Source organism: Gymnoscopelus microlampas, assembly GCF_963454915.1.
Source record: "Gymnoscopelus microlampas genome assembly, chromosome: 22".
Taxonomy (NCBI): domain Eukaryota; kingdom Metazoa; phylum Chordata; class Actinopteri; order Myctophiformes; family Myctophidae; genus Gymnoscopelus; species Gymnoscopelus microlampas.
In genome coordinates this window covers 4,059,554-4,181,449 of record NC_139959.1, presented here as the reverse complement: position 1 = coordinate 4,181,449, position 121,896 = coordinate 4,059,554, and the positions used below count along the sequence as shown (strand labels likewise).

Sequence of the window (121,896 nt, the reverse complement as noted above, 5' to 3'; positions counted from 1 at the left end):
TTAATTTACAGTCATATTTTTATTGCTTGAGTTCATGTTGCGCTGACTGTTTTATACTCTTACGGAAGTACTATTTACATTATGATTTCACTAACTTGTAGCTGTACTTTAACATTTATTAATGGAATTTGTATTTATTCCCAGATCAGTGGTTCTCAAACCTTATCATTTATAAGGACCCCCATAACTCTGAGAGTGTACAAATGGAACCAAATGGATTCTTACAGGTCCATTTGGTTCCATTTGACAGCGGCGATATGTTGTTGTTATTATTATGTATGCATTTATGCATGACACTTGTCTCTTGTGCGCTGCAGGATACCCATCATGTCCTGGAGGATTCTGTGGGTGACGATGACTCCATGCACTGCACTGTAAGTGGATGTTTTTCTCTATTTCTCTGTCTGTCTATCTTTCTGTCTATGTGTCACACACTCTCTCTCTCTCTCAACATGTCTTCCTCTCCCCTGCTGTTCCATCCGCTGCTTCCAGACATTGTCTTCGAAAGGCATTTGAACTAGTTTTCTGTTTGGCTTACCTGTCAGTCATTGAGTGAAAGCATTTCGGTTTTAAAACCTCGGATCTCACTCTGTTGACACCGATGGCGGCATGTGTGTGCGCGTGTGCATGCCTGCGTACGTGCCTGCGTGTATGACAGCCGTACAGGGAGTTCCAGCGACCGATGGAGAGAGCCAGAGAGATCATTGCGATCCAATACTATTGATAAGCGAACCCCTGAGGCCATTCGTGTTTTAACACATACTGCATATGCATGTACTGTACAGTATGTGACGTGTGTGTGTGTGGGTGTGGGAGTGGTGTGCTGGCATGTGACTGGCGCTCACTTGCACAATATTGTTTACAGTGTAGAGTATGTACAGTCTATACTGTAGGGTTAGGGTTCTATCCAGGGCTCTATCTAGTTATCTATGATACTTGGCTACATGTTGAAGGATGTGGGTAGATATTCAAGGATTAAAATGAGACTTAAGTTGTGACAGACATGATGCAAGTGCTATGTAGTCTTGGACTATTTTGTTGCTGTCGGGCTGTCTAGATAAATTAATTGATCTCTCAATAAAATTATGAAATGAATGATGGTGCATGAGCTGACCATACAAATGCTTAATTTATTTTCCCCCACAAATCTCCCAAATTCCCAATTTAGTCATTATGCCAATTCCCTGGTTATCCAAAATTTGGTAATCCAGTCACTGCTGACCCCTACTGTTTGGTCTTTGGACTGGTTGGTCATAGCAGGGATGGTATTGAAGCCACACACCAGATTACTTTGTTTAGGACAGTGCTGCTCAAACATTTTTGTGCCTTGGACCCCCAAATTGATGTATATTTGGCAGCTGACCCCCATCTGAAACCCCCAGAAGAGAAGATTTGACTCGCTGTGAATCAACATAATAGTCAACATATAAATGGATAAAGTGGTTAAAATGATTGTGACGTTATGTTAACTCATTTTGCTGGGGACTCCCTGGAACCCCCCAAAAGGACCCCTGGGGTTCCCTGGACCCCACTTTGAGAACCACTGGTTTAGGAACACAGCAATGTGCAATGCTAACTACACATCTAGACAAGTTGTAAGCTTGTACATTATGCTGTCTTCAATATTTGTTGAAAATGTTTGAAACATTCTTTGAACATTTTTGGGTGCCTGGTCGAAAGTGGTTAATATTTCAGCTTTTTCAACGTGTGTGTGTGTGTGTGTGTGTGTGTGTGTGTGTGTGTGTGTGTGTGTGTGTGTGTGTGTGTGTGTGTGTGTGTGTGTGTGTGTGTGTGTGTGTGTGTGTGTGTGTGTGTGTGTGTGTGTGTGTGTGTGTGTGTGTGTGTGTGTGTGTGTGTGTGTGCGTGCGCAATCATCGCTATTATCATAATTAATATTGTCTTGGACAGGGGGAGAGTTGCTTCCCAACCTGGCAACCCGGGGTTAATGGTGGGGTTAAGAGGAGATCTGGCAACTCCATGATTAATGACATCAAAGAGTTGACAGCATGTTGTCTCCACACAATGTAACGTTGTTCTATAGGAGAGCGTACTGTGTGCATGTGTGACAGTGTTTGTGTGCTTTCATAACCATGTCTCTGTCTTCCTGTGTGTGTGTGTGTGTGTGTGGTGGGGGTGGGGGGTAGCTGTGCCTGTGACTATTGATTTTTAAATGCATAGCAGAGGAGATGGCTTATAGATCGGCTGTCTGAGAAGAGCTGAGCAGTCATTATCACTCTCCCCAGAGCCTACCCACACAGTCTCTCTCTCGCTGTCTCTCTCTCTTTCTCTCTCTCTCTCACACACACACACACACACACACACACACACACACACACACACACACACACACACACACACACACACATCGTCCCCAGAGCCTGTCCGCACTCCCTCTCATGTAAATGTTATTCACACTTACACACAGAGAACATGCTTCTGAGCAGCTACAGTTATACGTCAAAAAGGTGTTGTAAGTGTTAATTGTGAGTCTGAATGTATTCTGAAACTGCTAATGAAGGTTAAAGGTGCTAAAGCACGTAGGTGTGCGCCAATGTCGTGCATAAGAAATAGCCAAGCTTCCATGAAATCTAAGAGGTGTACTGATACCATTTCTTCCCTCCCGATACCGATTCCCGGATAACTTGCGTATCGGTCAATACCGAGCACCGATCCCATACCAGTGTGTAATTTAAGACCTGAGGCCGATTCTACAAAATGTGCAGTGTGCGGACTTCCTCTTCTTTCTACGATTCTACAAAATATATTACTATGTCAGTTATTCTCAATCTTTTTCATGTCAAGGACCCCAAAATGATATGTATTTGGCCGCGGACCAACATCTCAAAATATTTAGTTCCAGGGACCCCCAGACGCAAAGATTTGAGTTACAAATGTTTGCTTTAAAAAATATATATTCAAAGATTTGCACAAATTTTCACAATTTCTCAAAAATAGCAGATATACAAGCTCATAGCGCGGCACTCGGTGCCGCGCTATGAGCTTGTAAAATAATGCTTTTAAGGTCAAATCTGAAAAGATGCTTCTCCTGGTCTTAAATGGTTAAAAAGAATCTAGGACAGTGGTTCTCAGAGTGGGGTCCAGCCAGGGACCATCAGGGTTCCTTGAGGGGGGGTTCCAAATGGACCCTTACAGGTCTATATGAAAAAAAAAAAGAAGTACCTTCAACCAGGCAGGTACTAATGGAAAGGCCAGAAAGGTACTAGATGTGGTGTGCCAGTCCGGGACGATTGCAGTGGAAAGACGCCAATGCTATGCGTGTGTTTTTATCCCAGGTTAAACTGGGCTAATGAGGCAGGGCATGCTCTCTGTCACGTTGCTAGACTCTTGCAGTCTGGCGCTGACACACACACACACTCACACTCACACACACACACACTTTCAAACCTGATCCTCTCGTCGAGGCAGAAAATGGTTTCCAAACAGCGTTGGGAACATCACGACTCTCCAAGGAGCAGAGAAACATCTGCTACCATCTGCCTGCCTGCTTCTTCCACTGGACATGAGAACACACACCATGTACCGTGTGTGTGTGTGTGTGTGTGTGTGTGTGTGTGTGTGTGTGTGTGTGTGTGTGTGTGTGTGTGTGTATTGCACTATGTGTGTGCACTTTAGAGCACAGAGGAGTAAGAGAGTATCATGTTTGGGCGAAGGATGAGGTCACTCGTACATCGTGGCAGAGATTCATCCTGACCCCTGACTCTTGTCTGCTCACGCACGCATGTGTGCGCGCACACACACACACACACAGACACACACACACACACACACACACAGGAAGATATAGAGGAAGTGCGTAATGCGCATGGACACACATTCTTGGAGAGAATGTTTTTGTACAGTCTCTCACATGCGCTGTGTGCATACACATGCACACGACGCGCACAGGGGAAAAAAACTGCACAAAAACATTCACCCTTGTGTACACAGAGTCAGAGAGAGAGAGAAAAAAAAGAGCAAGCACACACAAATAGCACACCGTTGCACTCTTCACTCCTGTTTCATTAAAGGGCCACGGTACACCCAGTCCCTACATAAACATCTAGGCGTGGGACAATAGGAACATTTCATGTCACCATTATCCTAATCTCTCAAGACAGATTCTGCAGAATCTGTAGCACCACTGCCCTAAACCTTTGATGTTGTTGTTAGTTGGAATAAACACAGAAGCACCCGGGCGGAAGTGGACTAAGAAAGGGGAGGAGCCATACCGAGTTACTGTTTCTACACAAAAAAAGGAGGTGGTGCCCCCAGAGGCAAAAACAAACCTTTTTTTTACCGAATGGGTTCCCAGATTGCCATTATCCCGGCCAAAATCATTATGATTCACAGTGGTGCGGCCTAGCTCAAAAAATGTAAAGGAAAAAACAACGCGTCACTTTGTGACTCGTTGTGAGCTGGTATAGATCGACTATTTCCGCTATTTCTTTTTTTTTGTATAAAATGATTAAATGTGTCAGTAATTTCTTTGTATATTTAAGTTATTTGTCATATCTGCCCTGTGGCAATTTTTGTTTACGAAGCCTATAAACCAAACGGAAATTAAAATTGTGTTCATTATGTTCCAATGTTCCAGTGCCAAAAACGCAATGAAAAACGTTAATCGCAATTATTTGAGTGACAGTTAATCGGCAAGTTAAATTTGTAGTCGTGACAGCCCTACATGCACGACTCTGCACATCTCTCAGTGACGATGGACATACACTTGACTTATTTCCTCCCCTGAATTGCCTCGGTCTGCCAGACTCTAATTGCCCTATGATTGGTCCAAGTGATGTGCAGTTTCTGTCTGTCTGCGTCAGTGCATTTTGATAAGGCAGTTAAGGCACTCACCCAGTGTTGCCAGGTCTGCTTATTATAAGTGACTTTGGGCTTGTTTTTCTGTAAAGCTCTCAACGCGTCGCGATGCAACGCGTTGTGAGCTTGTAGACCGGCTATTTTCAAATAGCCAATGCATATAGGTTTAAAGTGCTCATGTTGCCTAGTAGTCGCTTCTTTTTGGCTTGTTTTTGTTGACCCGGTTGCTTATTTCTCTCGCAGAATCTGGCAACATGGCACCGAAACATCAACCCCTCCTGTCTGATGGCCATTGCTAGTGTGCGCCCATTACCGCCCACGCTAGCCTCCACCGTGGCTTTCACTCCCGGGCTCAAACCGGTGATTTACCGAACAACGGCCAAATTGCTGCCTTTTTATAGGCTGCCATTTCATCGCGCCCGGGATATTGAATGATCCCACAAGCTATGGCGGGCCCCATGAGCGTGAGGCTGGGTGTTTCGGGGGGTCGGCGATGCGCCATCTGGGATGTGGGTTTGAATCCCCCCGCGAGAGGTGCAATCATCGGCTTGTCACTTGTGTAAACGCCCCCATAATAATGCATTTCTGTCCGGGGGACATTAAACCGCCTTCGCCGGGGCTTGCAGAGAAGCCGTAATGCGTCTCATTTGACAGAGCACCATCACCACTTGTCTTGCACTGTGCCCAACACAACCCTTTTTACATTTGCAGGAGACCAGTTCATAGCTGTATACTGGCCTGCATCTGGTAGGCATGTCCAGAAGGGTTCATAGTACCCCTCCCTCAGAAGGGTTTGACCAGCACCAGCGTACACGGTGAAGGTAGTTCTGGTGTGGACACCAGCACCCGACCCCACACGTGGCCTCCTAGGTAGGTACACTGCTCATCTAGGGCAGCCTTTGTCACCTTTAAGGCTATAAAACATTCATTCATTCATATAAACCTTCATTCTTCGTTCTTTTCTTTTTTGTGGTGTACCAACTGCCTGGTTAGTTGGCACAGGCACACTTGTGCTTACCCCAGTGGATTGAAGTGCAAAAAAATGTCAGCATGTTCACCTTTTTCTGGCTCATAGAGGTTTGAGAATGTGCCCACTGGCACCAAACAAAACACTCTTTCAGAAGGAACACTAGTTGCGGTTGTGAGGAAATTGACACTCATTTGAGGATATTCGTAATTATTATGGGAAATTAACCTAAAGTGTTTTTTTTATCGTAATAAATCTTATTGTTCCATTCCTACTTTTAATCCTCTGCTCCACTGGGTGAGTCAGTGTGGGAGAATTTGGCAGAAATAGGCCACCGATGAATTTCCTCACTGATGGTTTGAAGAAATATTTCCCCAAACAAAATGTCATACAATAATCGTCAGGAACACACAGGGTAACGCAGTTAAAAACCACATGAAGTGTCCCTTTTCTGGGCTTATCATGATAGGTGAACATTTTGGTGAAAATAAAATGGCAGATATGCTCTTGTCGGCGTCGAGATTTGTGTGTAGAGAGGGGGGGAAAAGGAGGGGGCCTAATATAGAGCCCTGGGGGACCCCGGCCAACAAAGTATGTAGGGCTTTTAACCCATTAAAACCGGGAAAGCATCTGTTTTAGATTTTAGCAAAAGTAGTTGATATAGCATCACAATCATTTGAACAACTTCATCCATTTTATACCGTGGCTATTCAAAAATAGCAGATATACAAGCTCATAACCCATCACTTTGTGCCGCGATATGAGCTTGTAGATCTGCTATTTTTGAAAGATCAAGAAAATTTGTTGCAAACATTAGCTCAAATCTTTGCTTCTGGGGATCCCTGAAGCTAAATATTTTGAGATGGGGGTCCGCAGCCAAATACATATAATTGTGGGGTTCCTTGACATGAAAAAGTTTGAGCACCACTGATATAACAACACACGTTTTCCAGAAAACTGTTAGGATTTAGAAAGACGTTGTCAGAATCAACCTCAGGTCTTGACTTAATGCGAGACGGTGGTTAAAATAACAGTAGGACAAGTATGAGGCAACTGTACATCCTCACAGCCATGGGTTACAGAAATGAGTCATTGTGCATCTTTCTGTGACCAAAGAGACGTAGTTTGGCCGTTGGTAACCACACTTGCAACACTTCCTTGTTTATTTGTCTGTGCTGTAATTGTGGCTGCAGTTGAATGTTTTATAGACAGGCTTCTTGTTTACAAACATTACTGGGTGAGTCTGCATTCAGGCGGCAAAAACTACTTTGCACACATATTCCCAGTTAGGCCAAGGAAGAACCTCCACCCCAAATTCTTGAAATTGTCCAACTCCGGCCATGTGCCAATACTAGATTTTCCACCATTTTTGCATTTTCTTCAAAACACACTCTTTGCTACTACAGATTTTGTCCAAAACTCTCACAAATCAGTCCACATTATCTTTCAGATTCCATTCCAATTGGCCTTTTCGCAGGTCCTGGCAGTAGGCAACCCGGCCTGGTGGATACCTGTGCTCAGAGGAGCTCACTTTTCTAGTGATAGGTTTGATGTTGTCTGAACAGTGCAGAGGGCCACTATGTGTTAGGTTTGATGTTGTCTGAACAGTGCAGAGGGCCACTATGTGTTCGGTTTGATTTTGTCTGAACAGTGCAGAGGGCCACTATGTGTTTGGTTTGATGTTGTCTGATGGACAGTTCAGAAACCAGCCTAACCATTTACAATTAGGCATTTAGCTGACGCTCTTAATCCAGAGCGATTTACAGATACCAATGACATAATCGATGGGGATTCCTAGCTAATAGAAATGACAAACTTTCTCCCCCTGGAAAGTTAGCATGCTGTTGGCTTTGTTTTGTTTGTTTTGAATAAGCAAACCTGCCTGCCTACGGATGATGTAACTGGTAGGCAGATTCCTGAGATGGGTATCACAGTGAGGAGGACCAATATGAAGTGAATGAATTTGTGTGTTCTATATCGACTCTGTCGGGTGGAAACCTCATATGTCCAAAACTGTTACTTATTTTTCAGGATACAAATTCAAAAACGGCAAAAGTAGCAGTTCAACATGCGCGAAACACAGCGCTAGTTTTGTTACTTTTGTGTGACGCTGTAGTATGATCAAGTATAAGGCATTAATTTATGAAAAAACACAGTTAGAATGTGGAGATAAGTGTTTTCTGCCCGACAACAACGATATTAGTTATTATTTGTGTGTATGTCTGAGCTGTGAAAGTTGAATGTGTCTCAGTCAGAGTATCATTGCAGCGCCCTCTTTTGCCCACATAGACAGACTGCAACATGTAATACACATGCATTGTGTGTGTGTGTGTGTGTGTGTGTGTGTGTGTGTGTGTGTGTGTGTGTGTGTGTGTGTGTGTGTGTGTGTGTGTGTGTGTGTGTGTGTGTGTGTGTGTGTGTGTGTGTGTGTGTGTGTGTGTGTGTGTGTGTGTGTGTGTGTGTGTGTGTGTGTGTGCGCGCGTGTGCTGCGCTGCACTGGCTGGCAGATGGTATTTAATCTTGTACGGCCATCTGGACTGACTTTCTCCGGTGTCTTTAAACCGCCCACACACACACATACCAGTCCACCCTCTGTTATTCAGAGCACTCAGGTGTGTGTGAGTGTGTGGGAAAGTGCAGTAGAGTACTAGACGATACATTCCTGGCTAATTACTCATCCACTTTGATCTGATATGATTTTATTTCTGTTGTCATGCTTTTTAAAACAGTCTTAATCTCTGCACTGGAACACAAAAAAAGACTTGAAGACTATTACACATGTAATAGGTTGTACAGCAGCCTTATTGGAAAGAAATTGGGCCTTTCCCTTACTTCCTTCACAGGTGTTACCACTTAAACCAATTAAGGCTCGGTTTCATTTAGTGTAGCACAGTGGTTCTCAAACTTTTACATTTCAAGGACCCCCATAACTCTGAGAGTTTCAGACCTGTAAGTGTCCTTTTGGAACCCCTTCAAGGAACCCTGAGGGTCCCTGGAGAACCACTGGCTTAGATTTGTTTAAATGACACACTGGTGTCGGATCGGTATTGACCGATACGCAAGTTATGGGGATCGGAATCGGTAAAATTGGTAAAATCGGAATCTGTACATCTCTAGTAAACGCAGTGGTTGCTCCAGACAAATTTTGCAGAGGGGGGAGGGGGGCGGCATTTGGAACCACCCTCAAGGAACCATGAGCCACATTGGCTGCGGTTACATGGACAGGTATATTCCACTTATATTCGGAATGACTGCTCATTAAAAATGCTCATGTAAACACCTCAATAGAAATAGAATATTCCATTCCGGTCTGATCTGAAGCTGAGGAGCGCTCGCTCCTGCGGGATAAAATGAATGATTAATATTCTATAGCGTCATTTAATAAGCTTATATACTGTAATAGTTAAGCCCAGGCTTGTCCAGGAGAACGGACGCTCCGAGGATCTGAGCCTGTGATCAGTGGTGTGTTCTAGTACTGTGTTACGCTGTATACACCGTATACAGTGCAGATTTTTGGGGAAAAAAGCGTATACAGTCTAATAACCATTTCATCCATCCAGCCTATTAAACAAATGTAAACCCTTCTTCAGGACAGCCTACTGATCATTCCTTCAAAGTTTCAAGGTCAAGTTTTCTGGCTAAAAAACACACAAACACACAGGATCGACTACGATACCCTGCGTATATTTATGTTTGTAAGGCAAAGTGTGTGACAGAATGTGTGCAGGTCATTGTTTGTGGTTACATGTGTACTGTCCATACGTGTGTGTGTTTGTGTGTATGTGTGTGCGCGCGCAACTCCGCATGTGGCTGTGCACATGCGTGGGATCAGGAAGTTTTTGTGTGTGGGCCCTAACCACATCTGCACTCTACCCTGGATGTTTAGAATGCATATTGATGGAGAGATAGAAAGAGAGCGAGAGAGAGAGAGATCATGAAAGAATAGAAGAGGAGGACAATGAAACCAAGGGAGGAAATATTGATTAATAGAGAGAGACAGAGAGAGGAAGTAAAGGGGGAGTGTGTGCTTGTGAGGGAGGTGGGTAACAGAGAGCCTGGAGGAAGAGAGAGATCAGCTTTAATTTCCTCCCCTATTTTAGCTTTGTCACAATGAGTTAGTACATTCCTCTGTGCTAATGGCTACACATCAAAATGCTCAGTATTAATTGACCCAAACGGACTCGTCTCAGGTTTGCTGTGTAGGAGGGGGCAATGGACAAGTCCACTTCTGAGAGCTCGGAGGGGGGGGGGGCATCTGTGTGGATGTGTGCGTGTATGTGCGTGCAAAATTACAGCCCGCATTTGGGGCCTACAAGGGTCCTATATAAATCGGCCGGTTGGGGCCCACCTAAGGCCCAGTCAGCCTTGTAGATGTGCTACTTTTGATGCTTTTGTGTGATGCTGTAGTATGATCAAGTAGGGCATTCATTTACGAAACAAGTTAAAATAAGGAGATAAGAGGTTTCTGCCAGACAACAACGATATGGGATGTTTGAAAATATTTGAATCTTCTAGCCTATAATGACATGTTCAGAACAGGAATGTGAGGGTGAAAGTGGTTAAAGTTTGAGCTTTAGTTTTAGGGTGAGGGTAGCAATCATGGTTAGGTTAATGTTAGGGTGAGTGGTTATGAGTTAACATTAGGGTTCAACGTTAGGTCCTCACAACTATTACAATACTGTGTGTGTGTGTGTGTGTGTGTGTGTGTGTGTGTGTGTGTGTGTGTGTGTGGCGACAACAGTGCCGGGGTCTGGGCCCGGTGTGAGCAGCAAGGCATTGTGGGATTGGCATTGTGAGGTCATGGGGTGATGATGTAATCTGTGTAACCGGGCGCCGCTTTTCCTGAACACAGCTCTGTCTCGCTCTCTGTCTGTCTGCCTGTCTCTGTCTCCGTCTCTCTCTTCCTCTCTGTCTCTCTCTTTCCGTCTCCGTCTCCCCAGGAACAAGCATATCATAGATCACTGACCAAACACACACACACACACACACACACACACACACACACACACACACACACACACACACACACACACACACACACACACTTTCTTTTGCACACTATCAGTCAGTGCTCTCTCTCTCTTTCCCCCTCTCTCACTCACTCACGCGCGCACACACACACGCACACACAGAGCGAGAGAGAGAGGGAGATTCCCTGGGTCCTCAAAAGTCATGGAGAGGGAGAGAGAAGGAAAAAGAGGGGGAGGAATACATATAGTGGAGGAGGGGGTGCAGGGTGGAAGTGGTGGTTTGGGGTCAGGGAGTTTCCCTGAGAGTAGAGGAAGGGAAGGGAAAATATGAGGGGGGGGGGGGGGGGACAAACGAATCCCCACCCTGCTGTGTGTTTGTGTTTGTGTGTGTGTGTGTGTGTGTGTGTGTGTGTGTGTGTGCGTGTGTGTGTGTGCGTGTGCACTGTTTAGTGCAGTGGTTCTCAAACATGTCATGGACCCCCAAATTTATATATATTTGGCCGTGAGACCCTCATCTGAAATGTTTTGTGCCAGGGACCCCCAGAAGAGAAGATTTGTGTAATAATAATAATAATAATAATTCAACACTTCAAAATGAACACTTTCAAGATTTTGTAAAATGTTCAAAAATAGCAGATGTACAAGCTTTTATGTAGATCTGCTATTTTTGAATAGCCAACGTATAAATGGATAAAGTGGCTGATCGTGATGCTATATTAACTACTTTTGCTACGGTCCCCCTGGAAAAAAAGTGGATAAACTGTGTTGTGTGTGTGTGTGTCTGCGAGAGAAAGAGAGAGAGACGAGAGTACACAAAACATACCTTCACTAGTGCTTACCCATTTTAATTACATTTTTAATTAAAAAACAAGCAGTCTTGACCTCCATCTGGCTGTCTGCTGTTACAACCAGGACAGAAATACCTGGAAACTCCAAAGGACCGTTGACCTTTCCCTCTGTCCTCGTGAGTTAGAACACTGGTTCCCAAACAGTGGGTCGGAACCCATTTATGGGCCGTGGCCCCATTTTTATGGGTCACAAGTAAATATCCCCCCTTTTTATTTATTTTACTACAAATTATTTTTTTTCAAAACATTTTCAAAAAGTAAGAAAACATGAAACGTTCAGAAATTAAATAAAACGTTATAAGAACTTGGGAATTTGCAGAGATCTACAAGCTCACAACGCGTCGCGATGCGATTCTTTGTAAGCTTATAGGTCTGTTATTTGCACTAGTTTGGGTCCCGAGGAGACATCACATTTCTCTTTTTCGGTCTCGAGCCAAAACGTTTTGGGAACCACTGAGTTTAGAAGAATGGAGGCCATTCCAGAGTTATAGGCATCAGGAGGACTCTGTGGTGGCGCAGTTCGTTGTCCTGGGTCTGTGTGGCTTACGTAGTTTTCATACCAAATCCCCCGCGCCTCCTATATCTTTCCAGTGCCTCTCTCTCTCTCAGCTTTCCTGCTTTCCTCCCATGATAAGCACTTAGAGGCTTCCCTCCCTTCCCTTCCTGAGCTTTTTATAGCAGCCATTAGCGCTGCACGCTGACAAAACGTATTCTCTAACAATTTATGACACTAGTGTCCGTTTCTGTTGCCGGCCCTCTGTGTGTGCACTGGGGGCGTCTTCCTTTTTGTCTCTCCCTAAAAAAAGGGACTGCTCAAACGCGTGTGTGTGTGTGTGTGTGTGTGTGTGTGTGTGTGTGTGTGTGAGACTGCTCAAACGTGTGTGTGTGTCTATTTTCGGCAAGCAACACTGTAGTACCCTGAAGCATAAATTAGGGCCTTAAAGGTAGGGTAAGTGATCTTTTTTGGTCAAAACAAAACGTTTTTTTGTTTTGGTTAAAATGTTAAAGCTCGTCTGATTCTGATAGTTATTGCTAATTGCTATAGAGCGTCGCAGTTCCCGCCCACTTCCTGGTGCCGGAAGTAAATACTCAATGCATTTTTCCCATTGACTTTTACAAAAATATTTATATAAATTAATTTAAGCCTAGAATCAAGCTATCCAGGATAGCGGTGAATCATGACCATAAAACGTTTTATTCTGGGATTTTTTTTTTTGAAAACGGCAAAACAAAGGGTATTTATTAAATATAGTATATCATATCATAAATATAAAATAAAAAAAAATCACAGAAAAAAAGGTTTTATGGTCATGATTCACCGCTATCCTGGATAGCTTGATTCTAGGCTTAAATTGATTGATATCAATGTTTTTGGAAAAGTCAATGGGAAAAATGCATCGAGTATTTACTTCCGGCACCAGGAAGTGGCGCAACTGCGATGCTCTATAGTGTTTGTTCGGTAACAGGAGTCCCCCTGTCTCTCCAGCTCTTTAATAAACAGAAAATACATTTTCAGGTATGTGACAAAATGTCAGCCAATCAGGAGAGAGTACCCAATACCCATTTATCTGCTTCATTTTTACAGTGTTCCAGTTCCAATTTTGTCTGCTCATTTCTTTGTGTCATCACTTCCAATTGCACTTGTTGTCTCCGCTAGGCCGAAGGCATGGCGAGAGAGTATGTTTTACCGTCCGTGTGTCCGTCCTGTCCGTGTGTTACCACCAAATCTCCGGCACCGTTGGCCCGGTCGCTGCGAAACTGTGCACACACACTCCCTGGATGCCAATTCAGAACCTCTGCCTCAAAATTTTCACAAGGGCCTGTTATAGCGCCACCAGGAGGCCGATTTGTGCGAAACCCATTTTTTCCCATTACTCCTACAGTTTTTAACCAAACGTCATGCAAATCGGTACACAGTATCTCTATAGTCATGTGATCAACCCTGATCTGTCCGCTTTCCCATATTCCATCCTCATTGGTTAATGTTGCCATCCAAAGTTTGCAGGATTGGTCCGTTTTGAGCAAACTGCCTCAAACCATGAACGCAGCTTGCGATTTCCGTGAAATTTCTCACGCACATTCCCACTAGGAGGAAGAAATGCCACCCTTTTCACATTGGCCTGTTATAGCGCCACCAGCAGGTCTAATTTAGCAAAACACATTTTAGGAACAAAATGCCTCAAATCATGAATGCTGTGTCTGATTGCCGTGAAAGCCCTAAGAATAAATTGCACCATTTTCACATTGGCCTATTATAGCGCCACCAGGAGGCCAGAATAACGTACCTGACCTGGCGGAGACCTGTGCTCCGAGGAGCACTTTTTCTAGTTTAATCTGTATCCTTTCTGAGTTCTCTATCCTGATTGGATAAAATTGGCATCCCGACCTGAAAATGCATTTTCTGTTTAATAAAGAGCTGGAGAGACATGGAGACTGCTGTTACTGAACAAACACTCTATAGCAATGAGTACTATCAGGATATAGAGCTATTTAACACTTATTTTAACCAAAGAAAATCACTTCCTTTAAGCATTTCTTAGGCCGTTTTGTGTGACACATGACTCATCTGTGTTGAATATTCTTCTTTTTTTTTTTTTGCTTCTTTCATACAGGCATATCTTTAGACACATTGTGTCGATTAGTGACACAGTGTGTGTGTGTGTATGTGTGTGTGGTTGTTGACGAGGCCGATATAATGCCGTGTGGGGAGGAGGATGACACTTAACAGGCAGATCATCACTGAGTCATTCCGTCACGTGCGAGGAGAGGAGACTCATTCTAAAAATGATGAGAGGTCATTTTTGGAAAGAGCAACTCCCGCCCACTCCGCTACACATCCTCGTTGGGCACTTCAAGGACATAGAAGTAGGAAGCAGTGGACAGGAAGAAACTCCCTGCTCCCTATTTCTGCATGAGGTTCAAGGCTTTTTCAGTGTGAAAGACTTAGATAAATTATATATAGCCTATGTAAATAAGTAAAGTAAGTATAGCCTTGGAAAATGTCTCTTGTCGGGTGTCCAAAACTGTTACTTTTCAGCATTGAAATTCAAAAGTAGCAGATCTACATGCTCAAATGTGGTTCTAAATGTGGGGTCCGGGACCCCCAGGGGTCCTTGAGGGGGTTCCAGGGGGTCCCCAGCTAAATTATTGATAGTTAATAGGAACCAAAAGGATGGACCCTTATGGGTCTGTAACTCCGAGAGCGTACAACTTCCATTTGTACGCTCTCAGAGTTACATTAACACTGATTATACTGCAGTGTCGATTGCGGGGTCCCAGAGATCAGAATGGTACCAAATTGGGGGTCCGTGGGTCTAATGCATATCAAATGCTGGGGGGGTCCTTGAAATGAAAATGGTTGAGAATCACTGCATGCTCTCTTATGGGGGTCCTTGGCATATCTTTTCAAATAGGGGGGTTGGGTTCGCTGGCTAATATGTGTCAATTGGGGGGTCCTTGACATGAAATAGTTTGAGAAACCACTGGCCTAGGTAGTTGAGCACAATTTCTGTCAACATATTGGACATATTTGGAATATCTGTTGTTTTTCACACACACATGACGCGCACACACACACAATGCACGCCATTCAATTCAGGGTTTGGAATGTTGCATGTGGAAGACACAACGCCAGACCATGTTTTGGCTGCTTAAAGCCTGATTTATACTTGGCTGCATGCCGTAAAATAGCAGATCTACAAGCTCACAACGCGTCACATTCGTGACGCGTTGTGAGGTTATAGATCTGCTATTTACTGATATAACTGAGGCTCGGGACGTGTTCCCCCCAGCCCTCCCTCCTGGTCCGTTCCTACGGCAACGGGGGTTGTGTTGACATGGTGACATGGGGGCGGGGGGGGGGGTGTTGGGGGGGTGTTCTGTCCAGTCAGCAGGAGGACAGGAAGTCAACATCTACCCTGACAGGAAATCACTGGCACCACGCAATTCCAACACACGCACGCACACACACATCCAATGATTAAGTGATTCGTTTACACCAGGTGTCAACGTGTGTGTGTGTGTGCGCGCGTGCGCGCGTCTGTAGTCTGTGGCCCCTCCGAAGACAGATGTGCGTCTTCCTGTGCAGATGTTGTTGCCAGGGAAACAAAAGAGAGGACAGGACATGCTTTAATAATTGCCACGACGACCAGCAGCTGGAGCAGGGCTTTCCTGGGTTGGCCTTTCCTCCCTGTGTGTGCGCGCGTGTTATGTGTGTGTGTATTATGTATGTGAGTATAGTCATACTCTAGTAGTGTATTAATCAGAGAGCCCGAGGCAAGGAGAGCGGGGAGAGACAACCATGTTGAAGACACTCATATTACACATTAGGAACAGGCGCTTGCTGGTATGACTTATGAACACGCACATGCACACACACATTTATGTGGGTCTCAAACTATTTAATTTCAAGGACGCCCATGACTCTGAGAGTGTACAAATGGACATTTGGTTCCATTTGTACACTCTCAGAGTTACAGACCTTTTTTAAGGGTCCATTAAGGAACCCTCTTCAAGGAACCCTGAGGGGTCCCTGGGCCTGGACCCCACTTTTTGAGAACCACTGACTTATACAGAGATGTGATGCAACGCTAGCTGTTGTAATTAACTGACGTGCACTCTCTGTGGCTGCCTCATTCAGTTGTGTGTGTGTGTGTGTGTGCGCATGCAAAAACTATTTCTCAGCTTGAGTGTAAGTGGTCTTGCAAAACCGTTAAAGCGCTGACTCGCAACTTTGGGGGCTTGGCGAGGGAGTGAAACATTCCTGCTTTGAAAATGACGAGAGAAACGGAGGGAGAGAGAAGACAAATAATTCAAATCGTTCAGCATTTTCCCCCCTGACATGCATGAGACGAGTAGAGTGGACTTGGCTTGTGTGTGTGTGTGTGTGTGTGTGTGTGTGTGTGTGTGTGTGTGTTCGGTGTAATTAAGAGGCTCCCTCATGTCATGATCAGAGAGGCCCCCATTGGCAGCAGATCATGAAGCCCTTTGATTTTCCTAATGAGAGAGCAAGAGAGCGAGAGACAGAAACACAGAGATGGAGAGAGAGAGAGAATCAAAGAGATGGAGAGAGAGAGACGGACAGATGATCACAAGTGGGAAACAGTAGTCGTACTGTGTGCAACAAATCTCTGGTTTTGTGTGTGTGTGCACGTGGGGGTGGGGGTATTCCTCTGAGTAGCACCACGTGTTAACAGGACCAGGGATGATTGTGAATCCCTATAGCAACGATGTTGGCAGGGCGATGACGTTTTCAGACTCGGATCCACCCATTCCACCCATTCCTCCCACCCACAGCACACCCTCCCCTCCCCATCCATATCTCTCTCACCCTCTCCTGTGTGTGTGTGTGTGTGTGTGTGTGTGTGTGTGTGTGTGTGTGTGTGTGTGTGTGTGTGTGTGTGTGACTATACTTGTGAGGACCAAAATGTCCCCGCAAGTATAGTAGAAAATGAGAAATAGACGACGTTGTTCTCCCAGTCCTCACAAGAAAAAATTGTTGTTTTATGGTTGGAAACAAGATTTAGAGATAAGTTTACAATTAGAAAAAGATTTAGGATGAGGTATCTATAGAAGTTAGTTTTAGGGGTTAAGGTTATATTTATACCTTATTTATACTTAGTTGCAATAAGTATAAATTACAATAATATTGTTTGTAAAAAATATTGTTCACAAAACTGCTGTCCTAAATGTTGATGTCTTCACAAGTATAGTAAATACAAATGTGTGTGTGCGCATGTGTGTTGATACCTTTTAGCAGAATCTATTCTATTTAGTCTAGTAAATCACAAGAGCACATGAGTGGCACCACAACATCATTCAAAGAAGCAAATACAAAATCTAAAGCAAACACACCCATGCCTTATTTGGAAACAACGGAAGTGAGTGAGCGAGTGATATAGAGTTGAGTGAGAGAGATAGAGAGAGATCAGAGATTGAAGAGCTGTCCTGCTCTTGAATAAATGATGAGGTCGTCCTGCTCTCCTCCTCATCCATACTTAATGCTGTCTCTCCATCTTTCATCTTTCTCTCTCTCTCTCTCTCTCTCTCTCTCTCTCTCTCACTCTCTCTCTGCTGTCCCTCAGTCCATTTCTAACTTTATCCCCTGCTAACGATACATGATGACCCACTCTCTGTCTCATCTTTTCTGTCGTTCTCTCTTTCTCTCGCTCTCTCCTCTCTATCTCTCCTTTGTCTATTGCGCTGGTTCTCAAACCTTTTCATGTCAAGGACCCCCAAATTGATTGATGTATTTTGGCCGAACCCCCCCCCATCTGAAAATCTTTTGTGCCAGGGACCCCCAGAAGAGAAGATTTATGTTTAAAAATATATTTATACATTCAAAAAGTTCATAACATTAGCGGCACGAAATGAAGCGATGTGAGCTTGTAGATCTGCTATATTTCAATAGCCAACGTATAAATGGAATAAGTGGTTAAAAGTATTGTGACGCTATATTAACTACTTCTGTTGGGGACCCCCTGGTACCCCCTCAAGGACCGCTGGGGGTCCCCGGACCCCACTTTGAGAACCACTGGTCTATTGCACTCTTCAGTGTGCTCTCTCCCTCACCCTGTCACTCTGTCTTTCCTTCTGTCTTTCCTCCTGTCATCCTTCTCTCTCTCTCTCTCTCCCTGTCTCGTATCATTTGTTCTCTCTGTCTCTCTATCATTGTTATCATCTTCTTCCTTCATGTATTATAGAGGCTGCTATCTGTCACAGGCCCTCTGTTGGGACTCAGCCTCTCAATGAAGTCATTGCTAGAGAGCCTAGTTGGCCCAATTTTATGTTGTGTGACAGCACGCGCGTGTCTGTGTGTGTGTGTGTGTGTGTGTGTGTGTGGGTATATGTGTGTGTGTGTGTCTGTGTGTGTCCATCAACTCAGGAAAAATGTATCGTGTCGCGGATTGCGAATAATGACATGCAAAGCGTCTTTTTTCGTGCCCCTAATTCATTTAAAAGAACATTATGGCACTTAGCAGCACTCACAACACTTAATATCATCAAACTCTCTCAGGCCTGAGCCTGTGGGAGTTTAGCTCAAATGGTTGTGTAGAGTGTGTGTGTGTGTCTGAGACAATTTGCTGATGATGTCACTGGTAGGCGGGTTTCTGAAGTGTCCACAGCCCTCCTATGAGACAAAAAAAATGTGATCATCATGAACATTATTTAGTAAGAACCAATTATATGAACATATAGGTTGAAAATGGGTGAAGTCGTCCTTTAAGGTTAGCGCATGATTGACGTTCAAGAGTGTGTGGATGCGTGCGTGTTTTGTGTGTGTGTGTGTGTGTGTGTGTGTGTGTCTGTGTCTCAGTGAATTTGTGCATGCATGTCTGTGTGTTATCTGATCCCCCTGTCAGACGAGTCTGTCGGAAATGCACTTTACTTCTCTTAACCTGACAAATCCTCTGTGTGTGTGTGTGTGTGTGGCGAGGCACATAGTTAATTTGGTTGCATAATGGGGGCTTAGGGCCACAGATTGCCTGGAACTCTGCTCGCCTAATCCCTGGTCAATGCCACGGCCATGGAAAGATTTACACACACACACACACACACACACACACACACACACACACACACACACACACACACACACACACACACACACACACTGGGATAGACCCCATGTGGCACCGATAAGAATAGATATTATTACTTGAAGGCTACTGGGATCTAGAGCTTATCTTTATTCGATGCCAGTTACAGCTACTATAGAAATATAAGCGGAAACATTGTTTAATCAATGAAACAGGTGCTGAGGGCACTTCAGTCTCTCACACACACACACACACACACACACACACACACACACACACACACACACACACACACACACGCACACATTGATATTTCAGTCATTTAACTGCGGCTGTGAACATTTGACCTTTTCCACTCTTGTTTGTCACGGATACACATAGGACCGTATGAAAGTTCACGCCACGATTATCCTGGCCAAAATAATTGCAATTCACAATGTACAAGATGTACTGCGTCGCGTTGTGAGCTTGTCGATCTGCTATTTTCAGTGAAAGCTTTCCCCACAATAACAGAAAACAGAAAAGACACTAGTATTGAGCCCTGAGGGACTCCGGCTACCCATATGGTGTTTAAGTGGTTAAAGAAAGTCGGAAGAATGTGGTCTGGGTGGGAAAAAAAAACACTGAGATACGGTATAATTTTAGAAGCGATTTCAATGTATCCCCTAAGCAAGCAGGCAGGCTCTATTAGTTCAATGGTAAAAAAAAATCAGCACTCAAATCCGGGGTAGAAGAGGAAAGTTACATAGTGCAGCTTTAATGCAAAAATATAAACAACCAAACAATCTTAATAAGGTAATCCAAGATTATAACATCCCCGGTATAAATAAAGGATTCAAAAACAACAAAAACAAATAAGCGACATTGTGTAGGTCTGTTCTTTGAATTAGTTTCATAAAGGCAAACAAAGAAAACACTATGGTCATCAAACAGTGTACTGCTAGCCTTGTGGCCTAGACTAGAGGGTGAGACGTGCCAGACGGTCCTTTCCAAGACAAATTGAAGTGCAAAAGATTTCAGCAAGTTCACTTTTTCTTCCTTAAGTTGTGCTCATAGAGGTGTGAGAAGGTGCCCACTGCTACATTAAGGTTGATTTATTCTTGGACACCATGCACTACCAAGTACACATCAGGCTTTTAGTGAAGCTGCTAGACAGCTCTTTACTGTTGCTCATGAGGATGTTCATGATTATCCAGATAATGAAAATGTATCACGGCAAAACAATCCAGATGATTTGCTTAACTCACTGAGTGCCAGAATTATTTCAGAATTGATTCTGAAAAGTGACAGAGTTTTTTTCACAGAAAACAAAAAGTGCTTAGGAAGCGAGATACAGCCTTTTTCAGTTCTAAGTTAAACAAGGAGTGGATGGAGCTGCACATCTTCAGATGATGATATCTTGGGTTCTGAACATGTTTTTTTTTTAAAAAGAAAAAAAAAAAATTCACTATTTTTTCAAAAACACGTTAATGGCACCCAGCGCCATAGCGGTAAAAACACGTGAAACACGTTAATGGCACTCAATGAGTTAATGTGCAACATTGTTTTCTCACTCAACAGTAAACAAACCAACATACAGTATAAGTGTATACAGGGTATCTGCACATTTCTAAAGTGACATGAATTTTTCATTGTGTCAAGAGTAATCAACAAACTATACTATAAAAATGGTCAAACATTGGCCAAATTGTCAAATATTACCTAAGAAAGAGGCACATTTTTAATTTTATTTTAAAAACGCCTCACAATGCTTGTATTCATAAAGTTCCAATGTTCAATGACAGAAACACAATAAAATAGTTAAGCGCAATTATTTGAGTGACAATTAATCGGCAAGTAAAATGTCGTAATCGTGACAGCCCTATACGTACGCCTGCTTTTTGGTCACACACAAGTTTTTGATAAATGAGGGTCACTCTAAAGGGCCGCCCAGGACAGCCTGTTCTCTTCCGGCAGAGCTATGCTCTCTCTGAACACACACACACACACACACACACACACACACACACACACACACACACACACACACACACACACACACACACACACACACACACACACACACACACACACACACACACACACACACACACACACACACACAGGGAAGGTGATAGTCCCTTCACAACAGGTGGAGGTAATCCCAGCTATGGTACATATCCTGTGAATGACCTGCATGCATATTGTGCCCTGTGTGTGTGTGTGTGTGTGTGCGCGCACATGGTGACTATTCAATCAGTGTTCGGCTAGTATGTGCAATTAATTAAGAGTGTGTGTATGCGCGAGCGTGTGTGGTGTCTATTCAATCAGTGTACCTAGCTTGCTGCACCTGTAGCCGATTAAACCGTGTGTGTGTGTGTGTGTGTGTGTGTGTGTGTGTGTGTGTGTGTGTGTGTGGTCTTATGTGGTATCTTAGCATTGGTCATTTGGGGTGTGTGTGTATATATTGTCTCTGTCAGGTGGAAACCACATATGTCCAAAAACGTTCAAATTCAAAAACAGCAAAAGTAGCAGATCTACATGCTCAAAACGCGCTGTGAGATGCGGATCTGCTGCTTTTGTGTGATGCCGTTCACGAAAACAACACAAGCAGTTAGAAGAATACGGAGATAAGAGGTTTCTGCCCGACAGCAACGATATGCTTGTGCATTTGTGCTCATGTGTCCTTGTGTATGAGGGGGATACCCAGGCATTTGGGGGGGTCGAGTGTCGGTCCTCTCATATTAGGGTGGGATGGGGTGGGATCCCCCTGAAAGCCCCCCGCAGTTACCCTTCCATCCTATGTTTCCATCAGGTGACTCGGAGATCCCCCCTCACTCACACACACACACACACACACACACTGTCATACACTGTGTCCTCTCTGAACCAATACCAGTATACCACGTCCAGAAGGGAGGACCTCCCTCACACACACACACACACACACACACACACACACACACACACACACACACACACACACACACACACACACACACACACACACACACACACACACACACACACACACACACATACATACTATCATACACAGTGTCCTCTCTGAACCAATACCAGTATACCACGTCCAGAGAACCCCCCCCCCACACATACATTACACACACACAGCCCACTCTCAGTCACACTCTTGCATCCCTACTCTGAAGAACACAACAACCTGCTGCATCTTCTCAACGTTTCTTCCTTAGTTCGTTAAGGCCCTCTCTTGGACCTTTGACATGCCATGACACACGGGTCACAGCAAGTCATCATGGCAGAGGCCACCAAGGCGGCCGGCGCGTACGTTGCCGCTCTGGCCCGAGGGCTGAGGGACCGGCTGAAGGGTCTCAAACGGCGGCTCACGTTGGGGGCGACGGACGACCGCCGGTGGGGCCCGCAGGACGGGCGCGAATGGAAGAGCCGGCGAGCGTCGCGTCCCGGTTGTATCTTTACGGATCGTTTGGGCGGTGGCCAGCGAGAGCTGTGCAGGAGGAAGGATGGGGCTCGGGGGCTAGGCTGCTGGGGACCCCCGCACCCAAGTGTCTCTGTGAGTTCTCTCCTGTGTGTGTGCTTTCTGTGCATGCATACTAGGGCCGCAAGTATCGGTGACCTTCTCTGCGATTATTCTATGGAGAACCTTTTAGAATAATCGAGAAGCAATTTAATTTTTTTTAATATATTAACCCATTTAGACCTGTTACGTGTTATACGTTGTTGTACCCTTCAAACTGGGAACACCTCTGTGTCATTTTGGTTGTTGCTATATATATAACTTTAAATCTTTATGTAAGATTTAAAGTTTTTCAGAAAACTTGAAATCGTGATCCACCGTTTTCAGAATCGGCTTCAGACCTGAGGCCGATTCTAAAAAACACTTCTAAATCCTGACCTAAGTTTTCTGAAAAACTTAACTAAAACTAGAACTATTGTACATAGCAACAACTACCCCAAAAGGAGTTCCCGGATTGAAAGGTATACTATACGTAGTTACGTATAGGGTTTCCCGGTCTAAATGGGTTTGGAATTAAAAATTCAAATTGATTTGTATGATCGACTAAATTGATTAGTATTATTACTCTATTATAGTCTTTGTTGTACAATGATGTCACACAAAAATAGCAAAAATGGCTGATCTATAAGCTTACGATGCATCATGATGAGGTGGTGTGACTTATTTGGGGTATTTTTGAAAATCTATTATTTTATTTAAATCGATTAGTTTAATTAACTGTTGCAGCACTAATGCATACAATAGGCGCTAAGATTAGGTGTGGAGAATCTGGAAACATTCCAAAACAAAAGGCAATTTGACCACTTTCCCTCAAATCCAAGTTCTGTAAAGGAGTTGGGGAAACTCATATGGAGCTGATAAATAATACACAGTAACATCCTGAGAGTTAATTTAACTCTGAGAGTCACATTATCACTCAGGATTTTACTGTGTACACTACGGTATGTTGCGTGGGTGAGCGCTGAGATAGTTCAGGACGTTAGTAGGTGGGGATTCGAGTTACCGCCACGACCCCCCGGTTTGTTTCCAGTGCTAAGTTAAATAGACACTTGGTTAAATGAACACTCAGGATGTTTACAGTGTACAGTATGTTGTGTGTGTGGGTGAGCGTTGAGATGGTTGTGAAGTAAGTTGGGAGGGGGTTGAGTTACAAGCGACCCCTGGTCGTTTTCTAACACTGACTTGTGCTAACATTAGCTCGTATGTACGCTGCTGACTGTGGCGTCAGTGAGTGCAGAGGGAGGAAGTGTAAACAAGCTAAAAGCCTAGTCCGTTGGTTCTCAAAGTGAGGTATGGGGACCCCCAGGGGTCGTTTGGCTATGAGCTTGTAGATCTGCTATTTTTTAACAATCGTGAACATTTGTGCAAATCTTTGAATATATATATATTTTTTTTTAACACATTCCCTGCCAGAGTTTATTCATAAGGTACTCACCCACTGCCAGCGTTTTTGAGTTTTATAGCCTTTTGAACCGTTCACAAAAAAATTATATCCATTAAAATCCGCGATCGGATGGTGTTTATAAACCGCAACGACGGACGTACGAGCCCTCATAATGTTTACACTTTTTTTTTCTTTTTCTTCTTCTGTGGTATCAGCGGCGAAAAGAGGCTGCAAACGTCATATCCGTTTGGCTGTGACGTGGCTGTGACGTTTCCCCACCAGCCATCTTAGATTAGCTTAGCCTCCGATCGGCTATCAGATCGTTTTTAAACACAAAGAGGATAACCGTTCGTCGATCAAAGAAAAGAAAATACAACCGGAGCTTACCATTCGTTTTTTAAACCGTGTGAAAACCATGATCTTTAGCCAAAACCAGGGAAAAACTGTTTTTTCAAGATAAAAAAACGAACCGGAAACGGTTGTCGGAAATTTTCTCATAGGATGGGTCGGAAGCGTCATGGGGAAAAAAAAAAAATCAAGGATGGTACCAAAATTTTTTTTTTTCGTTATCAAACCACATTAAAAGACGATCCCGAGATATCTCGGGATACGCAGGTAACGGATGGATTTAATGTCCCGAGATATCTCGGGATTGGCAGTATATGTGTTAAAAGAGAACATTTTAACTCAAATCTTTGCTTCTGGAGGGCCCCTGGCACTAACTCTTTTTAGATGGGGGTCCGCGGCCAAATACATATCAGTTTGGGAAGAAGCCATAGCCTGACTGGCTCAGAGTGTACAGAGCTGAACAGACACGCTTCGACCGTCCAATCACACTCCGAAACGCGGGGGCCAATTATCATAATCACTCCACCATCAGATTTAATCAAACACACATGGAAGGATAACTAAATGAATCACATGTCATTATTACAGCATTTGGTCACTGCAGCACCAGACACAACCACCACTAGACGCATTAGTGGAATGAATGATATCCAATTAACAATTAGGCATTGAAGTAGGCCGAGTCTCCCAGATTGAGAATTACCAAATGAGAATTAAAGGAACTGTGGAGAAATTGCAACCATGTGCATTTTACCATGGGTTTTTATTTATATTTTACAACCTGTGTGTGTGTGTGTGTGTGTGTGTGTGTGTGTGTGTGTGTGTGTGTGTGTGTGTGTGTGTGTGTGTGTGTGTGTGTGTGTGTGTGTGTGTGTGTGTGTGTGTGTGTGTGTGTGTGTGTGTGTGTGTGTGTGTGTACTGTCATGATCCCTGTTTTTCACTGTGGCTTCCATACAAGGAAATGCAAACGTGTTTCAGTTACTATGAACATGTTTTCTTCGCAGCTTTCTTCCTGCATACACAGGAACAGCTGCCCAGCTGTTACCACCTGCTTGTGTGAATGTGCATACATACATTTGTTTATGTCATGATGTGAAGTTATTTCTGTTGGGCTTTATAGCCTCATGCCAACTGACATACAGACAGATAACGGTTAGCATGTAGCACAGTACCTAGCTTGCTGCACCTGTAGCCGATTAAACCGTGTGTGTGTGTGTGTGTGTGTGTGTGTGTGTGTGTGTGTGTGTGTGTGTGTGTGTGTGTGTGTGTGTGTGTGTGTGTGTGTGTCTGTGTGTGTATCCACACAGAACACCCATATGTAGAGACAAAGCCACATATATATTTATTTTCCGAAACGAGTTCAATCGTTATCACGGCAAATAAAACCATCAACCTGAACCTATACTGAGGCATCACCAAATGAAGAGTTCGGCGAGAGATAATCAGGTCGCAATTTTCGTGTTCATTTGTTCGTTTGCTCTGCCCTAGTGTGTAACAAGGACCTCTATGGGGGTCCTTGAAATTTTAAAAAGAAAGTTTGAGAAGTTACCACTGATATAGTAAATGATAGAAAAACTCGGCCTATTATACAGTCTGAAGTGCAGCTGAAGCTCGTTACTGCCACTGGGGATGTATTTGCATAATGGGAAGACCGCTGTTCCATTTTTGTATCTCAATGACACGCAATGTGAAATTAGCAGCGTGTGTGTGTGCGGGGGGGCAAAATGATGAAGAGAGAGATGAGAATCACTTCTCATCTCTATATATAGCCAAAGCAAGACACCGGCATCGAGGAAGGGAGGGGGGGGGGGGGGGGGGGGGGCGGATGGAAAGCAGGAGGAAGGAAGGAAGGAAGGGAGATTTGGGATTAGAGAGAGAGAGAGAGGTGTGTGAGGTGTGTAGGGCTCCAGTACAACGCGGTTGGTCGCATAGAAGCATGACTGTTGACACCCCAGAGCCTCCGCGGGAAGTACAGGAGCCACCATGCACCTAACCACTAGCAGGCCACTGTCCTGGGAACTGCAGGTACTGGATGGACGTACTGTAGGAGGAGAGGAGAATGCAGAGGAGAGGAGATAGGCTTATAATAGACAGCAGGGGCACTTCAAGATGAGGAGAGGGGAGGTGAGGGAGCGGAGTAAGTGGTGCAACAGACTAGTTAATCAAACTAATGGATTTGTTCAATTATAAAACATAATCGGTAATCGAGTTCAGCTAAAAAGAATCGATTTAGGAGGAAATATTTTGAAACATCCTTTTTTCTTTGGATATTTTTTTTGTCTTCAAAATAGTAGATCTACAAGATCTGTGAGCTTGTGGATCGGCTATTTTCACTAATTGTAGAAGACTAATCAATTCAGTCAACTGTAAAAAATCTATTCTAATAATTTTGCGTTGATACGAAAACAAACAAACAAAAAAATACGCTTCTCGATTATTCGATAAATCGAAAACGTAATCGGTAGAATAGTCGCTTAGAAGACAGTCAGACAGTTGCAGCCCCTAGAGCGAAGAGCTGAAATTGAGAGGGCGGAGGAGGAGATGAAGAGAGAAAAGGGGAAGCAAAAGCGAGGAGGCAGGGTGTAGATTAGAAAGAAGCTGAGAGGCTATACTGTAGGTGCACAGAACACACACTGTCACTGCCATTGACAAGATCAAAGAAAACACTGGAGAAAAGTGTGTGTGTGAGTGAACATATATATAATGCAGGGTAGAGAGGAGCATCATGCTGGAGGCATGCAGAGAGACATGATCAGAGAGACCGTTTGTCTTCCCTGCTTTTTTGCATGTTTTGTTTATTAGTTTGAGTTCTACCAACAGCAGCCATCTGGGAGGCAATAGATGAGCTAGAGAGCAAAGCCAGAGATAGATGATTATGTTGTACAATACACACACTCACAGAGACAGATACGCACACAAGAACAGAACACACACACACACACACACACACACACACACACACACACACACACACACACACACACACACACACACACACACACACACACACACACACACACACACACACACACACACACACACACACAATAACGTATTACCATACTTGTGAGGACATCATCATTTTAGGACAAGCTTTTTATGAATGCCATTTTTTAAAATATATTTTGTCTTTTTTAACCGCAAGCCTAAAGCCGACAAATTGCAGATCTACAACCTCACAACACACATCACAGTGAGCTTGTAAATTTGCTATTTTCCGGTGCACTACACCGGTGCGCAACTAAGTGAAAATCAGGCATAACTCTTATCTCTAATCCTAATACTAACCCCAACCTCAATCTTTTCCTAAATTATAAACGTACTGTATCTCTAAAAAATCTTTTTTCCAACCATAGAACAACTATTTGTCTTGTGAGGACCAGGAAAATGGTTCCTCATAATGTCTATTTGTCAAAATGACTTGTGGGGACAGCTGGTCCTCACAACTATAGTAACACACACACACACACACACACACACACACACACACACACACACACACACACACACACACAGTTTTGTAAGTGTGATATCGTCTCTTTCGGGTGGAAGCCTCATATGTCCAAAACTGTTACTTTTCAGGATTCAAATGCAAAAACATCAAAAGTAGCAGATCTACAAGCTCGAAACGCGTCGCTTCGCGCCGCGTTTCGAGCTTGTAGATCTGCTACTTTTGCTGTTTTTGTGTGACGCTGTAGTATGATCAAGTAGGGCGTAAATTACCAAAAAACACAAAAAGTTAAAGTATGGAGATAAGAGGTTTTTGCCCGGCAGCAACGATAGCATTAGTCACTGCAGTTCACACAGTGTCCATTTTCACCCACTCTCTGTGCTTTCACTTCATGCTGTAATAACACTGAACATCAGGTTCATGGGATGTGTTCAGTGTTGCCAGGTCTGGTTATTATAAGCGACCTTGGGCTTGTTTTCCTGTAAAGTTGCTCGTAATTATCGGTAATTGCGGGTTGCTTTTTTGGGGGGGCTTGTTTCTAAAGTGCAGTTGCTTATTTAGTCCTGCTTCCGAATGTTGTATAAACCAGTGGTTGTCAAAACATTTTAATGTCAAGGATCCCCAAATGAATATGTATTTCGTACACAGACCCACATCTGAAAATATTTTGTGCCATGCACCCCCATACAAGATTTGTGTATTTAAATGTTTTTTGTTGAAAATAGCAGATCTACAATGCGTGGCATTAAGACGCATTTTGAGGCGCTATATCATTTTTTTCAAATAGCCAATGTATATGGGTTTAAAGTGGTTAAACGGATAGTCGTTTCTTTTGGGACCTGGTTGCTTGCTTCTCTCACAAAACCTGGCAACACTGGCAGTGTTGTTGACTGCACTGTAAAGACTGATAGTGTTGCATTGGCCTCTTCTACCTTTGCAACTAGGGTGCGGTGCTACAGAGTAAAGCAGGGCTCTTCAACGTTTTTCAGCCCAAGGACACCCTAGCTGAGAGAGAGATGAAGCAGGGACCCCCCACTACATACTGAATAAAACTGTGTTGCAGATTAATGCACTTGCACATAATCACTTAAACCGCCAATGCTTAGTGAACTTGACCTTTCACTCTGTACTTGGTCTGCTCTTTTTGTCCCCCTCTACACCAAACCTCTTGGACAAAAATAGCCGATCTACAAGCTTACAACGCCTCGCAGCGTCATAGTGGCAGGGCACCATGAACCTGTGGAATCTTTTGGAAGTTTCTTCAAAACATTATTGGATTACTTCAATTAGTTTGGTATGTCCATATTTTATTCTAGGTTGTAGGGGAGACAGGGCTACTCCATTTGGCGTTTGTGTGGGGGAACAATAACATTGCGGCGCCTCAACCGGATATGCAGCCTCTAGAGCAGTGGTTCTCAACCTTTTTAGGGCGCGACCCCCACAAATAATCATATTTGAACTGGGGACCCCCCACCCTGACAAGCACTTGGAATGTATAGGAGTTGAGGCATTTAGTTTGACTCTGTTCCACAGATAAATATTGTGTTGTGAGCATGTAGATCGGCTATTTTCAAAAAAAATTATTCTAATTTGACGATTATGTTTAACCATTTTTGGTAGTATAGTTTGCTGATTACTTTTGACGCAGTAATAGTTTTAGATATATTTCAATAATTTTTTTATTTTTTCATTTTTTCATTTTAGGTGTTAAAAAGGTCTTAAAATTCATGAAATTGTAACTTTAGAAATGTGAAATGTGCAGACACCCTTAATACACTTATACTGCATGTTGGTTTGTTTACTGTTGAGTGAGAAAACAATGTTGCACATTAAGCTAATCATCTGGGGACCCCCCCCAAAATAATTTGGGGACCTCCCTCGGGGTCCCGACCCACTGTTTGAGAACCACTGCTCTAGAGTAGGCAGGGTCACACGACCGGAACCAAGTTGTGGCTTGTGAGTTCACTACTGAAGCACTAAAGCATTGTGGGATTGGCCTTGTGCTCAAAAGGCACTTGACCACTTCAACATTCAACCATTTCAAAAATAGCCGATCTCCAAGTGTCACATTGCGACATGTTGTCACTCGTTGTGAGCTTGTACGGTAGATCTATTATTATTTTTTTGTTTTTGTCCTTGAAAATGTTCCCCTATAATGACATTTCCAGAATAGGGACACCAGGTGGAAAGTAGTTAATACCTACGTCCTCCTGTGGACCTGCTAAGGGAGGAACAATGGTTTGGGATGGTGCAAGTGTCTGGTGTGGTTGCATGTAACCCGGTGTGGATGTTAAACCACACAATACTGAGCCAACCTTCCTCTGAATAATAAAAAACACATTTTAAATGATTACTAGATGTTTAGCTGCTAAACATCTAGTATTCATTTAAAATGTTTTTAATTTTTTTTTTACATCTAGTAACTAGATCTTTAGCATTTATTATATAATTTTTCCAAATCTATTTACTTGGCTGTTTTTTTTTTTTGCGAGCACGTGATTTGCCGATTCATTGCTTCACTGGGAGTCAAATGGAAGTCATTGGAAGTCAAAGAGTTAAAGATAAATATGTGGTTCCTATCCTAAGCCAATAATTTAATGACCGGCAGCGGTTCCGGTAGGAGACACAAAGAGTCTTGTTTGTGTCTCCTACCGGAACCGCTGCCTACCGGTCCGCTGGTCATCAAATTATTAGCTTAGGAATGCAACAAAAACAAAGAAATATCCATGAATTCAAGTCTCCATGGGGTGACTAATCGATAGAATTAGTTTAGTAGAAAAGTTGTTTTGGGGGTGAACAGTTTTTCTGTTTTGTGTCTTGAAATGTCAAAGATAATAATATAATTGTGCTACTACAGTCTTCTTCTTCTTTTCCTTTCGGCTGTTCCCTTCAGGGGTCGCCACAGCGAATCATCTGCCTCCATCTCACACCAACTACCTTCATGTCCTCTTTCACTACATCCATAAATCTCCTCTTTGGTCCTCTTCTAGGCCTCCTGCCTGGCAGTTCCAGCCCCGGCATCCTTCTACCTATATCGTCCCAGCCCTATATTCAACAAAGCCATGTAATAATCAAATATATTGTATGTTTACCTGTGTGCCTGTGTGTTACAGGATGATGTCATGATAAAGGAAATCAACATAACTCATCTAGTGAAGGAGGGATCCGAAAAGGCCGACCCACGACAGTTTGAACTCCGCAAAGTACTGGGACAGGGCTCCTTTGGCAAGGTATACGTGTGTGTGTGTGTGTGTGTGTGTGTGTGTGTGTTTGTGTGTGTTTATGTCAGTGGCGCAGCCAGAACGCTATTATAGGCTGGGCCTGAGCAGGAGCGGGTGGGCACGGATATTGGGCGTTTTTTTGTTACTTTATTTCGGGGGTTAGGGTTGGGTTAGGCTTATGTTATTTAATTCTCATTTTTGCCTGATTTTACCGTTTTTTTATTTTTTTCAAATCCCCCATTTTTTTTTTTTTTTGCAAAATCGATTGGGTGGGCCGGCCCACCCATGGCTACGCCCCTGGTTTATGTTTATTCAGTTTTCAGCATGATCACAGATGTTTAAAAAGACAGGTGCCATTAAAAACAATGAATTATTTTGCTGATTACAATATAAAGCTTCAAATCTAAAAAATGCCTATCAATTGCCTATCTAAAAATCTAGTAACCTAAAACAAATCTAAAATCCACTATCATTTAAAAGTCTGCACATATATGGGATTGGTGTCCAGGTCGTCTCCATTCCTTGTTTGGCGACCAGAGATCTCCTTCCTGAGGCGGGGTAGCAAGTTTCTGAAGTTGGACATAAAGAGCTTCCTGGCAAAGTCGAGACACAGTTGAGTGCGCCTCTCTGCTAGGGTGCACAATGTGAGGCTGTGGAGAGCCTCTTTGTATCCCGAGTACCTCCGGCCAAGTATGATTTTGCAAGCCCGTTTCTGAACTCTTTCCAGTCTTTTCGTATGGTCGACAGTCAAGGAACTGTGCCAGACTGGGACTGCGTACTCCAGCACCGGACGCACATAGCCTGTGTAGATCGAAACCAATTCAGGGTCTTGGACCCCAAATTTCTTCAGGCGACATAGGACGAAAAGCTTTTTCTATTGGCCAAGGTCAACATATAGTCCACCTGGCTGTCCCATTTCAGCTTGAATGGTGATTTGAAATGGGACAGCCAGGTGTGTGTGCGTGTGTTAGGATCGAGGATCAAATGTCCCCACAAGTACAGTAGAATATGAGAAATAGACATTGTGAGGACCATTTCCTGGTCCTCACAAGAGCAATGATTGTTTTATGGTTGATTTTTTTTTTTTAGAAAGACGTTTACAATTAGGAAAATTGCTGTTAGGATTAGGAGAAGACATTAAAGAGATTAGGTGTTGGAATTGTAGATCTGCTGTTTGCAGATAAAAATGGCAAAATGTATAAAAAATGGCATTCATAAAATCGCTGTCTTAAAATGTTGATGTCCTCACAGGTACAGTAATACAAACCTGTGTGTGTGTGTGTGAGCTTAACCACACAGCGCTCCGGGTTTTGAACTGTATACAGTGCTGTGACAGTGATTTTTTTTTTACCACATACTGTATCTGTTCACTGTTTGTTTACATCACCATCCAACGTCCTTTGACATAATTTGTCCCCGAGATTTGATTTCACCATTTCTGGCGACAGACACAGTGGACCAAAGTGTGTGCTGTGTGCTCTCACACTACGTTAATTCATTGCCATCTGGTTGCGTTTGTTTGTAGTCGCTCAGAGAGAGAGCAATCTAAATCTCAAAGGCGCATTTAGTGTTTGATAGAGTTCTCAAATTCTGCCCGAAAATGGCCAAAACTCAAACATCGAATATCGGCGAAAGTGGCCGTTTTCAAGATGTTTTGGTCATTATCTCTGGAACGGAAGGTCCAATCTTCTCAGTTCAAAGCTTGTAGGATGCATGACATTATGCACATAATATTAATGACACCGTTTCGGGTTTTCGGGGTTTTCGGGCCTAAAACTATGGCCCTGTTCGGGCCGGCCCACTTAGGGCCTTCATTTTCATGGCCATTGAGAACTCTAGTGTTTGACCAGAAAATCCCGGGGGAAGAATTGGTGAACTGAAAGGTCAGCAAACGCACTGCCAAAGTTCTTATGACGTATTCTTGTTCTTATTAACCTGCTGAAAATGGAAAAAAAATCTTCAAGATTTGGAGGATGAATGTAGTGGAAATCAATATAATTTGGTATTATTCCTGATACAAACCTGTAGATCAATGTTTCTTAAACTTTTTCATGTCAAGGACCCCCAAAATTATATGTATTTGGCTGCGGACCCCCATCCGAAAATGTTTTGTGCCAGGGACCCCCAGAAGAGAAGATTTGTGTAAAAGAAAATAAATCAAAATGATTCCAAAAAGTCCAAACACTTTAAAGATTTTTGAATAGCCAACGTGGAGAATGGATAAAGTGGTTAAAATGATTGTGATCCCCCAACCACTGCTGTAGAGTGTGTGTGTGTGTGTGTGTGTGTGTGTGTGTGTGTAGGGGGCGGGATTTTCCGGTTGTATATGTGTAGATTACCATTATAAAAGAAATGGGTCATAGCCCATACACAGATTAATGTCTACATTCAGTCCTGTTTATCTCTGCTGGACATAAGCAGGATGGAGACAGGCCATCTGCAAACAACGATGTACACCAGTGCTTATCAAACTTTTTCATGTCAAGGACCCCCAAATTGATATGTATTTGGCCACAGATTTTTTTTTTGTGCCAGGGATCCCCAGAAGAGAAGATTTATGTAAAAAAAAAAAGCACAATTATTCAAAATGTCCCAATACTTTCAAGATTTGTTTTCAGTTAAAAATGCAGCGCAGCACTATGTGACGTGCTGTGGGCTTGTAGATCTGCTTTTTTTAATAGCCCAATATATAAATGAATAAAGTGGTTAAAATGATTGTGACGCCAACAAATTTAGCTGGGTACCCCTGGAACGCCCCCAAGGAACCCACTTTCAGAACCACTGATGTACACACACACACCAATTTTCTCTCTCTCTCTGTGTGTGTGTGTGTGTGTGTGTGTGTGTGTGTGTGTGTGTGTGTGTTTGTGTGTAGGTGTTCCTGGTGAAGAAGACCACAGGGCCAGACGCAGGCCAGCTGTATGCCATGAAGGTGCTAAAGAAAGCCACGCTTAAAGGTGAGTGTTATTTGGGGGGGATATTATTATTTGCCTTGTGTTCCCCCATTTTGTCAATGCAAGTCATGGAGAAGGAAGGGAAGTCAGCAGACTGTGTCTCAGCTCCCAGTTGAAAATGCGGGTCTTCATCACGTCTGATACAATACAATACAGGCAATAGGCGTGTTATGTACAAACAGAGGACAGAATCATCCACCCACCTGATCTACAGGCTCTGGCTGCACTGGCTAGTGCTACGCTGAGGACTTGTAGATCTGGGGAAAAAAGTAAAGCCAAAAGCAGTAAAGCCAACTGTCAGTCAAACGGAGAGCAATTCTCCAATTAAAGAGGGAAAGCGAGGGTCAGGTTATTAAACGGCCATCAGTATAACATAATAGATACAATAATTCATTGTCTAAAGACTATTCAAGATAAATGGAACACATAGAAAAATAGAACACATGAAAAATAGAATCCCTCCTCAGAAACGCCTAGATGTAACGACCATATACAGTGAAAATGCAATGCAAGTCATCACAGCTCAAAGAGGAATGTCCCACCTTGATGTGAGACCAGACATGAGGAGAGAGCTGAGGAGAAGACAAGAGCAGAGGAATGTTTGAGGAGAAGTTCATATGCATGCTCCCTCTGGTGGTCACCACGACACACTACCACAGCATCTCTGGCCCTCTTATTTCTCCCTCCGAGTTTAATCTGTCTCTCTCTTCGTCTGTATCTCACCTTCTCTCCTCCCTCCCTCTCTCTCACTCTCTCTGTCTGGAACAGATTCCATCACCCCTCCTCTGTGGTTTCTTCTCCATTTCTTCCTTTTATTCAATTACTCATCCATCACCATCTGGGAGCCTCGCTCCTGCCAACGTAGATGAGAAGGGCTGAACGAAGAGACGAGAGGAGAGGGGAGGGGAGGGGGGTGTGAGGAAAGGGGAGGAGAGGTGAGAAGATGAGAGGAGAGGAGAAGAGGGTGTGATAAGGGAGAGAAAAATAGAACAAACTGATATGAGGAAGAGAGAGAGAGTTTCGCTTTGGTTTGAGCTATTTTGGGGCGAGTTGAGTGCTGCTTTTGTCTCTAGGACTGGTGTTTGTGTGTTTGTTGGTGCTGTTGTGTATGGGATTGTGCATCTGTGTGTGGTTGTCTATTTCTGTGTTTTTGTTTGTGTGTGTGTGTGTGTGTGTGTGTGTGTGTGTGTGTGTGTACACACCTGTGGTGTGTCTCAGTGAGTGAGTGAATGAATGAATTTCTATTTTCGTGTCTTGTCATAAGACCCATCCATTACGGGATTGTAAGACACCAAAAACATCAATAAAGTGTGTGTGTGTGTGTGTGTACACGTGCGTGCACCCTTTGTTTTGCAGTGCGTGACCGCGTGCGGACCAAGATGGAGAGGGACATTCTGGTGGAGGTCAACCACCCCTTCATCGTCAAACTGCACTACGGTGAGTCAGCATGCCGACCGACCTCAGCCAATCGCAACACACCGGTCTGCTGTTGAATCAGCAACAACGCCGGCTCTGGCCAATCAGAACAACTCATTAGGATGAGAGCTATGACGCTGTCAGCTTTATTTATTTCTCTCCTCCATCTCCTCCCCTCTGTCTGTCTGTCTGTCTGTCTGTCTGCAGCATTCCAGACAGAGGGGAAGCTCTATCTGATCTTGGACTTCCTACGAGGGGGGGACCTGTTCACCCGTCTCTCCAAAGAGGTATCAGCCCCCCATGCATCCTCCTCTTGTGTGTGTGTGTGTGTGTGTGTGTGTGTGTGTGTGTGTTTATATTACTACACGTGTGTGGACCAAATGTCCAGAATAGGGACCTTAGGGTTCAAGTGGTTGAAGCACACTGTATTATGCATGCGTGTGTGTATGTATGTATGTAGGTAATGCATGTGTGTGTGTGTGTGTGTGTGTGTGTGTGTTTAGGTGATGTTTACAGAGGAGGATGTGAAGTTCTACCTGGCAGAGCTGGCTCTGGCCCTCGACCACCTGCATGGCCTTGGAATCATCTACAGAGACCTCAAACCAGAGAAGTATGAACACACACACACACACACACACACACTTACACTTGCTGTCAGGCAGAAACCTCTTATCTCCATATTCTAACTTTTTGCGTTTTTTCGTAAACACCCAAAAAAAAAAAACTGAATTTCCACTAAACGTTTCCATTTAGTTCTCCTCGAGGACATTTAGTCCAGTCCAGTTTCTGCTGCTGTTATTAATGCCTGGATGCATTTCTTCCCAAACACACAAAAACCATTTGTGTCATTTCAGCATTCTACTGGATGAGGACGGCCACATCAAGCTTACTGGTAGGTAATGTTACACCCTCTTTGTGTGTGTGTGTGTGTGTGTGTGTGTGTGTGTGTGTGTGTGTGTGTGTGTGTGTGTGTGTGTGTGTGTGTGTGTGTGTGTGTGTGTGTGTGTGTGTGTGTGTGTGTGTGTGTGTGTGCCACAGTATTTTATATATCCTTGTTGCTGACTTCATTGCAAATCATAATGAGCCTTTTCATCATAAAGTTTTATAGTCCTCATTTGTGTGTGTGTGTGTGTGTGTGTGTGTGTGTGTGACTGTGTGTTTACTCTAGTCTAATTGCTGACTACATCTATGGCAATAACTAGACATTTTCAGTGTGTGGGGGTGTGTGTGTCTGTGTGTGTGTGATCTTGTTGCTGACTTCTGCTTTCTCACTGTAAATACTAAATAGAGTTCTTTATCATTTTGTGTGTGGTCTTAAGTGCGGCCATCCATCCGTGTGTGTGTTTCTTTCTTGAGCACATCTATGCTTGCACATTTCTATGCCTATAAATATTGTGCGTATATTAAGTGTGCACAGTTCCATATGCATGTGCAATGCATCCGTATGTGTAATGCCCCTGATTTATACTTAGATGCACGCCAGTGCTCACAACAGATCACGTTAATTACGTGATCTTTTGAGCACTGGCTTGTAGATCAGCTTGTAGATCAGCTATATGTTCGCTGAACGACACTGGTGTGCAATGATATCTTAAGCATGGGGTCATTATTGAGAAACAAACCCTGACACAGTGATTATTAGGGGGGTCACGCCTGCATTACAGCCGTGTAATAATGAAAACGGTGCGTTGCAGACTTTGGCCTGAGCAAGGAGTCGATAGACCAGGAGAACAAGGCCTATTCCTTCTGTGGGACGGTGGAGTATATGGCCCCCGAGGTGGTCAACAGGCGAGGACACACCCACAGCGCTGACTGGTGGTCCTACGGTGTGCTTATGGTGAGAAGGGAGGGCTCCTCCTCATTGGTCGGTTAGAATTTGTTGAAAATGTGTTGCTTTATGTAGTCGGGGATAGTTTAGACACAGTGGTCATTGGGGGGTGTTCCAGGGGGTCCTTAATGTTAATATGGCATAACAATAATTTGAACCACTTTATCCATTTATACGTTTGGTATTTTTTACTTGTAAGTATTGGGGGTTCCCTGGCTCAAAACCTTTTCAGATGGGGGTCTGTGACCAAATACATGTTAATTTAGGCATGCTTGACATGAAAAAGTTACAGGACTTTGAATGCATTGGCACCGAAGGAATGCACTGGTATCACTGTAGCCGAGGATATTTGGTATCACTGTAAAAAGAACAAATTTGGTATCAGTGTTCATAGATACCAATGTTCATAGATTGTTTGCTGTACTAATGCAGGCTAGATGCATGGAGAGGGACTTGTATAACTGGTACCACTGTAGAACATGTACACACCTCTGATACTAGCTATGCTTACTGTAGGAGCCAATTGTCATTGTATTATTTTGAGTAAATTCATGATTAAGCTTAAGAATATTGTTTGCTGAAAAGGTTAAAAGGTGATTTCTGGTAATTTGATTACATAACTGTCATGTGTGTCTAAAGAGGTCTAATTGTATTCTGTTTGATGTTTAAAAATAGTTGATGCACCTGTGTATAAATGCGATTATGTCACACTTCTAGTTTAGTTGGAGTCAGACCCTGAAGGAAGCAACACAGTTTCTTTGACCGTGCACTTGACTCTTTGTGTTTTCTAAGTAAAACCTTTTTAAAGAATAGTTATTTCGTCTTGTCGTTCGCATTTGAAGAAATAGACGTAGTGCCACTACACTTACCTTACCCCCTCCCTCTCTCTCCCTCTTTCTCTCAGTTTGAGATGCTGACAGGAACACTACCATTCCAGGGGAAGGACCGGAAAGAAACCATGACCATGATCCTTAAGTGAGTCACATAATCCTTTCTTGTGATCATTTTCCTTTATTGATTTTCCAGATGCATAACCACGATGCACACTATTAGACTCCACGAGTGGATAAAAATGGTAACACAACAGGTGATCGATCAATAGGCGATCGTTCTAAAAGGCTTCTAAGGTTCATCAAGATCGAATTCCACATCTCTATCGTTGGCTCCTTCACTCCTCTAGATAAGTAGGCCTATGTTGGCACCCGCACTGGAAAGGAAAAGGGAGTGGGGCGGTTTCCAGCGCATAGCAATTACATCTTTTTGCTGCTGTAAGCCCGACTAATAATGCTTGCCTTTTGTCAGTGTCAAGCCCGGTTTAGACAGATTATTCGGTCGGTGTAAACTAAAGTATCTGTCCAGCACCACTAGGGATTCAAATCCCACTTGACCAAGCATCAATAAGAACACAACTGTCAGCGTTCGAGGGAGGGAAACTGGTCGGCGAAGTTGATCTTTGTCACTGCCTATTGACACCTACGGGTTGGGGGTGTTGAACGGAGTAGGATGGAGACGCTAATATCCTCCATGTGCATGCATTCCCTATTTGCATCGTTCCCAACTTGAATCATTCACGAGTAGACAGGTCTAGTGGAGTGAAAGAGAGAGAGTGTGTGTGCTGTGCATGCACTCATGTTATTGCCACTGCATTTGTGTGTGTGTATAAACATGCATGTAATCCAGGGCAAATAGCGGGATTAAGATTAAAGGAGATAAACTGAGAAGAGAGAGGATGAGAGGATAGACAGAATAGAGGAGAGATAAACGAAAGTAGACCCAGTGTGCTAAATACCAAAGTACGACAGTGAGAGAGGGAGTGAAAGGGGGAGAGAGAGAGAGGCGAGAGGGAGTGAGCGATGGGGAGAGAAATATCGTTGCTGTCAGGCAGAAACCTCTTATCTCCATATTTTAACTTTTAGTGTTTTTTCCGTAAATGAACGCCCTACTTGATCATACTACATTGTCACACAAAAGCATTTCGAGCTGGTTAGATCCTGAATCCTGAAAAGTAACAGTTTTGGACAAATGAGGTTTCTACCCGACAGAGACGATATGCAGATGAGGAGGAGAACAACAACAGAAGAGGGGAGAAACTTAACGAGAACAATAAATAAAAACTGCCTGGTGCTGAACTTGGACAGAAAGAGAAGAAAGGATTTATAGAAATATTAAGCTGCTTTCTCTACTTCCTCTCTGTCACTCTCACGAGAAGAAACGCTGAGCTTGTTTCTCCAGAATGCTGATGTGGTTTCCTGTGCGTGCGTGCGTGCGTGCGTGCGTGTGTGTGTGTGTGTGTGAGTATGTGCGAGAGAGAGAGGGCCATATTGCAGTCTAGTCTTTCACATGGTTTCAATTGTTCAGATGATATATAATATGGATATTTGATGACTGTAGCAGAATGCTTGGTGCTATGATATTGTTTTTTTTTGCATCCAACTTTTTCTCCATATAACCCTTTTATCTCTGTCTATCCACTCTTGCGTGCGTGTGTGTGTGTGTGTGTGTGTGTGTGTGTGTGTGTGTGTGTGTGTGTGTCTGTCTGTCTGTCTATCTGTTCTTCAGAGCTAAGTTGGGGATGCCACAATTCCTGAGTTCAGAAGCCCAGAGTCTCCTGAGAAATCTTTTCAAGCGCAACCCTTCAAACAGACTAGGTAAGAGAGACACACACACACACACACACACACACACACAGCACCCCTCTCACCTTTGACAGTCACAGCACTACTCTACCCGGGGTCTTCAACGTTTTTCAGGCCAACGACCCCTTAGCTGAGCGAGAGATGAAGCAGGGACCCCTCCACTACATATTTGATTCATGTCAAATGTGTGTTTTCAGACATTTAACGACACCAAACCTCTTCGCCTCTACAACCTCTACAAGCTTACAAGTGGTTTATGTAAAAATAAAGTCCCTATCACACAAAGATTTTGCGGCCCCCCTGCAGTATCTCTGGTGTCCCTGGCACAAAACATTTTCAGATGGGGGTCTGCGGCCAAAATGCATATCAATTTGGGGGTCCTTGACATGAGAACTACTGCTGTAACAGAGCAGACTGACTGACTGATCCGGTACTGTTGTGTGTCTGTGTAGGAGCCGGACCAGACGGCGTCGAGGAGATCAAGAGGCATCAGTTCTACAACACCATCGACTGGAATGTACGTCCATCTCTGTGTCTGTCTCTGTCTCTGTATCGTTTATCTTGTCTGTATGAAAAATGTGTTCTTAGTCATGTTTGTATATCTGTGTCTTTTGTCTCCTGTGTTGTTATGTTATTAACAACCTGGCTGTGAAAATAATTCAGATTCGGCTTTTATTGTCACATCACAGCTCTTCGGGTGTAATAAAAAGTGGGTGTAATTAGTTTTTTGTGCGAGCTCCATCGTCTTTGTTATTTCCAGAAAGGAGAAAAAGAAGAAGACAAAAAAAAGACAAATCGACAAAGAATATCTACATATACACAGAGCATATCATCTGTCGGGTGGAAACCTCATATGCCTCATAAAAGTAAAAACAAAAATTACTTTTCAGGATTCCAATTCTAAAACAGCAACTGTTGATGCTTTTGTGTGACGTGTAGTATGATCAAGTAGAGCGTTAATTTATGAAAAAACACAAAAAAAGTTACAATATGGAGATAATAGGTTTCTGCCCGACAGCAACGATATCCAACCGGTACAGTTTGTACATGAGATCAGACATAGGGCCTATCAACATAGCAGCAGGTATATACCGACATTTTAGGTGCAAAATGAATATCAAAGAGAATATCAGCATGTTGTACACGAGATTGCCGACCACATAGTCCACAAAGAGGTAACTTAAAAAAAAAAAACTCACAAGGAAAGGAAAGAAAGTCCAAGGCCAGCCTGTTGACAGACTGTGGTCATGCCTGTTATTATATTGTTGCTTTCGGGCAGAAACCTCTTATCTCCATATTCTAACCTCTTGTGTTTTTTCGTAAATTAACGCCCTACTTGATCATATTACAGCAGATCTACAAGCTTGTAGATCTGCTACTTTTGCTATTTTTGAATTTGAAAACCTGAAAAGTAACAGTTTTGGACGACATTGACTGATTGAATACTTTTAGTCAGAAATGTAAGCAGCACGTGGTACTGTCAGACATTAAGGCTGAAAGAGAAACACAAAAAAGTAATGAGGTTTCTATCCGACCGAGACAATTATATTTGACTCAAATGTGTTTTATTTTCTGACTGGAGTGTCTCTCCTCCTTCTCTCCTTGGTCTTTCTCCTCCTCCTCCCTCCGTCACTCCCTATAGAAACTGTTCCGTAGGGAGCTCCACCCCCCTTTCAAACCCGCCTCGGGACGACCAGACGACACGTTCTACTTTGATCCAGAGTTCACAGCAAAAACGCCCAAAGGTTAGAAATGTTTTTGATTGATTGAATACTTTATTAGTCAGAAATGTAAACGTCACGTCACAATTGCTATTACTCTCCAAAGTCAGGATCGGCAGCAGACCCCAAAAATAGGGCATTGGTTGTGGAGCTATTAAAGCCAGGATTAGTGGTTTTGATGATCACTTCCCTGCATCAAGCTAAAAATACATGTGGTACTTTGAGGCACTTTGGATAAAAGCATCTATGAAGAGGATGTGAGATGCATGCACGCTGCAGAAGAACCACCAGCAGCACTGACAGAAATGCCCTTTAGATACATTTTATTTGATTAGGCACGGGGCAGCGTACGTACGCTGCCCGTGCCTAATCAAATAAGGGGTATCTAAAGGACATTTATGTTGAGTGCTCCTGGCCATTCTTCTGTGTTGAATGGACTCATCTGTACCGTACACTTTGTACCGTAAAGAAATTAACTTGTTGAAACTTGAGCCGTGCTCGCAATCGCTCCCTCTTAAATCGTCAGTGAGATAAACATGTATTGTGTGTGTGTGCGCGCGTGTGTGTGTGTGTGTGTGTGTGTGTGTGTGTGTGTGTGTGTGTGTGTGTAACTCAGACTCCCCAGGCGTACCCCCCAGTGCCAACGCCCATCAGCTGTTCAGAGGGTTCAGTTTTGTGGCCATTACGGAAGAAGAGACGCAACCAATGCCCAACAATGTTGTACGTACACACACACGTACACACACGTACACACACACACACACACACACACACACACACACACACACACACACACACACACAGACGTGCGCTCTTTGCGCATAAACACACCTGATCACATGTTTTATTCTCATATAGACCATTTTGTACAACTTAAAACACATTAATGATGAGTGCTAATGAGATCGTGTGTGCATGTGTCCTGCCTACATTTCAGCAACTGCACAGAAGCACGTCCCTGTTCTCCGACGCGTACGAGATCAAAGAGGACATCGGCGTCGGCTCGTACTCCATCTGCAAGCGCTGCATACACAAAGGGACCGGCATGGAGTACGCCGTCAAGGTATATAGGCTCACTCATGCACCATTTAGAGTTGTTGCGATACCGATACCAGCGTCGGAAAAGCTGACGATACTGGCCTAAAATGCTGGTATCGGTATCGACGAGTATGCCAGTCTGTGCCATTCTGATACCACGCCATTTATCTACATGATGATATTGCAATAATTTGAATGTTTCGGTTGATGTTGCACTACTGTTTTGTACTGTTTTATTTTACTAACCTGTAGCTGCACTTCAACACTTATTAATGGATTTTTTTTATGTATTCCTAGATCCGTGGTTCTCAAACTATTTAAATAGAAGGACCATCATAACTCTGAGAGTGTGCAAATGGAACCAAATGGACCCATAGGGTCCATTTGGTTCCATTTGTACACTTTCAGAGTTACAGACCCGTATGGGTCCATTTGGAAACCCCTCATGGTTTTGGTTAGTTGGTTTTGGTTTTAGGTTATTATATTATTCTCCAAGAAACACAGCAGGTTAGACAGCATTACAGGCAGATAAATGCAAACATGACATCCTGCACAAAGTGAGTCATTTCAAGTTGCGATTACAACAGCAAACAGCAAAGTTGATTGATTGATTAGATTAATTAGCAGTTTGCAAAACAAAGCACAGGAAAGTACAGTTCAATACAAGGTCAGCTAAGAGGATTTTAAACCCAAGAAAGCCTTTGGCTTGTTTCCATTGGTGTCCTTTGTAATGACAGACAAATATACAGTACTATGCAAAACATCATATAAACAGTTTGAAAACATAAACAAAAATATATACAGTAAAAAGTTCGAGGGGGGGGGGGTTTGGCTTTGACTTTTACAGGGACCGGTTTCAAATTGCAGCCACCTGTAAGTGCTCTTTTAGAGCGGTTTTGAAGGAGAGTAGGGATTTACACTCGTTTACGACTGTTGGTAGGGCGTTCCACATTTTTGCGGCATAGCAGTTAGCAAGCTCACGTGAAGTGAGCTAGTAGATCAGCTAGTTTTGATGATTTTTTAATATATTTTATGATTTATATTGAAAAGTCTAAAATGAACTCCTGTTCGGTGCTCCAGAGGGCATCCAGCTGAGGCATGTCTTGTTTGGTTAGTTTGGGAAACGGTGAACATCCACTGTGTGTCTGTGGGTTCACAGATCATCAGCAAGGCCAAGAGAGACCCTACAGAGGAGGTGGAGATCCTGCTGAGATACGGCCAACACCCCAACATCATCACACTGAAGGATGTGAGTCCCTCCTTCTCCAACACATCACATTTTTTACTTAAAGGGGAATTTTGGACCACGGTTTTCTTACCTTTTCTATGATGATATGATATCCTAGGATGAATGGTACAGTAGGAAAATGTCATCATAACTCCATCCCGGGTCCGCCACAGCTAAAAACGCTGTGTTAGATCGCATATTTTGATAGCTTTTTTTTTTTTTTTTTTTTAGATCCGGCGTTCACCAGAAGTCTCGCTAGACGAGATTTCAATCTCGTCTGCGAGACTTCCGGTGGGGCGCATTCAAGACTATCACGTTGCATAGTGTTCTGTCACTATGAACGTCAGATCTCACCAGAAAATGCAATGTAGAAATACTCTATTCAACATGTACTTCAGTTAAAGTACAAACGTATTGGCATTCAAATATACTTAAAGTACCAAAAGTTTAAGTATATGCAGAATGTCCCATTTCACAAGTCTAAAATGTATTAAAATATTTTGAAAATAGCAGATCTGATATGTTCATGTAGGTTTTGTAAATAATAATCAAAATCTACAAAGTAACTAGTAACTAAAGTTTTAAGTGCAGTACTTGAGTGAATGTTACTTTACACGTGTGTGTGTGTGTGTGTGTGTGTGTGTGTGTGTGTGTGTGTGTGTGTGTGTGTGTGTGTGTGTGTGTGTGTGTGTGTGTGTGTGTGTGTGTGTGTGTGTGTGTGTCGGTAAACAGGTCTATGACGACGGCCGGTCGGTCTACCTGGTGACGGAGCTGATGAAGGGAGGAGAGCTCCTGGACAAGATCCTCCGACAGAAGTTCTTCTCTGAGAGAGAGGCCAGCGCTGTGCTCTACACCATCACCAAGACCGTGGAGTACCTCCACGTGCAGGGGGTACGCTCTCTCTGTGTGTGTGTGTGTGTGTGACCAAATGTCCTCGCAAGTATAGTAGAATTTGAGAAGTAGACATTGTGAGGACCATTTTCCTGGCCCTCACAAGATCAACGGCTGTCTTATGATTAAAAAAGATTTTTTGAGATATGTTTACAATTATACAAAGATTCAGATTAGGATTTGACATTTAGAGGTTAGGTTTGGGGTTGGAATTAGTGTAAAACATGATTTATACATAGTTGCGTGCCAGTGTCCTGCACGGGAAAATAGCTGCCCTACAAGCCCACAATACGTCGCAGCTTGTAGATCTGCTATTTTTAGGCTTATGGTTAGAAATGGCAATATATTTTTTTTACATTCATAAAATCACTGTCTTGTTGATGTGCTCACAAGTATAGTAATATAAACCTGTGTGTGTGTGTGTGTGTGTGCGCGTAGGTGGTCCACAGAGACCTGAAGCCCAGTAACATCCTGTATGTGGACGAGAGCGGCAACGCAGAGTCCATCAGGATCTGTGACTTTGGCTTCGCCAAGCAGCTGAGAGCGGAGAACGGCCTCCTCATGACGCCGTGCTACACGGCTAACTTTGTAGCGCCGGAGGTATGGTATAGCTAGCACTGCTTAATCGCTCTCTCTCACTCCTGTTCACTCTTACAAGTACGTGTTTGAACAACCTAGTGCAGGGGGTAACATGAATTTACACAACACTGTTGATAGTGCTGTCAAACAAGGCTATGAAACTATCTATGAAAAAGTTGAATCTGCAACACAATTTTATACAGTATGTAGTGGGGATCCCTGCTTCATCTCTCTCTCAGCTAAGGGGTCCTTGGCCTGAAACACGTTGTTTTTACAGTTTAACCGTAAACGGCTGTATCATTGTGTGTGTGTGTGTGTATCCGTCCGACAGGTGCTGAAGAAGCAGGGCTATGATGCAGCCTGTGACATCTGGAGTCTCGGTGTCCTGCTCTATACCATGTTAACGGGGTAGGTGTGTGTGTGTGTGTGTGTGTGTGTGTGTGTGTGTGTGTGTGTGTGTGTGTGTGTGTGTGTGTGTGTGTGTGTGTGTGTGTGTGTGTGTGTGTGTGTGTGTGTGTGTGTGTGTGTGTGTGTGTGTGTGTGTGTGTGTGTGTGTGTGTGTGTGTGTGTGTGTCTCTCTCTCTCTCTCTCTCTCTCTCTCTCAACATCGTCTCTGTCGGGTGGAAACCTCACATGTCCAAAACTGTTACTTGTCAGGATTAAAAAAAATAAAAATAAAGCTCGAAACGCGGCGCGAATGCTTTTGAGTGACGCTATTGTATGATCAAGCAGGACGTTAATTTAGGAAAATGAATATGGAGATAAGAGGTTTCTGCCTGACATGCAACGATATGTTTGTGAGTTTATCTACAAGTTGTATGCTTTTATCCTTGGGGATGGCTGAGCCAGGTATAGTAGTGCACTATAACCACCACATGCCCCCTTGTGAGTGGCGAGGACCTGAGTTAAAACCCGACTCCCATCACGTCTCCCTTCTCTCTCACCCCTTGGTTTCTTGTCTCTCTATGTAGCAGTAGTGGCTCAGAGCCTCTGCCTGGTGACCAAAAGCCTGATATCTCCCCGGTGCCCCGAATCCGGGGCATTACATCTAGTGTACACTCTCCTGTCTAAATAAAACAAAAGCTGCCACAAAACCAAGCATCTGTGTGGTGTGCCCAAAATCTCTTCTGCCCGGTTCTCCTCAGTGGCTGGAGCAATTGATCTGCATTTCCACACAGCCTTTGACCATTAGTATGTGCACGGAACACCGAAGCCCGTTTTTCGCTTTCCCCAAATGTCAGCTGTTTATTAGCGTTTTTGTGTTCGCTGGCTCCCGGGGGTTGTGTGTGAAACAAACGCCGGTGTTGCCACGTTCGTGAAACAAGCGGACCATGACACACTTTGGGTGCTCATATCCCGACGGGTATGGTCTAATAGTAATAATGTATACCTCTGTGCTTTTTGTCTTATTTTTTCTCCTCTCTCTCGCTCTCTGTTTCTCCTCGATCTCTCCCAGTTTCACTCCATTTGCCAACGGTCCTGAAGACACGCCAGAGGAGATACTGGCTCGCATCGGCAGTGGGAAGTTCTCTCTGTCTGGAGGCTACTGGAACTCTGTGTCAACAGAAGCTAAGGTGAGGAGACACTTTTACATAAATCTTCTCCTCTTCTCTTCAAAAATAGCCGCTCTACAAGCTCAAAACGCATCGCACTGCGACGCGTTTTGAGCTTGTAGAGCGGCTATTTTTGCTACTTTTGTGTGACATAGAATGGCATTAATTTACGAAAAAAGTTAAAATACAGAGATAAGAGCCCGACAGTATATGTATATGTGGCCCTCTGGAGTGAGTGTGGAAATATAGTGTCCCTCTCCATCATCAAAGTTGCATCACCCCTGTTGTAGGACCTGGTGTCCAAGATGCTGCACGTGGACCCCCACCAGAGGCTGACGGCCGGTCAGGTCCTCAGACACCCCTGGGTCACACACAGAGACCAGCTGCCCAAATACACCCTCAACAGACAGGACGCACCGCACCTTGTTAAGGTAGGAGACACGCACGCACGCACGCACACACCAGTGGTGGAAAAAGTACTCACATTTTCTACTTAAGTAAAAGTATCAATACTGCAATGTAGATATACTCTGTTACAAGTAAAAGGCCAGTGTTCAAAATGTTACTTGAGTAAAAGTACAAAAGTATAGGCATCAAAATACTTAAAGTACCAAACGTAAAAGTACTAAAATGTTTGAAAATAGCAGATCTACAAGCTCACAAGGCGACGCGTTGTGAGCTTGTAGATCTGCTATTTTCAAATAGCCTAGGTATAAAATAGGGCTAAAGTGGTTAATGTATGTTTTATAATGTAATAATGTATATCTGCAAAGTAATTTGTAACTAAAGTTTTCAAATAATTGTAGTGGAGTAAAAGAACAATATTTGCCTCTGAGATGTAGTGGAGTAGAAGTAGAAGTATTGAAAATAGGAAATACCCCATTAAAGTAAAAGTACCTAAAAATGTTACTTAAGTACAGTACTTCAGTAAATGTTCTTAGTTACTTTACACCGTTGCCAGTGAGTAAAGTATCATCATGTGTGGCACACAACACGATATTACAGGTTTGAGTCAATGACGTTGTTGGCCAGCAGGTGGCTCCACAGCTTCACAATAAAGTCAAACAGGCTGTCTCTCTGTTACAAGCAGCTGCCATATACTGTATGAACTTGCAATTGATCCACTAAGAATAGGCTCTATGCACAGCAGCTATATTGGAAAGAATTTGGGCCTCTTCCTTACTTCCTTCACAGGTCTTACCAATGTTGAAGGAGGCTCTGTTCCCTTCTGGACAAATTAGAGTCAGGGTGCTGATATTGTGCATGCTGGCTACCTGGAAACACTCTACACCAGAGGGCCTCAGAAGAACGCAACGGCACTTTGCCGTTTTCTGTTCTGATCGTTGCTGCGTAAACGTCGTCTACGAAATGAACACTGTGTTGTGTCTCTCCTCTACATAGGGAGCTATGGCAGCTACCTACTCGGCCCTCAACAGGAACGTCCCTCCCGTGTTGGAACCCGTGGGCTGTTCCACTCTGGCCCAGCGGAGGGGGGTGAAGAAGCTCACCTCCACGGCCCTGTGACCTCACCAAACCTTCGTGGAAAAAAACACCCCCGTCAAACTTTCCCCATCAACTCTTGACCTCGATCTGCCCCCTCCTCCTTCACTGGACTACTGATGGACCCTATAGGACCTGATGATGATGATGATGATGATGATGATGATGATGATGATGACACCAAAATAGGAGCACACAGAATCTGTTTTGCCCCCGCACCCTGCTTTGTCCTGTACCACTATTGGTGCTGTTGAGTCCTTCTCTCATCTCACTTTAAGAGTGGTTGGACCTTACAGGATCTATTCTAGATCATGGCCCCACTAGTCTTTGTGGATCTGGGATTTTGCTAATGCCAAATAGGAGCACCAACCCCACTCCCCTCCCCTCCCTCCCTCACTGGCGTGTTACCATAACAGATTATTCCACAATCCCCTCTTCCTGTGAACTCCCCAATCACTGGGAATGCTAACGCCAAATAGGAGCACAGAATTCTAATTTCCTGCCACCTCCTCCTTGTTATTATTATAATGGACTATTCCTTCACTCTTCCTCTGTCTTGTTGTAAAGTTGTGCGGTTGTTTTGGGGGAGGGGAGGGGAGGGGGAGGGGGTGGTCTTTTGACGTTTCGTCCAGGCCTTTAGCGTAGCTGTTTTCAGCTTGGTTTTAGTGGAGAAGGAGGAGCATATTATAATGCTGGAAACGCTGAAATGAAAAATGGTATTGGTGTCTGCTGTGGGAGACCGCGTATGTTCCAGCCCCCCCCGCTGCGGACAATCAGTGCTGCCTTGTTGTATTCCCCCGGAGACTCAGTGTCAGGAAGATGAATTAATAAAAAAAATAGCTGTATTTATTTGACACATATTAGAGGGAGGGGAGAGTTGGAACAATAGTAACTGCCGATAAACCCAACATATGCATCTAAAGAGCTTATGATCGCGTTATTATGAGCTTGTATATCTGCTATTTTTGAATAGCCAAAGTATAACACAATGGTTAAAGTGGTTACACAGACGCGTTCCCGGTCTTAACACATTGACTGCCAGAGTTTATTCCAAATTTACCCCCTTGGCTGCCAGCGATTTGCGTGTTTTTTTGTTTTCTCTATTTTCTGCATTTAAATGCATTTAAGTTTCTCAGGCCATGGTTTTGAACACATACGACGATCGACCAGCAGAGCGCAGCAAAATGACACCCTCGATGACTCGCTGACTCGCCCCCCCCCTCCCTCCAGGCTCAAACAGTCAAAACAACATGAACCGGATGTGATTGTCTTCGACAATCTCTGATCGGCTTGTGATACGATGTGATACACGACGACGATGCCTGATCGTCACCCGGACCAAAGAAAATAAAAGGGGAGCTTTCCCTTTGTATTTTATAGCGTGTCCAAAAAAGGGGTTTTCTCTATTCTGGACGAAAATGACCGGAGAAAAACGATGTGACCCGGAAACGAATTTTTTTTTTTACATCCGGCTTCGGGTGAGTGTGACGTAGGCGGAAAACGAAAGTGATGATGAAAAGTAAACAGACCCGCGCGATCACAGATGAAACCAATGAAAATACCTAATATCGAGATAACTCGATCTAGGCAGTCGAGCGCTGGATTACTATTATCGAGTTAACTCGATCTAGGCAGTCGATGTGTTAATGGGTTAAAAAAATCGCACCCTGTGTGAAGGAAGCGGTGCCTTTGATGAGTGGCCTCCTGGTGGCGCTATAATAGGGCGGGGCGGGGCGTCAGCAATTAATGCTCGTCCCTATTGGTGGTGTAAGTCCACATACCAAATTTGGACTTGCTGGCATGCTGCGAACTGGAGTTATAGCTGTTTAAAGCCAGTGGCCTCCTGGTGGCGCTATAATAGGGCGGGCGGGGCTTCAGCAGTCAATGCTCGTCCCTATTGGTGGTCTAAGTCCACATACCAAATTTGGACTTGCTGGCATGCTGCGAACTGGAGTTATAGCTGTTTAAAGCCCGTGCTCAAACGGACAAACGGACATACGGACATACGGACGGACGCGGTCAAGTGTAGAGCGGCTGGCACCGCTAAAAACAACCAGAAAATCTTAGAGGTAGTGTCCTCACATAGAGTCACACGGGTGATGCAGAGGTGACGGCGGTGTTTGTACAAGCAACAAATGAATGTGGCTGTGTTGCCCTCGCGCTTGGGTGCGTTTGGTCCTGTCTAGGGGTCTGATCTTGGGGTGGGGGAGGGGGTCCAGCAGCACAGCACAGCCCCCTCCCCTCTTGCTGGTTTACCTGGCAACAAGTTGTCTTATTATACCCAACATCATTCACCCCATGCCTTTTTTTGCCCTGCTCGGTCTCGCTGATGACAATGAAGATGACAAAATGGTGGAATGCGTGCGTGTGTCGTCCCCCCCCAGCTCTAGCTAGCAAACAAAAGTGTAGACCCTGGAGTGGAGAGAATCACACATTGAGATATATGGACATTTTAACTTGATGCTTTGGCAGTATCATTTTAACCTTCATGCCAGTAAAAAAGCACATTGGATTCAGTCGAAGTGAATTTGGGAGCTCTGGATGGCATAATAAGCACTGGTCTGAGAACAGTCCCCCCCCCCCTCATGTTACCTCTGCTTCAACTGGAGGGACACCCAACTTATGAACACCCGATCCCCCTGTCTGTCTGTCAGTCTCCTCCGGACCCCTTCTGTACGAGTGTGTAAAAAGCACTGATGTGTGTATCTCTGTGTGTGGTGACACAGGGACACTGAACTGTAAATACTGCGCTGAAGCAACTCAGGTTTCTGTTGATAATGCATTTTTTTAATATATTATGTCCCGTTTAGGAGAGCTATATGTACATAAAGCACACAGGCGGGTTGTTGGAATTATAAGATCCATGGATGATGCCCTTTTGTCTGATTAACCCATTGAGACCTGAAGCCGATTCTACATCTCCTAAATCTCAGTATTCTGAAAAACGTATGTTTCTATATCAGTGGTGCTCAATCTTTTTCATGTACCCCCAAAATGATGTGTATTTGGCCGCGGATCCCCATCAAAATATTTAGTTCCAGGGACCCCCAGAAGCAATGATTTGAGTTCAAAATGTTCGTTTCAAAGTATTTATATTCAAAGATTTGCACACATTTTCACGATTTTTCAAAAATAGCAGATCTACAAGCTCGTAGCGTGGCACTCGGTGCCGCGCTATGAGCTTGTATATCTGCTATTTTTGAATAGCCCAAAGTGTAAAATAATGCTTTTTAGCTCAAATCTAAAAATGACAGTTCCAGGTCTTAATGGGTTAACGTTGAGGATAAAGAGATGGCTCCTACATAGAAACCTCCCCAATGAAGATTTCCGTTTGAGGGGGAGGGGGGGGGGGGGGGGAGAATTACCTAAACTCTGATTAATTATAAAACCAAATTACAGTATATATGAGTCTCACTTATCTAACGTGCTCTGATCCACACATGTCTACAGTGTGTGTGTGTAATGGTGACTGGTGTGTCGGCTGACAGGAGTTGTTTCTCTGTAGGAACCATCATGATATCCACCACTCTGGGTGAATCCTGCTGTTAATGTTTGTGCTCAAAAGGAGTTTGTTTCTGCCACAGATCCCTTTAAACTGCGCACAACCTGCCTGTCTTATTCCATAACTTTAATGTTGTAGCAGCAATCAGCAAGTCAATCAATCAGTGATGTATAAGTAGTATTTTTTTTTTGGTTATAACTGATAACATTCCGGGATGTCCTCGGTGCTGCAGGGGTTAAGTCACCACCCACCCACCCACCCACCCACCCACCATGGTGGTTCGATTCCCTCGTGGTAGTGCATCCGTGCCGGGCGCCCCCAACAAATCGTCTACGTCCAAAACTGTTTATTTTCAGGATTCAAATTCCAAAATAGCAAAAGTAGCAGATCTTCTCTGTCACTGCACTAGCAACGCCTACAGGTGTTCAGCAGGGAGCGGTACTGGGGTGGATAGTGTCCTCCCGGTGAAACTCGTCACCGACACTGTCGGGTGAACAGAAGCGACTGGTGACTCCGTGTGTATTGTTTGAGTTGTGATTGTAATTTAATACAGTGGTTCTCAAACGTTTTCGTGTCAAGGACCCCCAAAATTATACGTATTTGGCCGCGGAACCCCTCATCTGAATTTTTTTTTTGCCAAGGACCCCCTAGAAGAGAAGATTTATATTAAACAAATTCAAAATTATTCAACATTTTCCAATACTTCAAGATGTTTTTTTTTTTGTTAAAAAAATAGCACGAAGTGACGCGCTGTGAGCTTGTATAACTACAATTTTTTTTAATAGCCGAAGTATAAAAAAATAACAAAGTGGTTAAAATGATTGTGATGCTATTAGCCAATTATGCTGGGGACCCCCTGGAAACACCCCAAGGACCCCTAGGGGTCCCCGGACCTAATTTTGAGAACCACTGGCTTAATAGCCTACATAGGTTCTGACCCAACAGCATGTTGCTGACCAAATACACAGCAAGCCAATCGACAGAACTTGCAGGTGTTGTTCGCTCACACTGATTTCCCCCTCGCTGTAGCACTTGCCTTCTCCCCTAACGGATAGAAAACACCAATATAGAGCTATTGTTCTCAACCAAGATGCGCTCTGGGACTCAATTTTGTGTTAACCATGAAGTCAGAAACCATTTAAAATACTTTAAAAAGGTGCATATTTTGTCCACAACACTATCAGCCATGTCTTACCCCACTTTTGGGTCCCGAGCTACAGTATACCGGTTGAGAAACGCAGCTACAGCAAATGCCTTTAACCTGGTCTGTCTGTGCCTATGCCATGCAGTCAATTCTGCCAGTAGTAGGGACATTGACATTGGACGTTGAAGCTGTCACCACACGAGACCGGACAGCAGACAATCAGTCACTGCTACAATTATATAAAAATGCTGTTGAAATACCACTTGCTCTTTTATTGCTATCTAAGACTCATTGCATCAGTAAAACCCAGCTACCTATTAACCATATACATAGTACATCATAAGCCATGATAGGATCCTATTAACCATTAGGTGAAATTTAGATTCCAGTGCTTGTGGCAACATCCAGGCCTCTTTCTCTCCTGTCCTTTGGTTTTCTGAATGTGTGTGAACATAAGGGATGTAACTATTTCTCAGAGACAAAAACAAAAAAAGTTATTATTTCTATATAATTTTATATATACAGTAAATGTGCAAAGCATCCTTGCCTCGTTCATCTTTCACTGTACAGCTTTGGTAAAGGAATGTATCTTTAATGTTTGTTTTTTGTTTGTTTTCTTCCTCAAAATAATGAATAGGAAAACTGAGTTTTCTTTCCATAGTTTTATCTCTGTTCATTTGTCACTCCCTCTTGATTTTTATCCCTGCAGAGATGTTCCCATGCCACTCTGCGTATTGCATTCAGCCCTGCTGCTGCTAGTCCAAATCTCTGTTTTTCTATTTGCAGTGAGGGGAGAAGTTTCTATTGAAAATAATAATTAAAAAAGAATATTTGAAAAATAAGGCAGTGTTTTTATCGTCTAATTATATGTGAGGTCCTGTGGAAGCCCATTTCTGAGATATGGAGGTGACTCAAATGCAAGAAAGCAATGGTGTAAAGTAACTAAGTACATTTACTTAGTACAATATTTAGGTACTTTTACTCCACTACAATTATTCGAAAACTTTAGTTACTTTTCAGATAAAACTACACAAGTATTGAAAGATATGAAAATGTATTTAAAGTACCAAAATAGCAGATCTACAAGCTTGGTCATTTTCAAATTGCTAGATATAAAATATGGCTGAAGGGGTTACTGTATGTTTTATAATATAATAAATTATAGCTGCTAATTGTAGTGAAGTAAAAGTAAAGACAATTAAAAATACCTCAAAATTGTAAATAAGTAAATATACTTTGTTACTTTACACCACTGACTACAGCAGTGCTGTCATGACACCTGGATGTCCCCATGGGGATGAATATTGTTCGTCCATCCACAAGTAATGGATTTATTCTGTGAGGCTTTTGGGTTCATCCACACTAGATTGACATTTTTAACACAACTTTTGCTACGTTTCTGCCTATAGCATACACAGCACTGTTCCAGCTTTTCAACCCTTTAAGACTGGGAATGCATCTGTGTCATATTTAAGATTCCTTTGGCTACTCAAAAATAGCAGATCTACAAGCTCATAGCGCAGCACCAAGGAATGAGCTTGTAGATCTACTATTTTTTTTAAATCGTGCACATTTTGTTTTTCTATAAATATATTTTAAAACGAACATTTTTAACTCAAATCTTTGCTTCCGGGGGTGAAGAATGTATGTTGCTATCAGTGGTTGTCAAAGACCTTCAAAATGATCAGTATTTGGCTGCGGCTTGTGTGAAAATGTTTTGTTCCAGGTAGTTCAACCAAAAGCAAAAATTTGAGTTAAAAAATATTTGAAACAAACAGATCTACAAGTTCTTAGTGTTAAGCTATGAGCTTGTAGATTTGCTATTATTGAATAACCTAAGAAATCTTAAAATGACATAGATGCGTTCCCGGTCTGAATGGATTAAATAAACTTATTTTTTTACCCTTATCCATCAGCACTACATAGACGGTCAAGGTTTGGAGCAGTGGTCCAGAACTAGACTACCAAGTCATGTAATGTATGATTCCATGTCATGTATTGTATAATTCCAAAAATAATAACTAGAAAGTACAGTTCCTAAAAAAACAGTGTGTGATCGCTAGGAATGACGAGAGTATTGAGCACGGATAGTTTTAAAGACTTTAAAATGTTAAAGGTTCTAGGTATTTATTAGCAATTAAAAATGAAATATCTCTAAAATTACAATTGTTCTAAAAAAATCTGATGTTAGCCGTTATGTCCTTAGTTGCCGAACGTTGTATAGTTGGAACGGAGTTTGTAGCTAAAAGTATGAAAGACTAGTTAGGTGTCAAAAAATGGACGGAATAAGTAGTGGCAATAACATCAGTGTGCTCGTTAAGTACATACTTTTATGCACTTACGTGAAATGTGTACTCTGCACTTTTACAATTAGCATCCTCAAATCATTCTAAGGTACATACATTGCCACATTGTTGACCTGCCCACCACGGCACTCTGATTAAAATAATGTCAGGAAAGTGAGAGAGTCAAGCTTTACAAATATAAGTTGTGGAAGAAAAGACTGACTATACTAAGTCATTATTTGTTTAAGTCAGAGTCATGTGTTCACAAAATGTACTAAGTAAATGTTTGTGCAATTTTTTTCCATCACTGAAAATAACTAACATACATGAAAATGCTGTCCTGTGCATTTGGGGTGAAACGACATAACCATTTCACTTCTAATAATACCTAATTGATCCTTCGGGGGAAATGCAGCTTTCAACTTTACCCTGTTGATGTCTGTCCTCAGAGCAGTTAGAACTGTCTTGACATCCTGACTTGCTGCCATGGTTGAGCCTTGAACCTGGTACCTTTGTCTTACTAGTCAGTCACTCTATCCACTCTATCCATTCACCTACAGTGGTCTCCTTAGAATCTGTGGTTCTAAAACATTTTGTTGTCAAGGACCCCTCCAAATTGACATGTAAATGGACCCCTATGTGAAAGGATCTAGTACCAGGGCCCCCCATGAAAATGAAAAAGATGTATATTTAAAACATAAAAAGAATATATCTATATAGTTATTTAAATTTCACACAATATCAGGATCAAGAATCGAACTCATAACCTTCTGTTTCTCAGTCAGGCTCTTACACCTGTGGGCCACCACTGGATCTGTGGTGGCCCACTGTAGATTGAAGGCCAAGTAGATAATGACAGAAAAGGCTTGTTGCTATTGGGGTTCATTAAACATTCAAACATCTAGATAAGCAACAGCTTAACAAATCATAGACAAAAGAATATGCTGTTGTTGTCTTTTTTGATTGTGTTTTTGTGTGTTGTTCCTCAAAACGGACCAAAGACCTTATTATAGCAAGGCAGCCAGTTGCTCAGTGAGTAGAGAAACTGTCTGAAGATCCAGAGGTTGTGTCTTCAAACCCCACTCAGTCTTTACCCGCTTTCCTTTGCGGACTGGCTTCCAGAAGAACTGAACCGCCCGGAAAGCAGTGAGGATTGGCAGTTACCAGTGGCGTAGTGGTCAAGGACTAGGAGTCGTAGGATACCTTGTAGCAATGCATCAGCACTTGGTTCAAATCCGGTGTCAGGTAAGACATATGACCCATATAAAAGAGAGAAAGGGGTGTAGCTAAGAGAGGGGAGTTAGAAGGGTGGAGCTAGAGGGCAGAGGTAAATAGAAGGGGCGATAGGAAAGTCAGCGCTAAAGAGAGGAAGGTGCAAATAACAGTAGAGATGGGTAGGGCTAGAGGAAGGAAAAGGGTGGAGATGAGGGTGAGCAATTGTAGCGTGGAGGTTAAACGAACGGTGGAGTTTTGCTACCATTTCTCTGCTTCCTTTCACTTCAGAGCATAGATACCTCATTGGAGCGACTGGTATTGCAATACGAGGCTTTTCTGCAGGCTACTTGACTACTGGCCAATCACAGCGTGCCTAACTGACTAGTTGCAGCTGCCTCTTAAAGGAGACACCATGAATTTAAAAAAAATATTTGATATCTAATATCATATGGTGTATGTCCCTCCAACCTTTTGAAAATGGTTTGAGCCTAAATCAACACTCAGATATACTCATCCCAAGTCAACTCATCCCAAGTCAATTCCCTCAGGCTTATAAAGCACTTTCAGCTGCAATACCAAAACGTCCTGTTGGGCACCCTACTGAGCAATTCTGTCTGTCAAAATACATGGGCAGAAAGTTTCGTGATGTAAGCAAACTATGCCATCTCTGAGATGGCCTGTTCAGACACGCCCATTCTGAAAATCTCTGAAATGCGAATGAATGTTAAAAAAAAGTGAAATTCATGGTGTCTCCTTTAAGAAAATTGGCCTACTACGTCCGCGACACAAACGCTTCGGAGGAGGTGGCTACGCACCATCTCCAGTTCCCTTCATCACTGGCGCTAACTCGCCTTTTCCTCAGCTCTGAATCCACCCATTCCTCCAGCTCCACCTGCCTCTCTAACTGCCACTCGCTCCGCCGCTCTTCCTTGTTTACCTTGCCTAGCGCCGCCGCCACTCTCTCCCCGTTAGCGCCTACCTCTCTCCAGCGCCGCCCCTCTCTAGCTACACCCCACCCTTTCACTCTAACTCCACCTCTTCTATTTACCTCTGCACCACTCTCTTTAGCTCCAGCCTTTAGCTCCAGCCTTTCCTCCGTCGCTACGCCCTTCTAACTCTGCCACCGACCCACCGCTTTTCAACCACTCTGCTCTTCATCGTCTAGCCCACCATTTCTTCCATCTCTACCTATGACCTATCTCTCTTATGTGGGTTATATTTCATTATTCTGCGCTATCTTTTTTAATAACTTCCACTATGCAATTCCTCCACCCTCCTATTTGTCCCTCTCTGAGCTCCGCCTTCTATTCAGCGCTATCTGCTCATTACAATTATGTGACATAAGTTCAGTGTCTTCTGCTTTAAAAAGATCTTAATGAATCCTAATAAAAAAAGTCTCTTTCACTTTTCTGTTACTATATACTTAACCTTAACCTCTGGCAAAAGAAAATTATTTTTGAGTTACAGAGAGGATGTGTTATGGCTAGGGTAATGTTAGGTGATAGTGAGTTGTGTACACACCACAGTCTAACTACCACCTCATACACGCATGATGGTGTACTTGTTTAAAGAGCTATGGAGACTCCTGTTACCGAACAAACACTTTAGACATTTAGGAACTAAAAAACAAGCGTAGCGCTAAGTTGAAAGTGCTATATATCACCAACATACTTTCTTAAACGGATGAGACATACATTTACCATTACTGCTAAATGAACCATTACTGCTAAATGAAATGTGCTCGAGTACTGGCCCTTGAGAACGGTTTGATTCAATCTGATCCCACTGGTCAGTAGTACTTGATTTTAGAGTGGTCAACTGTTGGTTTCCTCAGTGGTGGTGACTCTTGAAAGCAGCAGGAAAGTAACCATATATGAGTTAATGAGTGAAGGACTTTAGTGGGCTACTATATGAGTTAATGAGTGAAGGACTTTAGTGGGCTACTACAGCAGAGCCGTTGGGACCCGGTGGAGTAGAGGGAAGGTGGATCGGATATCATTCAACTTCTTGTGAAAGAAGTGGGAGAAATTTCAAAGAGTTTGTGCCGAAATGAAACAGCCATTTTAGAAGGGGCAGAGGGTTAGGTGAGGAAAGGTGGACCTTCTTATCTTCCAATCTCTACCACCAGCTTCTGAACCCGGTGGAGTAGAGGGAAGGTGGATCGGATATCATTCAACTTCTTGTGAAAGAAGTGGGAGAAATTTCAAAGAGTTTGTGCCGAAATGAAACAGCCATTTTAGAAGGGGCAGAGGGTTAGGTGAGGAAAGGTGGACCTTCTTATCTTCCAATCTCTACCACCAGCTTCTGAACTAAAATTCAGGCTTCAATCTCTACCACCAGCTTCTGAACTAAAATTCAGGCTTCAACCTGAAAAAATTTCTCCTCTCCCTTGACAAGAAGTTGAACGGTACCCGCCTTCCTCTATCACAAGGTTCTCCTTGTTACCTCTAGTTGAACCAATCTGCTACTGCACATGAACTCCTGCTACTGCACATGAACTCCTTCCTTAAGACATTTCCCGCTGCTTACAAGACTGCCAGAGTCACCACCCTCTTGAAAAAACAAACATCCGTCTGCAGCATTCGACACATTAAAAATCACCTCTTCTCGACCATTAAAGGGATAGGTGTCTCAGGCTCCTACCATGTAATGCCAATCTGTCATGCCAATCTGTCAGAAAAACATAGGGCGGATTCAGACTCTAGCACATTTCATTTAGCAGTAATGGTAAGTAATGGTAAATATGTGCCTTTGGTAGATAGTGAATGTCATTCGTAGCAGAAGACTCACTTGCCAGCGTGAATAATAAAGTTTGACTGTGTTCCTGACGTTGTCTTGAGTTATAATAGCTGAAAAACAATATACAACCAAAGCATGTGTGTTATCTTCGAAAACTCAAAATGTAACGTCGTCTGTTATTATCACTATAATAGCACGTCACCGATGGATCCTTGGTATATTTATCTTTATATATACACGTTTGCCGTGTTTATTTTTTTTCACGGCTCGTGCTACTCAAACACTAACGGGTATTCTTGTACAACTATGAATTTATAACCCAGATAAAATAATGCGTAAATATAAAGATATATGATTAGCAGTCCACTTCCTTGGTACAGATAGATTCACAGCTAGATGGCACTAAAGAGAGTGGTGCAGAGAGAAATAGAAGGGGTGGAGAGGAGGAGGCTGGAGCGCTGATGAGAGACAGGGTAAATATCAAATCCGGTGTCAGGTAATGAATAGGTGGAGTTAGAGCAAAAGGGGTGGAGAGGTAGGCGCTAAAGAGAAGCAGCGGAAAGCGGTAGGCAGCGCTTAAGTGACGGCGCTAGACGAGGTAAACGGGAGGAAGAGCAGGTGGAGCTTGGCTGCTAAAGAGAGGAAGAGGGTGGAATCAGAGCTGAGGAAAAGGCGAGTTAGCGCCAGTGATGAAGGGAACTGGAGATGGTGCGTAGCCACCTCCTCCGAAGCGTTTGTGTCGCGGACGTAGTAGGCCAATTTTCTTAAAGGAGACACCATGAATTTCACTTTTTTTTAACATTCATTCGCATTTCAGAGATTTTCAGAATGGGCGTGTCTGAACAGGCCATCTCAGAGATGGCATAGTTTGCTTACATCACGAAACTTTCTGCCCATGTATTTTGACAGACAGAATTGCTCAGTAGGGTGCCCAACAGGACGTTTTGGTATTGCAGCTGAAAGTGCTTTATAAGCCTGAGGGAATTGACTTGGGATGAGATGAGTTGGGATGAGTATATCTGAGTGTTGATTTAGGCGGGATGAGTATATCTGAGTGTTGATTTAGGCTCAAACCATTTTCAAAAGGTTGGAGGGACATACACCATATGATATTAGATATCAAAAAAATTTTTTTTATTCATGGTGTGTCTCCTTTAAGAGGCAGCTGCAACTAGTCAGTTAGGCACGCTGTGATTGGCCAGTAGTCAAGTAGCCTGCAGAAGAGCCTCGTATTGCAATACCAGTCGCTCCAATGAGGTATCTATGCTCGGAAGTGAAAGGAAGCAGAGAAATGGTAGCAAAACTCCACCGTTCGTTTAACCTCCACGCTACAATTGCTCACCCTCCACGCTACAATTGCTCACCCTCATCTCCACCCTTTTCCTTCCTCTAGCCCTACCCATCTCTACTGTTATTTGCACCTTCCTCTCTTTAGCGCTGACTTTCCTATCGCCCCTTCTATTTACCTCTGCCCTCTAGCTCCACCCTTCTAACTCACCTCTCTTAGCTACACCCCTTTCTCTCTTTTATATGTGTCATATGTCATTACCTGACACCGGATTTGAACCAAGTGCTGATGCATTGCTACAAGGTATCCTATGACTCCTAGTCCTTGACCACTACGCCACTGGTAACTGCCAATCCTCACTGCTTTCCGGGCGGTTCAGTTCTTCTGGAAGCCAGTCCGCAAAGGAAAGCGGGTAAAGACTGAGTGGGGTTTGAAGACACAACCTCTGGATCTTCAGACAGTTTCTCTACTCACTGAGCAACTGGCTGCCTTGCTATAATAAGGTCTTTGATCCGTTTTGAGGAACAACACACAAAAACACAATCAAAAAAGACAACAACAGACAACAACAGCATATTCTTTTGTCTATGATTTGTTAAGCTGTTGCTTATCTATATGTTTGAATGTTTAATGAACCCCAATAGCAACAAGTCTTTTGTCTTTTCTGTCATTATCTACTTGGCCTTCAATCTACAGTGGGCCACCACAGATCCAGTGGTGGCCCACAGGTGTAAGAGCCTGACTGAGAAACAGAAGGTTATGAGTTCGATTCTTGATCCTGATATTGTGTGAAATTTAAATAACTATAATATAGATATATTCTTTTTATGTTTTAAATATACATCTTTTTCATTTTCATGGGGGGGGCCCTGGTACTAGATCCTTTCACATAGGGGTCCATTTACATGTCAATTTGGAGGGGTCCTTGACAACAAAATGTTTTAGAACCACAGATTCTAAGGAGACCACTGTAGGTGAATGGATAGAGTGACTGACTAGTGAGCCAAAGGTACCAGGTTCAAGGCTCAACCATGGCAGCAAGTCCCTGTGCAAGACATTTCAAACTGCTCCTCTGAGGACATCAACTGTGTAAAGCTGCATTTCCCCCGAAGGATCAATTAGGTAAAATGGTCTAACTGCACAGGATAGCAGTTTTATGTCTGTTTACATGTATGTTACTTTCAATGATGGAGACAAACCGCAGACACAACTTATTAAGGTCTGACTTAAACAAATAATAACTTAGTATTTAAACTTTTTTCATTTTTTACACAACTTGCATTTTGTAAAGCTTGACTTTCCTTTCATATTCGGACATTATTTTAATCACAGTGCCGTGGTTACTGCCTGGTGAACCAGAGGTCCTGGGTACCATTTCTGGTCAACAATGTGTGTGCCTTAGAATGATTTGAGGCTGCTAGTTGTTAAAGTGCAGAGGACACATTTCACATATGTACATAACAGTATATACTTAAAGGGATATGTCATTTTATCTTCTACCCAGGCTTTTGTGATCCCTCCTGGTCGTTTTTAAGTTGCTCGATTAATTATTTAGATGTTTGATATTCGTTTACAATGGGTTTGAATAGGAAGGGGGCGTGTCTGATAAAATGAATATTAAATATCTAAATAATGAATCGAGCAACTTAAAAACGGTCTGGGGGGCTCACAAATGCCTGGGTAGACGATAAAATGACCCAACGTTTTTTTGAAAGTGAAATATCCCTTTAACGAGCACACTGATGTTATTGTCACTACTTATTCTGCCAGTTTTTTTAACATCTAAGTTCTAACTAGTCCTTCATACGTGTAGCTACAAACTTCATTCCAACTCTACAACATATTCAAACTCAGTACTTGAGTCAAAGTATAGACACCCCTGGTTAAACATTACTCAACAACAAGTGAAAGTAGCTCTATCAAATTTGTATTCAAGCCAAAGTACATATAACAGTTCAATTACATAAAATATAAATAATAAACAATAGCACATCTATAAGCTCACACCAGCAGTTTTTATACTATATTTAGCCGAAATAATGTAGTATTGTTCCTAGAAACGTAGTGTCAAAAGTTTTCAAAATCTTAATACAAATGTTAAAGTACAGATACTCAATTTATTTTATTTAAATACAGAACTTTAGTAAATGTACTTCATTACTGTCTATCACTGGATAGGAGTAACCGTTTATTAGCGGGTCTGTGAGAATATCACAAATTAGCCAATAATTCTGTGCATACTGTCATCAGGCCAACATTAGGCGCAAGCAAGTTGTAATACCATTGACATCCCATCCATGAAACATAGATTACGAAGAAGAACCAATATTACGGATAGCATGAGTTATCCTTTTTGTCTCTGCCAAGACTATAAAAAATCCACCATGTCACAAGCAACTTTCTGACTAATTCTATGCAGTGATTATTTTTCTAATCGTTCGAATTTGGAAGTGCTCGTCATAAATTATTCAACATCTTACGCTGCGTACCACCCATTCAAAATTGCACACATGCGATGATGCGGGATGTAGTACGACATTGAATTATGGAAAACGAGTGCTTCTAAAGTCTTGATAAGATAATAACCCAAGCTTTCCGTACAGGTATAATATTGGTGAGTTTGTTTAATTGAGGGTACTGCAATTTAGAGGCAGATAGCATCCAAGTTGCTCACCCAAGGCACTCAGGTTGCAGTGGGGAAGTGGCTGCCCACCACCACCTACGTCATTACATTAACCACTTAAAGGAGAATTTTAGACTAAGTTTTTCTTACCTTTTCTATGATGTTATGATATCTTAGGATGAATGGTACAGTAGGAAATTTTAAGAACTCCATCCTGGGTCCGCCACAGCTTAACACGTGCGTGGATAGTCCAAAAAAAAAAAAGAATCTCGTCTAGCGAGGCTTCTTTTTTTTTCTTTTTTTTGACAGTGTTCTGTCACTATGAGCGTCAGAACTCAAGAAAAAAAAAAGCCACTAAAGTATGCGATCTCACGCAAGGCCTATCCATGCACATTTAAGCTGTGGCGGGATGGAGTTATGAATTTTTTTGACTGTACCATTCATTCTAAGATATCATAACATCATAGAATAGGTAAGAAAATCTTAGTCCAAAATTCTCTTTTAAGCCTAGCATCCCTATGGCCCTGGCGGGACAAGGAGCGCCGTCGTCCAAAACGGTGTTGAAGAGCAGGTTCGAAATCTAAGAAAGAAGAAAAACAACGTAATGTAATGTAAAAGTTACATGTAAAATGTATTAACTAAATAACCAGCTTAAACAAAACCACTGAACATTATACTTAGAATAAAACTTTAAACAAACATTTCAACCAGTTTCACTCATCAATTCAGCAGTTTGATTTCAGTTACAGGGTAAGGAATTGACACCAGCAATCAGCATAGGAGGTGGAAATCTAAAAAACATTATCACAGCTGGTCCAACTGATTTGATGGTCAAATGCTTGGTCAAAGAAAGCATTTGACAATTCACCTGACTACTGCTTTTACAGCTGATTGCCAGTTCTAGAATACCCACCCACAGATTTCACAGCCAAAAACAAGCAACGGTGAAATCAATATATTTAATACACCAATGATACTGACATTGTGACCTGGGTTACATCATATTTTTTGAAATGTGTAAATTATTGACTCTGTCGCTGAGTGTGGTGGACAGTCAGGGACAGAGTCTCATGTCATGTTCTGGCTCCATTCTTGCCCTGTAGGTGTGTCAGTGTGGAAAAACCACTCACACGTGTTTTTCATGTTTTTCACATCTTATACGTAGTTGCAAACCTGACACCTCATCCAGAACTTGACTGTGGACGCTGTAACAGTTTGGAAGTTGGGACAGTAGGGAGGGGGGAGGGGGATTACATCATCATAACAAGGTCCCATGAAGATGTAAATTAACCAGCTGTATACGTTCTCTCTCCCTCTCTCTTCCTCTTTGTAAGAGGCTCTTTCTGTATCTCTTTCTCCATATCACACACACACACACACACACACACACACACACACACACACACACACACACACACACACACACACACACACACACACACACACACACACACACACACACACACACACACACACACACACTGCAATGACAGAACGTTACATTTTCACGGGACGTATATACAATACTTTATGTTGCTTCATTGGTTCATTATCTTCAATAATTATTTTTTTTATCTTGAAAAAAAAGGTGGAATACTTATATATACTATACTACTATAATACTTAATACATAATACTATACTACTATAATACTTAATACACAATATTTTAACAACACAAATATCATATGAGGATCCCTGCCACAAAATATTTTAAGATAGGGGTCCACGGCCAAACACACATTAATTTGGAGATCATTGACATGAAAAGGTTTGAGCCGAACTTCAGGATAGAACAAAAAAGACTGCTACTGCTACTGAGTGTGTCCAACCGCACCTACTGGAAGTACCAGCCCAAAGGAATTTACATTGCTGTTTTGCAAGATCTATTTACATTCCCTGTGCATTTAAATCTGTGCTGTTATTGGTCGAAAAAAACAGCTATATAGGGGAAGTACATGCAAGTCCAGCCACATAGACAGTTAGACACACTCTGGATTAGATCCTTACCAGGTCTTTTCCCGTCGGAAATGAGAAAAACTGTATTGCTCTGAACCTATTTGGACTAAATTCTTCATGAATCAGTTTCATTTGTCATATCACAGATAGGTGATCTTTTTTTTATGCGTGCGAGCTCCATCATTTTGTAGTGTTCTGTGAAAAGAGAGAGGACGTAGGTAAACTGAGAGTAGACGGAAAGAGATCGAAAGTACGACATTGTACGTCAAAATGGCTGACCAGCTGACAGAGCAACAGATTGCAGAGTACACAGAGTTCTTTTCGCTTATTGACATCGATGGCGACGGCGCCATCAGCACCAAAGACCTTAGTGCCGTCACGCACTTACTGGGTCAGAACCCTACAGAGGTGGAGCTGAAGGACATGTTCAGTGAAGCAGATGCCGATGACAATGGAAAGATAGACATCCCACAGTTCCTGACCATGATGACCCAGAAGGTGGAGGAGGACACAGACCCAGGTTATTATATTATAGTTTATATAAATTTAGATTTGTTTTGACTTCATGTTTTCAATTCCAATTTAAAGTGGGTTTGCTAGTTTATTTTATTATTATTAAAGGCAACATGACACGTTGTGTCTCAACATGACACGTTGTGAGCTTGTAGATCTGCTATTTTCACTAGTATTCTTTTTACGACTTAAAACTAGCATAGCTTTAAAGGGATAGTTCAACCATCGGTTCCTATCGATTAGTCACCCCTAATCAATAGGGGGAAAAACATTTTGGGGGTGACCTTTAAGCTCAACATATTAATCTTAAGTGGCATTTTTTCAAGGATTTTAGTTAGTTGGTTTTGTAAACATACAGTACAATACAGTTTCACTTACAGTAGTAATCGTTGTATATAATAACCCTGTCACAGGCAGCGAGGAGGAGAAGGCGGTGGTGGAAGCGTTCCGTTCCTTTGACCTGGACAGTAATGGCTTCATCAGTGCTGCTGAGCTGGGCCATGCCTACACCACCCAGGGAGAGACGCCGACTGATGAGGAAGTTGGTGAGATGATCAGAGTAGCAGACACTGACGGTGACGGGCAGATCAGCTACCAAGAGTTCCAACAAATGATGACAGCTGACGTGAAAATCTGTGCTAATAATGTATCAACTCCAGTCATAACAATCAACTAGTTTCTCATAGTCATAAAACAAAAGGCTGTCTCTTACTCCTATAGCTGTGACCCTATAGCCAGGATATTCCTTGAATAACAGTCTTACTGTATCTAAGCAGATAGCAGACTAAGCCCTGTTTCTCAGCTCACAGCTTTATAGGAAAACAAGCTCATCAATACTAAGAAATATAATTAATATAATTTTGCTTCATCACAGCCAAGTGAAGCCCTTGTACAGATTTTTCTTATAGCCTATACACTTCTTTCTTTGTGTAGTTTATCTGTAATATCTAAAAAAGACCCTTCCTTAATTTGTTCTTGCCCTCCCTCTGCTGTCCAAAGGAACTGCTTGTAAACTGCACTGCCTCTTCTTGTCCCCGTGTCCCTTGAGTTTTGCCGTCATGGTGTTTTGGATTGACAGAGCAGTAGTCATACAACCAGATGCCCGTGGAGGCTTGACTGTATATCCTAACTAAGCTGATAAAGTGAATGGTGGTCAAATTGGAGTTGAAATCTTGCCCAAATATGGGGTCATAATGTCATAGAGACGTCATGGACCTATACCTGTGGATTATACCAGTGAAAGTTGCTGTAACCTTAACTAACGTCCATATCATGTACATTATATACAGTATCTGCTGCTATGCTTTATGTCTAACCTCAGGTGGGCCTACATTAGATATGTGTAAATATGTAGATACATTGTTTAACTTTTGTGTATTTAATCTGAATAAATTCATGTGTTCGGGGGAAACTCACGTCTCTGTTTCGTTGATCTTATCTGTTTTTGGGGAAACCAATTTATAGAAAGCTACATTCATTACTTTCCTTGATACAACATCTTCAAGATGGCGTTGTTGGACATCATTTATTATTTAAAGTAAGAACCTCATCAAAAGTTGCTACCTGTATTAGGAGGTCGATAGGATAGATACATCCTTCTATAACATGCTTGCCTCCCAAAAATGAACAGTATTAACAAGAGCTTGAATCATCGGTACGCAGGTTTGGTCATTTCAAACAAGATTTAATAATTATTATATTTAATAATAATGAATGCTAGAACCACGGCTTCTGCATGCTTACTTTCCAGGAAGAGAGAGAGCCTGCAGATTCTATTAGCTTGGATGGATTCCCCATCGATGATGTCACTGGTAGGCGGGTCTCTGAACGGTCCACATACCTCCTCTGAGACACAGACAGAGTAGGGAAACAAGTGGTACCATTATAATGAGCATTAGTGAGGACCAATTATACGATGCTAGGTTGAAAATGGCTGAAGTTTAAGTAAGAAATCTGAGTTCTTGTATTATGAAAGCCACTGAGGAGGTGCAACCCTAACATCCACCAAAAAGACACCACAGCAGAATTGAAATATTCATAAGCCGCTACACTTGTGCTGACTGTGGGGTTACAACATTCATAAGATGTGATGTTTTCTTTCTTACAGCATCAAGAAAAGTAATTATCTGCTCTTATCTTATCTGCTTCAACATTAGCTTCAAACTGATACCACGGAGCCAGTGCAGAATCAAGTGCACATCTGCCAAGCCAAAGTATAGTAACTACGAGGAAAAAAACACTGAAAAATGGGATTAAAAGTGATTCAACTGGTCAGCCAAATGAGATATTGACATATAAGTGATATTACACTAATTGTACATCTGTTCTTGAGGTAATTGTTTATCCCCCAAAATCACAAAGGCTAATTTGACCTTTGGGATACACAAATAAGTCGGTGAGTCCAAAAACGTAGTTACTGCACTTTGGCTTGGCAGGGCAGAGCAGTCGAGTAGAGTATTGCAGAACATGTGCTGTAGCTTTGCCACGCTGTGGAAAAGAGGAGTAAAGTTTACACACCAGGGTTATTAGGCTATAGTCAATTAAAACTGACAAAATTAGAATTGGAAAAACAAAAAAACAATTTAGATAACTGAAATAAAATACAAAACCCAATAACTAAACGTATTGTGTTTTACAAAACTGACTAAAGCTAACTACAATCATAGAGAAGTGTCCTTAGTTTTAGTCTTTATCGAAAATCTTTAAAAATAGCTAAATCTACAAGCTCACAACATATTGCATCTCGAGTCAACGCGTTGTGACCTTGTAGATTTGCCATTTTCTCAGAATGTTCACCTTTTATTCATGTCCCCAGGATAGGAACGCTATAGGGTTCAGGTTGTTGTACAGTAGGTCTGAAACAATAATACAGCGGTTCCCAAGTTTTTCTGTATCAGGGCCCACTTGAAAATCACATATGTATGTATGTATTGTTAAAATCTTTGTGTTCAGCCAACTATTTGCAATATCATCACGGCCCACCAGAGGGCCCCCGCGTCTGCAGGTTAGGGAATCACTGCACTAGTAAAAAATAATGCTTGTTAAGTCTTTGCTAACGAGAGCAATCATTCTCCGGCTGACAACAACCGAGACGTTATTGGCTGCAGACAGAGACAGCTGTCCTCCGCGCCAAGGCCTCTAAACGACCCTCTCCCTCAACCACCCCCACCCCCCCTCCCAAAAGCCAAACTTTTATAAACGGAAACTGAACTGTAGCAGCTTACTATGACGGTGACGTCCCTTAGAAACCATTACTATGATGTGTGACAGCACAGAGATTTCTCCGGACCCTTTATTTCCACACATCTGGCCTCTCAAATGGCCATGTGGGAGGATGAGGTGAAGCCGAGGCCAGAGGCTTGTCCCCATTAATCTGAAGGGGGCTGCAGGGCTGCAGGAGGAATCCCAGGTCAGGCTGTGCTTTATGGGCAGTTTGGTGGGACCCGGTTCTATCATGCAGACATTCACACAAAACTGGTGGGCAGTTTTTTAGAGGCATTTCGTCTCCAGGAATTGAATAGATTTGGCAGTGCATGGACAGTAACTAAGTAGCCTACATTTTGAGTACTGTAACATGAGTACATTTTTGAGTAGGCTATCTGTACTTTACTTGAGTATTTGTATGTTTTGTTTAACTTTTATCACTTCACATTGCACTTGTCAATTCTGTATCCTGTATGACTTGTCTCTCCTGATTGGATAAAATTGGTATCCTGACCTGAAAATATATTTTATGTTTACTAAAGAGCTGGAGAAACAGGGAGACCCTTACTGCACACTCCATATAACAATGATTGCCATCAGAAAAGCTATCTAGCACTTATTTTAACAATAAATAAAACAATTAATAAAATGACAACACTCACCACTCAGATATTTGTTTTAGTAACAGGACAGGCAGAAGGCAGCAGTATGGAGGAAGAGAGACAGTATGGACCATCTAATCCAGTGTCCAGTCCATTTTTATGGGTCACGAGTAAGTAAATATCCACTTGTTTTGTTTCCTACATAAACAAATTAAAACACATTTCAAAAGATTAAAACATTTTTTTATCAATTAAAAACAATTCCAAATTCAAAGTATTTCATAAATAAAATCAAATAATTTCTATGAATTAATAATAAAAAACGTTAAGATGTACTGAAAATAGCAGATCTGCAAGCTCAAGATCTGTGAGCTTGCAGATCTGCTATTTCCACTAGTTTGGTTCCCACACAAGTGTCTAATTTCTCTTTTGGGTCTTGAGCAAAAAAACTTTGGTTACCAATGATCTTGTCTATACTGTCCCTGGTCCCACTGTGACAGCAAAATAATGAGTGTTACTTTTAATCTTAAAGTGTAAAAAATTAACCCCTAAGGGCCTTTTTTGGCTACAGTATATATAGCACAGGCTTTCTATTCTACCAAGAAGTCTCAGTAATTGCATTCACCTGGCGTTCTTGTCATTCTAGCTGTCTTAATGAGGGACGTGTTGGACCTTGTTAACTGTCTGCCTGGTATAAACAACGCTCCCTGGGGACCAGTGTGAGGAACTACAGACGGGCGCATTTTCTTTCCTCTTCTATACTTCTACGCTTTTCCCAAAGTCGCTGATTGGGGTGGAAGAGAGGTCATCAGAATCAAGAGGAAGACTCTATTACTCTTGCACTGATGCTGATTAATACACAGCGCTGCTCTGTAGGCTATCTATCGTTGCAGTCGGGTGGAAACCTTGTATGTCCAAAAGTGGTTACTTTTCAGGAGATGGGACAAAGAATCTGTGTTCCAATGGATCCCATGCAGTTATTGTTTAGTCACAGGCTCTTGTTAAAGGCGTAGTTCACCCTAAAATTACTTTTTGCCAGACCCAAGGGGTCGGCCTACATGAGGCTTTGTCCCTCTTTCGTCCATATATGGGCATTAAAGGGACCTCAGTTCATTTCGTCCATACATGGGCATAAAAGACACAGAATTTCGTCCCCCTTTCGTCCATACATGGGCATAAAGGGACCTCGTTATTCTGGGTCTGGCAGAACCAGGTCTCCTGGTCTTGTTTCCTAACGATTAGTCACCCCATGGAGACGTTTTTTTGTTTTTGTTGCATTCCTAAGCCACTAAGTTGATGACCAGCGGACCAGTAGGCTGTGGTTTCCGGTAGGAGACACAAAGGAGACTCCTTGTGTCTCCTACCGGAACCGCTGCCGGTCATCAAATTATTGGCCTGAGAATGCGACAAAAACAAAAAAAATATCCATGAATTCAAGTCTCCATGGGGTGACTAATCGATAGAAAAGAAAGTCATTTAAAAATTTGGGGGTGAACTATCCCTTTTATACTTTTAATTGGTTCAATATTTATAAAACCCACACACAGACACACTTAACCACTTTCACAAATGTTCAGGAATCTAGAATGAGTGACCCCCCCACCCCAGTCCATTGAGTTCAATGGTGGCACCATCTTGGGAGTTTTTCAGCTATTACTTTCAATGGTGTGACGTGACGTCACATTATTCTCTTTCTATTACAGTGAAAATAGCAGATCTGCAAGCTCAGGAGCTTGTAGATCTGCTACGTTCGCTACTTTTCCATGCGACACGGTCATACGACAATATACAGGGCGTTAAATTACAAAAAAAGAAAGACAGAAAGTTGAAACGTGGAGATATGAGGTTTCTATCCGACAACAGGCTACTTCACAGCCACAGCATGTCTTCCCTCATGCATTAAGAGATGAGAAAGCCCACCGAGGCACTCGGATCAGAGGAGGGGGATCGATACTATTAATAAGCATGACCCACCTACCTACCAGCCCTTCTGCTCTGCCACTGAATCTCATCAAATGAACACCAGCATTAATATTTGATCGGCAGGCAGTGTGTCAGAATGCTTCCTCCTCCATGGCACCGCCAGGGCATGAGGTGAGATATTGAAAGGCTTTTGATTGGGAAACATGACCAGTCAATCATAAAGGTCACGTCTTGGATCCGGTGGTGGAAAAGTAACTACGTACATTTACTCAAGTACTGTGCTTAAAAGGGCCACTTCACCCATTTTCAACCGTACCTTCGTATTAATTGGTCCTCATGTCCTTCTGTCTACAGTATATGGACATTAACTCACTCTGTGTCTCATTGGTGGACTATATGGACAGTTCAGAAACCTGCCTACCAGTGACATCATCGATGAGGATTCCAAGCTAATAGAAACTACAGCCATTCTCTTCCTGGAAAGTAAGCATGTTGAAATGGGAACCATTGTTCTTACATTAATACAAAATAATAATAAAATAAACGTTTGAAATGACCAAACCTGCTTACCGATGGCGTCACTGGTAGGCAGGTTTCTGAACTGTTCACAGCCCTCCTCTGAGAAACAGAGTGAGTAGACAGAAATAGTGCCATCTTATAATGAGCATTAGTGAGGAACAAATTATATGAAAGAAAATGGGTGAAGTGCTCCTTTTAGTACAATTTAGAGGTATTTTTACTTTACTTTTTTTATACACTAGATTCTAGTGACTAGAGGTTCGGGCCTCCGGACCTCACATCTAGAGTTCGGGCCTACGTTGCACCGCTGATCCGACCAATATGTCTATGGTTATGTCTGTAAGTAAGTAAGTACATTTTATTTATATAGCACGTTTCACAGAGGAGTCTCACAAAGTGCTTTACATACATCAATAAAAACAACAACACAAAACAAAAAGGCTGTACAAATTTCTCTCAGGTGGGATAATAACACAGGTAAGGAAAATAAAATCATGTAACGACAACAAACGCCTGTTCAAATAGAAGCGTTTTGAGTTGTTTTTTAAAAATGTCTGAGTCAGGCTGTGGTCCTGCCTATGGGCGCATCGGGTTTGTTTATGGTTACCGTATGTCTGAGTCAGAGTGACGTGGCCATGGTCCCGGCCATGGTTCATATAAGATAGACATCTACTCCAATTATTAACATAATATACATTAACGACTTAAGACCTAATGTATACTTCGTCTATATCAAAAATAGCCGATCTACCAGCTGACAACGCGTCACGGTTCGTTGTGAGCTTGTAGATCTGCCATTTTGGGTCGGTACTCTAAGTATATTTTCATGCCAATACTTTCGTACTTTTTCTAAAGTAAAGAATCCGAGTAGTTCTTCCCCCACGGTGGGCTGCTGAGGTTGATTGGGAAACATGAGCAGTCAATCCAGGGTTGTGTGTTGGATGTGTGCATGCACTGAATGACTGGAGAGGACCAGTGATGCCGGATGATGATGGCACTGCAGTGGACCTCAACTCTGAACAGTCTCCTCTGTTGTGAATCTCCAATGTGCTAGTACTTTTTGCACCCAATTATGTCTAACATCATGTACATAACTTCTGCTATGTGGATCTACCGTGCATTACCACTTTTTGTTTAACCTCATGGCTAACATCATGCAGATAACTGCTGCTGCTATGTGGACCTACTTCATTTTACTTTCGGAACTTCATTTGTGAAGTGGTAAAAAACAAACCAACAACATAGAAACATGATACATAGCCAGGTCAAAAAAGGGAAGAAAATAAAAATCACTACGCAACTAATTAAAAGGGTAGTATATTAAAATCCATATGGAGCAATCTACCAATGCGTTTCCACTTTTCCGCACCTTATGTCTAATGTACTACATACCTGCTGTTTTTTATGTTGTGTGTATAGCTACAGTATATGTAGATGTTAGATTGAGCAGGTTGGTGCCTAGCATGATTTCCCGTCGGTGTGTGAATGGGTGAATGTAATGCGCTTTGGATAAAAATCGCTATATAAATGCACCTCCCCTTTTTTGTCCCTGAAAACAATGAATGGAGCTTGCACAAATACAAATGTCACACCTGTAAACCTGTCATGTGACAATTGATTCTGAATTGTAAACCGTTGTGAACAGCATTTGTTTGATTGATTCTTACCAAAATGGAATATGGGTAACAGAACAGATTGCTTCATAACATCTGTTGTAGTGGTCCGGGCACCTTGGCAGCAGCCGGACAGCGTGTCGCGGGTCCGATTCCCGATCCCGACGACCGTTGCTGCGTGTCACTGCGTGTTAAGTATAACGTTGAAAGTGGTAACACAGTGGTATGTCCACATAGCTGCAGGTATGTGCATGAGATTAGAAATAAGGGGAGAAAAACACACACACACACACACACACACACACACACACACACACACACACACACACACACACACACACACACACACACACACACACACACACACACACACACACACACACACACACGGCAGGTCCATAGGGAAGGTAGAGTCTGCATAGAGGAACATATCCATGAAGGGAGGAAAATCATTAAGGTGTTTTAAGTAATGTGTTCCATGTTTCCATGTTTTGATGTAGTATCTGCCACACTGTTAGTTAGCCTGTAGTAGGCTGAAGAAAGACTTTGGCCAGCAAACAGCACAGCACTGACAGGATCAAATGAATAGCACCAATCATTATGGTAACCCTAAAAATAAACCCTTGATAAGCCACAACACAACATGTCAGGACATGTGTAATAGGACCATTACTGGTTAACAGCCAGCCATTTGGGACCCCCTACTGTGTCTGTGTGTGTGCGTGCGAGCGCGTGCGCGCGAAACATCAACTAACAGTAATCCAGGAGGTCAGTCAGTTGTATTTTCTCTTGTAAAACCCAGCAGACAGGGGTGTGTGATGGAAGCAGACAGTTCCCTGATAATTGTACTGTGTGCTTTACTGCCAAGCCTGGACATGCTGTGTTAAGAGAGAGATAGAGAGAGAGTCTGGACATGCTGTGTTAAAAGAGAGAGAGAATTATAATTGTGCATACATTTCTTAGTTTTGCTTTGGCTGTTTGACAATGTAAATGTATATTTTCCATGTCAATAAAGCCCCATTGAAATAAAAAATAAATGCATAAAATATATATTTATAAATATATATAGAACACCAATCATTTATTCTAATAAATCGTAAACATGTAGTATGTTTCACTTATGCCGTATGATTTACTTTTTAACTTTGTGATACTATTATTACCATTTTACATTGGCACATATTTTAATATTGTCTGTTCATTATACCATAAATATACGTGCATATATTTTTCTTATTGTTTAGGGCCCCAAAAGCCTTGTTCCAGCATCACTGTACGTTCTCTAATCCAGTGGTTCTCAAACGTTTTCATGTCAAGGAGCCCCCAAGTCAATATTTGTCCACAGGCCCCCATCTGAAAAGATTTCAAGCCGGGGACCCCCAGAAGAGAACAACAATTATTCCAAATGTATTCAAGATTTGGGGGGGAAAATAGCCGATCTACACGTTCACAGCGCGTTGCAACACACCAAATTTGGAATAGATTAAGTATAAAGAGTTATAGTGGTTAAACTGATTTGATGCTATATTAAGCATCGAGTTATGGGGGTCCTTTAAATCAAACAGTTTGAGAACCACTGCTGTATGGAATGTCAAAGCGAATTCCTTGCATCAACTTCATTGCTTTGCAATAAACATTCTGAGTCTAAATGTACAGTGCAGATGTCACCACTAGGTGGCACTATATGTTTGTGTATTTTCCACTGGAAGACTGGAATGCATGGCCTTTCTGAAGAAACTGTAAACTTTTCACAATGAAGACACAAACTTGGGAGTAAAGAGACAGTAACTTGTACTTTGATAATGTATGCTCACCTCACACTGCATGATTCAAGACAAATAGATCAGAACACTGAGCCAAAAGTTTATATGTGATTGTGAACTGATCACATTTTGGTGACAGTCGTGCACTAAATAACAGGTGTCTACAATCCATATCCAATCCACTGCACACAACAAATGTAAAACTGTGCAACTGGGGTGTTAACTGCCGTTAAAGCAATTACATTGAACATGATCTGATGGTGTAGAATTAAAAAAAGTATATTCCTTCTGAAAAAAATGATTTTTCTTCTGACTCACCTTTGATTGCCTGGTGTCTCAGTAGACAAACAGAATTACATGGCTAGTCGCTACCGAGTTACATTCTTGCGCACCCAAAAGATACACAGCTGTGACCAACAGCCCGAAAAGAGTCTTGCAAGTTACAGCCACTGTCTGCCGTGAATGAATAAAGCAGTCACAACAAAGGACACTGTCACCACCGAGTAGCAAATCAAAGCTATTTCCAGACTTGATTAGAGTGTCTCATCTTATGCCAGTGCATTGGGTTAATTGGGACCCAAACCTGATACAATTGTCGGAGAAAAAAAAATTGCCCTCACTGAGGGGGTCGTAAGATGTAAGATCATGTGAAAAGACCACCTGTGGGGGCTTTCATGGCAATCTCACTATGTCAAAGCCCCCCTCTTCGCACTCTCTAATACAACTCTGAGTCGAGGGAAACATGTCTCAATTCAGCTCCACGAGGAATCTAAAAGAGAGTGAGAGGCACAGGGGCTCCTCTGGCAGGTCGGTCTCCGACTAAACCAAAGAGAGAGAGGGGCCAGAATACTCTTTCAGTCCTGTAAATGTCCATCAAAGCTCAAATGGGGACATTTAGAGGGAACCTTGGCACATCAGAGAGACACTCCTAATACACGCCACCTTTAGTCTAAGCCGCTTTAGAAGGGGGAGAAAAAAAAGGAGATCAAAGTTTCTGTAGATGAAAAGACCCCGACCCCCACATTTACAATATTCCCAATGCCCCCCAACCCCCTCCTCTTTTTCTAACAACATTTAAGAAAGCGGGCGCCTCAGCAGGCATGTGAAGAGGACTTTTTAACAATTATGGAGATGCTCCAACTCAACCCCTGCCTCTAATTACCCAGTCTCTGATGGTTTTAAAAGGGCTCCCATTTAGCAGGGGACTCTCAAAGGCTCCCGCTGCCACTCTAAACATGGTGACCACAAGCAGCCACAAAGGAGACGCTGGCTGACAAGAGAAAGTGTAGGACACTAGTGGTTCTCAAACATTTTTATGTCAAGGAGCCCCTAGCGGACCCCCATTTGAAAATATTTGTGTGCCAGGGAACCCCAGATGGAAAAACATTTGAGTTAAAAAAATGTCTACATTTTTCACTTGTATCATTTCATTTGTATCAAGATTTTCAAAATCTACAAACTCCCATGTCCTGTTTTGAGCTTGTAGATCGGCTATTTTTGAATAGCTTAAGTATAAAATAGGATAAAAGCAGTTAAGCGGATTGTGATGCTACGTTAACACATTTTGCTTGGGACCCCCGTGAACCCCCTCAAGGACCCCTGGGGGTCCAGCATGCCCCACTTTGAGAACCACTGGCGCAGGAAATTTCTATTAAGCGCACAGTGGCAGAAACACTGAAGACTGGCACAGAACTTGAGATTTATCAAACGTTTTATTGTCAAAATAAAGGTCATATTTGTTTTCCTCACAAAAAGACATCTACACTTTGTACAAATTTACAATAGCTTATAAACTTTCTTCTTTTTATACAAAATTTACACGTTTGTACACAGCCATTATATAAATACATTTGAAATTACAAAAAAAGAACGACCCGTAAAATAATTGGGCACTATTTTTAAGGCTTAATTTAAACCATCTTTGATGTGATTGAGTGATAGAATGCTATCGGTCTTGTCTGGCACTATGTAGATAGAATGGTCAAACATTACAAAAAACAGGCAACTTTTTCCACAAAGCAAGTTAGGAACAACAAAAATGAGTCCTTTGCCTCAAGGTACAACAAGTAATGCCCTGTTTTGGGTAAAAAAAAAGAAGCAACAGCCTTGCATACCTACATACATATGAACAGCAAGGAATTAACTGTGTGTTAATGCCAGGTATAGCCTGCTATTGTTTCCAACCAGTTCTCCAGCTGCTGTCATTCAAGCGCGGCCATCAACAGTTCATTACAATGCTAATGATGGGGGTTATCTCCAAAAACAATTAGCACAGTCTGCATAAGCAGCTCTTTCAGTGGTGGGCAGTAACTTAAGTACATTTACTTCAGTTCCAGTTACTCAAGTACAGTTTTTGAGTATCTGTACTTTACTTGAGTGTTTTCTTTTTGGGATACTTATGACTTTCACTCACACTACATTTGAAATACAGACTTTGTTTTGACTCCACTAACATTTCTGGGTAGGGAAAAAAGTAATTTATTCGTACTTTATGAATTCATTAAGCCCTATTTCAACTAGGCCTATAGTCAAAAAGAAAAAGCACATCTACAAGCTCATATCGCATAACATGAGATTGTAGATCTGCCATTTTCACCATTATTGATATTTTTGGGAACATTCCTAAAAAAATTCTTTCAATTTGCTTGGAAAATGTCAATACAGCAATTCACTGACGATAAAAAGAAAATGTAATTTGTACCTTTTGAATACTTGTAAAGTGTCTTTTAAAAGCAAGTACTCCAGTACTTTAACCCAAGTAGTCCAAACTTTGACTGAGCAAACTTGCAGTTGAGTATAACATTTGACCAGGGAGCAGCCATATCTATAAGTACTGAGGGGGTCGAGTAGCAGCATATAGCAGTGGTTCTAAATAGACCCTTGCAAGTCTATAAACTCTGACAGTGTACAAATGGAACCAAATAATTTGGTTCCATTTGTACACTCTCAGAGCCCTTGAAATGTAAAAGTTTTGATAACCACTGGCCTATAGCCAACTTTTTTTTTGTCCAACCACGGCTTTGCTTTAGTAAGTTCACACCTGCGAGAAGGGCATCTGCTTGGGGCAGGACACGGAGCTGGCCGTGGCCGACCTCCACGTCAAACCCGTGCTCACGTCGCTGTACATGGAGCCCCCCGTGCCCTTGCTGCCCCAGCAGCAGCGCGTGCAGAACGTCCGCCACGACTCCACGGTCTTGCCCGACCAGATCCACACGCCCGACGTGATGCCCACCAACAGGCACATGAAGTATTTCAGCATGAACACGGCGTAGTCCGGCCGGCGGCGGTCCTCGTCCAGCAGACACGAGCAGTTGTGGCTGATCTCCCAGCTCTGCCGGTTGTGCTGCTCGTAGAAGTAGCAGGCCACGATGATGGTGGCGGGCACCGTGTAGAGCACCGTGAAGATGCCGATGCGGATCATCAGCTTCTCCAGCTTGTCCGTCTTGGTGCCCCCCTGTTTGATGACGCTCCGTATCCTGAACAGGGACACGAACCCGGCCAACAGAAACATGGTCCCGATGAACAGGTAGATGACCAGCGGGGCCAGCACGAAGCCCCGCAGGTTGTCCAGGTTCTGGTTGCCCACGTAGCAGATCCCCGCCACGGAGTCCCCGTCCACGGAGCTGAGCGCCAGCACGGCGATGGACTTCATGCTGGGGACGAGCCAGGCGGCCAGGTGGAAGTACTGGGAGTAGGAGGCAATGGCCTCGTTGCCCCACTTCATGCCCGCCGCCAGGAACCAGGTCAGCGACAGGATGACCCACCAGATGGAAGAGGCCATGCCGAAGAAGTAGACCAAGAGGAAGACCACGGTGCACAGCGCGGGACCCGTGGTCTCGTAGTGGACGTGCTCCACGTCGTACTCCCGGTTGCACGCCACCTTCTCGTGGCCGGCGACGAGCCGCACGATGTAGCCCACCGACACGAACATGTAGCAGGCGGAGAGGAAGATGATGGGCCGCTCCGGGTACTTGAAGCGCTCCATGTCGATGAGGAACGTGGCCACGGTGGCGAAGGTGGACACGAAGCACAGCACCGACCACAGGCCGATCCAGAAGGCGGTGAACGTCCGCTCGTCCTGCGTGAAGTAGGGGTTGTGGCACGGCATGGCGCAGTTGGTGATCTGGCCCGTCTTCACCCGGTTGTAGAGCGGGTGGCGGTCCGTGTTGACCGCCACCATGGGCGACAGGCACTTGCAGCCCGGCTCGCACGGCACGGCGGGCGGCTTGTGTTTACCCGGAGCGCCCGGGGGTCGGTTCATGTGCCCGCCGCCTCCTCCACCGCCGGGCTTAATGTTCTTGTTAAACGGCTTGGCGGGGTGGTTGGTTGGCTTGGACAGCACCGGGGACACCGTGGTGGAGTCGGTGGTCCGGTTGTAGTCCATGCACAGGACCTCCGGGTTGCCCTGGACGGGCAGCAGGTCGCACTTCATGCGGTCCGGCCACGGGAAGCCGTACTGCCGCATGAGGGGCGCGCAGCCCGCCCGGGCTCTCTCGCACACGCTCCGGCACGGAGGCAGCGGCTTCTTGTAGTCCTCCAGGCAGATCGGAGTGTACATGCTGCACAGGAAGAACCGCAGGTCCGGCGAGCACTGGATCTCCACCAGGGGCCAGAACTGGTGCACCTCCAGCCCGGCCTCGTCCTGCGTGTCGTGGTTGAACTGGTTGGGCATGTAGGTGTAGTTGTATCCGATCCCTTTGCACAGCGGAACGGCGATCTCCTGGCAGGTGATCTCCTTGGCCGAGGCGGTGCCGCCGGATCCGAGGGGCAGGAGAGCAGCGAGCGACAGCAGCAGGTAAATCCCCAACAGGTCGTACTCCATTATAGGACCCCAGTGGAAACAAGACCAGCGAGGACTTTGTTTTTGGTGTTATCCTTTTTTAGACCAAGTGTTTGACTGTACTCGTGCTGTTTTGCATTTCTGTCTAATAAAATATTCAATCAATCCATCCTTTGCCCTCCTATTCTCTCTGCTTTGGCAAAAAAGCACCAGCGCCGCAGATAAAGATCCGTCCTCCTCCAGTGGAGAGCCCGGGTCCGATTAGATTTCGTGCATCTCGCTTCACTTATTTTGGCACGGAGTTGCAAGCAATCTGCAAGCCCCGTGTTTACTTTCAGCAGCAGATAGAGGAGAAAATAGCCTTCAGGGGCGAGCAGCAAGTCAAGATGGCTGAGGAAAAAAAGCCAAGAGAATCCACCTTTATAATGGAAAACCGCCGTCTCTGTATATCCTTAAAACAGCGTCCTTTCCCGTACCGGTGTGTCCGCTCCGATCGCGCAAAGCAAAAATGTGTGTCTCGACGCGTTTGTGTTAATGCGTGTCTTGTGTCTTCAGGTCCCAGTGAGAAGGTTCACTGTACGCGTCTCCTCCGTCCTGTTCTGTGTCTCATGTTAATCGTGGTGCTCCAACGGAGACGTTGACTACTTATACTGGGGGCTGATGTCACGCCCCCCGTCGTTGTTGCCATATTCTGTGCGAGAAATAAGCAGCCAGGTCTAGGGAAACAAGCCTAAAATAAGTGACTAGGCCACATGAGCGTCGGATTAGGCTATTTGAAAATAATTTGAAAAAATATAAAAAATGTTTCACTTTATTTTCAAAATAGCAGATCTACAAGCTCTCAACGATGTAACGCGTTGTGAGCTTGTGGATCTGCAATTAAAAAAAACTTTTTTTTGATTTTCATTTTGATTTTCTTTTTGGAACATTGTAACATCCGGAGTGGTCATTGACAGAAAAAGAAACAAAAATTGTGTAGCCTCGAAATACTATCTCGTAGCTACGAAATACAATGGTACAGCGGTCACAAAATATTTATAGATGGGGGCGGGGGGGGTCTTGGACAAATACATTAATTTGGGGGTCCTTGAAAAGAGAATGTTTGAAGACCACTGTTTTAAACAACATTTAGGAAGCAAGCCTAAAATAAGAGACAAGCCCAGACACAAACAAATACAAACAAACCAATATTTACAAGCAACTGTACAGAAAAAGAAGCCCGAAGTCGCTTATAATAAGCGAACATGGCAGCAATGCCCCCCGTGCTGCGAGCGCCAATCGGAGCACAGCTGAGGCGGTGCTTGTGTTGGAGATAAGTCAATCAAGTTGACTTTTGGGCTGATGTTCTGCTGTGACCCTTAATCATATTTATGTTGTTATCTGTTGTCTGAGTATAGGTCTAGTCTGTATTATATCACCATGTGCCGTGAATTAAAACCACATTTGCATAGGCTGAACTGATTAGCCTTTGTCTTTTATCTCCAAATGTTACCCAGTTCTCTCACAATCTTATACAAATCAATATATAAATGAGAATGACCACAATGTTAAGAATGTCATTTAGATTGGTACTGGTCTCCTATAGTCTCAATGTAGGCTACAGATGTGATAGTAGGCTTTATTTGTTTATTTTAGATTCTTGGTTCTCCTGTGTGATCCTATAGTTCATTGGTTCCCAAAATGGGGTCCGGGGACCCCCAGGGATCCTTGGGGGGGTTCCAGGTGGTCCCCAGCGAAATGCGTTAATATAGCGTCACAATAATTGTAACTTTTTATACTTTGGCTATATTTTTGAAAAATCGTGAATATTTGCGCAATCCCTTGTATATATATATACTTTTTAGCGGACCTTTGTAACGCAAATCTTTGCTTCTCTGGGGGTCCCTTGGACAACATATTTTAAGATGGGGGTCCGCGGCCAAATACATATCATTTTGGGGGTCCTTGACATGAAAAAGTTTGAGAACCACTGCTATAGTTTACTGAGGCACTCCACTGTCTCTCTGGCTGCTTTCTATTTATGTGATCACCTTGCTTCATAATCTGCTAAACCCCTACATTGTTGTAAATTGTAGTAATAACAACAACAATAGCAACTCGTTTTTATAGGTTGTGGAGCTCCCCCATAAACATTATGATTACGCACCATGGGCAGGGCTATAAAACCATTCCATTGGTCTCTCGGTGTGAGAGGGGGCATTTGGGTAAATTGGTTAATTTGCGCATGATAACGCTACACCCAGGGAGGTGTCTGTCCCGGTGAAAGGATGTTTTATATTTCAAATGAGGTGCTAATGTCTCGTTTAACGCTTGCATTGGGCACAGCGGGAGGCGTAATTGCGCGAGGGGCAGAGGAGTGAGAGAGCTGCAGACCCTTAGAGGGGAGAGAGAGAGAGAGAGAGAGAGAGCTGCAGACCCTTATAACTCCTAGAAAAAAAAGTTTTCCCTGCAGTAATTCAAAGTATTCAATTGTTTTACTTAGATAAAAAGTATAAATACTGCAATGTAGAGAATACTCAAGTTACAAGTCAAAGTCCGGAATTCTAAATTTACTTGAGTAAAAGTACAAAAGTATTGGCATCAAAGTGTACTTAAAGTACCAAAAGTAGAAAATACTTATTATAAATAATATTAATTTCACACGTTTTAAAATGTATAACATTAATTTCAAAATAGCAGATCTACAAGCTCGCAATGTGAGGCATTGTGAGCTTGTAGATCTGCTATTTTCAAATGGCTGAATGTATATAGGGCTGAAGTGGGTTAAAGTATGTTTTGTAATGATAATCAAAATCTACAAAGTTACTGGTAACTAAAGTTTTCAAATAACTTTAGTGGAATAAAAGTACAATATTTGTCTCTGAGATGTAGTGCAGTAGAAGTAAAAGTACTGAAAATTGGAAATACTCCAGTAAAGTAAAAATACCTAAAAATTGTAGGCTACTTAAGTACAGTACTTGAGTGAATGTACTTAGTAACTTACTTTACACCACTGACTAATGGAAAGTAATTATATAGGCTGGCTAGCTACCGTTATAGCTACCAGAGACTAATTAATGTGTCAACACTTTCATTTATAAACAGTTTAACTTGGACAGCTTAAAAGCACTGTTAAATGCGAGAGTATAAAAATAGTTAAATTAACACTGTATTTACCCAAGGTTCATTGAGGGGGTTCCAAATCGACCCTTACAATCTTACTAATTTGTACACTCTGAGAGTTATGGGGGTCCTTGAAATTAACTGTTTCAAGGATACATTTTTGAATGTTTGGACCACAATGAAAACAATTAAGCCTCTGGCAATTTTGTGTCACTCATTTGGCATGTTCTAACTTGTTGTACTGCTGCCTGTACATTTAAAAATAATCAATGAAATATCCAATCAAACAATCAATACAAAAAAAGATTGAGAACCACTGGTCCACTACAACACATAGTATATTAAAAAAAAAAAAACTTTGCCACTGATATAGTTACATCTAGTCCTAATGTGTTTATTTTTGTCAGTAAACTGGTTCTAGCTGGTCATGGTAATGAAGTTACATGTATCAACGTACCACACAAAAAAATGTAACTATCACAACTGTTTTTAAACAGTACATTAATTCCTTAATTTCACTTGATAATTATTACAAAACATATATTAACTACTTCAGCCCTATATACATTTCGCCATTTGAAAATAGCCGATCTACAAGCTCACAATGCGTCACAACACATCTGTTTGAATAGCCATTTTGTCTTCTGTTGCGCGCACGCACACACACACACACGCCATCCGCGTGTACACACACGCACACACACACACGCCATCCGCGTGTACACACACACACACACACACACACGCCAACTTGTCCAAACTAAAAGTTATGAGTGACAGGAACACAACAGTGACAGCCAGGAGTGTCTGCAAATGTGCACAGCAAGTGTGATACAAAAATATAGAAATAAACAAACCGTAATGCCTTTTTCTCCCACTCTCTCCCACCATGTCCAGGCATGAAAACAAGAGCTGTGGGAGTGGGTGTGGGGCGGTGGAGTGGATGTGTGAGTGGCATTGTGTTTTGCAGGAGGACCATGCAGGTCTCTGTCACACCAGCAGGCATTCTGCAGCGCGGTCACCGAAGGAGCAGAATAACTAGGGTGACCATTATTTTCAAAAACCCAAACCGGGACTCCAGATCAGTGGTTCTCAACCTGTGGGACATCAGGTGACACACATGATTTGGGGGGGGGTCCCCATCTAGATGACAGTGAAGTGCCAATTTAAGGACTTTTAAGATATTTTAAATACCTTAACATATATATGTACTATAAAAACTGGTCAAACATTGGTCAAATTGTCAAATAATATAAGAAAGAGGCAAAAGACCTGAGGCGATTCTTAAAAAAAATCTAAATCCTAACAGTTTTTGGAAAAAAATCGTATATTTTTTTTTTCAAGATTTTTCAAAAATAGCACATCTACAAGCTCATAGCGCGGCACTCGGTGCCGTACTATGAGCATGTATATCTGCTATTTTTGAATAGCCAAAGAAATCTAAAGTGACACAGATGCGTTTCAGGTCTTAATGGGTTAAAACAGCCGATCTAGGGTTTAGATTTGCCATTTTCACAATATTTATCTGTGGAACCGAGTCAAACTAAATGTACTGCCTCAACTCCTATACAATTCCAAGTGCTTGTCAGGGTGGGGGGTCCCCAGTTCAATTATGATTATTTTGGGGGGGTCATGGCCTGAAAAGGTTGAGAACCACTGCTCTAAATCACTTGCATCCGATTTCTTACATTTACAGCTGTTCTACCAAGCTATTGGAGCTTGTAGATCAGCCATTTTCACTACAGTTGACTGCACCTTTCAACAGAACACCATAAACAACCCATGTAAGCACTCAGAACAAGTGATATTTTAACTGTGGTGAAAACCAGGACAATTTGGTAGCGAAGGTTGAAAACTTGTGTTTTAATTTGGAGATACAGTATTTGTCGGGACTCGGGACACCTGGCTTGAAACCGGGACAATCCCCATCCAAGCCGGGAGATCTGTTGGACATATAGGAATAACCCACAACAGAATTAATCACTCCCTTGTTTTGGTACATCATGACAGAGCTATTAACCACTTAAGCTCTATATACCAGTGGTTCTCAAATATTTTCATGTCAGGGACCCCCAAATTGATAAATATTTGGCCGCGGACCCCCATCTGAAAATAAGTTGTGCCAGGGACCCCCAGAAGCAAAGATTTGTGTTAAAAATGTTAGATCTATAGCAACAAAAAAAATTAGCCAAAGAATAAAAGGTTAAAGTGGTTAAAATTATTGTGATGCTACATTAACAACTTTTGCTGGGGACCCCCTAGAACCCCCCCAAGGACCCCTGGGGGTCCCCGGACCCCACTTTGAGAACCAATGCTATATACTGTATATACTTCATCGTACTATGAATAGTGGAAATAGCCGATCTACAAGCTCACCAAAAAAAAAAAGTTTTAGAAAATGTGTGACAATTCTTTTGGACTATATAATGACATGGCCAAAATAGGATGGAAAGTGGTTAATTTGCGTAAGGGACGTGCATGAGATAAGGGAAGGGCTCACTTAATGACTGTTTGCTTTTGATTAGCAGACAACAGTGAGACCCACAGCTCAGAGTGGAGGAGGGAGGGAGGGAGAGAGAGAGAGATTTTCACAATAATAATTGCCAAGATTTGAGATGGTCTGAAAAAAACTGTGGTGGAAAAAGTACTCAAATGTTTTTCTTAAGTAAAAGTATCAATACTGCAATGAAATACTCTGTTACAAGTAAAAGTCCGGTAATCAAAATTTACTTGAGTAAAAGTACAAAAGTATTGGTATCAAAATGTACTTAAAGTACAAAAAGTAGAAAGTAGTCATTATGCAGAATGTCCAGTTTCACACGTTTTCAAATGTAAACATTGTACAAAAATCTTTTGAAAATAGCAGATCTACAAGCTCACAATGCTTCGCATCGCAAAATGATTGTAGTGGAGTAGAGTGAAAGTACTGAAAATTGGAAATTGGAAAAATACCTCAAAATTGTACTTAAGTACAGTACTTGAGTAAATGTACTTAGTTACTTTACACCACTGGAAAAAAAATGTATGTATAAAAAAAGGGAGTGAGGGTGACACGCAGGTCACAGAGTGACAGAGTGAGAGAAAGGAGAAATGAGGAGTACAGCTGGGAGAGTGCGTAGTATACAGCCCGCTTTGGCAGAAAGATAATGATTGACTCTGAGGAAGCATACACTCATGTCCTGTTTGGTGACGTGGCTGGGATTGGTCGCTGTAACGTCGGGACGGAAACCCTATCTATCCCCGCCTGGACATTAAGAAACGCTGTGGAAGCAGTGAATAAATCCCATAGTCACGCCGAAATCCCAAAGTTAATGTGGACATTTAAAATCCCATTCTGCCGGCTAGAATCAAGTGCTCCCACTGAAGAAAAGAAAGGCCCATCAAGAGTGCCTGCTCGCCACATTCTCGACTTACCTCTCAGAGAGAGAGAGAGAGAGAGAGATGCTAATGCAACTTTATCTCGTAAAGGAAAAGCTTTGGAGGAGATTTAGACCATGCGGTCGGCCGGGCCAGACACAATTCCAAAGAGCCTTGGTGGCATTTAGCGGGCTCACGCTAACCCCGGGCCGGCCTTGTTAAGACTTCATTAGCCGTGTTTGCGCAGGCTTCTCCCTCTCCAAAGAGATAGAGGAGGGCTCCCCCGGGCCCTCGCCTCAGCCTCACTATAGACACTCCATATGGGGCTTGTTTGCTTATGACCAGGCCTCCGTAATCACTTTCAGGTGGAGCTGGAGGGGACATAAGAGAGAGAGAGAGAGAGGCTAAAGGGATTTTGGGGGGAAAGCTTCCACCAGCAAAGCAACCCAACCCCCCTCCTGCAGGTTCTTCTATCTTGGCTGAGGCCCTCCTGGGGTGATGGAGCGTGTAGCGTGGATACTGTGAATTAACTCACCTAGGGCCCATTACCTTAACAAACACGGCCGGCCCCTCCAATCAGCCTACTGCTGAGAGGAGCCCACAGCCCCAGGAAATCCTCCCTTTCACACACACACACACACACACACACACACACACACACACACACACACACACACACACACACACACACACACACACACACACACACACACACACACACACACACACACACACACACACACACACACACACACACACACACACACACACACACAGCCACCGTCCCTCTCTCTGTGTGAAGGGGCAGTGTGCGTGTGTGTGTGTGTGTGTGTGTGTGTGTGTGTGTGTGTGTGTGCCTGCTTGTATTACTACAAATTTCCTGTGGTGTAAAGTAACTAAGTACATTTAGTACAATTTTGAGGTATTTTTACTTTACTGGAGTATTTCCAATTTTCAGTACTTTTACTTCTACTCCGCTACATCTCAGAGGCAAATATTGTACTTTTACAAAACATACATTACCCAGCCATTTGAAAATAGCCGATCTACAAGCTCACAATGCGTCGCAATTGTGAGCTTGTAGACCGTACATTTTTAGGCTATGGTTAAAGTCTTAAAAATTGCATTAATAAAATTGACCTTCTAAAACGTTGGTGTGTCCTCACAAGCAAGACAAACGTGTGTGTGTGTGTGTGTGCGTGTGCGTGCGTGTGAGTGTGTGTGTGTGTGTGTGTGTGTGCATGCACAAGCGTGCATGTGTGGAGGGAGAAGTGACTGCATTGTTTGAGAGAATACTAGTGAAAGAGCGAGAGAGCGAGAGCGAGAGAGAGAGCACATCTAATTTAGCCGTTTCCTCCTGCTATTAACGACAACAACTCCACTCAGGCAAGCAGTGGGACAATAAGTAGCAAACCAGGAATCTATTTCACAACGATATCAAAATCCGTCAGATGGGTTTGATGTACAGTAAACAGCAGGGGAAAAAAACAATTAAATAAAGTACATTTACTTTTTTCCACTATACAGAGAAACTAATTAAAACCTTTGCACAGCATCAATATCGCACTCTCCCCACTGCCAAGAAACCCACTATTGTTGGCCCCGGTCCCTGAGCCCAATGTGTGTTATTGTGCGATTGTTTGGAGTTTTTCAGCCACTTGATGCCACAGGAATCCGGCCAGCCGGCAGTGGCTGCCTGTCGGCCGGTCTGAGGCCTGCTACTTGACACCCCATGTCACATTTATCTCCCCTTCTTGTAAAACAGCACGCAGCTTGTTCTCTCTCTCTCTCCAGCCCAGGGAGAGGAAAGTGAACCCATGGAGATTTCCCTTGCATGGGAAATATGCACATACACACACACACACACATGCGCGCGCGCAAACGGCAATATGCACGGACACAGTCATGTGTGCCTGTGTGTGCACTCACACATTCGATTCTGAACACATGGCTACGCACGCACACACACGTTTGTATTACTATACTTGTGAGGACAATGCCAATTTTATAAATGGCTTTTCCTCCCATTAATATTAAAGGGATAGTTCACCCCCAAAATGACCTTTTTTCTATCGATTAGTGACCCCATGGAGACTTGACGGATATATTTCATGGATATATTTCTGTTTTTGTCGCATTCCTAAGCCAATAATTTGATGACCGGCAGTGGTTCCGGTAGGAGACAAAAAGAGTCTCCTTTGTGGCTCCTACCGGAGACGCTGGTCATCAAATTGTTGGCTTAGGAATGCGACAAAAACAAAAAGATATCCATGAATTCAAGTCTCCATGGGGTGACTAATAGATAGAAAAAAAAACATTTTTTGGGTGAACTATCCCCTTAACACTGCGTTAAGCCAAAAAAGTAAAGTAAGCACGCACGCACGCACGCACGCACGCACGCACGCACGCACACACACACACACACACACACACACACACACACACACACACACACACACACACACACACACACACACACACACACACACACACACACACACACACACACACACACACACACACACACACACACACAAGAACTCTGCCTGCCGTGTGGGCATACTCTATGTGTGTGGTACACATATGCCCACACACCAGGCAGAGGCACTGTTAACCCTTGGCTGTAATCGGAGACATGGCCCGGCCTGCTTCCAATGACATATGGATGGCACTTAAGCAGGTAGACATCGCCATCTGGTTACCACGCATGGAGGGGGTAGAGCGATATAGCCTACAGATGCTAGAGAGGTGGTAATTTCATTTTCCTGCAGTGCTGCTGACCCTCATTATAGCAGATGTATAGTGGCTGGATATTGCAGAGGGCGGGGGGCAAGCACAGTTGCCCCCGGGCTAACCCTGGCCAGACGGGGCTGGAGGTCACATGGCCCCGGTGGCACGCAGCAGAGGAAGACAGAGACGGCTGCTAATTAACCCCTTCCCTTGTCATTACTATTCATGCAACCTTGGAACAACCACCTCCTCTTCCAGTTCTACCTGCGCTCTATCATGCCATAGATAGCCTTCGTATGTGTTCCATCTCGTTGCTGTCAGGTGGAAACCTTGTAAGTCCAAAACTGTTGCTTTTTTATTATTATCTCTAACCCATTCAAACCGGAACATGGGTTTCTGTAAAACCTATGTTGCTATATCAGTGGTGCTCAAACCTTTTCATGTGAAGGACCACCCAAAATATGTATAATGTATTTGGCTGCGGACCCCCCCCCCCCCCCCCCAGAAGCATGAAGATATGAGTTACAAAAAATCTCTCTCTATATATTTTCAAAGATTTGCACACATTTTCAAGATTTTTCAAAAAAAATTGCAGATCTACAAGCTCATAGCGCGGCACTCGCGCTATGAGCTTGTATATCTGCTATTTTTGAATAGCCAAAGACATCTAAAATCACACAGATGCGTTCCAGGATTGAATGGCTTAAAAAAGACGTGAAAATTGTTTAAAATAGTGAAAATAGCCGATCTACAAGCTTGATCGAAAAAAACATTAAAAAGTTAAAATATTTGAAATACAAGGTTTCTGCCCAACAGCATCGATATTACAATGTATCTCACGTCGGCTATCAGCACTTAGGGAGTCTCCTGACTCTATCTTGCAATGTAAAATATTTGCATTCTTCAGATGGAAATATGTGCCATTTGGTGGATATTCTGTAAGCCAAAATGCCATAAAGCACTGAGGTTTTTTTTTTGCATTGCCTTGGCAGTGTTAAAGCCTTCCTGTGCCCGTGTGAGTGGCACAGGGCCATGTACAGTTTACATACTACGTTGCACATAGCTTTGTGAGCTGTCCAACAATACTAATTATGACACAAGGCAGCCTTCGTCTTAGCCTAAGGACTAGTATACTTGAGTCAAAGTATAGATACTCCTGGTCAAATATTACTCAACTGCTAGTGAAAGTTGCTCACAGTCTATGAGTCAAATGTGTACTCGAGTGAAAGTACTGGAGTACTTGCTTAAAAAAGATATTCAAGTATTTCAAAAAAAAATCCTTACAAAGTGCATTTTCTTTTTTATATGAATGCATTGCTGTATTAAAATTGACATTTTCCCCCCAATTTTCTTTTTTCAGAGATCTGCTATTTTCACTATATTTCAAATATAGGGCTCAAGTGGTTAATTCATAATGCACTTTCCTCAATATGTAGTGGTGCAATATTTGTCTTCGAAATGTCGTGAAAAGCATCCAGAAATACAAATACCACTGAATAACAACAACATCCCTGGGCTAATTGTGGCTTGGAGATCTTGACAACACTCCAAAATTGTGTGATGGACTGTGTGGACACTCTCACTCTCTCTCTTATTTACACTCATCATCTCTGTCTCTTTCCCTCTGCCTCTCCCTGTGTGTGTGTGTGCGTGCGCGCGCACACGTGCGTGTGTGTGGCATGCTGTGAAAACAGATGGCGAGGGCAAGGATGACCGCCAGTCAGAAGAGGAGAGAGAGAGAGAGAGAAAAAAACACGACAAGATATGAACACAGGAAACCATATCCGGAGGGCGAGAGAAAGAGAGGAGAGAGAGCAGATGTGTGAAGCACAACAACGACCTTGCGGAGTTCGCATGTCGATCTTGGCGGGCCCTCGCTCCACCGTGTGCACATCAGAGACCAGCGCGACGCCCCCCAGTGAGCAACCCCGGGGGCACCTATACCGCTCATTAGCAAAGCCTCGATTAAGACATGTTTATTTATGTTATAAAAACGCAGTGGGTATAAACATGGGCGTTATTTATTAATGTAGCCTTCACACCAAGTTCATACGGAACAGACTGAGAATCCGGGGCGAAGGAGAAACTCCCGTTTGAAGTTTTCTCCTCCTGCAAACATCTGCGGTGAGTTTGGGGGCCACGACGAGGCTCTCAGGTGGGTGGTGTGTTACATTTGCATGTGCGAGCGTGGCGGAGGAAGGCTCTGCCTCCCTCAAGGCCAAATAGTGGGACACCGGCGATGACCCTTACAGCGGCGTGCGTTCTCCCCCACCCTTCTCCCCATCCCCACCGTCCCCACGGACACCAGAACGCCTCCACAACTCAACTTGTCTGACCCGCCCCCATCCGTAAAATCACTGACAGGCATGTTGATTCCAGCTGAATAATTGATGTGACGATAATGAGCATCTTACTTACAACACGGTAAAACACTCGGGTGTTCGTTTAACTCTGAGAGTGTGAAAGTGGACTCCCAATGGATCCTTAAGGCAGTAGCGCTCAAACTTTTTAATGTCAAGGACCCTTAGTGGGATCCATGCAGTTCGTTCAATATTCAACAGTGGTGGACATAGATACTCAACCCCAGTACTTGAGTCAAAGTATAGATACATTACTCAACTACAAGTGAAAGTTGCCAAGTAAAATGTTGTACTTGAGTTATATTTGAAACACGGCTTAAGTGGTCAAGTCATAACGTACGTTTTCCCTTCCTAGAAATGTAGTGGAGTCAAAAGTGCAATATTTGTCTTGGAGATGTCATTTTGTATTCAGAAAATACAAATACTCAAGTAAAGTACAGATACTCAAAAATAATTTCTTAAGCACATACTTTGTTACTGTCCACCACTGATATTCAGGTATACGTGCAGACATTTCCAATCAAACCTTTATGCATGTTTTGTATTTATAACATTAATGTATTCTTGATTTCAAGTGCACTTTGCTCTGATGACTCCATTCTGGCCCGAGCTTGATAAACAAACCTTGAACTACTTTGTAGGCTAGCTGCCAAACCCGCGTTCTGCTGCTGCTGTAGTCGCTGCCTATAAGTCCGTATTTTTCACAATGGAAACACTCCTACACACATGTCTGAGTCGCAAAGATAATGACATGTTGTGGCCAAATGGAGTCCAATGTCGGTCTAACAAGTCATTACATTATGGTCTGGGGATCTTAGTGTAATTTGATTTTCAATTTGAATTGCTGTTGTCAATGTCAATCCACGTTGAAAATCAAATTATACTAAGATGTAAGATCCCCATGACCACATTATGACTGTACCAGCAGATAGTTTGTTATCCAGGCAGGGAAAGTTTGTTGGACATATTATATCGTGGCTGTCGGGCAGAAACCTTGTATCTCCTTATTTCAACTTTTTAAGGATTTTTTTTAATGTCCTTACTTCGTCATACAAGAGTAGGGAAAATAGCCGATCTGCAAGCTCACGCGTTGCAAGCTTGCAGCTTACTTTTGTGGGACGCTATTTACATTACAAAATATTGGCTAGTGAAAGTGGTTAAGTGCGTTTTTGTGGGTTTTATTATGAAAAGTATTAAGAGCTTGTGACTAACATTGTTGATTTTGTCAACTAAAACTATAACGAAAAATGTTCGTCGACTACCTTTTTGCACTGACGAAAACGAAATAAAAACGAGTGGAGAAGAGATCCAGTAGAACTAAAAGACAAGTAAATTTAAGTTCGGTTGCGCTTGGGTGTTGCGCTCTGAAAATAGCAGATCTACAAGCTCACAACGTGTCGTGCTGCGACGCGTTGTGAGTGTGTAGATTGGCTATTTTCAGCATGCAACCAAGTGTGAAATCAGGCATTACGACACCATCAAGGCACCCGCAAAATACATTTTAGACTATAACCTTATGATATTTAGTCGACTAAAACTAAGACAAAAACTAAAACATTTCAGATCAAAATTTGCTGTCAAAATCAACACTGGTGACTAAATAATAACTACATTGGAGCCATCGGAACTCAGGTTATGTTTTTTTCCATTTCGTGGAAAATAACAGTTTTGGACACACAAGCTGTCCACTCGACTAATCGACTCGACGGTATCTAGCAAGCCTCCCCTTTGACGGGAGCCATGAGGGACATAATTCTCCGAGCTGTGTCTAGATGTAGCAGATTCCACTTCCAAATACAGTGACACAGACTCCATAAATGGTATCATGGCTGCATCATATATCTCTAGCAGTCAGTGATTTCCGGCTGTGGCCCCCGTTTTCAGGGACAGACAGACTGATAGTGAAATTCAAGTGTCTTGGCTCACGGCCAGAGGGTCACAGGGACACAGATCATGCGTTCTGTTTCTATCGCCACAGTCATTATGTCTGGCCTCGTTGCTCCATGTGTGCCAATATGTACTTGTGTCTGTCTGTTTCAATTTGTTTTGTTTACTGTATTTACCATAATGAAAAAGGAGATTCTGGATTCTCTCATCAACTGTTTCTATCATGAACATTTTAAAAACTGTATATATATATTTTTTTTTTTTGATTTTGTATTGTTTCTTGCACGTTGTTTTTTTCCAGTTGTCCAATGTTTTTTTTTTACTGAGGTTTACTTTTATCTGAGGTAAATCATAATCTATGTACATTTAGCAACACAATGCATTCAGTGCTGAGAAAGATCCCTAGCTGTTTAATAAGTACAAAAGTCGTTTGTGTGATGATAATAGCATCACTCCTCAATGCCCTCCTTGTATTTTCACCAAGTGGTTCTCAAGGGGTCCTTGAAAGGGGTTCCACGGCGTCCCCACCAATTTGTACGCAGTTATTTGTACAGAGTTATGGGGGTCCGTGGCCTCATGCATACCAAAACTGGGGGTCCTTGAATCTTTTTTTTTTTTAAGTTTGAGAACCACCACTTTAACCACGGCACAGAACGTTCATGGTGACTGCCTTGAATGTCAGAGGAGGACGCCATCATAATAATGAATGTGCAACGTGCACAACAATGGTGGGGAGATAAAACGGCCCCTGTTCCTTGTACGACAGGACGGCGGTGCATGGAGCCACGGCAAAGCGGTAATTGGATTGAATTGAAATGAGCATGTTCTCTGAAATGAAGTTATAGCATGGCTGAGTGTACTTCTACTAAGGTGACTTTGATTTTATCCCTGTCTGATTGCATCAGCCAGGTAATAAAGCCTTAAGCACTCTACAACTAGGGGGAGATTTTTATCTCCAGACCATAGACGGTGGACATCTTTATCAGTCAATGATGCCATTAAGATCAGCATCTCCAGACAATGGCTGTCTGCTTTGGTAGACCAGTAAGCTGGTGGTGCAATCGAAGAGGATCAGCGTAACGTGTCGTGACCCCATTCTTACTGGGCTTATAGAACATAATATGGTATAACACGCCTTAACCACTTAAAGCGTATACTTCATATGGGATCTATACTATAGACCCCGTCTTTCCCTCCCCCCTCTACACCAAATCTCTTGGACAAAAATAGGCAACTTAACCCACTAAGACCCGTGGCCGATTCTACAAATGTCTACAAAACGGTTTAAAAAAATTATATGTATTTGGCCATGGACCTCCATCTCAAAATAGTTTTGTTCCAGGGACCCACCAGAAGCAAAGATTTGAGTAAAAAATGTTTGCTTTAAAAATATATATATTCAAAAGATGTGCACACATTTTCACGATTTTAAAGTGACCTTCTGGGGGTCCCTGAGACAACATTTTCAGATGGGGGTCCGTGGTCAAATAGGGGTTCAGTGCCTTGCTCAAGGACACTTCAACACTAACCCAGAGGGAGCCGGAGATCGAACTCCACTTCTAATTCCCAAGCGGCCACTTTATACCTCCCGCCACCTACAAGCTTACAACGCATTGCTTTATGGTGTGAGCTTGCAGATCAGTTATTTTCACAAAATGTTCACCCCAGGGACGCTAGCTGGTTCATGTGGTTAGTATCCCATCTCGACCTACGTTTTATGTAACATAATAAAGCTGGTATATAGCCGCTATAGTCAATGGAGAGTCTCCCACTCCGCCGGTCGTCAAATTATTGGCCTAGGAATGCGACAAAAACAAAAAACCTCCATGAATTCAAGGCTCCATGGGGTGAGTAATCGATTGTAAAAAAGTGATTTTGGGGGTGAACTATCCATTTAATGATCGATGTGCCATTAATCTGTGTCATTTTTATAACTCCTGGTCAGTTTATATGTGGAATGTCTGTAGCCAGTGTAAATAAAAGTACTTTCACTGCTACTTTTCCAAGCCTGCGGTTTATGACAGAACTTTATATTTGATGTGCGACCTTTGCCAGAGTCAACACAGTGAGCTAAGATGTCATCAATTTGGGCAAGAGGAGCAAAAAGGAGAGATGGCCAGTTCAGTTCAGTTTTGTGATGGCTATTCTCACCGTCTGCATTTTCCAACCGCGTATACGTCACAGAATTCTACATCAGTGGTTCTCAACCAGTGGTCCTTGAGGGGGTTCCAGGTGGTCCCCAGCTAAATGATGTAGAGTTGGTAACCAAATGGACCCTTATAAATGTTTAACTCTTGAGAACGTAAAATGGGTCCATTTGTTTTCATTTTACACTCTCAAGAGTTAAATTATTGTTAAACATCTGCATTACTTAATTTACAAGAAGTCTACACAATTAGAGAACGTAGAAGAATTGTTATTTTGAACAACGTTTGCCTGTTGTCTCTCCTATTGGTACCAACATCAATACAGCATGGAATTGAGGACAAAATCTCATCCAACGACAGCAAAATATTCTAAGTCTTGGGTCTGAGAGTCTAAATCTCATCAAATGGTGGTCCGTGGCTCAAATGCCGAATAAATAATGGATCCTGATATGGAAAGGGTTGAAAACCACTGTTTTAGACACACAGATCGATGGTGGTAGTTCTGCCATGAACAGAAGGGATCAGACCATAGTTCAACTCACGACAAGAGAGAATCTGCTCGTGTCATTATAGGAGCAAGCTGTACCCAAAACAATAGATAGCAGGCCTGTGTCATGGCATGTTGACTCTTATAATATGCACAATGTCTGAACAAATAAGGCCAAAGGTAAAGAACATGATAACTCTTTTGAAAAGAGCCGATCGATCTACAAGCTCACGATGCGTCGCATCGCGACGCATCGTGAGCTATTATATCATATTATACATTTCGGCTATATTATACATTTCGGCTATTTTCAAATGGCCGAAATGTATATAGGGCTGAAGTTGTCAATGTATGTTTTGTAATAATAATCCAAATCTACAAAGTAACTAGTAACTAAAGTTTTCAAATAAATGCAGTGGAGAAAAGTACAATATTTGCCTCTGAGATCAGATGTAATGGAGAAGTAAAAGTACAGAAAATTGGAAATACTCAAAATTGTACTCAAGTACAGTACTTGAGTACACGTACTTAGTTACTTTACACCGCTGCTTTTAATGCACCATGAAAGACAAAATGCAGAAAGGTGAGGAAAGGAAGCCGGGGGTTGCACAGAGTGGATGACAGCGGCCTCCCCTGAGCGATACCGTCTCATGTGTGAGTGACAGCCTACACGCTAAGCTCACCTGAGCCCCTGACCCCTTCTCCTCTCATCTCCCTGCTTCTCTCTCAATCTCTCTCTCCTTCTCTTCTCTGGAGGACCCTCTTTTAACGGCCCAGGCTCTTTAAGACCAACTATACAAATGATAGTAAAACATGGTGTATAGTATTCTTGCATGCCTTCATACTTGATATGCAACCAAAATAAACTGATCTCATATGGTATGCATGTATAATAATTACACGGTCTAGTTTGTCCAATGCTTTAGAAATAAAACTACCCCATGAACTTGTAGAATGTAAGTTTGTTAACTCTGCATCAAAATACATTTCAGTTATATATAGTAACAGTTACAATGGTACAGTAACACACATTCATACACACATGCGCTTGTTTATTTGATTGCATATCAAGTATGAAGGCATGCAGAATATTATACTCCATGTTTTTCCATAAAAGTGTTCTTTAAAGCGATAGTTCACCCCCCCAAAAAACTTTTTTTCTACTGGTGAGTAATGAGCTGAGATGGGAAAATATCCATGAATTCAAGTCTCCATGGGGTGACTACCGTAATCTATCGGAAAGAAAGTCATTTTGGGGGTGAACTATCCCTTTAATTAGCCTGCGAAAAATGCGGTGAAAAAAAAGGGTCTTCCCTCTCTTTCTGTCTCCACCTCCATTCTGTCGCTCTCTGTAAGAGGAGGCAACCTGAGGAGGGTCAGATCCATGGTGGAATGGCTCGGGGCAGTGACCTGCTCTAAGAGGTGGGTGGGTGGGTGGAATGGTGGTGGGGGGGGGGGGGGGGAGTGTTACTGGGGGAAACAAAGGCCATTCAGGTAAAATGCTCTGAGCTGGCCAGAGACAGACAGGCTCCCAATGTGAGATAAGACCGGTGGCTAATGTACTTGCGTTTGCACAGCCCAAACGCCACTAGACTTAGCCCTCTCAATGAATGACCGTTTTGGGGGGGGGGGGGGGGGTTTGTTTCAATCAGCGAAAGAATGAGAAAAACAAACCGACAGGTGGGTAAACACAATACACCGAAAGCCCCCCAAACATTCCTGAAATGACTACACAGAGTGTTGAAAATATTCCACACAAAAGCAGTAATCCCCCCCTTATCCTCCTTTATCCTCTTTTAGCAAATTCTTACAGAAAAACACACAGCGTACGAGGAACTGAAAAGCTCTCTCCACACTCGCTCCGCTATCTGCTCTCCGCTCTCAAATGCATTTCTAAAACGGGCATGGTTGGTGTTTGATTGATTAGCGCCTCAGAAAAACCCAGGGCTGTGGCCTTGGAATGTTGACAAGTGACTGAGGCTTGGAGGAGGTCAACCTTTCAACCTGCTCTGACCCTTATTGCACTGTTTCTCTGCGTTGCTACACAGCTGAATTGAACTCTGAAGGTGTAGAGAAATTAAGTTTTTATTTTTATTTTTTATGAACAATCACGATTTTATTGCATGCAGCATGTAACAGCATGCAGTGGTGGAAGAAGTACTCTGATTTCTTTTACTTAAGTAAATATCACAATAGTGACGTCCTGCATTCAAAACTTTACGAGAGCAAAAGTACAAAAGCGTCAATATATACGTACGGACTGTTATGATTATAGGACTGACATTTATCTGCTTGACCTAGTACATGCATGTGTTGATACACTCTCTTCTGCGTAAGCAAGCACATGTACTGATACACTTGACGCCATGGCCATCAACTACTTTATCAAATAGACTGACGTCTCATATCGTCCGGTCATGTCATGTATCCACTGTACAGTACTGTATATATTCTCTAAGTCATTGGTTCTCAAAGTGGGGTCCAGGGACCCCCAGGGGTATTTGAGGGTGTTCCAGGGGGTACCCAGAAAAATGTGTAAATATAGCATCAGAATAATTATGACCTTTTATACTTTGGCTATTCAAAAATAGCAGATATACAAGCTCATAGCGCGGCACCGAGTGCCGCGCTATGAGCTTGTAGATCTGCTATTTTTGTTTAATCTTGAAAATGTGTGCAAATCTTTGAATATATATATTTTTAAAGCAAACATTTGTAACTCAAATCTTTGCTTCTGGGGGGTCCCTGGAACAAAATATTTTTAGATGGGGGTCCGCGGCCAAATACATATAATTTTGGGGGTCCTTGGCATGAAAAAGTTTGAGAACCACTGCACTAAGTCGGTGTAAAATACTGCATAACTTGCCGTGTGATACTGCCTGGTGTCATCTCGTTCTCCGAGTTTGCCACTCAACCATCACTCACCACCCTTAGTTAAAGGGAGACTCTTAAAACCACATGGAGGGTCAACTAAATTCACAACAGGAACCAAATGAAAAGTACTCAAAAATAAATAAATATGTTAAGCATTTTCGAAAATGGCCGATCTGCAAAAGATAGTGGGTACTGAGAACCTCAAAACTGGACTTAAAGGAGTAGTTCACCCAAAAAATGACTTATTTTCCATCAATTGCACACCCCATGAAGCCTTGAATCCATAGATTCTTTTTTGTTTTTGTCGCATTCCTAAGCTAATAATTTGATTCCCGTCTCCTACCGGCTAATGTATCCGGTAGGAGACACAAAGTAGATTATTTGTGTCTCCTACCGGAAATACACCCAGTCATCAAATTATTGGCTTAGGAATGCCACAAAAACAAAAATCAATCCATGAATTCAAGGCTTCATGGGGTGTGCAATTGATAGAAAATAAGTAGTCATTTTTTGGGTGAACTCCTCCTTTAAGTGGCCTGGGCCGCGACGTGGCGGTCCAGGCACCCTATAGGCTGCGATGCCAGCGTGTCGCGGGTTCGAATCCAACAACCTTTGCTGCGTGTCACTCCACATCTCTCCCCCCAATTCCTGTCAGTCTACTGTCCTATCGAAGGCCTAAAAGCCCCCCCCCAAAAAACTGGACTTTTAGTACAAGTATTTACTTGAGTAAATGTACTCAGTTACTTTCCACCACTGAAAACAGCATATCGCTATACGGACGGCCCAGAAAGCTGTGACTGCAACACTCTCTGCCATCGCCAAACAGACAAGGCGGCGGGTACAAATGAAAGGCACGGCATCCTTCAGCATCGGCCCTCCGCCAAAAATCATTAAAAACACACTTCCTCCCAAAAAAAACAACTCTCCAACTCTGCCGGGATGCAGAATATATTCAAATCTTTGTAACTATTAGTAGTGCTGGCGTCGCAGTGTTCAAATGGGCAGCCTCAGTGCTTTTACTAGTCTGTCAATCATGCCAAAGGGGAATGCATGATAGATAAGGAATGAGGGCATTTTCTATGGTAATACAAATGTAGATTCTTTCCCGCCTCTAACCCAGCTAACTTACAGAAATGGAGAAAAAAAAGGAAATCATAACTATTTAATACTTGCAGCAGAGCGTGCATTTGTATACGTGCGTGTGTGTGTGTGTGTGTGTCAGGAACACTGGAATAAAACAAAAAATAAAACATTCCCTCGTTCATGCCTGTAGATTCTGTTTCCCCCTCCTCGCTGCCTGTGCTCTGAGCAATATTAATAAGCCCGATCTACAAGCTCAGAGCGCGTCGCGGACGCGACAGGCTTTGAGCTTGTAGATCTGCTATTTCGACGACGGAGCGCAAATCATGGGCCCTTAAGGCTCCCATGTGAACCGGGGGCCCGAGAGAGAACGAGAGAGAGCTCACTGTCCAATCTCAAAAGGTTCTTTTAAAGTGTCACCAGCGCCCATTAGCATAGACCTGGCTGGCTTTCAGCCCCCAGGTGTTCCCATATTTCAAGATTTCCATAAAACACCTTGATGAAGTGTTTTCTGCGACTAAACTGTGCCGGTTTGAAATCTGGTGAGACGTGTTTGCCCTCTCCCCCCTCCCCCTTCTCTCTCTCTCTCTACCTCCCTCTCTCTCTCTCTCCAACCTCTTCTCTCTGAGCAGGTTTCACTCTTGAGTCCGTCATTCTTATTTCTCCTTTTGTATCTACAGGCCTTCTTTGCCGAATTGAATGCTGTTTTTTTCACATCCCCCCAATCTCTCTCTCTCTCTCCTCCACCATCTACCTCGATTCTCCCTCGCTCACCCACTCTTGGGCCTAATTACGAGAAAGCTTCGAATAAATACATTTATTTTTACTGCGACGGGAAGAAAAATCCTTGTGCTTTTTTTTTTTTTTTTTTTGGACAATAGGTTTTTTTGGAGACATTTTCTATTCTCAAGGAGAGCTTATTCACCCCCCACCCCACCCTCTCTCTCTCTCTCTCTGTGGACTGCATGGGCCTCTGCCGGGACAGAGATTTCCTGGGTGTAGTAGTCATTGTGGCTCATTAATTCCTACTGTAATGCTGGGTAGCCCATACAGCCTATGCAATTAGGGGTCTGAGCCCTGAATAGGCCGGCTAATCAGCGGACAAAAGCCGGGGGCTCAGGAGCACATTAGGCCTGGAGGAAGTGTTGCCATTGTCGGAGCGCCCGCTCCGCGATGCCTTCATCTTCCACCAATCGGGTTGGAGGAGGCAGCACTCAGATATTTTACTTAAGTAAAATACCACAATCTAAAAAATACTCTGTTACAAGTAAAAGGTCTGTGTTCAAAATGTTACTTGAGTAAAAGTACAAATGTGTTGGCATCAAAATGTACTAAAAGTACTAAAATGTTTGAAAATAGCAGATCTACAAGCTCACAACGCGTCGCGATGCGAGTCGCGTTGTGAGCTTGTAGATCAGCTATTTTCAATTAGCCTATGTATAAGATAGGGCTAAAATGCTTAATGTATGTTTTACAATATAATAATGTATATCTGCAAAGTAACTAGTAACTAAAATTTTCAAATAATTGTAGTGGAGTAAAAAGCACAATGTTTGCCTCTGAGATGTAGTGGAGTAGAAGTAAAAGTATTGGAAATTGGAAATACTCCAGTAAAGTAAAAATACCTCCAAATTGTACTTAAGTACAGTACTTAGATTAAATGTACTTAGTTACTTTACACCACTGGGAGGAGGAGGACTCTTTGGTTGGAGGGGGGGGGGGGGGTTGGCCTTCGTCCCCTTCTGGACCCAAAAAGGACGGCCAAAATAATGCCCTGGCTGTAATACCTCTGGTTTTTTTTCACAAACAAAAGGCTGAATCCTGCTCGGGATTATGCAGGCTCAACGGTGGACTTCCGGGGCCGGTTTCAACAAGCAACTGGGTTTAAAAGACACCTGTAGGGTTCACTGGGCAGTTAAGGCATCAACATGTTGTTGAAAGCAGCCAAGCATGTCACTGTCCTTTGCTTTAATTCAGTGGTGTGGGGTCCAGGGTCCATTTGGTTCCATTTGTACGCTCTCAGAGTTACAGACCTGTAAGGGTCCATTTGGAACACCCCTCAAGGAACCCTTAAAGGTCCTTACACACCGGGGGCGATTTTCATGCGAATAATATGTTTTTTTTAAAAAACCTTATAAAGTCAATGCAAGCTTCCACATCAGTTTCGCGGAGGGAAAAATCGCCTTTTATTTATTCGGACCGAGTCCGAATTTTGCGTATATTCGCCGGTGTGTAATGACCTTTACAGTTCTGTAACTCTGAGCGGATCCTTGAAATTCAAAGTTTGAGAACTGTGTCCGTCTGTGTCCACCGAGATATTATAGTTTTTTGCCCCTGAGTGCAGCATATGTTTTGAATTGTTTACAATGGGAGCACCGCGTTTTTGGAAACTCCAGCAGTGGGACAAGGTGTTTTTCTTTCTTTTTTTTGTTATCTGCTTGCCGAAATATCTTCAACTGGGACGCTTGGAAGCGTTTTTTAGGCGAGCGCCTTACCGCTTTCAGCCGGGAAAAGATGCCTCGGTGGACACGGCCCTTAGAAAATGACTGTGTCGTCACTGATGAATTGCATACAATGGACCACAATGGAAACAAGCCCCTGGGGCTTTCTGAGTTCCTTAAGCATAGCCTTCGACTGTACTACATGTAGGCTACTGTTAACAAACTTGTTCATAAAGTATTCAAAATCAATCAGAGACGACAGGGAAGAACCGAGAGAACCCAGAGATGCTCCCACGAGGGAAACAAGCCCCTGGCTTTTTTTTTGTGTTATCCCTTAAGCCAGTGGTTCTCAACCAGTGGTCCTTGAGGGGGTTCCAGGTGGTCCCCAGCTAAATAATGGAGAGTTGGTAACCAAATGGAGACTTATAGAGCTTTAACTCTCGAGAGCGTAAAATGAAACGAAATGGACCCTTACGGGTCCATTTGGTTTCATGTTACGCTCTCAAGAGTTAAATTATTGTTAAACAGCTGCATTACTTAATTATAGAATTTTTATTTTGATCAACGTTTGCTTGTTATCTCTCCTAATGGTGCCAACATCAATACAGCATGGAATTGTGGACAAAATCTCATCCAACGACAACAAAATATTCTAAATGTTGGGTCTGAGACTGAAATTTCATCAAATGGTGGATCCGTGGCTCAAATTCCGAATAAATAATGGACCTTGATATGAAAAGGGTTGAAAACCACTGCCTTAAGCAAAACCTTTGACTGCACTACATGCACTGTTGACAAACTTCTTCATGAAGTATTCAATCAATCAATCAGAGACAACCGGGAAGAATATCGAGAGAACCCAGAGACCCCCCCCCCCCCCCCACACACACACACACACACACCCCCCTCTCTCTCCGTCCCTTCCACAGTCTCCTCGTCTGCATGTGCCCCGACAGCCCACACGCTCCGCCTAAAACTGTCGACTCAGGAGTCTGGGAGACCTTTTCCTCCATCAGGGAAGGGTGGAGGAAGAGAAAGAGAATAGCAGAACCCCAACGTTATCTATCCCCTCCCTCTCACCCCCCACCCCCCCCTCTCCCCTCGCTCTCTCTCTCGCCAGCTTTATCTTTCATCCCGGCTAATAACGTCGTCAGGCAGTCTAGGCAGAGAATAAATGAACTCTCCTGGTCATTAAAATTAAGCATTGAATTATTGACATGCAATTAGCCTGCCTTTTTGTGACGAGACACTGAAAAACGTTCTCCCTGCAGCGAGAGCGAGCGAGAAATAATATGACTGCTGTAGTCATCAGAACTAAAATGAAAATAAAATGGGAAACTGTAAAAAAAAAAAGAAAAAAAACACATTTTTTAATAAACGTGCCTGAAAATGTCTAACTTGGACAATCCTATTTATCGCATAATAATAAGAGCAGTAAGCTCGGGTTCCATCTCATTTAGCCCGGTTTTATTCCCATAAGGAAGGGGGGGGGGTCTTGTGCTTGTTATCTCGATCGTTACGGAGGGGGCCCACACCACTCTGTCTGGATTATGCTGTGGATTATGCTAAAGCTGCCGAGACACAGCGGTGTGCTAACTAACATTTAGGTGATCTCGCTCTCCCTCTCGCTCTCCCTCTCTCTCTCGCTCTCTCTCTCTGTCTGTCCTTGCACAAATTCGGCACATTCTTATTTGGGCAAAACTTGTTTATCTGTTTTTCCTCCTCTTCCCTTCCGTTTTAACATAATGCAGATTCACATTCTAGCATTATAATGACAGAGCAGATTGCTCCATAACTCTATTTACTATAATCCCCCTATCACTCAAAAACAACAACAATGGAGGGGAGAGGGGTGGGAAGAAATAAATAAAAACCCAACAATATCAATATGAGTATTTCTGGGGAGATGTGCTTACACATTCACTTTTCACAAACCGCTGCCAATTACAGTGACAATTGCCTCGGTAATTGTATGAATAGTGAGAAATACTTACTCCCCGCTTGTTAGTCAAATGCACATTTCTCCAGTCTTTTCTCAGAGCGGCAGAGCAGCGGTTTGACAAGCTGTTTACTCTAAGCTCTGAGTAAATCAAATTCAGCGTTTGCCTCCCCTCCCCAGTAATCTCATTTTGTTTACCACTAACGCTAAGTACATTAGCATCTGCAAGGCCTGTCTGTATTTGCTTCGAATTTACCCCTACTGTACTGGCTTTAAGCCAAACAGGGGACTAATGTTATGAAATGAGGGTAAACCAGCTGTATATTCATGAACGACTTGGCCCTAATCTGACACTGTGAGGCACATATCTGGGAGAGCAGAAACTCAAGAGTGCAAACTGACAGAGGGGGAAGTTATACGCCAGTGAATGGAGATGTCAATGTCTCTCTTAGAATCCTCTGCAATTTCCACATTTTTTCTCTCTCTCACTCTCTCTCTCCTCTGGGGTGTTTATCAAGCGAGTCATGGGGAAGAGCACGCCTCACTTTTCAGGAAAAAAAAACAAACAACCACCCCAAATGCACTACAATACATTTTGGACACAAAGTGGTTTGGCTGGGTCGCTCTATAGCTATTCGGTGGCCAACGTTGAGGTTTACATAGGAAGTGAGGGTAATTTGACCCTTTTAAGAACGGAGGAAGTGACATGCCGGGTCAAAGGTGACAGTGCCTCTATAGTGTGGGTCCACTCTGGCAGCCATTATGAGAGTGAATAGGGCCTGTATCAGGTCTCACCTGTTCTATAGTTGTCCTGTTTGTGCACAGTTCCAGAGGTTGAACACGACGTGGGTTCCCACCAATCTAACAACCTGGCATCCATGCCTCATTAAGCAGCCACATCACGGCTGAACACAAGCTCTACAAGCTCATCCTTATTGAACTGAAAGGGGACACACTGTGTTCCTTATTTTTGGGAATCAATCAATGACACACATCTTATAAGTTCAAACATATACTACAATACAGGCTGTTAACGACTATAAGCCCCTAGAGTTAGTAAACTGGACCTGAGTGGTCTCTGTACTTTTTTTCTGTCTACACCAAATATCTTTGCCAAAAATAGCAGATCTACAAGCTCACAACGCGCCGGACTGTGAGCCTATAGATCGGCTATTTTTGTCTAATGTTGCCCGAAGAATATGGATGCTGGGGTTCTACTTGTAACATACAAAAACGTTGTACAGGTGTCGCTTATTTGATCAGGTAGTTGGTAACCCGACTCCTACTTTCAGACTAATATAGATCAGCAGTTCTCCTTGAGCAGGTCCCCAGCAAAAATCAGGTTGAACCCCCTATGTTGTACTTCAGCTATCTAAAAAAATAGTTAATCTACAAATACATCACTGCGTTGAGAGCCATCGACCATTTCCCAAAACATTTGAAAAAGTGTCATTTTACATATTGAACAACAACAAATCTTCTCTAGTTGTGCAGATCTACACAACCTCACAACCCTTCACATCACAACACGTCGTAAAGCTTGCAGATCGTCCATTTTCAAACAGAAGACAAACTAAAACAGGTCTTTAGGTGTTTAAACTGCTCCTCATTTTGCGGTGGGGGGGTGGGGGGGGCTGGAATCCCCTCAAGGACCCCTGGAGGGTCCCCAGCCGGAACCCACTTTGAGAACCACTGATGTATGCATACACACCACTGTGTCTTCATTTTATATTATTAGTTTCTGTCATTAATTGTCTCACCGTCATAAGCATGAAGCAGCTCAGCCCGGCTGCTTTATCACTGTATGCTTAATGACTGGCCTTCATGGCTGCCAATGCAAACACAATGATTAGCGGCGAGTGTTTAAGGAACTGCTTCATTTGACACAGTGGACCTGGTGCCATTGTGTTGCTAATGCGTCTGCCCAGCATGAAGCCCATGGCCTGACACATTTACTGTCTGTGGAGATAATAGGCCCACACTGACTCCACACACTATAGTAAACACTAGTCAACACAGGGGCCACACTGGTCTGTTGTTGCACTGCAGAGCTCCACCCCCACTTTGGTCTGCAAAACAAGACTTCCAAATATTTTCATTAAGGACCCCCTGCAGACCCCCATCTGAGAATATTTTGTGCCAGCAGGGCCCCCCATAAGAGAAGATTTGAGCAGATCTACGAGCTTACGCTGGCGATGTCTGTTCATTCCGAAAATTCAGACTGGTCATACTGTCACATATAAACATGTATTTATTTTTCTCCTCGCTCTCCCTACACCCCCATCCCCCGCCCGCCTTTTTTCTCTTCCTAATTTTTTCCATAATTTAATTGTTTTTTTCATAAATTAACGCCCTACTTGATCATACAGGGTCAAAGAAAAGCATCTAAAGCATCAGATCTACAAGCTCGAAACGCGTTTTGAGCTTGTAGATCTGCTACTTTTGCCATTTTTGAATTTGAATCCTGAATAGTAATAGTTTTTGTACATGAGGTTTCCACCCGACAGCAACAAAACCCATTACCTTACTTATGTATACTGGACAATGTAACTTAGCACGGTAAGGGTCCCTGAATAGGTATACGGGCTCAGAATGACCAGAGTCAGGCTGATGCATCAAGAGTGTCAGGTTTATTCAACTATTTCCATCACAACCACAAAAGCAGTAGAACATTGAAATACCAATAACTTCGGTTAACCCATTCAATCCGGGAAAGCATCTCTATCATTTTAAGATTTCTTTGGCCTCAGGGCCCTCTGAAGGAGCCTCAGTCCAACATAATACTACACAGCAAACACAAAATCCAAACCATGCAAAATTAATCAATAATGGGCCTGGCCCAGAATAATACACCTATTACCCGACATACAATCATTGACAAAAAACAGTCTCATATAAAACATGGCATGGGTGGGAAGAACAGTGCTGTTAGCTAGTTGCCCTCCTTCCTACAATAACCCTAGCCTGAAGCTGCGGGGAGCTTCAGTCTGACATTGGCTCCAGCGTAGGTGATTACGAGGGGGAGGGGATTAGAGTTTCCCTCTCATTGGACAATACATTTTGTACCGGAGAAGTCCTAGGTTCCCATTTACAACTCCAGACCAAGAGGCAGTCCACTCAGAGAGTGGGCGGGGTCTATGGTATGGAACCAGCCTAACAATAACCCCCTAATAGATAATACAACAAAATATGACAAATTAACACAACAACACCCTGTCAACATATATCCTTAATTAAGGCTCCCACCCATAAATTAGCCTAACAGTAGGCCTAACAAAGCCCTCTAGAAAAAAAGAAGAAAAAAACCATCCCCCTACCCTTGTCTTTACAGATCCGGCAGTGTCCCAGCTTCCCCTCATAAACTGCCACACTCGCCGAACTCTGTAAAGGGGATATAGAACGCCACTTGTTAAAACACGTCACCATTGTGCCGAAATGAACTACACAAGCCATAATATTGGTTAACAAGTTTCCTTACCCGGTGTTAGAAGAATGAGTAACCCCCCAAGCCTCCAAGTCTTTCCCCAAACACTCAAATGCAGGCTTTGGGCCAAAACCAAGGCCGCAAACCTGGTCACCCCTTTTATGCCCTCCTCTTAAAGGGGTAGTCCTTACAGATGTATGTCTGCAAAACACCCTCCATCACTGCTAGCCAGTCCGGGATGTCACGCACACTGCGGTTTCACATTGTTCTTTGTCGTTTCTCTATTGCAGACATGTTCTTGTACTTTGACCTAAACAAATTCACAACATAAAGAGTCTGAGTTGTGAGATGATTATATTTCAGTATGGATATCAATAACATAAACACAGAATATGAAGTCATACATTATCCACTTCAACATACGTACAGCTCAAAATGGGCTCAACGGACCCCCAGGGGTTCTTGAGAAGGTCTCAGGGGGTCCCTAGCCAAATAAGTACTTTAAATGTATCATAATTAAATTAACTTGAAAGTATTAACATAGAAATGCATGAGTGACTATTCTAACAATATTTCTATGTCTCATTTACAATTATGACATTTAGACAATTAAATCAAATGTGAAAATTATATTTAGACCTAAACATATTGTCTTATTAGGTTCCTTATAGGATAGAATCATTTGAAATGGGGGTCCACGGACAAACGAAAGTCAAATTGAGGGTCCGCGTGACATGAGAAAGTTTGAAAACCCTATAGCAAACGGGAACCATGTCCAGTAGTCACTTTAAAAAAGAGGGCTTCCACAGATAAAAAGAAATCCTTTCTTCATTTTGACTCTAGTCAAACTGTCTCATTCTCTGGGGTTGCGAGTGGTTTTACACATTGGCCTTTGGGTACGTTAAAACACTTTCCTTTCATGCCATTGGTATGGTATGTATACACATGTTCATCCAGCTATATACCGTCGGATCACATGTTCTGTGTGTGATGAAAGCCTGAATGGCTTTTCTCCCCTTCATGTCTGTTTTCTCCCCCTTCATGTCTGTGCTTGATTTCTCCCCCATTTTTCTGTGAGGATCAAACACAGAAAAACCCTCGCCGGCTGCTGCGGCTCCATTGAGCCACCAAGGAGCTTCAGCGATGGGAGTATATATATTTTTGTGCCCTGTGGCAAACACAATCTCAATATCCCAGTAGTAATTATCGGGACAAGACGTTCCCTTTTCTACGGCGAAGGCCAAAGTTTCCTGCCGTGGTGCGTAGAGATTTGGTTTGATTGAAAAGGCTGCGGCACGTGGCTGCTTCTCAACGGCCTCCCTCCCTCCCCGCGTCTGTGTAACCGAGCCTGTGTATTCCCAAACGCTGCTTGTTAAGCCCTGGTCTAGTCGTGCGGCGGTGTCGTGCACTGAATATAACAGATCAGATCTACTCGTTTAGCGGCTCACAACTTGTTACAGACGTTGCAGATGTTTTGTCTGCCTGTCCCACCTGACCAGCCAGACAAATCCTTCTACAGCTGTTGTTCTCAAAGTAGGGTCCGGGGACACCCCCAGGGGTCCTGGAGAGGGTTCCAGAGGGTCCCTATAACTAAGTGTCTGTCAATGACTGGGCCCTGAGCGCAGACGCTGAAATGACTCTTCCACTTTTTTGGTTTCTGCAAAACGCCCACCCAGCGCTTGGGGACAGACCGGTCTGCAGAAGACACATGATAATGTGAATTCACGCGACCGGATTGGTTACCAGGCTACCTTAATATAGTATAAAAATAATTACCACTTTAACCCTATTTCATACTTAAGCTATTCAAAAATAGCTACAAGCTCACAACATGTTACGATGCGACGCGTTGTGAGTCTGTAGATCAATTATATCTTGTAGATCTTTTTTCTTTTTTTACATTTTTGAAAAGTCTTGAATTATGACACATTTGGAATCATTTAGAACATTTAAAGAATGTAATCTTCTCTCATGGCGGTCCCTGACACAAAATATTCTCAGATGGGGGACCGTGGCTCAAATACATACATACAATTTGGGGGTCCTTGACAAGAAAATGTCTGAGTACAAAGGACCCCAATGGAAACAAGCCACAGTGCTTTCTTGGGTTTAAAATCCTCTTAACAGACCTGTGCTTGTCTTTGCAAACTGTTAATAAAGTATTCAATCAATCAATCAGTACATTTGCACATTAAGCCACTAAACACGAAAAGAGCTCTCAAATGTTTTGCTAGATGTTAGCTCAGTGGTTCTCAAACTTTTAAATGTCATGGTCTCTCCTTAACTCTGACAGTGTACAAATGGAACCAAATGGACCTGTTAGGGTCCATTTGGTTCCATTTGTATACTGTCAGAGTTACGGACTTGTAAGGGTCAATTTAGAACCCACTCAAGGAACACTGAGAGTCACTGGACCACACTTTGAGAACCACTGCGTTAGCTGCTGCTTCCTGCGTGTCATTGTGTGGCATCTCCATTGTGTTTTTCTTGAAGCGGCGCTGCAAAGGCAATGCAGAACAACTCAAGCCAAGCCACATAGAAGACCATACGTCACTACACTGGGTCACCAGAATATCTTCGGCTTCAGCGGTTCTTGGGGTCAGAACGTAAGACACACACACACACACACACACACACACACACACACACACACACACACACACACACACACACACACACACACACACACACACACACACACACAGAGCAGGGGAAAAACAATGAATGGCACGCTGACAAATGCCACAATGTGAGTATGTGACTGCCGCGGCGTGAGAGGGACACATGTTACATCCACACATTAATGTCCATTTGGATCATCATTGATACATTTTTTACAGTCTCTATATGCTTTCAAAGCAGAGTTTTTTTCTCAAAGAAAACACAAACCCTGAATCCCCCCAGCTTTAGATGGTTAAATATTAACAGACATGTCAGTGCTTGAACACTGTGTTACTTTTTAACCGTGCGCGCCTCGTTAAATATTCAATCTGAGGGAAAGCAAATACGACATTCCTTTACCTTTAGTTTTGCCTTTGCCTTGGTGTGATTCATTGCCACACGCCCCCCCTCCGCCCCCTCCATCTTTCAATCCTCGTTCCTCTCTCCCTCCTGTTGACTGTGACTGCCTGAGCCTCATGTTAATTGGTATTTGTGTTTGAGATCTTTTCTCCAGCGAGTGTGAAACAACGGACCCGCCCATCCATGAATACAGTATTTATCCATTATTTTAGGTCTGACAGCAGGAAACCTTATTAGGTCGGTTGATTCAAGGGGTGACTGGCAATCCAATTAGGTGTAATTGGAAGCCGATCAGAGGGTTGTACTTTTACTGTGTGTCCAGCGCTGCGTCTGGAGGTCTCTCCCTCGCTCTCTGCGTGGTGCTGGGCAGTGGTGGAAAAAGTACTCATATTTTTTTTTACTCAAGTAAATGTATCAATACTGCAATGTAGAAATACTCTTTTACAAGTGAAAGTCTGGAAGTAAAAGTACAAACATATTGGTATCAAAATGTACTTAAAGAACAAAAGTAGAAAGTACTCATTTTTCAGAATGTCCCATTTCACAAGTTTTCAAATGTATAAAATGTATAAATATCCTTTGAAAATAGCTGATCTACAAGCTCACAATGTGTCGCATCGCAACGCAACGCATTGTGAGCTTGTAGATCTGCTATTTTCAAAGGGCCGAAATGTGTACAGGGCTGAAGTGGTTAATGTATGTTTTGTAAAAAGAATCAAAATCTACAAAGTAACTATAGTAACTAAAGTTTTCAAATAATTGTAGTGGAGTAAAAGTACAATAATAGCCTCTGAGATGTATAGTGGAGTATAAGTAAAAGTATTGAAAATTGGAAATACTCAAGTAAGCAAAAATACCTCAAAATTGTACTTAAGTACAATACTTAAGTAAATGTACTTAGTTACTTTACACCACTGGCGTCTGGAGGTCTCCTCCCTCTCTGCGTGGTGCATGGGGCTAACAACCTCGTCCGTACGCCTGGAGCCCAGTGTCAAACTCCTGCAATTATAGGTAATAATGAGATTGTTATATTATGCGTGACAAACGGAGATCTATTCATGGTGGCCGGGAGGAGTTGAGGAGGTTTAGGGTAGAAGGGCGGGGCTCAGACCACGGCGATGGCAGAGGCTAATTCAGCGAGTCCTCTTCCCACAAAAAAACCTGAACAATAGCGGCTGGTATACAGCTATTGTCTCAGGGCTTTAGACCACCGTGGCAAAAGTCTTCAGTCACGCTGGACAATGGACACTGGTGGCCTTTTGGCTGACATTTTTTTTGGGATGGACACAATGCCTGAGCTGCCGAAAAACCATTACATCATCAGCATACACACACATAGTTAAAGGCATTGTATGTAACTTTGTCATGTGTTTCATAACAAAACAATATATACATTGTTAAGCCATCATCATCCACCGGAGTAGTGTAGTGGTGTTTACTGTACCTGCAGAAGCACATTGCCCTCTCGCTTTTATTTTGGAGTATCACTTTTCATTGTTTGTTTTGGTAGCCCAAAAACGTCCCTGTCTACCAAAACAAACAGTGAAATACAGCGAAGCAAAGTTACATACTGCCTTAAATTTGTTTTTTTATAAACACACACACACACACACACACACACACACACACACACACACACACACACACACACACACACACACACACACACACACACACACACACACACACACACACACACAGTCGGTAGAGATGATGGACTGCTGTCACTTGTTGACACGTCTTCACTTTGACACTTTGATGATTCAATCTAATGAGCTGTAATCACAAGGCGGGGCGTCCTATGCAGGGCGGTTCACTCTAATTCATATCAAGCAGAAATACTGCGAGATGAAAGTCATCCACTAAACACCAAGGGAAACACAAACACATTACGTATCAGTTAATATTTCCTCTTTGGGAGGACTCCAGTGTGTGTGTGTGTGTGTGTGTGCGTGTGCGTGTGCGAGAGAGAGAGAGAGAGAGAGAGAGAGAGAGAGAGAGAGAGAGAGAGTGTGTGCGCGTGTCTGTGTGTGTGTCTGTGAGTGTGAGTGTGAGAGAGCGAGAGAGAGAGAGAGAGCGAGAGAGAGAGAGAGAGAGAGAGAGTGTGTGCGCGTGTCTGTGTGTGAGTGTGAGTGTGAGAGAGAGAGAGAGAGAGAGAGAGAGAGAGAGTGTGTGTGTGTGTGTGTGTGTGTGTGTGTGTGTGTGTGTGTGTGTGTGTGTGTGTGTGTGTGTGTGTGTGTGTGTGTGTGTGTGTGTGTGTGTGTGTGTGTGTGTGTGTGTGTGTGTGTGTGTGTGTGTGTGTGTGTGTGTGTGTATGTGGGTGTGCTTGTGCATGTGTGCGTGCACGCGTGGAAGCATTCCCCCCTATCTGATTGGCTGCTGGCCGGCGTTTGGAACGTGATGTAAGTAAATACGGGAACCCTTTGAAATCTCGGACGCATCATTAGTAATTCTAAACATCTCTGGGTGTGTTTACCCGCTGGCAGAGCGGGAGAGCATGTGGGTTTGTGTGTGCGGTCCCACTCAATATGGTTTTGTTTAAACAGAAGCACTGCGTGCGCTAGAGTGAAAGAAAGAGAGAGAGAGTGGAAGAAGAAAAAGAAAACTGGCAGAAATGAGCCGGGATGTAACGAGTTCCTAAACACTTTCAGCATGTAGAACATATCGTCGCTGTCACGCAGAAACCTCACATATCCATATTAAAGCCAGTGGTGGGAAGTAACTAACTGCATTTGCTTAAGTAGTTACTTTGTAGATTTTGAATTTTATTACAAAACATACATTGTCCACTTCAGTACCGCATACATTTCGGGCCATTTGAAAATAGCCGGTCTACAAGCTCACAATGCATCGCGATGCGACGCATTGTGAGCTTGTAGATCTGCTATTTTCCAGTTATTTTTTTATACATTTGAAAACTTGAAATGGGACATTCTGCATAATGAGTACCTTTACATTTAGGACTTTAAGTATATTTTGATGCCAATACTTTTCTACTTTTACTTAAGTACATTTTGAATTCCCGACCTTTACTTGTAACGGAGTATTTCTACATTGCAGTATAGATGCTTTTACTTAAGTAAAGCAATTGAGTACTTTTTCCACCACTGATTACAGCTTATGTGTTTTTTTCTCCTTCCGTAAATGAATGCCTTCTCTTAGAGTCACACACTGCCGATCTACAAGATCATAACGAGTCGCATCGCGACACGTCGTGAGCTTGTAGATACGCTATGTTCGCTTCTTTGAAAACAATCGGAATGTGAAATTAAAGTGTCTCTGTGGGTTTAATGAATACTGAACCGATGTGACTATGTGACTCAATAATAACTACATTGGATCCACTGAAAAACACGGTTCTTAAGGACATACAAGGTTTCCACTCAACCGTGACCAGGCTGCAAGCCGATCCGTGGAGCCAGGTGATAAGGAAAAGTTAGAGAGAGAGAGGGAGAGAGAGAGAGAGAGAGAGAGAGAGAGAGAGAGAAAGAAAGAAAGAGAGAAAAGTGTATGAGGGAGATAGAGGAGAACTTCTCTCCAGTTCTCTCCCGGAAGCAGCATGTCCAAAGTGCTGTCATCATAATTCACTCCATGAATCTGAATCGACATGGAAAGGCTTGCAAGGCTTTTGCTGTTGTCTGGGCCTCAGCTATGAATCATAAGGTGCAAGAGACGAACAAACTCCGGTGCGGGGGGGGGGGGGGGAGAGGGGGGAGAGAGGGGGGGGCTTGTAGACTTTTACAAGGCTGCGGGTTGGACACCTGTCATTCACTAAGTACAGGTCTGGCACCGGAGTTGTTCCACCGGCTGCAAAGCAGCCCCTCATTTCAACAGGAATGACTGGAGGGGAGGACGTGAAATGTGAAAGGTTGTGGTTTTTGTTAGAGTAGCAAAATTGAGATTTTTATGGACTTCCTGCAGTGCACCCCCCTGTAGCGGCGGGGGGAAAAAAAATCATTATTTTTTAGTTACTATTCATAATGTTGTAGTGGCAAAAAAACAAAAAAACAAACAAACTTGGAGCCAAATCATCTCATCATGATTAATTGATCAGGAATAAAAATGTTTTTTTTGTTTTTACTGATTCAGATGTATTAAAAATTGCTTATATTGGGGATGCAACTTACAGACACAAACAATCCCCAGACTTGGACAACATCGGCTCATTGGAATTCCTGCCCTGCCCCGTGCGTCAACGCGCCGTACCGTCCAGCCAACCCTCCTTCTCACTCTCATACTGCAGACGTTATATTCCTGGACAGACAAGCTGTCAGGATCGTTATCTGTGGCTCCTCATCTCGTTAATTCGGAGGATGGGAGTGCAGGGTATTTGCCCTGTGGAAAACTGAACACAGGCTCACAGGCCTCATCCCTTCCTCCACACTGTCCAACACAGCAGTGTGAAGCTATAGCTACCGTAGGCAAGGCAAGGCAGGCAGGCAGGCATAGCCTCACACATAGCCTGCAGTCATATCAGAGCATGCAGCCTGGCAGGAGTCAATATGTCCGCGGGCTACAACCATATAGAGCTGCTGGTTCCCCCTCAATCACACAGACCCCAGCTCGTCCAAAAAAAAAAACGAAAGCGCCGCGCGCATAGAATATGAGCAAGCTGCTGCCCCAGCGATCGCTCCTCCCAACACGCACGCAACGCACGCACGCACTTTCAAAACTCTACTTCCCCCTGTCTTTTGCTCACTTTCCATTTCTTGACCACCAAGGTTTATTATGAACAGATTCCAACCGGCTATATAGACTGTACGAACAAGGCATGACCACCGCAGGCCTGTCCCTGGACTTTTGCTCTTCCCTCGTGGACCTAGAGCAGTGGTTCTCAAACTTTTTCACGTCAAGGACCCCCAAATTGACACTTATTAGCCCGCGGACCCCCATTTGAAAAGATAAGCCAGGGACCCCCATAATAGAAGATTTTTACGGCTCTCTAGCAGTGATTTTCAACCATTTTAATTTCAAGGACCCCCAGCTTGACATGCATTAGGCTACGGACCCCCATTTAATAGCATGTATGTCTCTGGGACCCCAATTCATATTGTAGAATCAATGTTAATTTAACTCTGAGAGTGTACAAATGGAACCAAATGGACCCGTTAGGATCCATTTGGTTCCATTTGTACACTCTCAGAGTTACAGACCCATAGGGGTCCATTTAGTCCCAGTCCATCATTTAGCTGGGGACCCCCTGGAACCCCCTCAAGTGCCCCTGGGGGTCCTCGGACCCCACTTTGAGAACCAATGACCTAGAGTACCTGTGGATTATACATGTACCAGTGAAATTAATACAGTTTGCGGACTATGTGGTTGATCCCAGAGTCTCGTATTAGAGAGTTGCGTCAACTCGGGGGCAGAAAACAGCGGCGGTCACTTGGTTCATGTAAACTTGAAAACGCTCATAGACTCCAGCGCATGGGGTGCAAGGGGTGTGTAGCTTTTAGATCGGCTGTTTTCAAATGGCCGAAATGTATATAGGGCTAAAGAGGTTAATATAGGTTTTGTAATAATAATCAAAATCTACAAAGTAACTAGTAACTAAAGTTTCCTAATAATTGTAGTGGAGTAAAAGTACAATATTTTGCCTCTGAGATGCAGTGGAGTAGAAGTAAAAGCAATTGCAAATACTCCAGTAAAGTAAAAAATACCTCAAAATTGTACTCAAGTACAGTACTTGAGTAAATGTTCTTAGTTACTTTCCACCACTGCCTCTCGGTATCTTTCTCTCCCACACCACCAGCCCCTTCAAGTGCTGACCCTGCTGGAAGTTGGTGTCACAGCAGCGACGCACTGGCTGAGGAAACAGAGCAGCCAGGATGTTGTGCGGGATTTGTGGCGAGACTGGGGAAATCACACGCCTTGCCATACCACCCCCCCCCCCCCCTGCTCCCCCACCCTCCCCCTTTCCTCCCTGAAAAAGTTTACCCAAGACGCATCTCTCTCTCCCGCACAACTAACTTGGAAAAGTTCAATGGCAGCAATTTGGGCAGAATAATAATTAGAAGTATATAAGTGGCGGTGCTGGCACTCTTTTGAGTTGTTACTCTGGAGGAGTCTGAGAGCTCCCACAATCCCTAGCACGCGCACGTACACGCACACACGTACACACACACACACACACACACACACACACACACACACACACACACACACACACACACACACACACACACACACACACACACACACACACACACACAGATGAAGAATGCTCCTACGTCTTCATTTCAGGAACGCTCTGCAAAGCAGGAAAAACTAAAATATCTACGCTATGTCTAACACATGTACTGTACATTTAGTGTAGCTTATAGCAGGTATAGCCTAAAACATAAGCTAAACAGTGGTTCACAAACCTTTTAATTTCAAGGACACCCCCCATAACTCTGAGCGTACAAATGGAACCAAATGGATCCATTTGTTACACTCTCAGAGTTAAAGACAAATATTTTTGGGCAAATATTACCAACATTTTACAAAAAACAAATATATAGTGAAAACAGCAGACGTAAAGTTCATAGTGCATTGCAATGCGCCGCAGTGTGAGCTTGTAGATCGGCTGTTTTCCGCTATTTGTCGCATGACGAAGTATGTAGGGCTAAAGTATGCTGTTCAGTACTTACAGTCTCATATTGCTTATCTTTACTGTCAGACAGAAGCCTTGTATCTCCACATTTTCACTTCTTATGTTTTTTTCATAAATTAATGCCCTACTGTACTTCACTACAGTTTCTCACAAAAGGTCGCAAAATTAGCCGATCTACAAGCAATGCGATGCGATGCTTTTTGAGCTTGTAGATCAGCAATTTCTTTCTATTTTTTAATCTGAATCCTGAAAAGTTACAGTTTTGGATATATGAGGTTTCCACCCAACATTATGTTAAAGGGGCCGGTCTTGAGGTCAGACGGTCACTTCCTGTCTGCATCTATTTTCTCCTTCCCCTCCTTCATTTACACAACATGAATATTTATGATCAGGAGCCGAAACATTTCAGTTGAAAAAGTGCAGGACAACACAGACGACGTCTCAAAGAGAATGCACTAAATAAAACACCAAACAGCTTCATTGCGCCGTGCGAACGAGCCCTGTCAAATGTCTGTTTACCGTTCTGCGGTCCCAGAGGCACTCTTGACAGAGGCTACGTCTATGTTTCCTGTTAGAAAGATGTCTTTTTAACCCCTTCAGTCCGGGAAACGCATCTCTGTCATTTTGGCTATTAAAAAATAGCCGATATACAAGCTCATGAAATTGTAGATCTGCAAAAACAAAAATAATCGTGAACATTTTTCCAAATCTTTGAATATATATAATTTTTTTAAGCGAACATTTTTTAAATATTTTTGTTCCAAGGACCTCCAGAAGAAAGATTTGAGTTACAAATGTTCAAGATTTTTCAAAAATAGCAGATCAACAAGCTCATAGCGCGGCACTCGGTGCCGCGCTATGAGCTTGTATATCTGCTATTTTCGAATAGCTCAAAGTATAAAACAATGCTTATAGCTCAAATCTAAAACGACACAGTATGCATTCCCGGATCCAATGGGTTAAAAAACACAAGTCTTCCCCCTTTAAAACAGTGTCAGCATGTTACTCTGTGTTCAGCCTCAGAGGATGAATTAGATTCAAAAGCAACAACACAAGCATATTGCCGTTGCCTTTTTCTCCACGAGGAGAACCCTATATCTAACACGAAGGAGAAAGAAACGCTGAACCCGAAGATTTCTGAGGTTTATATTTACTGGCTCAACAAGATATATTGCACCCCGTCATGGGAATTCAAGACTACAGTGGATGTTCACAGACACAGCGTTGTTGCTACCAGTGAAATAAATAATATTAACAGCTGATTAAGCTGCACTATGTAACTTTTCCTGTTCTTACCCCGGATTTGAACCCGAGACTCCTGCGTAAATGCTGAGCTTTGTTTTTTAACCACAGAGCTGATAGAGCCTGATGTCTGCTCGCTGCAGTGAGATATATAGAATTTTGAACTACAGGTAAAAATATGCATCAAGCCAGAAACAGGATCAAAGGTCATGTCAAACCAGACATGGAGCTAAATGTCTCAGTAGAAGAGCAAGGGGACCAAATACAATATATTATTACCATACAGATTAGTCTTCTAAATCCCAACAGTATTCAGAAAAAAACTTATGTTTCTATATCAGTGGTGCTCAAACCTTTTCATGTCAAAGACGCCCAAAATGATATGTATTTGGCCGCAGACCCCCATCTCAAAATGTTTAGTTCCAAGAACCCCCAGAAACACAGATTTGAGTTAAAAATGTCCGCTTTAAAATGATATATATTCAAAAATGTTCACACATTAAAAAAGAAAATCTAAAATAGCAGATCTACAAGCTCGTAGCGTGGCACTCGGTGCCGCGCTATGAGCTTGTATATCTGCTATTTTTGAATAGCTAAAGTGTAAAATAATGCTTTTTTAGCTCAAATCAAAAAGTGACACAGATGCGTTCCAGGTCTTAATGGGTTAAAAAAAAGCCATTTCACTCAACTCATGATTCGAAACGATTCACAATAGTTGGATTCACGATACGGTTTTCTGAGATTACATACATATTAGGACTTAAAAAGAAGAAAGAGAAATTATTGTATTTCATATCTTATATATTTTCTATCATATTAAAGAATAGCTCAGTTTATGCTTGATGTATACTCCGTTGTACGATGGTGTTGCGCTTCAAACATAGCAGAGCTACAAGCTCAGTTTTGAACTTGCAGATCTGCTTTCCCTTTCAGTTAAGGTCACGAGGTCAGGTCATACTGCGCAACTTTCATTTTTGTAGTCGTTTTGTTTACACCAGTGGTACAGCTACACCTGGTCATTACAACCATCTGTCATTATAACTGCGATTCCCAGAAGCCCGTTCGAAACACAACTTGGAAGCAATGGCCCAAAACAACTACAGCATGCACGGTTTGAGCCAGAAGACAGATCTTTGTTTGAGCTGATTACAGGGCTTAGAGAGTTCGTGGGCAGACAATGACGCTCCACCAGATCAGATCAGAAACATCATTCTCATAGTAGTAGCACTGACACATATTCTAAACTGTGCACACACAGTGCAATGCTGCTGCTGCTGCTGCGAAAGCAAGGATTGTGTGTGTGGTGAACAGGTGAACTGAGCATTATATTATGCCGCTCTTTTCTTTTAAAGAGAACCCTGGTAGTTCACCTGCCAGAGCGCATAACATTAAGGCTTTGTCCTTCGAATCCTACCCCAGGCCCTTTGCTACATGTACGTGTCTTTCCCCATCTCTCTATCCTGCCATTTCTGCCGCTATCAAATAAAGGCTTAAAAATGGCCCCAAAAATAGATTCTCGGAATTAATAATTCAATTCAAAAATATAAACGCCACATGAAAATGGTAAATGGGGCATTTATATAGCAACTTACACTTTACAATGTGCATTACATTCACCCACTCACACACACATACAGTACAATCACACACAGACGGCCGAGGAAACCATGCAAGGCACCAACCTGCTCATCGTGAGCAGTTAGAGGTTCAGTTTCTTGCTCAAGGAAGCTTTGACAGTAACGCAAGGGGAGCCTGGGATCGACCCAGAAACCCTCCGATTCCCAAGCGGCCGCTCTACCTCCCGAGCCACTGCCGCACCGTATTTGTAGCAATAATGATCTGACTCACAACACATCATTATATTAAAAACCCAACTAACTACTCTTGGAGTCACACGCATCGCGTTGTAAACTTGTTGATCGTCCATTTTCTCTATTTGATGTACTGCCAAAACAAAGTATCCAGGGTTTAAGTAGTTGTAATAGACCTCACCAATTCCAACCTCACCAATTCCATGTATAATGCAAACATACCTGACTATAAACACAATTCTGATTTTGATTCAAATAGCTCATCCCCTCACAACACAGCACCATTAAATACAGGTACCACTGTCATTTTAAGTAAGATATGTGTGTGCCAGTGTGTATGGCCGTCTCATGCCAGCAATCCAGGGCCCTCTTCATTTTTAATACCCAAATCGACACCGTATACTACTCCACCATCCTTTTGTTATCGTGCCACATGCATGAAGCTATAGCCGCCAGCCAGCTGAGAGGGTAAAAAAATAAGTCCATTTGTACGGCGGCAATTGATGCGACTGGCATTTGCAAAGCAATTTCTATGGCAACAATCCCCAGGAACATTTACATTTTGTGCATCAAATAGGTAAGAAAAAAAAGAAGAAAAAACACAGCGGTGATAATTAGTGGTGTGTGTGTGTAGCTTATGTGCGCAGAGAACCTGCTTAAAAGGACTTCAAAAAGCTCCCGAGGAAAAACACTGCCTTGTGTTTCTTACCACATCTCAACAGCCTCTCTCCTGTCAGTCAGTATTAGGAGGGGGAGGGGGTGGTGGTTGGTGGTGGTGGGGGGGGGGGGGGGGGTACCCTGTTGTATTTCTCTTTTGTAATCCAAAGCGCTGTTCTTAAAAAAAAAGAAAAAAGAAAGTAGCAGTAGAAAAAGATTCCACTAATTACTTTATTTAATCACGGAAACGACCAAGGAATTATTTTTTGTAGCCCGGAGGTAATTTTGTGAACCTGTGACAATAGCTTTTGGAATATCAGTTTATAAGAAGGGAAAGGGGGGGTGGGGGGTGGGGGGTGTGTGGGGGGAATGCTTTGTGGTTAATCCTTGAGATGGTTCTATCAACACATTGGCGTCACGCTTTCATGAGGACTCATTCCGGAGTTTAACGGGGACTCAGATAATGCCGTATTCCACCTGAGGATAAGCTAACGTAAAAACCAATGCAATTAGCGTGTACGTATTATATCGGCTGTAGAAAATGAAAAAAAAAAAGATCCCTAGCATAAATCAAGGATGAATAATATTTAGAAAAAAACAAGTCCCACTTAAACAATCAAGGCATTTTTCTCGTCCTGGCAGAATCCCTCAATTCTCCTCTCATTTTGCCCCCCACACCTGTTCCTTTTCCTGCT

The 121,896-nt window shown here is 43.0% G+C and overlaps 3 protein-coding genes across 3 annotated transcripts; 2 read left to right on the top strand and 1 right to left on the bottom strand.

The window, feature by feature from the left end:
- Positions 1-321: 321 nt before the first annotated feature.
- LOC311039364 (ribosomal protein S6 kinase alpha-3) lies at positions 322-53,867 on the top strand. Its single transcript, XM_084049191.1, has 21 exons — positions 322-374; positions 30,928-31,044; positions 33,911-33,992; positions 35,346-35,426; positions 35,613-35,692; positions 35,909-36,015; positions 36,260-36,297; positions 37,100-37,242; positions 38,138-38,208; positions 39,793-39,881; positions 40,322-40,386; positions 41,512-41,614; positions 42,207-42,310; positions 42,528-42,653; positions 43,788-43,877; positions 44,589-44,747; positions 45,186-45,347; positions 45,658-45,734; positions 46,783-46,900; positions 47,170-47,310; positions 48,281-53,867. Exons 1-21 carry the CDS (start codon positions 363-365, stop codon positions 48,401-48,403), a joined length of 2,088 nt encoding a protein of 695 aa, XP_083905317.1. The 5' UTR covers positions 322-362; the 3' UTR covers positions 48,404-53,867.
- Positions 53,868-65,403: 11,536 nt separating this feature from the next.
- Positions 65,404-70,175, top strand: LOC311039080 (calmodulin-alpha-like; the record flags this gene model as incomplete). The annotated part of the gene is made up of 3 exons (XM_084048722.1): positions 65,404-65,653; positions 66,060-66,191; positions 70,099-70,175. 3 exons carry the CDS (start codon positions 65,404-65,406, stop codon positions 70,173-70,175), a joined length of 459 nt encoding a protein of 152 aa, XP_083904848.1.
- Positions 70,176-78,222: 8,047 nt separating this feature from the next.
- On the bottom strand, positions 78,223-80,646 carry fzd8a (frizzled class receptor 8a). The gene has a single exon (XM_084048462.1). The coding sequence runs from the start codon at positions 80,090-80,092 to the stop codon at positions 78,305-78,307; it is 1,788 nt and encodes a 595-aa protein (XP_083904588.1). The 5' UTR covers positions 80,093-80,646; the 3' UTR covers positions 78,223-78,304.
- Positions 80,647-121,896: the final 41,250 nt, after the last annotated feature.

What these genes read in the sequence shown, in the direction of transcription:
- LOC311039364 (XM_084049191.1), top strand. An exon ending in AACCAATGCCCAACAATGTT is followed by an intron (nt 42,311 to 42,527) that starts GTACGTACACAC and finishes CCTACATTTCAG; the next exon opens with CAACTGCACAGAAGCACGTC. An exon ending in CTCTATACCATGTTAACGGG is followed by an intron (nt 45,735 to 46,782) that starts GTAGGTGTGTGT and finishes GATCTCTCCCAG; the next exon opens with TTTCACTCCATTTGCCAACG.
- fzd8a (XM_084048462.1), bottom strand. Translation starts at nt 80,092, where the DNA reads ATGGAGTACGACCTGTTGGGGATTTACCTGCTGCTGTCGCTCGCTGCT.